Source organism: Anolis sagrei, chromosome 4 (assembly GCF_037176765.1).
Source record: "Anolis sagrei isolate rAnoSag1 chromosome 4, rAnoSag1.mat, whole genome shotgun sequence".
Classification (NCBI taxonomy): Eukaryota; Metazoa; Chordata; class Lepidosauria; order Squamata; family Dactyloidae; genus Anolis; species Anolis sagrei.
In genome coordinates, this window is record NC_090024.1 from 77,445,204 (window position 1) to 77,589,382 (window position 144,179).

General features: G+C 40.0%; 3 protein-coding genes across 5 annotated transcripts; 1 reads left to right on the plus strand and 2 right to left on the minus strand.

The window, feature by feature from the left end:
• Positions 1-1,204: 1,204 nt before the first annotated feature.
• On the minus strand, positions 1,205-19,318 carry MRS2 (magnesium transporter MRS2). Of its 2 annotated transcripts, XM_060774906.2 has the most exons (11): positions 19,070-19,314; positions 17,817-17,890; positions 15,994-16,030; positions 15,580-15,692; positions 13,693-13,866; positions 12,738-12,868; positions 9,274-9,390; positions 7,202-7,354; positions 4,091-4,208; positions 2,973-3,086; positions 1,205-1,841 (listed from the first exon to the last, which is right to left on the minus strand). In XM_060774906.2, exons 1-11 carry the CDS (start codon positions 19,257-19,259, stop codon positions 1,731-1,733), a joined length of 1,332 nt encoding a protein of 443 aa, XP_060630889.2. In that variant the 5' UTR covers positions 19,260-19,314; the 3' UTR covers positions 1,205-1,730. The 2 variants fall into 2 exon arrangements, with proteins under 2 accessions (XP_060630889.2, XP_067323597.1); XM_067467496.1 differs by lacking the exons at positions 1,205-1,841; positions 2,973-3,086; positions 4,091-4,208 and adding an exon at positions 4,217-5,595 and having other exon boundaries at positions 19,070-19,318.
• A 62-nt stretch (positions 19,319-19,380) lies between these two features.
• DCDC2 (doublecortin domain containing 2) lies at positions 19,381-97,246 on the plus strand. Of its 2 annotated transcripts, none has more exons than XM_067467495.1 (11): positions 19,381-19,622; positions 44,550-44,903; positions 46,387-46,438; positions 59,641-59,717; positions 59,806-59,937; positions 64,232-64,378; positions 65,981-66,035; positions 67,743-67,881; positions 81,009-81,109; positions 94,471-94,773; positions 96,733-97,246. In XM_067467495.1, exons 2-11 carry the CDS (start codon positions 44,611-44,613, stop codon positions 96,835-96,837), a joined length of 1,404 nt encoding a protein of 467 aa, XP_067323596.1. In that variant the 5' UTR covers positions 19,381-19,622; positions 44,550-44,610; the 3' UTR covers positions 96,838-97,246. The 2 variants fall into 2 exon arrangements, with proteins under 2 accessions (XP_067323596.1, XP_060630885.2); XM_060774902.2 differs by lacking the exon at positions 19,381-19,622 and adding an exon at positions 37,358-37,473.
• Positions 97,247-110,052: 12,806 nt separating this feature from the next.
• On the minus strand, positions 110,053-128,813 carry NRSN1 (neurensin 1). The gene is made up of 3 exons (XM_060774900.2): positions 128,618-128,813; positions 115,328-115,528; positions 110,053-112,955 (listed from the first exon to the last, which is right to left on the minus strand). The coding sequence occupies exons 2-3, from the start codon at positions 115,517-115,519 to the stop codon at positions 112,557-112,559; spliced, it is 591 nt and encodes a 196-aa protein (XP_060630883.2). The 5' UTR covers positions 115,520-115,528; positions 128,618-128,813; the 3' UTR covers positions 110,053-112,556.
• Between the last annotated feature and the right edge of the window lie 15,366 nt (positions 128,814-144,179).

The window sequence follows — 144,179 nt, forward strand, 5'->3', positions numbered from 1 at the left end:
CACCAACATTTTACAGACAATCTCCTTGCTGTTTAGGTTAAAGATTAACAAATGTACTATCTTCATTTAAAATCACCAGCCAATGATTTATTGTTTCTTACCTTGCTCACTGTGCAAGGCAATGCAACACAAGCAATACAATCAGATACTTCTTTTGAAACAACATTTCACAATAATTTTGAACTACTAACATTGTGCTAGCAGTTATCAGTAGGATGTACGACAGCCATTTAACATTTAATCTCTCTCAATCCCTGACTGTGTTTATCTTTTAGTGGAAGTTAGATTTTGGCTTTGTCACACCAGGCCCCCCTGGTGGCACAGTGGGTTAAACCACTGAGCTGCTGAATTTGTTGACTGAAAGGTTGGCAGTTCGAATTTGGGGAGCAGGGTGAGCTTCCACTGTTAGGCTCAGCTTCTGCCAACCCAGCAGTTTGAAAACATGCAAATGTGACTAGATCAATAGGTACCACTTTTGGAGAAGGTAATGGTGCTCCATACAGTCATGCTGGCCATATGACCTTAGAGGTGTCTACGGACAACACCAGCTCTTCAGCTTAGAAATGGAGATGAGCACCAACCCCCAGAGTTGGACACAACTAGACTTAATGTCAGGGGAAACCTTTACCTTTACTTTACCACATGACATTTTGAACAAGGGAGCGTGATCAAAATAGATAGCATCCCTTCAAGCCCTCTACTACACCTGATGGTTGCAATTTTAATATTTTTAAAGTAACTCATGTAACCATAATAATTGGATCAAAGCAGGGAACTGCCCCAGTGCTTATAATGTTCATATGCTATGGAAACAAAAGAGACGTTTTCCTTGTAAGGTCCAATGGTTCAATATGTATGAACAGCACTGAATTTATTTACCTTCAAACTCATATCATTTGAGATACAGCAGAGCTCTGCAGATATTTTGAAGAAATACCGAGAGCACCCGCTAACATGGACAATGGGAGCTCAAATCCAAAAACATACTGAGGGCTTTTATTGTATCTAATCCTAAAATTAAAGCAAGAGTATTGAAACAATGCAATAAGCAAAGCTTGAGTTGGGAAACTAAAGACTCCAACTTATCCTACTATAGCCATGTCCAGAATTCCTGGCCAAGTTTGCATGAATAGCAAAACAGAAAAGGGAGAGCAGGTAAGATGGCCTCACCAGCTACCCTCAGTATATTACAAATAATAGATACATAAGTTTGGCCAACAAAGAAATGTGGAGGCTGCTGAAAGGAAGTCATTTCTGGATACATTTTGGAAAAAGACTTCAAATGATGTCCAGAAGACTCAGAATGGTTTACTCATGGTAGCCTTAGATGACTTGGCTGTTTCTTTCACATGAACAGATTTTTGATACCGGATTAAAAGTTTTCTGAAACATGTTAACTGACTCTATCCACATTCCTTTGATGTTATTTCTGCCTAGTAAGAAATCTACTTTATTAACTGAGATATACCTGTAATTTCCTTGCATACACTAAACCATGGTGTCCAGAAGTATCAGATGAACCACAATCTGAATTTTGTGTTCATTAGATTATAGGTGCTGAAGATATTCAACTTTGGTGCAAAAAAATCCGCTGGGCTTGTCTTGCCGAAGCTGGAAATTTTGATGGCTGTAGGCACACATCTTTGGCATATGCTAAAGTCACATAATAACAAATGCTACCTTTTAGTAGAAGATACACAGTGTGAAGTCAAATTGTAAAGGTGGGCTGATCAATGGTTTGTCACTGGGTTTCTACTTGATCCAAGTGATTCTGTTTTAAAGTCACTTTTAAAGTCCACTTTTCCATTTGCTGGTTGGATTCTTTTCATAAAAGCTGGAATCTATGGAACAACAAAAACATCATAAAGTGAGGTGGGAAAAAAGTGAAGTGATCAACATGAAGGAACTCTGAAACACAAGCAAAAATGTGTGGTTGAACATCTTTGACCTAGAGGGCCACAGTACATATCACTAAGAGTTACTTTACTATCAATGGTTTAAATTCACTAAGGCAGTTATGAATGTATAATCTAGAATTACATAGTCATGAATGGCTCTGTATAGGGACTGTTAAATTTCCTAATGCCGCTTATTTGGCAATTTGACATTCTGACTCTTCCTCATGCAAATGATCTTGAGTGTAAAGCTGAATTGTGACAGGGCTACACCATCTCTGTTGCAACACTCATGGAATGGGATGAAAACATCAGCCAGCTGCTTCCCAACTGACTGCGGAATAGATCTTCACCGATCAGAGATTGCTGCCTGGTAAGCAGGGATGAAAGAACAGGCCAGAGGTCACTGCTTAGCCATGAAACTATACTGGTTATGGGGTTTTTAATGTCAAGAGTGACTTGAGAAACTGCAAGTTGCTTCTGGTGTGAGAGAATTGGCCGTCTGCAAGGATGTTGCCCAGAGGACGCCCAGATGTTTTACCATCCTGTGGGAGACTTCTCTCATGTCCCTGCATGAGAAGCTGGAATGAACAGGAAGGAACTCATCCCGCTCCCGAGATTTGAACCACTGACCTTTCAGTTAGCAGTCCTGCTGGCACAAGGGTTTAACCCATTGCACTACCAGGGTTCCTGCTATGTTGTTTACGTAGTGAAAAGAAATCCGGTTGGTATATTTTAAACTTAGTACAACTGGTTGATTAGTTGCCTATGTTTATCTTTAGAAGGGTCAGCTGTATATTACTTTTTACACATATATCTCAGGTTCTTTTACTCACTATAAGAAATACTGGTTGACTTAGACCAGGATTTCAATATAAAAAATCAAACTAATGTAGAGCAGGGTCAAGTCAAACCAAAGTACAGACAGTATGCTTATTGTTTCTTTATTCTGAAACTACACAGATCTGGTATATGCTCTCAAGATCAATATTATAAAAACCACAATGTAATGTTTTTGTAGTAATACAATCAAGCAAGTAGGGGATTAAGGGTAGATTTTAGTGAGATTGTGCTTACTGGAGGAGGTACTGAAGGTCCAAGCTGTCGCCCGAGGAAGGAAAGAAGGCGTCGCCAAATCAGGCCACTGCCCAGGAACATGATTCCAGTCACCAGCCAAAATACTCCACGATTCTAGCAAGTTAAGCAACACAATGAATTATTCAATGCCTTTTCTTCTGAGATATCTTCTACTCCTCAAACACAGCTCTGATTTTTTTTACCTCTTTTTAAATAGGAATATTATTCATGACGAACTTTGAGAAGAGGCTTTGAAACACTACATTTACTAGTCAAGGTATCATAAAGAACTGAGATAGCACACAGTTAATATCCCTTCGTGTTCTTATTTATCTGATCTCTCCCTTTTCTCCTTCTGGGTTTCCATTCTCTCTAACCTTCCAAGTTATTTGTTCTGGATCAATCCCACCCCCCTCCTCATACTCTTTGCTGGAGTTCTCATTCTAACTTAAGACATCACTTCTGAAAAATGAAAAAAAAATGGTCCAGTGGAATAAGCAACAAGGAAAATCTTCAGAAAAACTCATCTATTGCTGTAGTCAATCTGTTCCCTAAAATCTAGGCATATTTTCAGGTCAAACACTTTGAACCTATGGTGGACTTGATGAAGTCTACTCATCTGTCAAGTAAGGCTCTGATATAAGGATTGTACAGAACTACATTGCACACTCATGAGAGGTTCAGCAGGTAAAGATGATATAATCGGTTTCTTAGACTCAAGAATTTTTTTTAAAAAATCCTGTAGAAAGGCTATAGTCAAGGCATTTTGAAAATTGGTATGTTTGAACTATATGTTTGAACTGGATTTCAATCTTTTCCTATTTTATATAGGTGTATTTATTTATTTACCCTATTTATACCCTGCCTTCCTCAACCCCGAAGGGGACTCAAGGAGGCTTACATATAGGCAATTATTCAATGCCCTTAAAGCAAAACACAATTCCAATGAGCATTAAAATTAAAATTATAGTTAAAATTAATAGTTGTAGTTGAGAAGTCATTTCCCTAAAACATATGGGATATGTTGACAATTGATATGACTCGTATTTGATCAGAGCCTAGAAATATCTTTGCTCTCAAATTTGTCTGGAAACCTCTCTTTCAGTGTCGAGCCTCACCTCTTCAAAGGAAGATTCCAAGTTCATGCCAAAAGCTACTCCTATCAATCCAAAGAGTGACAGCGAGAAAGTCCCCATGGTCAGCTGCAGGTTCAGTCTCATCATCACATTCCGGTGGCTAAAGGAAAGAAATAATGTCAAAGTAAAAGGACACTGGCTGGTTTATACTCACTTCACAGATTTGGGCATTTCTGAAGTGCTTACTGTTTTCTTTAGATTAAGGTATGATTAGGAACACAGACTGATCCTAAAAGACTGGCTTTTAGCTCTGCTGCTACCCATTTAAAGGTTTAGTCCCTCCAGAGCCAAACAAACAAACAAAACACCAAAACTAAACAAAACAAACATCCTAAGTTTGAAGACTACTGATGTAAAATGGTTATTCTATATGGAGTCTTTTATGTTTGATTACAGAGATACCATTTGTTAAATTTTCTTGTTACATTACATTCCCACACTTCAAATAAGATATAATTGTATATTATCTGAATTCTGTTTGGACCTAGGTAGCTATGAATAGTTTTTAAAACAGTTGGCAATGTACAATATTACAAAAGCTAATACATTAGAAGCCCGATGAAGAAACAGAAATGAAACAGTTTAAATGGACTATTTGCTCAAGATAACATTTGGAATAGAAAGTTACTGAATGTTCAAAACAAGCTTCCCACTCCACCTCCCCGCCAGAGATGTATTCTCAGTCAGTAGGACACACTAAAAAAGCACACTGAAACTATCATTTCTAATGATAACTGTCTCTGGTAACATGCTCACTGGATCCAGTACAATGATACCTTGACTTATGAGTTGAATTTGTTCCATGACTGAGCTCTTAACTCAAAATGCTCTTATTTCAAAGCAAATTTCTAATTGAAGTGCACTGAAATACTATTAATCTATTCCAGCTCCTTGAAACCCCCTCCCCCCATTTTTGTTACATATTTTTATTTTTAAATAAGAAAATGTACCATAATGTATGGCAAAATAAAAAAGAAAGATAAATTTTAAATGGTAGAAGCACAAAGCTGTGGCAAGGAAGCACAAAGTGGAGAGGCAGAAGCATCTTCATACTGTATTCATTCCAGCCTCCCTCTCTTGCTCTCTCCCTCTCTTTATGAAGCCAAACATACCAGGAATAAAAACCAAACCAAATTAACTAACCCAGTTACTCAAAGCAGAAAAGAGCAAAGCAGACAGCAATCTTCCAAAGAGGACAAGAGCATTAGGCACGGAGGCTGCTCCCTTGAAGCCCTAAAGCCCTGTACTCTGGCGCAAATGCTCCCTTTGGCACTAACTCTTAACTCAAAACACCATTCATATGTCAAAGTGAAACCAGGGTTGATTGACAGCTCTTAACTCAAATGCTCTTAAGTTGGGATGCTCTTAAGTAAACGTTCCACTGTATATGCAGAGAGAGAGCACGGGAAGTTTCCTGTTGAAGAGGGCTCAAAAAGTAGTCCTCCAGACATTGGGTACCAGTGGCTCCCATTCCTAGCCTGCAGAGTCTAGACAGAGGGAGTGAAAAAAAAGTTACCCATTTTCTGATGTTTGATTCCATGTACAGGTTGAGTTATTTGAAATGTTTGAGACCGCAAGGTATTTTGTGGAGATGAGACCCAAGTCTAAACATGAAATTCATTCGTGTTTCAAATGCACTACATACAACTTCTGAGCATGAAACAAAGTTTGTGTACACTGAACGATAAGAAAACACCCATGTGTACAATTTCGGATTCTGAAATAATTTGGATTTTAGAATTCTCAGTAAGGGATGCTAATCCTATAGCCAGGAACCAAATGCTCATTTTATGAAAGTGTCTTCCAAAAGTGACATATTGTCTGATTCATGAGATTTCCACAAGGCTTTATTCATCACTATAAGTAACTGAGTTATTATAACAGAAGCTGGTGTTAGCTTGAAAGGAAGCTTATGCTCCAAAAAGCCATAAATAAATACATAAATAAAATTATAACTACATAGAAAAAAAGCATTGACATAGATAATTAAAACCAATATGCTTGCCTCACACTATACAATAATTTCTGTTTGGACAATAAGAGAATGCAAAATGGGACTTGGAGAAACTGCCATTTTTGGGATCAAACAGGATTTTCCCCCCTGTTTTACTTGAAAAATCTATGAACAGATGCTTCCATTCTTCAAAAGTCTCCCATGTTTTTGCTATCCCTGATTCCTTTGGTAAGTACAGACAAAGTAACAGTAAAATTTATGGATTTACAGATGGATTTGCTTTCCAGAAGCAGTTTTAAAATATTTACATGGTAAGTGAATTTACTGTTACCTTGCAGCGATACTTACAAAAGGAGCAAAGGACCAGGAAAGGCGGTGAAGTGTGTAAGGCAGGAGTATTAAGGCACTTTTGGCATTCAGCTCTTCATTTAAGGCTGTTTCTAGGCTTCCTGATAGAGCACTCCCTCTGACATAACATCCCTCTAGAGGAGAAAAGGAGGCTTAACACTATGTTGTATGCATAATTGCCTGGCACTTAGCTGCAGTTTAAGTCACAAAAAACCTAATAATAAACAGAAGCAGAAGAATAGCATCTTCAATTGGGGGCAAACAACTATATGATATCCCCCATCCAACTGTGTTGCACTACAGTTTCCATAATCCCCAACCACTGATCATGCTGGATGGGGTTGTTGATCTTGTAGCCCAGCCGTTCTCAACCTGTGGGTCCCCAGGTGTTTTGGCCTACAACTTCCAAAAATCTCAACCACTTTACCAGCTGTTAGGTTCTCTGGGAGTTGAAGGCCAAAACATCTGGGGACCCACAGGTTGAGAACCACTATAAGCATTTGGAAACACCAGATGTTGATCTTTAAATCCCTAAACTAGGTAAATTTATATATCACTGTGGCCAGTGAACCTCAATGAAATTTGTGAGGTTACTCTAGTCTGAAATGCATTCTTTTGTTGACTTTAGCCTTCACTGGCTGCACAGTATGCAAACCAATTTATTAACACATCCCATGCATATTAAAGACGTGAAATTCAGTTCAGACCTTCATAATCAAACATACCAAGGCAGTGCAATCCAGAACAATAATATTAAATTTTCACATACAGCATGCTAATGCATAGCTCACCTGTCCAAATTGATGAAAATGATGCTTTCAGAATCATCGATCAATAAACGAAGTTCACGAGTTTCGTTAATAAGATCGTCTGCTTGCCGGTAGTAATTCTCCAGCAGTAGTTCCATCTCCTCTGCATGGTCAATTCCAGAGACACTCTCCTCGCTGTGGGTAATAAGCATAATTTTAATTATGTTGCCAGAAAACCATAAATCCATAATGCATATCAATTTCATTTATTCATTCAAAAATGTATACACCAGTCTACAGTCTAGGATCTCAGAGTGGCAGACAGGTTAAATTGATCAAAATGTTTAAAGCTATTTAAAAATTAAAACAATAAAAATGTTAGTAAAGTAAACACATATTCAACAATTTAAAAGTTTAAACAGATTTTCAAAGTTGAAAAACTTGCATTTTGAAATACAGTAAGAGCCCTACCTACCAAGATGTGACAAAATATGTCATCTCTAGGAATTTTCTAGGTTCTCAAGATGGGTCAACGGTATGTTTCCCCTTGAAGTTACTAGAGTCATCCTAGAATCTAGCAAATTCCTAGAGAGGATACAGCTATGAATTTTTTAGTTCCTTCAGGATGAGTCTAGAGTGATTTCTGGTGGAAGTCATTGATTACAAACAGATTTGCTATTATTCATAATTTTTGACCTTCATGGTAAGTTCAGGAATGTTCCTCATGCATATGTAAGTCAATCAGACACTATAGGATTTAATTTTAAAACACTGCTCCAGGAAATTTAATTTTAAAATATTGCAATTTTCACTTGGTGGAATGAAGCCAGGGTGAGTGCCAAACAGGTCTCCAAGGGAAGAGTATTCCACAGTAAGGATACTATGGCTGAGAAAGTCACCTCTCCCATACCTCCAAAGTGTACTCTCGAGTCCCAACTGGTGGGCCCCTCCTTCTGCTCTCAGTTATCATGTAAGCAGCTATCACAGTGGTTCTCAACCTGTGGATTCCCAGGTGTTTTGGCTTACAACTCCCAAAATGCCCAGTCAGTTTACCAGCTGTTAAGATTTCTGGGAGTGGAAGGCCAAAACATCTGGGGACCCACAGGTTGAAAGCCCCTGACCTATTAGAAGAAGTGCCCACTCAAATATCAAAGACTCGAATTTATTGTCAAAGGCTTTCATGGCTGGAATCACTGGGTTGTTGTAGGTTTTTTTGGACTATATGGCCATGGTCTAGAGGCATTCTCTCCTGATGTTTCGCCTGCATCTATGGTAAACATCCTCACTACCTCTGAGAGAGAATGCCTCTAGACCATGGCCATATAGTCCGAAAAAACCTACAACAACCCAAGGACTCCAATTATTTAGAATTTTGAATGCCAGCACAAACACAATGAATACAGACCGGAGGCAAGTGAGCACACACACACACACACACACACACATTACAGTCACTAAACTGCTTTTTGCACAAGCTAGAAAAGTATCTCATGGCAGAATTGTCTTGGAATTAGGCCATTCTGAAACACACTTTGTAATTATTCAAGTAGTAGGGGCTCTTCAATGTCTACACTTCGTAAAAACTACAAGTCTCTTCAAAAAACTCAGTTTCATTCATGCAACATCTCATGAAATAGTTAACGGAAATAGTTGCCACACCACAGGAGAGCAGTGTCGCATCAGCCATTTACAAAACAGCACTCAAATGTTTCAAAGTCGAGATCAGTCTGTGCCATGTAACAAGAATATTTTGCGCATTATTCAAAGATGTAGCCAAGTTTGTCTGTATGAGCATACAAAGGAACCTGTTGCATTGTTAAGATTAACTGGGAGAAAGTGGTTTTTAGTATAAGTTTTCATAGACTGAACTGATGCATCTGATAAAACAGATTGAGTCTACAAAAGCTTATGCTACAAACTTCTTTCTCCCAAGTTAATATAAAAAATGCTAAAATCCCTTAATATTCTGCATAGTCTGTCCTCTACAAAAAACAAGACTTAAGTTGCTTACAAAAGTGTAAACAATGCCATTTTCACCTCCTTCCCTAATAATTATGTGAGATTTGAGCAATCAGCTACACGTTCTTTGAACTTCCCTGGGAGTACATACTTACAAAACTTGAGGGTCTGTCCATTTAGTGAGACACAACTCTTCTAATACTTCTTCTTCATCTAGGATTTCCAATACCGTCTCTTTGAAAACTTTGAGATCGGTTTCTAATTCTGACAAACTAATAAAAGAAAAATGTGACACAAAGAATTAGAACCTTCAACACAAAACACACCAATATATGTATCTCCAATGCTTGGGAAGATGCGTGAAAAATCCATAATGTGCACCAACAAAATAAAGGAATTGCTACCTGAACAAAACTGACATTGCTGGATGTAAAATTTAAAGACTATATGTAGTTTGGGGAATGGTTATCTGAAAACTCCCCTCCCTACCCCACCCCCAAACAGAAATCTACCTGATGATTTAAATGTTCATGAGAAGTTTGGCTAAATGACCCTACATTAGATGGTAAGGCCAGTAAGACCAGAGACACAGACAAAACAGTGGACGTGGCTCTTAATGAGACATGCCGCATTATCACAGGATGTCTTCGCCCCATACCAATGGAGAAATTATATTGTTTAGCTGGTATTGCTAACATCTGACATCCTGCAGCCAATAATGAAAGGACCAAGGCAGTGACATCTCCGGCCCATCCCATTTGGATATCAGCCAGCACACCAATTCCTAAAATCAAGAAATAGCTTTCTAAGATCTATAGAGATACTTGCAAGAACACCTCAGCAAGCAAGAGTCTGAAAGTGGCAGGCAAAAACCTGGAACCTCAATTAGTGGATGATATCAGATGAGAAACTCCCCTGGGCACACAGAAAACTGGGCGATTTGGAAGGCACTGAACAGACTGTGCTCTGGCACCATGAGATGCAGAACCAACCTTAAGAAATGGGGCTACAAAGTGGAGTCCATGACATGCGAGTGTGGAGAAGAGCAAACCACAGACCTGTTGCAATGCAACCTGAGCTCTGCCACATGCACAATGGAGGACCTTCTTATAGCGACACCAGAAGCACTCCAGGTGACCAGCTACTGGTCAAAGGACATTTAGTATAATGCTAAGTTTTTAACTTTGTGTTTTTAAATACTTTACAACTGTATCCTTAATTCACTTCTGATGTGATAAATAAAATAACCATAATAAAATCCGCATTACACACAGAAGATTAAGATATCTAAGGATAATATTAAAATAAAATTTACAAATAACATCAAAAATATTGCTAAATGAGAAGAATGAAACTGGTGCACTTCTATCAATTTATTAATGTCAGCAGCATGAATATGTTTAAAATACTAATTGCACTTGCACTATTATTAAATGCTTGTCACAGAGTCCAGAAACAATCTAAATTAGATTTCATACAAGTAACCTATTTATGGCATCACACTTATTTATTTATCGTGTCAGGAGCAAACCAAAACAGTTGTATTGCATTAAAAACAAACAAACAAACAAACAAACCAAAAAGTTTGCAGACCAGTAGGTGGCCACTTGGAGTGCCTCTGGTGTTGCTGCAAGAAGGTCCTCTATTGTGCATGTAGCAGGGCTCAGGTTGCATTGCAGTAGATGTGAACAAGTCATAACATGCATGTATTTTCTGCCTATGCATGCTGGACCTCTCAACAAAGAGGCTTGTGAATAAATTAAATAATACACCAGTCATATCCAAATGGTATTTCTCCTATTAAAAGGAGGTGGAGCAGAATAAGTAAATATTCACTTTTACAACTAGATACATCAATTTTTTAGGTAATACAGGTTGTGCACACCTTATCTGGAATTCCAATATACTCTAAAATTGAGACAGTGGCACCTTGACCTCCTGAAGGTTCAACTTACATAAACTTTGTTCCATGAAGAAAATGATTATTGTGTAGAAAATTATCTCCAGGCTATGTGTATAAGATGTAGATGAAACAAATAAACTTTGTGTTTAGCCTCCAGTCCCAACTCAAGATCATCTCATTTTGTACACATAAGCAAATAAAGTTATTCCAAAATTTGAAAAAAATCTCAAAAACTTCTCAAGCATTTTAGATACAGGATACACAACTTGTACTAACTAGGTAAAGGCATTCATGAAGAAATGAGAAGGATAACTGAAGCAAAACAAAGAGGGTAGTTTTCCAAGCAAAGGAAGCAGACTTAATCATAGAATCATAGAATCAAAGAGTTGGAAGAGACCTCATGGGCCATCCAGTCCAACCCCCTGCCAAGAAGCAGGAATATTGCATTCAAATCACCCCTGACAAATGGCCATCCAGCCTCTGCTTAAAAGCTTCCAATGAAGGAGCCTCCACCACACTCCGGGGCAGAGAGTTCCACTGCTGAATGGCTCTCACAGTCAGGAAGTTCTTCCTCATGTTCAGATGGAATCTCCTCTCTTGTAGTTTGAAGCCATTGCTCCGCGTCCTAGTCTCCAAGGAAGCAGAAAACAAGCTTGCTCCCTCCTCCCTGTGGCTTCCTTTCACATATTTATACATGGCTATCATATCTCCTCTCAACCTTCTCTTCTTCAGGCTAAACATGCCCAGTTCCCTAAGCCGCTCCTCATAGGGCTTGTTCTCCAGACCCTTGATCATTTTAGTCGCCCTCCTCTGGACACATTCCAGCTTGTCAATATCTCTCTTGAATTGTGGTGCCCAGAATTGGACACAATATTCCAGATGTGGTCTAACCAAAGCAGAATAGAGGGGTAGCATTACTTCCTTAGATCTAGACACTATGCTCCTATTGATGCAGGCCAAAATCCCATTGCTTTTTTTGCCGCCACATCACATTGTTGGCTCATGTTTAACTTGTTGTCCACGAGGACTCCAAGATCTTTTTCACACATACTGCTCTCAAGCCAGGCATTGTCCCCCATTCTGTATCTTTGCATTTCATTTTTTCTGCCAAAGTGGAGTATCTTGTATTTGTCACTGTTGAACTTCATTTTGTTAGTTTTGGTCCATCTCTCTAATCTATCAAGATCGTTTTGAATTCTGCTCCTGTCCTCTGGACTATTGGCTATCCCTCCCAATTTGGTGTCGTCTGCAAACTTGATGATCATGCCTTCTTGCCCTTCATCTAAGTCATTAATAAAGATGTTGAACAGGACCGGGCCCAGGACGGAACCCTGAGGCACTCCGCTCGTCACTTCTTTCCAAGATGAAGAGGAAGCATTAGTGAGCACTCTCTGTGTTCGTCCACTTAACCAATTACAGATCCACCTCACCGTAGTTTTGCCTAGCCCACATTGGACTAGTTTCCTTGCCAGAAGGTCATGGGGGACCTTGTCGAAGGCCTTACTGAAATCCAGGTACGCTACATCCACGGCATTCCCCGCATCTACCCAGCTTGTAGCAAGTCCATTTAGGACTTGGACTAGAATACATCTCAGCACAGTACTGCATGGAACATGTCACAGCGTGAAGTTTGGCCATTATATAGCTCAAGAATCGGGTTTTCTTAGAAATTTATAATTCATTAACTCTTAAAAGGGGCTGTAAAGGCTTTCTTACCTTTTACCATTTTGCAAAAGGACATGGACTTTGCCCCTATCCAAAGACAAAAGTTTTGGGTCCACGAGAGCATCCAGTGTCTCAAGAATCTGAGGCTGCAGGTAGTGAAGTCTCCCATGTAGGTGGCTGATCTAGATAACAACATGATCCTTCATAAGAATTAAAACAATCTGCTTAGAATTCCTGGGATGTTGAAAAAAGCAGGAAACAGACACATACTCCCAGAATTCCTGATGTAGACAAGATCTCCCTGGCACAAACAGCTATCCAGTTATGCACAGATCTTACATACATATCAGCGGAATTAAAGGAAATGTGAAGGAAATCTGTTTAAACCTGTTTGGAATTAGCTTTAGGGATGATTTGGTATCAGAAGGGATGAGGTTAAATGGTAAATGTGTCCTCCATGTATTCAACAAATTAAGGGTTCAGAACATTGTCAAAGACAGTGATTCTCAACCTGTGGGTCCCCAGATGTTTTGGCCTACAACTCCCAGAAATCCCAGCCAGTTTACCAGCTGTTAGAATTTCTGGGAGTTGAAGGCCAAAATATCTGGGGACCCACAGGTTGAGAACCAGTGGTCAAAAAAGTGAAACCCTTTGTGCAATTTTTATTCATTTTAATTAAAATTCATTTTTATTTTTAATTAGATTGTATTTCAAATTGGTTGTATTTTAATTTGCCTTTATTGTAATACATGATGAAAATACAGATTCTGTATTAAATGATTGTCAGACATATGCAAGCAGCTACTATAACTGCAAGACACAGTGGAGCAAATCAATCACTTTCTGCATATATATTTCTTTCTTTCTTAAATCATACTTTTCCTGCTTCTTCTATTATTGTTTCTTCTATTGTAGCTACTGTCAGGAAATGTGTGTTTTAATATGCCTATAACTTATATCCTGCCACAACAAACTGTTATTCTCATTACAGTGAAAGTATGCTCACCCAATACTGTAGTATCGCCTCTATTGCTCTGAATTCAAAAGGTAAAGAATATGTAACTAGTTGACCTTCGCCAGCTAACTGGGGCGCCAGTTCTTGGAACAACCATTTTTCCAGATTTGTATTGCGATAGTCCAGAATGAGAAGATATTCAGGGGTTACCACTGCCTTCAAAAACTGCATGAGAAAAGAGAATTAAATTAGACAATGATTTGTAATAGAAGCACATTCTGCTACTTTGGATCTTTTCAGTTATGCTATCAACTCAGTGGAATCCTGTCTACCAGAAAAACTATATTTGATCTCATTTTGTTATGGCTTTTGAGGCAGGATTTACCAGTCAAGGAGAGGCAGGTAAGAGAAATAATAATAATAATAATAATAATAATAATAATAACAACAGTAATAATAATAGGGTCAGACAAGCTAGTGTTAGGAACTTTTTATCTTCTCTATAAGTGATGCAGTTCTCTTAATAAAGATTACTTTTTTAACTTTAGCTACTGGTGTACTTTTCTCCTTGAGTAGCACCTCACAATTCCTCCGCTATGCATGCTTTGTGCTAACTATTTATTTATTTAAATACACACATAAACACAAACATACATAGTTTTAGTTGCTTGTTCCTATTTCTTGTAATTTCAACTCTGTTACTTTGTTTGGTGATAAATCAATATGCTACTGATCTCCACAAATAAAATTCTTACAGTTTATAGTAATAGAAGTACATCACTTATGCAGAAACTCGCCACATAAGTGACTCTCCATACAGGGAGAGAACCACTTCCATGCTGCATCAGCTGCAATGACTGCCGGACTGCTTCCGAGCTAAATACAAAATGCTATTCATTACCTATAAATCTCTAAACGGTTTGGGTCCAGGCTATTTGTCGAACCGCATCTCCCTATATAGACCATCTTGTGCACTGCAGTTAGTGAAGGGGCCCCTGCTCTCTGTCCCATCCTCATCACAAGCGTGGTTGGTGGGAATGAGAGAGGGGCCCTTCTCCGTGATCACTCTTAATCTCTGGAACTCCCTTTCTAAAAAAATAAAAACTGCCCTACCCTCCTCTTTTTCAAAAAAACTCTTGAAAACACACTGCTGTATTTTGGCATATGGGGAGGAAGAGGACTAGGACACTTTAGATCAATGCCATTAGAATACTGGCTGACTTACTTGTAACCCGTGGCCATTGTGGTACATTTAAAGAACAGCTATAACAGTCAATGCTCACTTATTTTAATTGTTATTACTATGATAGATGTTTTAATGTTGATTATGCTTCTAATGTATTATGTTGTGATTATCATGTCCTGTTTTTTTATTTTGATGTTTAATTATTTTATGCAATTAGCTCAGTGTTGTCATTATTTGTATTTGCTGTATTGCTTTAATGTATTTGCACTTGCCTGGGAATTGAATGTTTGCTTTTTTGTGTGTAAACTGTCCTGACTCCCCTCGGGGAGATAGGGCAGTCTATAAATAAAGTATTATTATTATTATTATTATTATTATTATTATTATTATATAGTGACCCATTTGCTTTCTGTTGGTTCAATGTACACAAATTTTGTTTTATACACAAACTATTAAAATACTGTGCCTAAAATCTTCACGCTATGTGTAGAAAGTGTATATGAAACAAAAATGAATTTTATGTTTAAGTAGGTACTGCATCTCCATTATGCACATATTTGCAAATACAGACAATATACATTTTGGAAAAACCCCAAATCCAAGGCACTTCTGGTCCCAGGCCTTTCAGATAAGAGAGACTCCTATTACTTAATACAAACCATTTTCCTACACACATATAACATTCCGCAGGAATAGCAAAACACACCATCACACATAACCAGTAGATAAAGGACACAGAGATTCCAATTTACCTCCATTCTCATGATGATCCTGTTGTTCCTGGGTGATATGCTCACTTGATGTTGAAATCGTAGATCCCGTGCTTGGAGGTTTAGTTCCTGATATAGTTCTGTTTTCTTTCTTTCTGTCCAAAAGTAGTTTAAAATATGATGTAAAGAACATACACTACAATTAACTAACAGACAAACCCTCAAAACCATAAAGGAGGCACCTCGCTTTTGTAGAGGTTGGGGGCACAGGGCCCTTGCAAAAATGTAAAAAAAACCAACTGTGATTCATGATTACACAAATCGGTTTCAGCAACGAAATTGTAAGCAAATAAACTGTAAGGAATGACGCTATTGCATCAATACAAAAGTTCTGCTGTGCATATAAGAGCTCCGCTTTTTAAGTGTTTAGAAGAAAAGGTTTAGAATTCTACTTACCATAAGCGCTTACATTGCCATCTTTATCAAACTTCATCTACAAAGAAGAAAAGAATAATCACCATTAGATTTTAAAAATAAAACAATGATGTGTTGCAGGAAGCAACCTTCTCAAGCCTCCGCTATATGACGTTTGTCTGTTTTGTAATGTGTCATTTTATATCCTGAAGTATATGTTTTATTTGACGTTTGCAGTTTCCTTATCTCTATATACCTAAAGCAGTGGGAGGGGCTGCAGGTCACGTGACTGACTCAGTGACAGTTTAGAATGTTCAGGTTTAAACAGGATGACAGTTAGGGAATGTCGGTTGAGGAATGACTGTTAGAGAAGTATATTGTGCCTTGAATGAGCTTCAGTATAGAAGTCTGTCAGAGTGCAGAAGCTCATGTTTGGAAGTTGGAAACTGTAGAGGCCTATGATTTGTTTGAAAGTAAACTCATATTAAAGGGAGCTGAATAAAGCAACAAAGTTTATGAAGAAACTGTTAGAGATTATAAGTTCAAGATACAAACTCTCTGAAACAGTGAAGTTTTTTTTAACCCTTGACAAGAAATGTGCCTGTATTTTTAAATATCAGTAGATAAAACAAAACAAAATATCTACATACTCAGCGATCATCAATTGCCAAATAAACTCTGCTACCCTGATTAGATTGTGATCTTAACAGTTCATGATCTATACCCCGATAGTCAGTGATCCTAACAGGTGATGATCCATTATCCCCAATATGGTGTACTATAACAAAATGTGATCATGTAATAATTACATCATTTAATTTTCTGCGCTTTTTCTGGAGGTACTTTTACTACTATAGACATTGTCTTATAGGTGGAATGCTTCTGCAAGTCACTGGAGAACATATATTTAGTTTAGATAATGCTTTAGCTATAGAATCTCAGGATATATAGTATGCTATTATATTGATTCCATAAGTAATAGAATTATTGCACACATCTCATGGCTTGAGAATATACAACATAATTAAAATAAACAAATACAACAAAAGACCATTAAAATTCATATATTAAAATAAATAGAAGAAAGATTATTTGAATTTTATTAATTTCAATACTAAATTTGACATTTGCCTTCCTTTTATGAAACCACATTGGTTCTTGTTAATATATTTGTGTATCCAATTATTCATTCTATTTGCTATAAGTCCTGACAATATTTTGGCGTCCTGATTAATTCATGAAACTGTTGTATAAGACCCAGGTTCTGTTTAATCCCTATTACGGTTTTGGGATTGGTATCATTAGTATCATATAATGCAATATTAAATGGATAAAAATTCCAGGATTCTGGATTTTTTTCCATTTAATATTGCATTATATAGCTCTACCAATATCAGGATTCGTTTTTTCCCAAATATCTTATAGTATTCTGGACCAAATCCGTCCCACTCTGGGGCTTTTCCATTCTTCAATTTCAATATGACTGTCTCTATTTCTTCCTCTCTTAGTGAAGCTTCTAACAATTTCCTATCCTCCTTTGTTAATTTTATATTCCAATTTCCTTCCACATATTCTTTTATTTTGTCAACTGAGTGTCCTCCTGCTTGGTATAGCTCTAAATAGAATTGCTAAAATATTTTTAACTTTTTAAAAAACATAGAAGAAAGATTAAAAAACCAATACTAATAATTTTTTAATTCATTGCTTAAAATTGACCGTGTAGGCCTACCAAATCAGATATATTTTCTCCCCCCCCCCCTGCATTTTTTCTCTCTCCCTTCAGTCACTAACCAACTTTCCACTAAATCCTTCTTGCCCAGGTTTTTGGTTATTTTTCCTGTGTCCACACAGCAGCGGGCACTTACCACTGAAAAGACGGGGGCCACACTGGCAAGAGTGGCTTGAGATGCCTCTGTAGTCAAGCATCGAGAAAAATCTCCTTGGAAAAAAGAAGAGGGAGGGGGAGAGTATTATTAAATGCCATTCACTGGTATGAATATAAGCATGCAAAATGTTGTTCAGCATCAAAAGTGCAACTATGGTCACCTCTACATTATAGAATTAATATTAATGCAGCTTGACTTTTAACTGCCATGGGTCAATGCACTGGAATTCTAGGAGTTGTAGTTCTGCCAAGACTTTAACTTCTTGGCCAAAAGAGCGCTGGCGCCTAACCAAACAGCAGCTCTCATGATTCCACAGCACTGAGCAGTTAAAGTAATGTCAAACTCATAAATTCTACAACGAAGATGCATCCCTGGTAGAATGAAGTGGGTTTGACACCACTTTAATGCATGGGCCCAAACCAAATACACAAATTTCACACTACATAAACCATATATAACAAATCAATAAATTACAACTGAATACCATTAAAATCTCTACCCGCTGACAGTAGGGTTCCCTGAAACAAATTCTTGGGTTGCTGTGAGTTTTCCGAGCTGTATGGCCATACTGCAGAAGCATTCTTTCCTGACATTTTGCCCACATCTATGGCAGGCATCCTCAGAGGTTGTGAGGTCTGTTGGAAACTAGGCAAGTGAGATTTATACATCTGTGGGATGTCCAGGGTGGGAGAAAGAACTCTTGTCTGTTGGAGGCAAGTGTGAATGTTGAAACTAGTCACCTTGGTTACCACTGAATAGCTTCGCAGCTTCAAAGCCTGCCTGCTTCCTGCCTGGGGGAATTCTTTGTTTGGAAGTGTGGATTGATTCTTGTCTGGAATTCCTGCTTTTTGAGTGTTACTCTTTATTTACTGAATGGCCCTGCAGCTTCAAAGCCTGCCTGGTTTCCAACAGACCTCACAACCTCTGAGGATGCTTGCCATAGATGTGGGCGAACGGTTTGGAGAGAGTGCTTCTGGGGCATGGTCCTACAGCCCGGAAAACTCACAGCAACCCAGTGATTCCGGCCACGAAAGCCTTTGTTCGTAACTTGGGGCCTGCCTGTAGGGGATACTGGGAGTTGTAGTTTAGGGAGGCACCAGCACTTGTAAAACTACAACTCTCGTAATCCTATAGCCTGGAGCCATGGCAGTTCAAATGCGAGCCCAATTTGCAGCCATCCTGCAGTGTAGATGCACCCACGGGTCCCCTTGTGCCTGATCCGCCTGCCTTACGTGCGCGCAGCCCGGCTTGGGCTCTCCTCCTGGCCCAAGAGACCCCCGTGCAGAAGCCCTTCGAGGAGCGCCTCTCCTGGAGCTGAAGGCGCCGCAAAAGGGGAGGAGGGCGACGGCAGCAAAAGGAGGAGAGAAGCGCCCAAGCGCTGGGCCGGAGCCGAGCCTGCAGCTGCAGCCAGGTTCCCTCCATGGCTCTCCGGCGCCTGCGAGGCTCAGCTGCCGGGGGAGAGCCACGTGAAGAGGGCCGGGGGAGGAGCCTCTCGCGCCCACAGCCGGAGTTGGGCGGAGCGAAGCGGAACGCAAACGACGTAGCCAATCATAGAATCAGGCACTTGGAAGACTCCTCGTGGGCCACTCAGTCCAACAACACCCTGCCTAGAAGCAGGACAATCGCCTTCGAAGTACACCTGACAGATGTCCGGTGATAGTATGATAGCTGGGTCCGGAAACTCCGAACCTTACGCTATTTCCGCTTCGCTCCTTCGGGAGCGCTGTTTGCGCAACGCAGAACGGAACACGTGACCGAGACATGGGGGCGGAGGGAGAGGCTGAGGTAATATAAGCCAGGCAGAACACAGATATTATAGCAGGAACGTAAGAGTTCTTTAATGGTTAAACCCTAACCCGAACCCTTATCCTAAACCAGGGGTCCTCAAACTTTTCAAACAGAGGGCCAGGTCACAGTCTCTCAAACTGTTGGAGGGCCAGATTAGAATTTGAAAAAAACCTGAATGAATTCCTATGCACACTGCACATACCTTATTTGTAGTGCAAAAAAACCCACTTTAAAAACAATACAATAATTAAAATGAAAAACAATTTTAACAAATACAAACTTATTAGTATTTCAATGGGAAGTGTGGGCCTTCATTTGGCTGATGAGATAGGATTGTTGTTGTTGTTGTTGTGTGCTTTCAAGTCATTTCAGACTTAGGTTGACCCTGAGTGAGGACCAGGTAAATGACCTTGGAGGGCCGTATCTAGCCCCCGGGCCTTAGTTTGAGGACCCCTGTCCTAAACCTTACCCTAACCCTAACCCTTACCCTACCTTACCCTAAACCTAATCGCTAAGCCTAACCCCTAACCCTAATCTAACCTTACCCTAAACCTTTTCCTAGGCCTAAACTCTAACCCTAAACCTTACCCTAAACTTTTCCCTAACAGTAGCAAAATTACAGTTATGAAGTAGCAATGAAAATAATGTTTTGGTTGGGGGGGGGGGGTCATCACAACATGAGGAGCTGTATTAAGGGGTTGCAACATTAGGAAAGTTAAGAACCACTACTCTACTTTGATGAAGTAGGATGCAGAACAATGGTTTCAAACTACAGGAGATTCCACCTGAACACGAGGAAGAACTTCCTAACTCTGAGATCTTTATTTATTTATTGTCTCAGGAGTGAACTGAGGGCCCAGTTGTAATGTATTAAAAAACACAAAGTTTAAAAACTTGGCAATTATATTAAATGCCCTTTGACTTAGAGTGCCTCTAGTATTGCTATAAGGAAGTTAATTATGCATGTGGCAGGGCTCAGACTGCATTGTAGTAAGTGGTCAAACAACAAATCTTAGAATTCGACCACAATGAATCCTGTAGGACCATAAGTCCCACTGGGCAAGGCAGCACATTCTCAACCTCGGAGGAAGACTTAAGGGACATCTGCAATGTAGTATTAGTGCAATTTTGATATTATTTTAACTGCCATTGATCAGTGCCATGGAATTATGGGAATTATAATTTGTGATGCACCAGAGAAGGCTAAAGGTCTTGTAAAACTGTAACTCACATCGTTTCACAGGATTGAGCCATGGCAGTTAAAATGGGGTAAAACTGATTCATTCTTTAGTATAGATGCACCCAAAGGATTTGAACTCTGCCTTCCAGAGGCCAACATTCAAAAGTGATTCAAAAGTATGTTCAGCATAGGGGCCATCTACACTGTAGAATTAATGTGGTTTGACCCCACTTTAACAACCATGGCTCAATTTGATGGAATCCCGAGTTTGTCATTTTACAAGGCCTTTAGTGTTCTCACCAAACTCCAAGAGTACCCCCCTGGGCAGCTTAACCAGGAAATCTCAAATGGATGGCCCCCCACGAGGGTTTTCCTCCAGGGGCAAACCAAGAATGGGCAACTTGGAAGTCCCTGAACAGACTCAGAATTGGAGTGAGCAGATCAAAAGAAACCCCCACCTTGTGTGACTGGAGCAGAACAGACAATTCCACATCTGTATGCTTGTCTACTATGCCCTGCCTCATGTACAGTGGAAGAATTGTTGGAGGCTACAGATTATGTGGTTGCTGCTGTCCGTTTTTGGTCAAAAGACATTTAGCCACTTGCCCTCCTTCTATTTTTATGAGTTTTATACTAATTTATGCAATGCTTTTGATACAAAATAAAAATAAAACCAAACTACAGATCCCAGGATTCCAGAGCATTAACCCTCCATCGTTAAAGAGATGCCAAATTGCATTAATTCCATAGTGTAGTTGCACCCTTAGTGTTTGATTTGCAGGCATGCAGCAGGTGGCAGTGTATGAAAAAAGGAAGCATGATGGAATATTAGGAAGCCAAGGATACAATTGCAAGCAAAAGGAAACAATTTCAGGTCATGTAGAAAATACTAACAAGAAGGCACTTATTCTGGCTTCTTCTAGGCTTTGATATGCATATACTCTGGTGCATATTATGCTTGAATTTGAAAAAATATCCATGCTATCTCTTTTGTCATAAAAAAAAGGGGGGGGGGTGTAGCTGTAAAGGTAAAGGTTTTCCATTACTCATAAGTCCAGTCGTATCCGACTCTGGGGGTTGGTGCTCATCACCATTTCTAAGCCAAAGAGCTGGCATTGTCCGTAGACACCTCCAAGGTCATGTGGCTGGCAGAGTGCTAACTATTGATCTCACATTTGCATGTTTTCCAACTGCTAGGTTGGCGGAAGCTGGGGCTAACCGCTGGAGCTCACCCTGCTCCCCGGATTCAAACTACGAACCTTTCGGTCAGCAAGTTCAGCAGCTCATGACCGGGGGCTCTCAAGGCAATGTATAGCAGATGGTTATTTCCATCCCTTGTCTGACTCCTTTGCTAAACCTTTACTTTTTCTAGAATGATTAAATAGGAGCTATCATGAGCTGAACTAGCTATTGATCTGCACGTCTTTGGGTTTGTCTTGTAGCAAAGACAGCTTTTCATAATGCCATCTCACACTGTCTTCTCCAAAATACCTAGCAACCTCATCTTAAAAATAAAACAATCTGTTGCTAACTCACAGTTACCAAAATGGTGTGGCTAAATGCTAACTGTGTTTGGTAGTAGCCCCCAACGGCACAGTGCATTAAACCCTTGTGCCAGCAGGACTGGTGACCGAAAGGTCGGTGATTTGAATCCAGGGAGCGGGCTGAGCTTCCATCTGCCAGCTCCAGCTTCTCATGCTGGGACATGAGAGAAACCTCCCACAGGATGGTAAAACATCCGGGCATCTTCTGGGCAACGTCCTTGCAGACGGCCAATTCTCTCACACCAGAAGCGACTTGCCGTTTCTCAAGTCGTTGCTGACATCGAAAAAAACCCTGTGTTTGTTAACAAAAAAAGGAAACCAATCCATCTTTACAGTGTTAATATTAATTACATTGGAATTTAGTGTTGGAATCCTCTCAAATAATTGCGGTGCCATAAATATTTCATTTTTCCCAATTACCACTAGTGAGTTGAAGTGCCAAACAGTAAATCATTTTGATGTGAAAGGCTGGAATCACAGGGTTGCTGTGAGTTTTCTGGGCTGTATGGCCATGTTCCTGAAGCTTTATTTCCTGACATTTTGTCCACATCTGTAGCAGGCATCCTCATGGTTTCTTGTCTGGAATTCCCCTGTTTTTGAGACATGAAACAATCAGCTCTAGCTAACACCTTCCATCAAAGGATTCCTATAGGCAGGAAGCAGCCAGGCTTTGAAGCTGCAAGTTTATTCAATGCTAATCAAGATTGCCAGTTGCAACATTCACACTTGCCTCCAACAGACAAGAGTTCTTTCTCCCACCTTGGATATTTCACATATATATATATAAACTCCACCTACTGAGTTTCCAATAGACCTCACAACCCCTGAGGATGCCTGCCATAGATGTGGATGAAACGTCAGGAGAGAATGCTTCTGGAACATGACCACACAGCCTTGAAAACTCACAACAACCCAGTAAATAATTGAAACACTAAATGGAAAAAAGTCAAATTACAGGCTTCCCACTAACGTAGAAGCTTATTTTTACAAATTATTTTTAGATTTATCCAGTCTTCCTGTTCTTCCTTTTCCTCTGGCTAGTTGGAATGTTTTTAGCAGCATCAGCATTGGTCGGATGGTGAGGGAGGGCTGTGGAAACCCAGGTTTTGATGCCAGGTTGTAACAGCATACCTTTAATTTAAAAAAGACAATAAAGATGGAAGTTGTGAGAGAATGGGATTGTTTTTTCTGATCTTATAATAACCATATGTGTCCACCTATAACTGGAAAGGCAAAAAGCAGCTGCCTCCAGGACCCCTCACTTGGCATGCACAAATATGCTAGGAGGAAACAAAGGAAAAGGGAAAGCAGACAAATCTACTTGACCACCTACCAAAAGGGAAGTCAAAACAAAGTTGGAGGCTTATGAAAGGGGGAAAGTAGTCCCTGAATGCATTTTGGAAGCTTTCAGATGTTTTCTAATTTCTTCACTGATGCAAGGCTTACCTGATCTGGCTGCCTCATTTTGCATGTGCATATTGTCAGTCTGAGATCGCATGATGAAACACATTGAACTTTTTCTGCTCTAGTTTGCGGTGTAGAGAGGAACCTATCCCTATTCCTTCCTTGTTATTTCTGCCTCTGATACCAATTTTTCTTTTAGAAAAGTAATACTATTTACTTTGTTAACGGAGGCATACTTGCACTCTAAAACTATTGTGAGTAATGTCCCAAGTGCAATTATCTTGTTTGTGCTTCGAAGCCGTGATGATTCTGCACTGACTGGACATTCTGTTTTACAGAAAGCATTTCGGTTTTTCTTGTTGGAACCTTTTAATTAACACCTTCTATCAGTGATGTTTATTTAATTGCATTACTATGGGTAATTTCAGCGGTGACACAAATTGAGGGTAATATATTGAGTTAATTACAGTGGCATTTAATTATTAGGACAAAGTTTACTTCAAAGCTGAATTGGTCCTATTTATATGTGTCTTCCATGGGACATAAAAACAATTTCCCGGAAGGTCTAACATTACTTTGTCAATTGTCCCGGTGAGGCAGTGTTTTAAACCACGTGCCAAACCCAAGACCCACCACATCATTTTATGTGGCCCTCCAGCTGCTGGACTACAACTCCTGTATTCCTCACCACTAGAGCCAATGGGAATTTTAATATACTTAGAATCATAGAATCATAGAATCAAAGAGTTGGAAGAGACCTCATGGGCCATCCAGTCCAACCCCCTGCCAAGAAGCAGGACTATTGCATTCAAATCACCCCTGACAAATGGCCATCCAGCCTCTGCTTAAAAGCTTCCAAAGAAGGAGCCTCCACCACACTCTGGGGCAGAGAGTTCCACTGCTGAACGGCTCTCACAGTCAGGAAGTTCTTCCTAATGTTCAGATGGAATCTCCTCTCTTGTAGTTTGAAGCCATTGTTCCGCGTCCTAGTCTCCAAGGAAGCAGAAAACAAGCTTGCTCCCTCCTCCCTGTGGCTTCCTCTCACATATTTATACATGGCTATCATATCTCCTTTCAGCCTTCTCTTCTTCAGGCTAAACATGCCCAGTTCCCTAATCCGCTCCTCATAGGGCTTGTTCTCCAGACCCTTGATCATTTTAGTCGCCCTCCTCTGGACACATTCCAGCTTGTCAATATCTCTCTTGAATTGTGGTGCCCAGAACTGGACACAATATTCCAGGTGTGGTCTAACCAAAGCAGAATAGAGGGGTAGCATTACTTCCTTAGATCTAGACACTATGCTCCTATTGATGCAGGCCAAAATCCCATTGGCTTTTTTTGCCGCCACATCACATTGTTGGCTCATGTTTAACTTGTTGTCCACGAGGACTCCAAGATCTTTTTCACATGTACTGCTCTCGAGCCAGGCGTCACCCATTCTGTATCGTTGCATTTCATTTTTTCTGCCAAAGTGGAGTATCTTGCATTTGTCACTGTTGAACTTCATTTTGAACTTCATACTTAAATCTAGAAGGCTGCCGTTTGTTCTGTTTAGTCAGGAGAGTGGGGTTGGAATTTATATACAAGGCGTGTGGATATGTCTGACTTTAAAATGTCCTTTAACCTTTCCCCAGCCCCAGAGCCACAAGTGCTGGTGGGTTGTGATTTCCATTGTCCACAATCTACATGACAGATAATATAAAGTGAGGGGAGTTATCATTCAATAACATGTGGGGACCCTAACTGGGTAAAAACTGAAGAGAATTGACTTTTTTCATGTCAGGAGTGACTTGAGAAAATGCAAGTCGCTTCTGGCGTGAGAGAATTGGCCATCTGCAAGGACATTGCCCAGGGGATGCCTGGATGTTTTGATGTTTTACCATCTTTGTGGGAGGCTTCTCTCAAGTCCCTACATGGGAAGGTGGAGCTGACAGAGGGAGCTCAACTGCATTCTCCCCAGATACGAACTTCTGACCTGTCGGTCTTCAGTCCTACTGGGACAAGGGTTAACCCATTACACCACGGTGGCTCCTTACAGAGCACTGACTGCTATGTAAAATACATAATTAGTTAGCCCTCTGTATCCACAGATTCTCTGTCCATGGATTCAATAGCCCACAAGGGAGATGTGGCCCTCGATGATAATGAGTTTGACAACCTCCGTCAAGTGTTTTTGCTTACTCTTGCAGGACACTGAGAATCTGTTGCAGAAGGCACGGCATACAGAAAAGTTAGTACAAGTGTGTCACACAATCACATGCAAAGTATGCTAACCAGTGCCAATACATTCTTGGCAGGGATATTGATCCGGACAGATCTAGATGAATATAAACAAAATCCAGTCTCAAACTGATCTATTTGTCAGGCTAAAGTAAGCTTTCTTTCCCTACCACCCTGTCAATTCTAGAAGTAGGAATTACTGGCCTTAGACCAGGGGTCCTCAAACGTTTTAATCAGAGGGCTAATCCATAGACCTTAAGACTGTTGGGGAGTCGGACAATAGTTAAAAAAATGAATTCCTGTTCACACTGCACATACTTTATTTGTAGTGCAGAAAAACATTAAAAATAATACAATATTTAAAATGAAGAACAATTTTAAACAAAATAAACTTACCAGCATTTCAGTGTGTGGGCCTGCATTTGGCTAATGAGATAGTCAAGTTAATTAGAGTTGTTGTTGTTGTTGTTGTTGTTGTTGTTGTTGTTGTTGTTGTTGTGTGCCTTCAAGTCATATCAGACTGAGAGTGATCTTAAGTCTAAAGTTTAAGGTAAATGGGTAAATGACCTTAGAGGGCCCATGGGCCTTAGTTTGGGGACCCCTGCATTAGATATTTCAAAACTGCATGGTTGGGTTTCCTTCAACTTTCATAGCAGGCAACAATTTAGTTGGTTGCTGAAATATTTTGTAATGTTGTTTTTCCACTGTCTGGTCCTCCAGAGGGCTGTGTTCTCGAAAATGCTGTGACCCTAGAGATTTTTCATAATACTTTTGTTTCCTCTCTTCAGTGCTGGTATTTAGCGGAATCTTCTTTAGCCAAGTTTTATGTGCTCCTTTCCCCAGAATTTTCATGAAATAACATCTACAAGAAGTACAGCCTAAATGCCCACTGTAATAAAATAGCTAATTATAATATAAGTTTTGAATATGTTTATTAATGTTAGTATAGGGTAAGTGCAGGCCAGCCTTAACTACAGCTGCTTGGTTTATGCGTTGCCATAGTAATGAAGCCTGCAGTAGAAATGCATCAATTTCAACAGAGCTAGGGAGAGAAAAGGGATGGAGCTAGCTGCCAACAGAAGAGTGGACATTTTAAAATGTTAGCCAGTCTTTAGCCAGGTGAGCTAAAGGAATGTTGGTTTTAGCTGTGTTAGAGCTGGACCAAAGGAGTTTAGGTTTTCAGTCTTGATATTTGGAGTGTTAATTCTGAATTAGAATCTCGCTTGTAAGCTAGAGGAAAGGAATTCCCAGTATTACATTGTTTCTTCAGTGGCAGAGCTGAAGTAAATAAAAGTGTGCCTAAGTGTCAGTCCGTGGGACTGAGGAGGAAATTGTTTTTTGAGTAATAAATTCACAGTTAGCCTATTACTAAGGTGAAGAAACCACAAGATTAAAGTTACCCAGTCAGGAGACTGAGAAAGAATTATATTTTAGAGTGAAGGAAATTACTGAACCAGGCTGGCAAAAAGATAAGCCATTCTGGAAGTTATATAGAAACTGTTTCAAGTGTTCATGAGATTAACAGTTAACTGCAACTATATAGAAGTACTGTGAAGAAAATACTGTGTAACCAGTACGCTTTGTGTGCTTGAGAATACTTAAATAAATATTTCTTTGTTCAATTTCTTACAACAAAGACTTGTGTCAAGTTACTGAAGTGAAGATTTACTTCAAGGAAGACGGCTGAAGATAATTTGGAACAGGATTCAGTTTATGGTATTAGGTTACACATATTAAAGTGTCACATACAAAGCATTTTAAAAGTCAAACCTCTCTCTTACAAATCTCTCTCATATTTAAATATTAAAGTACTCAGCTACACACTACCACTATCCTCTTCTCCTCATCGCCACATCTTTATTTCCTGTATTGACGTTCCACCCACTTGTAAGGCCAGAACCTGGGGGCAAAGTCCCAGTCCAATAAACTGCTGCTAGTGGGTTAGTGGAAAGCCAGTGTGGTGTAGTGATTTGAGTGTTGGAGTATGACTCTGGAGATCTGGGTTCAAATCCCTGCTTGGCCATGAAACCCATAGAATTACCTTGGGCAAGTCACAAGATAAGCAAAGAAGACTTCTCTGAAACAGAGAAACAGCTCTCAGATTCCAGAAATGAACACTAGTCTTAAAACCAGTGGTTCCCAAACTGTGGTCCACAAGAACTAAAATATGGCCCACATCCTTACCAGTACTACACCCTTGCAACAAGAGTGATTGGTCTTGCAAAACCCTCTTATAGTGCTGAGGCTAATTAAATATGGTGTTCTGTGGGTGAGCAGACGGCAACTACTGGATGGCATATGTTCTGTATCAGAAACTAGAGCTGATGTGGTTTATCCAATGCAATTTTCGGAATTAGCACCCCAAATAACCAAACCAAATCTAAAGCTGACCAAAAACAAATTCGGAACCCTTTTGGTACTAATGTTGGAGAGTGGTTCCTGGTCAAAAAAAGGTTGGGAACCACTGATTTATATTATCATTAAGTTTGATTGGAGTGGAGTCCAAGCACTGGGCTCAGTATCAGACATTAGAAATTGTTGACCATGGGTTTCTCCTTCCCCCTTTTCAATTTGGCAACCTTATTACTGTACTTTCCCAGGTGGGCAACATCAGGACATGAAGGAATTTGGGGCAATTCTCCCTTGAAAGTATTCACACAGTTTTTCAGTGCCAAACAATGTAATATACACATTATTCACTATCTCTTCAAGGTAGGATGCCCCATTAGTATGATAGCTCAAATTACTAACATTGGTCTAACCAATTTAGTTTACTAATAACAAAGCACATAAAATTAAGGAATGCTGGCATCAAGCATTTGCCATTTGTACACTGTTATTTAGAAAAATAGTATGTCCTAAAGTATACTGCCTTTTCATATTTATTAATTTCCCATTTATTAGAATACTGCCTTTTCCCATTTATAAATTGGGGTAAAATTGGAACAAAACCCCACACAACTAGTGTTAACCAGTAACAGTAATACATCAAATGCAGCTGCCTTACAAATTACTTTTTTTGTAATGGTTAACCACCCGCTTTGTAGCTCACAGCAGGGGGGCATTTTTTTTCTTCCTTCCTGAATGCTGAGATAAAAAGAAGAAAAATTCCTATGTGCTTTTATCATCCTGTGTGTTGAAATCAGAGTTGTTTTTAAAAAGACAGACAAGCAACAGAGGCATTGAGGCTTAGTAATGTCCTCTGGGCAGTGCAAGCCAGTAAAGAAAGAGTATTAGTTTTGAGATATTTAAACGTTCTGCTAGATCACCCCATATTTTGCTTCAAGTGTGAATTTTACTGGGAGGTCAAAGTTTTAAGATTGTTATGAAAAGTACTTTTATAGTGCAGACCTTTAAACAGGAAACATTTTTAAGGTAGTTCATTCACTATCTTTGAACTATCATGTGCTTGAACTACGATGGCAATTCATGACAATGTCACCTTTAATTTTTTTTGCAGTATATTGTAACTTTTATAAATTATTCATCAAAACAACTAAATATTATAATGTGTGGATTGATGACGTTCAAAGGAATATTTATGGGAGAAGCTGCAAATAGACTCAGTTCAACTATTTTGGAACATATTTTATTTTTCCCTCTAGCAAGGGTGGGTAGCATATGGTCCTCTTCATCTTTTTTCCAACTACATTTTACAGTGTTATTCATTTAAATCGATATAGTGTAATTTTGTTCCCAGTATGGGATTCAGTATGGGTGTTGGAGGAAAATTCTGAGAGTGCCTTGGACTGGAAGAAGATTCAACCAGTCCATACTGCAGGAAATAATGTCCGGCTGCTCATTGGAGGGAAGGATATTAGAGGCAAAGATGAAGTATTTCGCCACATAATGAGAAGACACGAAAGCTTGGAGAAGATAATAATGCTGGGGAAAATGGAAGGAAAAAGGAAGAGGAGCCAACCAAGGATAAGATGGATGGTATCTTTGAATTGACTGGTTTGACCTTGAAGGAGCTGGAGGTGGCCACGGCCAACAGGGAGCTTTAGCGTGGGCTGGTCCATGAAGTCACGAGGAGTAGGAAGCGACTGAATGAATAAACAACAACATACATACCAAAGCAGCTTATGATATAAGGCAGAGCTTTTCAAGCTGTGTCAAAACATGTTCATGTGTCAGTTGTAGTGTGTATGTGTGTCACACAAATATAATAGAAAATCAGCCTAATCTTGGAAATGGATATATTTTATAAAATATATAAATGAAAGGCATTCCTGAGATATATTCTGGCCTCATATATTTCATTATTCCAATTTATGTATGTGTCAGTATGTCTTATAAGGGATTGATTTAACCTTCAGTTTGCCAGTAAAACTGAATTACTGTGTCACGAAATGATGCATGTCTAAAAAATGTGTCTCCAACAAGAAATGTTTGGAAAGTTCTGGTATAAGGTCAAAACAAAACACCACTGAAGCAGTATATGATTCAATTTTTAATTAAATAGACAATACTATTAAATACCACTGGTCTCAGTGGTTTAAATCGCTAAGCTGCAGGACTTGTTGACCGAAAGGTTGTCATTTCGAATCCACAGGATGGGGTGAGCTTCTGCCAACCTAGCAGTTTGAAAACATGTGAATAGATCAATAAGTACTACTTCTGCCAGAAGGTAACAGCGTTCCATACAGTCATGTTGGCCACATGACCTAGGAGGCATCTATGGACAACACTGGCTCTTTGGCTTAGAAATGGAGATGAGCCTGAGTCCCCAGAGTCGGACTCGATTAGACTTAATGTCAAAGGCAACCTTTGCCTTTACCTAAAATTAAAAGGAATGCAAACATTAGTTTATACATTTACAGTATATCTGAGTACCTGGAATTCCTTACCATAAAGCTATATTGGCTGGAAACTTATAGTTTAATAATGTCTGGAGGATTGTGACCTACAGCAGTTATATCTGACCTTTTCTCGTATAAAATTTAACTCTCAAATTAAGCTTTATTACTACTTCTCACACAAATAACATTCCATTTTGTCTCAAATGCATCCTGTTCATTGCATCACAAAGGTACGTTCCAAAAGTGTTTTTTAACATTTTCATTTCAACCTTTCCCCACATCTAGGAAGGTATGACATACTGGAGCAGGAAAAGCAAACAAAAAGCAATGACGTGTTGACATACTAGGAAAATTCCAAAATTGCTGACCAATCAATACTGGGGACCAACCAAAATGTTCAAAAGTTGTGAGCAAAAGGGTGGTGGGCATTCTGGATGAGTGCTAATGTAATAATAATAATAATAATAATAATAATAATAATAATATGCTTGATTTATATTCTGCTCTATCTTCCCGAGGTGACTCAGAGCAGATTACAGTATACACATATAGGCAAACATTCAATGTATTTTATACAGTGAACAATGGCATATAATACACAAAGTCAAAGGTCTCCCTTTCCATCTTTGGTGTCTTGAGACAATGCTCAACTCTGACCATGGGGAATTGTTCTTGTTCCAATTCTCCATGCCTAGGAGCCTGTTGTCTGTAGACCCTACTGGTTGTGATTACCAGCATGGCTGCATGGGCACTTTTTTACCATCTTGTCAAGGCAGTACCTACTGATCTACTTACATTACATGTTTTTGAACTGCTAGGTTGGCAGAAGCTAGGGCTAACAGCGGGAGCCCACCCTGACCCACGACTTTGAAATGCCAAACTTCTGATCAGCAGTTTTTCTGCAGCTAGCGATTTAACCTATAGTGCTACCGCATTAGTCACAGTCCCAAATATGCATTAGTCACAGTCCCAAAGTGGAATGTAAGATGTAGGCTTAACTGGACTTGTGAGCCCCTTGATGGCATGTGTGTCTCAGGTTAGACACACACAACATAACCTTCAACATTTCACAGATGAAAACTAGGATTATATTTGTCCAAGCAACATCAGAGTGGGCTTACAATAGCAAGAGTTATTAATGGAGAAGACAAGATGGGAGAGGTCGTGGCAGTTTGCTTCTGCATTTAATTGATTTTAACCAATGGAGTTTTATGATATTATGTTGTTGTTATTGTTTTGGTGTTATTGTTTATGCATTTGTTGTATTTTGTGAGTTTGCACCTTTGAGTGCTTTGTGAGCTGCACAAAGAGATGGTGGCAGGGTACAAATACATTATTATTATTATTATTATTATTATTATTATTATTATTGTTAGAAACACAACAAGATGGGTCCACAGAAGATCACTGCTGGCTGTTGTATTGGATCACACATCTGACACTTCCCAAGTTTCTAGGACTGTGTGATGTATCAGCAAATAACGCATTCAGATCCCAGTAAGGTCACCTTCTGTAGCTGGCAATTTTGTCAGTGCCGATTGTGTTTAAGTGTAGGCAAGGTCTTTAGGCACTGCACCTAGTGTTGCGATCACCACTGGGACCACCTTTACTGGCTTGTGCCAGAGTCTTTGCAGTTCGATTTTTAAATCCTCATATTATGTCAGCTTTTCCAGTTGTTACTCTTCAATCCTGCTGTTGCCTGGGATTTCAACATCACAGGCGACATCATCATCATCATCATTTATCCACTTCCAAAAAGTACGCCCTCTTTAGGCATTTTATAGGTCCTCTAGAGCAGATATATATATATATATATATGCCAGATGTCTTTTATTCCAATAGTGTTTGTTATTTTGCATGGTTTCATGTATCTACCCAAAATCTGGTATCCTAGTTCCTGAAAGTATGGTGTCTATACTGTGTACAGAGATCCTTCAAGTCACCGGTCAATTTATTTTAATCCAATGGATTTAACTGAGTTTTCTTGCACAAGGTTTGGCATTGCCTTTTTCTGTAGCTCCCAGTGGTGCAGTGGGTTAAACCACTGAGATGCTAAACTTGTTGACCGAAAGGTCGCAGGTCCGAATCCAGAAAGCGGTGTGAGCTTCCGCTGTCAGCCCCAGCTTCTGCCAACCTAGCAGTTTGAAAACATGCAAATGTGAGTAGATCAATAGGTACCACTCTGGTGGAAAGGTAATGGCACTCCATGCAGTCATGTTGGCCACATGACCTTGGAGGTGTCTACGGACAGTGCTAGCTCTTCAGCTTAGGAATGGATATGAGCACCAACCACAGGGGACATTAAGTCCCTTTACCTTTAACCTTTTCTGAAATACAGCTTATAGCACCAGGTCATCCAGGAGAAATATGCACAACAAGACTGCTTCAGTGTGCTCTCAGAATTGAGTATTTAAATGCACCTTATATTCTCAATTGAGTGTTTTCAATAAAGGTAATGGTAATATATGACATTTTATAGCTATGATTTTTCCTGTTGTAGAAAAATATTGTGACGATAAAATATTAACAAAGCTTTTTTGTGTCAGAAATTCATTGTCTCTTCCTTGGCTCTTTGGGCCCTGGATTAATACACTGGCTGAACCACCCTTTTACAGGCCCTGCTGAGGACTCTCCCATAGAAGAACTAACCAGAGATGATCCTGCTTAGCTTCCTAGATCAGAGGGGAGCGAGTGCTTTCAGGGTAGCAGACAAGCTGTACTTAATAATAAAATCATAATTGTGATGATAATAGTAGTAATAATCAAGGGCCGGTTCTTCTATGGGTGACAGTTAGGAACAGTTAGGAAGCCATTGGAATCCAAGAGCAGTCAGGTTATGGCAACTGCCATCTCTTCTGTCTTTTTTCAGCAGGCACCAGCAGACTAACCAGGTATCCACTAGGCACTAGGGCCCCTAACCTTGTCTTTCAAACTCCAAACTATGTCTCTTCTTTTCGTCTTTCTTTTACGTGTGACACCATACCCCTTCTCCCCTGATTTTTGCTCTTTCCTGTCCATTTCTCATCTTTCTCTGTTAAGCCCAGCCATACTTCCTGTAACACCAAGGAAATATATCACAAAGTGGTGTAGCAGCTTAAGTGTTGGACTATAATTCTTCAAGACTCATTCAGCCACTGAAACTCACTGTTTAACTGTAGTAGAACTATGCCTCCCACATAACTACTGGCAAGTCACATTCTCTCAGCCTCAGAGGAAGGCAGTGGCAAACCCTCTCTGAACAATTCTTCTCAAGTAAACCTTATGATAGGTTCCTCTTAATGTCCCTATAAAGTCAGAAATGTCTTGAAGGCACACAATGAAAAAAAGCTTATTTCTATATACAGCAAAGAGGAATCTTGGGGGAATTGAGAACTCACACTTCCAGAGCACTTTTATAATGTCAAAATGTAGATGACTTGCTTTAGTGTAATCAATATTTGGGCACAATGTAGGTTTGCTTCTGTAGGATCTCTGTTCATAACATTTTAGTAGATATTTTCCGGCATTGCTATTCTTCACACTCTTTCACAGTTTGGAGCACATTTTGGTGCTCCTAAGTCAGGGGATGCTGTGGTTTTTAGCTTTGTTTTTATGGATTTTACCAGTGAATTTTTAATGCCATTGAAATATTTAATTCTTTTTAAATGTTTGCATATTACCAGATTTTAAATAGTATTGAAATGCTTTTCATGTAAGACGCCTTGAGTCTCCTCTGTGGAGAGAAAAAGTGGGGTTTAATAAACATAATAATAATAATAATAATAATATCACTATGTAACAAAATTTGAAACAAAATCTGTCCCTCATTTGAAAATATTATTTCCTGTTTAATTGTGTGGTACTTACTTTGAAAGTAGTTGCTGTACTCCAGAAACTTTGTTTTTTTGTGGCTGCAATTTTTTCACTTTCCAATATGCCATTTTTTAAACTTTCATATGCTATTTTTAACCTTTTGTGCAGACAGCAAAAAAACCCCAAAGTTTTTGCAGTTTAATAAACTTTCCCCATGTTTTTTTTATGATAGAACAAATTAAGAAATGACATTTGTAAGCCAAGAAAAAAAATCATGTTACATAGCAGCTAGACTGCTGACAGGAGCAGGATATAGGGAAAGAATTATCAGCTCCTGAAGCAGTTACATTGGCTTCCTGTTTGATTCTGGGCATAATTCAAGATGCTAGCCTATAAAGCCCTAAAAAGGTTTGGGCCTAGCCTACTTGAGGGACCACATCTTCTCCTATCAGTCTGGACAAGCCCTGAGATCATCAGGAGAGGCCCTTCTCTCGGTTCCACCACCGTCACAAATACGGTTAGAGGGAATGAGAGAGGGGGCCTTTTCGGTGGTGGCCCTGTGGCTCTGAAACTCCCTTCCCAAAGAAGTGCATTCAGCCCCTTTACTATTCGCATTTCACTCCCACGTTAAGACCTTTTTATGGAAGCAGGCCTTCCCCAACAGCTCACAATAAACAACCTATTTTTATTTTTTCCTATTATGATTTTTATTGATAAGTATCATAAAAGACATTAAACAAGAACAACATTGGACACACAGGTAAGTAAATTATCCTATACATTCCTATAATACTACCCCCCCCCCCCAATACAGCGAAAGTGGGAGAACATCAAATAGAGAAAGTATAAAGCTTAGAAAGAGAAAAAGAACAACAACAACAAAAAAGCTCCCCAACAACAACAACAATAACATCAACAATAATAATAAAGAAAGGGAAAATTACTCACAGCGAGGGCATAGAGATGCCAAATGGACAAAACATAAAATGAAATCAGCCTGAAGCCTATAAATATATCTGGACATACTACAGTTGGGACAATATCAAGCATTGCTGTTGTTGTTGTTGTTGTTGTTTTTGTTCATTCGTTCAGTCGTCTCCGACTCTTCGTGACCTCGTGGACCAGCCCACACCAGAGCTCCCTGTCGGCTGTCACCACCCCCAGCTCCTTCAAGGTCAGTCCAGTCACTTCAAGCATGGACATGTGAAAAATGTGGTCAGCAAAGAATATGTCCAAAGAGTCAGAATGGTTTTGAAGAGCAAATTAAATGGTGGAAATACAATCAAGGTTATCAACACCATCCCCATCATTAGATATACTGCTGGAATTGTGAACTGGACACAAACAGAGCTGGGTGATCTGGACAGAAAAAACAAGAAAACTGATGACAATCCACTACTCATTACACACCTACGTAGTGATGTCGACAGACTTTACCTGCCCAGAAAATCAGGAGGCAGAGGGCTTCTGCAAGTGAAACAAATGGTAGAAGAAGAGAAACACGCACTGGCAGATTATGTGAAAGGCAGTCAAGAACCAACATTGAGGGAAGTCAATAGTAGTAAACTGATTAAAGTGCAAAAGACAAAGAGTGAATACCGTAAAAATGCAATCCAGAGCAGAAGAGAAAACTGGCAAAAGAAGGCTCTCCATGGACAGTTCCTGGGAAAAATTAAGAGCCAAATTGACAAAGAAAAAACATGGCTGTGGCTCACAAATGGAACTCTGAAAAAGGAGACAGAGTGCCTGATTCTGGCAGCCCAAGAACAAGCCATTAATACCAATGCCATCAAAGCCAGGATTGAAAAGTCGATGACAGATCCCAAATGTAGACTCTGCATTTGGGATCTGACAGACAGACTACAAGCAGAAGCATAACACCGTTGCTCAGATTATTAATTGGAACTTGTGCCACAAATACCATCTGTCTGTGACAAAGAACTGGTGGGATCACGAACCTGAAAAAGTTACAGAAAATGAACACGCCAAACTACTCTGGGACTTCTGCATTCAGACAGACAGAGTTTTGGAGCACAATATTCCTGACCTCACGATTGTGTTAAAAACAAAGTATGGATCATTGAGGTTACAATCCCAGACGACAGCAGGATTGAAGAGAAACAACTGGAAAAGCTGACACGATATGAGGATTTAAAGTTTGAACTGCATAGACTCTGGCACAAGCCAGTAAAGGTGGTCCCAGTGGTGATCGGCACACTGGGTGCAGTGCCCAAAGACCTTGGCCTGTACTTAAATACAATTGGCGCTGACAAAATTGCCAGCTGCAGAAGGCCACCTTACTGGGATCTGCACGCATTATTCACCGATACATCACACAGTCCTAGACACTTGAGAAGTGTCCGACATGTGATCCAATACAACAGCCAGCAGTGATCTTATTTGCTGTGGACTCATCTTGTGTTTCAAACAATAATAATATAATAACTCTTGTGAACAAGTCACACTCTCTCAGCCTCAGAGTCAGGCAAAGAATTCAACACAATTTAAAATCTACAAATCTACAAGTCTACAAACAGTAAAACTTCCTCTTAACATATATTGCCTTAGGATATAAACCTTAGGATTGCCACAAATTGGAAATGAATGGAAGAGACCCAGCAACTGCTCTGTGCACCATGGAGGGGCTTTTGGAGGGATGGGGAGAGGTGGCTTGCTTTTCCCTGGCTTTTCCCTCTGTGGGTTGCCTTAGAAACAGCTGGGAGGTGTGGAGGGGAAGCAATTGCTTTCTCCCTCCTCCTCCTCCTCCTCCTCCCTTTGGGAACAGGAGCAGCCAGCCAGCAGCCAAGGGACAGAGCAGAGGAGAGCAGAGCATGAAGCTGGGACGCGGCGGCCACACACCCCCTTCAGAGGCAGGTGCAGGACTGGTGGGACTTTGCTGCACTCAGGTGCTGTTACCTGTTGGCCCCTTCTCTGTTTCACCCCTCTTCTCTGTTAAAACCCCCTTTCATGGCTTGCCCTCGGTGCCCTTTACTTTTTCTTACCTGTGTCTTTCAGGTCACTTTCTTTTTCTCTCCCTCTGAGGCGCCTCTTTTAGTGCTGCTGCTTGGGGAGATGTAAAAGGAAAGCGACACCAACTAGCGGGCATGTGAATGCAGGAGGGACCCAAAGGTAGCTCTAGGTCTCACCTAAGGAAGGAGGCACCAGTGTTGACTCGTGATGATCAAATACAGAGAGAAGAGAGAGAAAAGGGAAATGTGGGAACCTTATGATTCTTTCAAAGAGTGCATCTACACTGGTATGGGCAAACTTTGGCCCTCCAGGTGTTTTGGACTTCAACTCCCACACTTGTGGGAGTTGAAGTCCAAAATACCTGGAGGGCCAAAGTTTGCCCATGCCTGATCTACACTGCAGAACTAATGCAGTCTTACTCCCTTAGCTCAATACTATAGGATCCTGAGTTCTAATTCCCAGGATTCCATAGCAGCTAGCCATGGCAGTTAAAGTGTGATTAAATCTCATTAATTCTACAGTGTAGACCCAATCTCAAAAAGAGGTCTCAGCCCCCTTCTACATTGCACTATATCCCAGGATCTCATCCCAGATTGTCTGTTTACCCAACATTATCTAGCAGAGGAAACTAATATAATCCAGTTTTAAGCAGATAATCTGGGATTGGATGCTGGGATCTAGGGCAGTATAGAAGAGTGAAGTTTCTTAAGACAAGGTAGAACAGGTACAGTGGGTTCTCAGTATCTACTGGGTTTTGTTCCAGGATCCCTATATCCATGAGTGCCCAAATCCCCAAATATATGATATACAGAATACTAAAATCATGATGTGTTTGGGAGACTTTAAAAATAAATCAGTGATGGACTGGATGAGAGTTAATAAGTTGAAGGTAAATTCAGACAAGACAGAGGTACTCCTGGTCAGTCAGAAGATAGATCAGGGGGTGGAATTACAACCTGTGCTGGATGGGGGTCACACTCCCCATGAAGACACAGGTTCGCAGTTTGTGGGTGACCCTGGACTCATCCCTGACCCTGGAACCCTAGGGGTTGGTGCTGGCCAGGAGCACCTTCGCACAACTAAAACTTGTGCGCCAGCTGCGCCCAAATCTCAAGATGCCAGACCTGGCCATGGTAGTCCACACCTTGGTTATTTCCTATCTGGACTATTGCAATGCTCTCTGCGCAGGACTGCCATTGAAGATAGTTTGGAAGCTGCAACTGATTCAAAGATTGGCATCCAGAACAAGTGAGGGGGCCTTCTCCATGGCCAATCCCCACCTCTGGAACTTTCTTCCAAAATAAATAAAAATGGTCCCTTCTCTCCTCTCCTTTAAAAATTCTTTAAAGACCCATTTGTGTAATCTAGTTTATGGAGAGGAAGAGGATTAGCATACCTTACACACATCTTTGCCTTGACATTGGATACTTACCTCAGCCTGCTAATGTGACATATTATATTATGCTTTTTGGTTTGACTATTTGTGTTTATTATGTTTATTTAGTTTAACCCTCGGTATTGGTTGTTTCTAAGTTATAGTGAGTATTTTATTTCATGTTTTGCCTTGATTGTTGTTTGTCTCTTTTTGGGCATTGGATGTTTGTCATTTTTTTGTAAGCTGCCCTGAGCCCCTTTTGGGGAGAGAGGCAGGTTATAAAAAAAGATTATTATTATTATTATTATTATTACTTACTTACTTACTTAGGCGATCCCTCGTTGGACGAGTAAGATGGTCTTCCATCATGGGTTTCCTTGTGGGTCCGCATGTGGCTGTGGAGCCCTATTCTTGCTCTGCATCTTCTTCCGCAGTGAGGGCATTGGTTTCCAGGTGGAAGGCGGTCCCGGTCGGGGTTGGCTTGACGCGCCTTCCTCCTGGCACGTTTCTCTCTTTCACCCTCCACTCGTGCCTCCTTGAATTCTGCAGCACTGCTGGTCACAGCTGACCTCCAGCTGGAGCGCTCAAGGGCCAGGGCCTCCCAGTTCTCAGTGTCTATGCCAGAGTTTTTAAGGTTGGCTTTGAGCCCATCCACCAACATTCCGTTTTCCGTTCTTGAGTTCGGAGTAGAGCAACTGCTTTGGGAGACGGTGGTCAGGCATCCGGACAACGTGGCCTGTCCAGCGGAGTTGATGTTGGAGGACCATTGCTTCAATGCTGGTGGTCTTTGCTTCCTCCAGCACGCTGACGTTTGTCCGCTTGTCTTCCCAGGAGATTTGCAGGATTTTCCGGAGGCAGCGCTGATGGAATCGTTCCAGGAGCTGCATGTGATGTCTGTAGACAGTCCACGTCTCACAGGCATATAGCAGGGTTGGGAGGACAATAGCTTTATAGACAAGCACCTTGGTCTCCCTACGGATGTCCCGGTCCTCAAACACTCTCTGCTTCATTCTGGAAAATGCTGCACTGGCAGAGCTCAGGCGGTGTTGTATTTCGGCGTCGATGTTGACTTTGGTGGAGAGGTGGCTGCCAAGGTAGCGGAAATGGTCGACATTTTCTAATGTTACGCCATTAAGCTGTATCTCTGGCATTGGAGAGGGGGCGGCTGGTGACTGCTGGAACAGCACTTTGGTTTTCTCGATGTTCAGTGACAGGCCAAGCTTTGTGTATGCTTCTGCAAAGGTGTTGAGAGTGGCTTGTAGATCTTCTTCTGTATGCGCACAGACGACATTGTCATCAGCATACTGGAGTTCTATAACAGATGTTGTTGTGACCTTGGTTTTGGCTTTCAGTCTGCTGAGGTTAAATAGCTTGCCGTCTGTCCGATAGATGATTTCCACTCCGGTGGGAAGCTTCCCATCAACAAGGTGTAGTATCATGTCTCTTTTTGGGCATTGGATGTTTGTCATTTTTTTGTAAGCTGCCCTGAGCCCCTTTTGGGGAGAGAGGCAGGTTATAAAAAAAGATTATTATTATTATTATTATTATTATTATTATTATTATTATATGTTGTAGACCAAGGGTCCTCAAACTTTTTAAACAGAGGGCCAGGTCACAGTCCCTCAAACTGTTGGAGGGCCGGATTATAATTTGAAAAAAACATGAACGAATTCCTATGCACACTGCACATACCTTATTTGTAGTGTAAAAAAACCACTTAAACAATACAAGAACAATTAAAAAATATATAAACTTATTTGTATTTCAGTGGGAAGCGTGGGCCTGCTTTTGGCTGATGTGATAGGATTGTTGTTGTTGTTGTTGTTGTTGTTGTGTGCTTTCAAGTTGTTTCAGACTTAGGTTGACCCTGAGTGAGGGCTAGGTAAATGACCTTGGAGGGCCGTATCTGGCCCTGACCCCTGACCTAGAGGCTCAATTAGTAAAGCAAATGAGAGAAGTGACAGTAGGAAAAACAGTGATTTACAAACAGATTATACAACATACAGAGACAGTAACAATCACAGTAGACGGGGGGGGGGGGGGGGTTTGAAAATTTTGGGTGGGTTTTGAAAATTTCAGGGGGGGGTTTTGAAAATTTGGGGGGGGGAGTTTGAAAATTTGGGGGGGGGGGGTTTGAAACCTGCCTCCTAGCTCACACTGAAGCAAAGAGCACAGCAGGGGGCAGAGCAGCCTTCAATAGCCTGCAGCTCCGTCCCTGTGAACCACCTCCACCAAGTCTGGCCTCCTTAATGAGAGCATTCAACACCCGCCCCCCCCCCCCACTTGGTTGCTTTGCTACATCGGCTATTGCTGCAAGTAATGACAGTGTGAATAAATTGTCAATATTTGCTTGAGATAGTGCTTGCAGTTCTGGAGGGACTCTTAATTTTTTGCGTCTCATAGACTTCGCATGGGGTTAAAATTCATGAGTAAACCAGTTTTTTTTTTAACCTGAACATTTTCCGGGGGGGGTGTGTTAACCCCTAACCCCCCCCCCCCCCGGCAACAGGCCTGACAGTAGACAATACATTCCCTCCATCCCCGCATCTGTGAACCCACCACCTTGAACTTCGATCCATGCTCACTCTGATACCTGTACCCTGTAATACCTACCCATATAAGTTCCTTAAATACTTCCCCTTGCAGCATTCTCAAAAGTCAACTTTTGCCTTCTTTCCAAAATATGTGAAGGCCAGCTACTATGTCCATTAGACACCTTGACCATTGTATATAATCTATTACTTTTTCTCTCCAGTATCTCTTTCTCCTTTCCATCATTTCTCTAGAACCATTATTAGTGTGGCAAAGCTGTATTGGCATAATTATCTTCCTGATTTATAACCTCTCTAAATAGATCTAGAAGGCACATTACTGGGCTTTTCTTGACTTTGTTGATGAGCATGTTATTTGTTTCCATAACTATACCTTTCCTAAATTTTGAGATTATCAGGCTTGACAACCAGACATGGAAAAAATATCCCCCAGTGGCCCTCCAAGGTCATTTACCCGGCCCTTAGTTTGAGGACCCCTATTGTAGATAGTTGGGTTGGGTCTGTGGATGCTGAATCCATGGTCATAGAGGGACAACAATGCAAGTCCCAAACAACCTGAAGCTAATGTTTCTCCAGGAGAAATTGCAAAGTGGGACATGAAGGTTACACAGATGGATAGGTATTGAAAAAATGGTTTATGGGACATAGCTGTGTGTGTAGAGGGTTAATGAAACCCAGACCTTTCAATTTAAGACTTCGCATAACATTCTAAAATGGATAAGAAGGACATCTTTGAAGAGGACCTTTGCCTGCCCTCCTTCCCTCCCATTAAAAAATGTATGGGTTCAACTGATTCCTGTACTGGAAATCACCAGTATCCAGCTCCTGGGTGATATGAAGTAGTACTGTAATGAGAATGTTTCTGAAAACGTGCAAAGAGCTTTCATTTTACCAATGAATAACCACAAGCAGGATGCATGCGTGTGTGGCAGATGGGGCTTGTGGTCAGAAAGTGTGGTCTTGTGTCAGGATTGAGCCTTTGGGACCTTTTGCTGTGTAAATTAATAACTGGAGAATCTGCTTCCTAAGGTAATGGGAGAGTGTGTCTGAGTCCTGGAGAATGCGTAGTTAGGTGGATTCAATGAAAGTGTAGTTTTGGTAGTGTGGTTGTAGCTAGATCATCACTCCCAGGAGAAAAAGATAAGCATGAGAGATTACATCCAAAGGTGATAGAATCATGATAACAATAGCACTATATCTCTGCTGGCCTCTCACTACATAATGGCAATATTTCTATACCACTTTAACTGCCTTGACTCCATCCTGTGGAATCTTGGGATTTGTAGTTTAGTGAGGTTTTTTGACTTTACAGCTAGATATTTATTTCAAGATGTTTCTGACATGGTCACTCTATGGTAACCCTCTTACAGGGGTTTCATGGCAAGATTTGCTCAGAGAGGCAAATCTCAGAGGGGCAAAGCCTGCTCTAAGGCTAAGAGCATGTGTTCCAATGGGTCGTCCATTGAAATGGGTCACCCAAGGACATCCAATGAGCTTCCATAGCTGTGCAAGAATTTGAACCCTAGTCTCCAAAACCATAGTCTAACGCTCAAACCACTACACCACACTGGCTTTTTCTAGTTTATAGTGTGAAAAACATCATGCATCTTTGTATGTATCTAGATCAAACTTGGAAAAAAGGAGCCATAGTGGTGCAATGGGTTAAACTCTTGTGCCAGCTGAACTGCTGTCCTGAAGGTTGGGTTGCTGACCTGAAAGTTGCCGATTTAAATCTGTGAGACAGAGTGAACTCCCATCTGTCAGCTATAGCTTGTGGGGACATGAGAGAAGCCTCCCAGCAGAATGGTAACACATCCAGGCATTCCCTGGGCATCGTCTCTGTAAACAGCCAATTATCTCACACCAGAAGCGACTTGCAGTATGTTCTCATTTTAAAAACTTGGAAAAATTTCCTTTTCTAGCTTTGTAAACGGAAGGACCATCTTTTCCCTTCTAAAAAAGATACCAAGTGAGGTTGCACCTCTTCTAATACTTGCAGATTTGCCCCCTCCCTTTCTGTATGATATTCTTTATCTGCATCTAAACAAGCGCAATTCACCCATTACATGAGGATTGTACATTTTAATTTTGTTGTATCTCTGAGATAAAGGGGATCAAAAAATCTGTTAGGGAAACAGCAGGAAAACTTGTGATTATTCATTTCTCTGTCCTATGCTGTTATTTTCTCTCCACACTGAGTGAAATGTTGCTTGCTGAAAGTTATGATAAACAGTTATTGTTTGCCTGTCAATATTTGATAATGCTCCTCCTCTATCCTGTTACCTCTGCGGCCCCTTCAACACTCCCATATAACCCAAATCATCAAATCAAATAACCCACCTTACCTGCTTTGAACTAGATTATATGAGTATACACTGCCATATAATCCAGTTCAAAGCAGAAAATCTGGATTTTATATGGCAATGTAGAAGGTTAATTTGGGATATTGTGATCTTGCTGACCAGGGGCCCTTCCACATAGCCATATAACCAAGAATATCAAGGCAGATAATCCACAATATCTGCTTTGAACTGCGTTGTCTGAGTCCATACTGCCAAATAACTCAGTTCAAAGCAGTTAATGTGGGATTTTATCCAGCTGTGTGGACAGGGGAAAGGAGAAATAGAAGATAAAGATCAAAGAAAAGGGACAAGTGTAAAGATACTTGAGTAGAAAACATTTTGACAATTCTAGATACTACAAAATTGGGTTTTCGTGAGTCCAGTGATTTCAATGAAAAGACTCTAAAGACTGGGAAATAGAGTGAGCTCTTTGCTAGGCTTGGTTTTTCTTTCATGCATCGATAGTTCATGTGAGTATGTAGAAAAAAGAAACTCAAGTTGACTTTCCCATTCTCAAGAGAGTGGCGTGAACTAGTTGCCTAGCAGAAGTTGCTCTTTAACTGTATTGGAACTGAACCCTTAGGGACACACCAAGAAAGCACTTCTCTGGTTCTTTAGGGAGAGAGATTGCATTGATGGCAGTTCTTGTGTGTCCACCTTGCTGGTTGTGAATTAGAAATTTGAACAAGTCTGTAGGAGAGAGATTCAGAGAAAACATAACCTCGTGCTTTTTGGTCCAGCAGGTGTGCAGTCCAAATAATCTACTGGAAGCAGGAACCTGAAGAGGGGATTTGACTTTCAGCAATGAGTAGTCCCAATGCCAAGCCAACATGCCTGTCGCAGCCAGTGGTGAAGAGTGTGATGGTGTATCGCAATGGGGACCCCTTTTTCACTGGGCGCCGTGTCGTCATCCACGAGAAGAAAATGTCTAGTTTTGACGTTTTCCTAAAAGAAGTGACTGGTGGAGTGAATGCTTCTTTTGGGGCCGTGCGGAATATTTACACACCCCGCTGTGGACACCGTATCCGGCAACTAGATGAAATTCAGAGTGGAGAGCATTATGTTGCTGGTGGTCGGGAGGCCTTCAAAAAACTCAAGTGAGTAGCAGTGCTTGGAAGAGACCTCTAAAATAGCCTAGAAACGATGTGATCATTTAAATGATCGTAACCAAGCATTTGTAACCCAGTGACACACTATTACTTTTCATTAGGAGAGACAAAGGAAAATGAAGATTATTATTAATAGGTTAGGAATAGAGAGTTTCAAAGTTTAAAAAGTTCCTCAATTCTCCTCCAACTGTTCCTTACCATCCAGTTCTGCATATTTTGTTATCCAAATTATTTCTCCCAGCTCTGTGAGAAAAGCAAAGTACAAATAACAACAACAACAACAACTGCAAAGACTCTGGCACAAGCCAGTAAAGGTGGTCCCAGTGGTGATCAGCACGCTGGGTGCAGTGCCTAAACACCTTGGCCAGCACTAAAAAACAGTTGGTGCTGAGAAAATCACCATCTGTCAGCTGCAAAAGGCCACCCTATTCAGAACTTCACACATTATTTGCCGAAACATCACACAGTCCTAGACACTTGGGAAGTGTCTTACATGTGATCAAATGCAAAAGCCAGCATAGTGATCTAGTTTGCTGTCTACTAATCTTGTTGTGTGTGAAATACTAATAATAACAACAACCATCTTCATAATCATACTTATTATTTCTGTCATTTTTCCATTAACTCTTTTCTCAGGAAAGAAAAATAACAATTGATTGAAAACATCTTCTGTTCAAAAATCATTGGTGGCAATGATTTGAACATGTGAGGCTTTTGGAGAGTCTGAATATTTATTTATTTATTTATTTGCATTATTTCTACCCCACTCATATCAGCCTGAAGGCGACTTAGCAATCAGCATTGACAGGGATTTTTGTAATGCTGAAATTCTATACAGTATTGCCATACAGGGTGGTCAAATGCAAAGAAATAGGAGATAATTTTTGTATCCTTAAGGGTTCTAATAGGAAGGACATTTCAACAGGAATTGGTTGTCACATATCTCACTCGTAAAATTCCCTCTTCTATTGTTAAAAGTGCTGGAAATAAAAACTGTTTTTTTTGCATCAGGTCACCATAGTGTAAACTTACCGAGGAGCAAGTTAACTCAAACCATTTAATTCAATAGAATTTACTTCTGAGGGAACCTATTTAGAACTGAACTTTTGACCAGATCTATGTAGGGATGTACTCATAGATTTTTAAAAAATAATATCTTTTACAAAGTATGGAGAAAAAAAAAACATGGAATAGGAAGAAATGTAACTGCTTGTTTATTCAGAAGACTTGATGCTCAACTATTTGTACATCGATAGCAAATCCATTATTTCCATGCAGATCCTTGGAACCAAAGTCCCACTTCTCCCATGCAAGTGTAGTAGTAGGATTGTGTATAATCAGTGTATAATGAACCTTAAGGATGGGGGTCCTCAAATAGCTGAGTTGACTGTTACGATGATGGCAATGGTAGGCAAAACATTTTGTTAACAAGCCTCAGTTGAATATAACCCATACTGTTCTTGGTTTTCAGCTACTTGGACATTGGCGAGCCAAAGAAAAGGGCCACAGAAATTAATAATGAGGTAATGTAGTAGTTTACCCAATGAAAATGGTTTCACAATTGTGTATCACAATTGTGAGTTTTGTCCCTTCTCTTTTTAAGAATCAATGAATGCAAACCATAACACAGACTTTAATTATTTTACATCTACAGGAAAGTGCAACTGTGAATGTGTTTTCTTCCAGAATCATTTTCTTAGTTCAAAGATTGTGATCTGGTGAATGTATTTAGCTAGTTATTTCTGCAATTTCTCGACATGATCATGCAATACTGGGACTTTCATTGGCAAAGTAAAGCTTTAGGATTTATGTATAGTATGCTGTAAACCAAGTCATGCATTTACCTCTATACAGAATATGTATTTACATTTACTTTATGCTCTGTTTTGAATATCTCAAATGGCTTGTTTCCAAATTCTGAACATTTCTATCCTTGCTTAGCATCAACAGTACAGGGCATTTGGTAAACTACTTGTGTTTGTGTGTGTGTCAGAAGCGACTTGAGAAACTGCAAATCGCTTCTGGTGTGAGAGAATTGACTGTCTACAAGGACATTGCCCAGGGGACACTAGGATGTTTTGATGTTTTTACCCTCCTTGTGGGATGCTTCTCCCATGTCCCCACATGATCTTCAGGCCTTTCGGCACAATGGTTTAACCCCCTATACCACCAGGAGCTCCTACCACTTGTGCTTATGAGATTGGAGGCATACAGTAAAATTTGGAAAACGTATAATTGAAACTTCATGCATTTTCCATTGTTTTATTTGTTATCCATTCTCTCCAAACTTGTTGAGATGTAAATCAGTCTTTTCCAAACTAGTGTCCAATTTTTTTTAAAGATTACAACTCCTATCATTCCCTACCACTGGATATGTTAACTGGACCTGTTTGATCATAAGAAAAAAAATCCTAAGTCTATATTATAGTAATATGTTTATTAGATCAATTCAAATGTCACAAAAGTCTTGTGCCTCGAATATATATTTCCCCAAGTAATAATCTTGGCTCTAAAATCCCTGAAGGATCAGTGTTGTTTCCCAGAGTGATAAACCACATGGCAATGGGCAGCTCTTATGCAGGACACGAGGGCAACAGTCTTTCCATCTTTTATAATTCCCAACAACTAGTACTGAAAACTATGTTGTCTCTGATCATGAAAGCAGCATGGAGCTATATTACCTAATAGTCACTGACACCCTCTTTCCTCTGTGAGTTGGTGTAACGTCTTCTTGTCAGCTATCCTGGTTGGTGGCCATCCATTCTGTGGAACCGGAATCTTAAATGTTGCATAATCTTAATAATAGCACAAAATGCATATGCCTCACATTGCAAAGACTGTTGCAAAAGCAAGGACCCCTCTCTGTTGAATTTTAGCCAAGTGATTCCCAAGAAGTGATGGAAGAAAGATAAAGGCTTAGGCTGTCACACTATTGACTGAAGAATCAATGGCTGGGTAGTTCAATTAAAAGTTCTTTATTAAGAAATCAAATCAAATCAAAGTGCTTTGGTAAAATTATGTATTCAAATAAAGATAGATAATTTTCTGAACATCTTGCACATAACATAGTGATATTTATAAGGCAAGAAACTGATACCAGCACATTTTGAGTTGTAGTAGGGCAGTCATGTCAAGTTGACATAAGTTGATTTGGCCTACTAGAAAAAGAAGACTCAGATTTGCATAAAATTGGTGTATGGTTATGCTTATATAGAGAGACCTACAGCATGACCCTGTTATCCATACACTCAAGATCCACAGTTCACATATCGATTCTCTAAAAATATTCTTCCACAAAGTAGGGCTGGGCAACCATGGAAAAATTTGTTTCTAAACTCGATTCGTTTTTAGGGGGTTTTTGCGTTTTGATTTTTAAAAGAATTCCGAAATTTTTCTTTAAAAAAGTTCGAAATTTATGAAATTTCGGAAATTACGAAACAATAACGAAACAATTACAAATCGATTCGTTAATGGCGGACGCGACCGCGCAATACGCTAAAAAAACCTCCAAATGGGACAGGGGGAACTTCTGAAGCTTCCCTCTCCCTCTGTTGTTGACTGTTGGTGTGATAATTATATATTTTTTTCACTGATAAAACAAACAACAACTATAAAACTTGCACCAGACATGTGGAAATAATAACGAAATGATTTCGAAACGATTTCGAAACAATTACGAAACAATTACGAAACGAATTGAAAAATTCATTTCGATTTTTAGTTGCTCCTGAATGGTTCAATATCGCTTCGTTATAAAAAAAAATAACGAATTAATAAAGAATTACGAAATTAACGAACGAAACCGCCCAGCCCTACCACAAAGGTCTTTGTGAGCCTCTTTAGGTCCTCCAAAGTTATTCTATGGCATGATTTTGGGCCATGTATAGTCAAAGTATAGACTTTGCTATAATCTGTGGTTTCAGGTATCCATGCCATGGATATCGGAGTCCTATTGTATTTAGAAATAATGATGTGATTTCTAAACAATTAATTTCCAAAGAGGTTCAGACGTTCAGGTTTTCCTAACTATTTAAGGTTCTGGAATAAGAACCATCTTTACCTTGTAAGATAAACCAGTAATTGAGAAATAAGAGTTGTTATAAATCATGATGCGTGTTGCTTAATGAAGTTTTTGCATTCCAGAGAAAGTATCATTGCTTATGTTTTCTCAGGCAGGAGAGTTGCAGAATAAAAGCCAAAAAAAAAAAAGGATTCACCCTTAAAAATAAGAAAGAAAGCTTTACTTCTTAGGATGGTTGAGTGACGCAGCTCGTAAAATGCTAGATTAATGCCTCAAAGTTCTGCAATAGCAAGCAGCTCAGTAAATTGTTTGGGAGGTAGTATCTTGGTAACCTAATTAGCACAACAAGTTCTACAAACACTGTTATTGTTTCAAAATGAATACCTTGAGGATTCACTGGAGGGTTGGCCAGAAAGTCTCAAAAAACAAAAGATGGAACACTCTAATTTTCACATACACTTCTAATTGTAACAAGATCCTTCAGAATGATAAACGTTCTCTTATCCATTGACCACTCTAAAAAAAAAAAAAAAGCAAAGCAGGGGAGAAGGGATTGGGAGGGGGAGCCCAGTATTTGCATGTTGTTGTGGTGGTGTGCCTTCAAGTTGTCTCTGACTTATGGTGACCCCAAAGCTATCTCATGGTTTCTGGTTTTGACAGTATGTGATCCACCCAAGTTCACCTGTTTCCATGGCCAAATGGTAAACTGAACCCTGGTTTTCAGTTATAGTCTTTCTCATAGTCCTGGATCTGGGAAGTGGAGTACCATGCCCATGGAACATTAGGGTTGGTATTTGAGGCTTCATGGTAACTCTTAGTGCCATGAAGATGCCTCCTCATGCCAATGGGTCAAGATGCCAGGCCAATGGGGTCTTACATTTTCCAACATCTGTCAACTATTCAAATCATCTGTAATCTGTCAATTACATGTGTAATAGCTATCATGTCAGTGTGGTGTGTTATTTTCTTTTCTGAGCATCTTCACCTTGTTTATGCAACAAAATGTACAAACTGGGGGCAATGCCAAATTTACATTGTACAATGGAACCTCTGAACTTAAGAGCATTTTGAGTTAAGAGCTGTCACTCAACCTGGTTTCACTTTGACATAAGAGCGGCATTTTGAGTTAAGAGCTAATGCCAGAGGGAGCACTAGCTCAAGAGTACAGGGCTTTAGGGCTTCAAGGGAGCAGGCTCTGTGCCTTGTGCTCTGTTCTGCTTTGGGAGATTGCTGTCTGCTTTGAGGAACTTTGGGTTCGTTGATTTTATGTGGTTTTTACTCCTAGTGTGTTTGGTTTCATGAATAGAGGGGGAGAGAGAGAGAGAGCAAGAGAGGGAGGAGGTTGGAATGAGTACAGTATGAAGAAAATGTTGCTTCTGCCTCTTCAATTCATGCTTTGTGCTTCCTTGCCACAACTTGTGTTTCTACCATTGTGCTGCAACTTTATACTTCTGCCATTTTATAGAATCATAGAAGCATGGAATCATAGATTTGGAAGAGACCTTGTGGGCCATCCAGTCCAACCCCTTGCCAAGAAGCAGGAAAATTGCATTCAAAGCATCCCTGACAGATGGCCATCCAGCCTCTGCTTAAAAGCCATCAAAGAAGTTGATTTTAAGTTGGTCTTCCTTTTTTATTGTTCCATGCAAATGTGCAGGTTTTGCCTTGCTGTTACACTGGCCAACACACATTTTGTTGCGTCAAATGTGCTTCCTTGCTACAACTTTGTGCTTCTATCATTTTAAAGTTGATCTTTCTTTTTTATCATTCCATGTGAATGCACATTAATGTATTTTTTTATTTATAAAGTATATTTTCTTATTTTAAAACCTGTAACAAAATTGGGGGTGGGGGTAGGAGAATGTTTCAGGGGGCTGGAAGGGATTAATAGTGTTTCAGTGCACTTCAGTGGGAACATTCACTTTGAGATAAGAGCATTTTGAGTTAAGAGCTCAAACAGTGAATGAATTAAATTCCTAATTCAATGTATCACTGCACTGTCCATTCCTTCATTTATTTTTTAAAATAGTGCCTTAATGAATTAACTGAGAATGTCATAAATTACATTCCTAGCTTCCCAGCATTAATGGCAAAATATTACTTTTCCCCATGCCAATTATCAGTATCAATAAATATTAAAGTCTAATGTTTTAAACAATCAGGGGAATGGATAATAATGGGCCACAGAGCATATATAGAGAGACTGTAAAATATTGCATAGAGCAGAAGATGAGGAAGCAGTGTTTTCATTCAGCCTCTGTCTATAGTAAATACTCATTTCAGATTGTAAAGTATTCTAATGTCAATTTATAAAAGTAAATGTATGATAAAATTTGTGATCAATGAGGTTAATTCACAGACTAATGTGGGATATTCGGAGCCAATCAAAAAGTCTGGTTGTCTGCACACAAGGCAAATAACCTTCTACATGCAATTATTTCTCTTGAAAACTTTCTAATTTTATGTCAAGAGCAACAATTTCATCAATAAGATTAAGCTGTTTACTTTGTTTTGAATGTTTGCTTTCCTCTCTAAAAGAGTTATGGATTTAGTCTCTGGCTTTTGACTAATGAGGCTTGAATGTTTGTTTCATTTGCCTGATAGCCTTTGAACCTTACAGCAAGAACAGTGCATTTGGACCTTTTGGCTCTCTTGACCCCAGTCTGCCTTGAGGGAATACAAATAGTTATGCTCGATTTACCAGGGAGGACTGGATATAATCAGCCATTGTATTCAGCTGCCTAGACCATGCTTCATTAAACAAGTTGATCAACTTAATATTCTGTGCTGAAATCCTCAAAATGTGTTTTGAAGGGAGGTGGGGGGTGGGGGGTGGAATCATATTTGGGGTTCTATGTCTACACAAGGCTTATTTGTTATTAATGCTGAAACAAAAAGAGAACAGATTGGACAGATTTGCTGCTCATCTTAGTATACATCAATGTTTGGTTTTTCTGAAAATATTGAATTTTGAAATGTGATGCATCATAGCTAAAGTTAATTGTTTTGCTCTTCTGCCCAGTTTCCAAATGCACAACCGGTCAAACTTGCTTCAGTTTTAAAAACACATTAATATTCACATGCCAAGGCTATTATCTCTTAAAATCGTATGCCATAATTGTTAATCTCTAAGGGCTGCCTTGTATGTTCCAGCACTTTTGGAACTTTAGCTTTATGTTTTCTGGAACATTAGTTATGTCAAAGTCACAAGGATTATATTATTCTGCCTTGCTAGAGATAACCTCTTGAGCTAAGAAAGCAAGTCAGACCTGCTTGTGTTTGTGGAGTGGGAGAGGATTTGAGAACACAACATTGGCTTTTGGCTAACTAATAATAGGTAAAGGTAAAGGTTTCCCCCTGACATTAAGTCCAGTCATGTCCGACTCTGGGGGGCGGTGCTCATCTCCATTTCTAAGCTGAAGAGTCGTCATTGTCCTTAGACGCTTCCAAGGTCATGTGGCCGGCATGACTGTGTGGAGTGCTGTCACCTTCCCGCCAGAGCGGTACCTATTGATCTATTCATATTTGCATGTTTTTGAACTGCTAGGTTGGCAGAAGCTGGGGCTAACAGTGGAAGCTCACCCCGCTCCCCAGATTTGAACCGGCGACCTTTCAATCAGCAAGTTCAGCAGCTCAGTGGTTTAACCCACTGTGCCACAGGGGTTATATAATGCTAATAATGGTATAGTACAATATAGTAATATTTAATATTGATATTATACTATGCTAATAATATAATATATTGTATGTATATATATCTTGTAAGCCACTCTGAGTCCCCTTTAGGGTGAGAAGGGCAGCATTTAAGTATCGTAAATAAATAAATAAATATGTTGAAAACAGACAGATGATAACTAGTGAACCATTTAATGTATTTTGGATATCTTTGAGGTGCTTTTGTATATTCTATTGTAAAATATGCTTTCTTTTTACACCAACAGTTAGCATTGGAAGATGTAAGTACCTGTGTCGGATATTTATGTGCTGTGTATCACTATATTTTCTAATTTTTGAATAAGTTATTATAATGTTAGAATGAATGACTTACAAAATGTTCTTATGCTCAGAAGCCCTGACCCAGTTATACACATTTGCAAACAGTGAAACGTGCATGCACACAACAGAAGAGGTTTTATATGTACAGCCTCAGTAAAGAGGTTAAATAAAGTACCGTTTTGAAGTGCTTCCAGGCCTGATATTTTACTTCCTTTTTTCTTTCTTTGGACTAGCTGCAATGAATAGGACTTGTTAGAACTTGGGTTCTGCGCTTTTCTTAGGGCTGAATTGCTTAAAGTAGGCTTTTAGTTTAATTCTGAACTTGGTTTGTGTTTATTTGTAATACTTCACTTAATAACACTTTGAACTGTCTAGAGAGCTGGGATATAAATCCAATAAACTTGGCAGAATTTTTAGAAATACTTGTTTAGATGTCCAGGTTTATTCAAGGGGCACCTACACTGACCAGTTTCAAACTGGCATTGAATTTTTTTTTTTACTCTGTATGATTCCATAGGAAATCCTGGAACTGGTTTGAGACCTGGATGGTGATTCCATAAACCACAGAGCACTTGCATTAGGGCTTTCTTTTACGTGCTTTGGTGGGAGTGTGTTGTCTAGTCGCTCCAGTTTGAAGCTAGCTTAGAACTGCAGTAAATGGTCAGTGTGGATGGGGACTGAGATTGTGATCCTGAGAATTCAAACAAGGAGGAAGAACATTGTGGCAGGTGATTAAAAAAAAGGCATTTGTGATATTATTGTCAGTGATTTCCATTGTCCTTTTCCTCAAATGCTTTCAACATAGGGATGTTTGATACTGGCACCTCAATCTGTAATTAAAGACTCTGAGGAGGATGCTAAAACCCATAATCCTTTGGGTCAAATTCTGAGACCTAGAAACTTTGCTTCACCTCCTTAAAATATGTCAAGAAGAAGTTTTTTTTTTAAAAAAAAAAAAATTAAAATATTGTTGCTCCTAAGAGTCTGAGAATAGATCCATAATTTAATAGTCTTAATAGGGAACTAGAAAACAGGGAAGGAGGAAGGGATAAATCCTAAACTGCACCATTCTTATAACACTTGTTTAGAAGGCTAAAATTTGAAACAAGGATATGGTATATAGTTTCCTTAACATTTGTGAACTAATATTTACATTTTCCCAGAGGCAGCAGATGGATCAATTAATGAGGATACAGTGAATCTACTCTGTTTTATGCCTGCTCTGTTGACCACTGTTTTGGTTTGTATGGGAAGTACTGGAATCTATTCCTAAAGTACATTTGGCATTAGGATATTTATCACTACCATATTGGTGGATCCACCTATTGCCCCTGCATCTTCCTGTTGTGTAATATATCTCTTCCACAGTTTAATGCTACGCTGGAGGAAATTACATAAAAAAGTTATTGTACTGATGCATAATCCAAGTCAGTTGCTCTGGGATTGAAGGGGAAATGTGGCAGCATCCTAAAATGATGTTCAGCTCTATGATCTGTGCTGGAAATAAACTAAGGGGCCAGCAAATGTTGTCACCTTTACTTTCATTTGGGAAGAAAGTTGGATGAGTCAGTCAATGAGTTTAACAAATCTAGTTACAGTCTTGAGATAGAATTCAGAGTTAACATGTATTGGACTGTGCTGTTTAATCAGCGAATTCTTTGCATTTAGCCACAGTGGCGCAATGGATTAAACGCTTGTGTCGGCTGAACTGCTGACCTGAAGGTCGATGGTTTGAATCTACGAGACAGGGTGAGCTCCCATCTGTCAGCTCCAGCTTCCCATGCGGGGACATGAGAGAAGCCTCCCACAGGATGATAAAACATTTGGGTGTCTCCTGTGCAACTTCCCTGCAGACAGCAAATTCTTTCACACCAGAAGCGACTTGCAGTTTCTCAAGTCGCTTCTGACACAAAAAAGTGAATTCTTTACTGAGAGACCCCTATTAATCAGTACCTTGTAGCCAAAGAACTGAATTTATGGCTCTGCAAGTGAAGGACAAATTTGTATAATCTAGTTTTGCATTTTGCTTTGTGGCTCTTTGCATCCAGATTTTGGAGAGCTTGCTTCTTCAAATTCCAGTCCCAGAACCCCTAGCTAGCATGGGGAATGCAAGGAGGTATAAACTCTGCATAGTTCATAAGCACTCTTAAAGTTGATAAAGAATGGAGAGAAATATGTGCAGATCAAAAAAAATGGTCACTACATTTCTTTTTTAAAAAACAACAAAACATAGTGACCAAATGTTTATGGGCCTATACAATAAAATTGATCACCTAATTGCCTGGCATGGAAATCTATTTTGTGTCTCCAAATCTGGGCATGGCATAGGCATCTAGTTGTGATAAACTGGGCCATTCATTAATGTTATTTGAAGCATGCTGATTTACCCCTATGAAGGAGCTGACAAGTAAAACAGAAGAATAAAGGCTCTGATGATGTGAGACCCTTTGCATATTACACTTGTTTTCCCAAGATTCCACTTTGGTTAATATTTCACTTTGTGGCTCCAGTGGGTATCATATTCCAGACACTGTCGAGTTGTGTGATTCGGTATGGAGAATGTATGAATAGCTGGACTGTGCACATGTATCAAAGGACTCCTAGTTTGGTGCTAGTTCCTTCTTGTAGAGGTGAAGAGGATATGCCATCTTCAAAGACTGAACTTTTTAAAAAAATCCTTTAAATTTTTTTTTTTTTAAAAAATCATTTTCCTTATACTAATAAGCATTGCAACCTCAGTTGGGTTCTTATACAAAACTGCCTCTTCCTCCCTCAGTGGAAGGGCAAGGAGAGATTGAGAGAGGGAATGGAAACTGATTTAAGAGCTTGGGTTTAGATAGCGTTTGCAGGTTGACCATCCCTTGTACGGAATTTCGAAATGCAAAATACTTGAAAATCTAAAATTTCCCACATAGTGGCTGAGATAGTAACACTCTGGTGGTTTAATTGACACAAATTTTGTTTCCTCCAGTCTCTGTATATGTGTATGTGAAACTTAAATGAATGAAGAGAAGGCTGAGAGGAGACATGATAGCCATGTATAAGTATGTGAGAGAAAGTCATAGGGAGGAGGGAGCAAGCTTGCTTTCTGCTTCCTTGGAGACTAGGATGCGGAACAATGGCTTCAAACTGCAAGAAAGGAGATTCAATCTGAACATTAGGAAGAACTTCCTGACTGTGAGAGCTCTCCAGCAGTGGAACTCTCTGCCCCGGAGTGATATATGTATTGTGGATTGTGTTTTTATGTTTTTAAACTGTATACTATTGTTTGTTATAAGTTGTTGTAAACCGCGTTGAGTCGCCGGCTAGGCTGAGAAACGGCGGTATACAAGTATAGCAAATAAATAAATAAATAGTGGAGACTCCTTCTTTTGAGGCTCTTAAACAGAGGCTGGATGGCCATCTGTTGGGGGTGCTTTGAATGTAAACTTCCTGCTTCTTTGTAGGGTGTTGGACTGGATGGTCCACGAGATCTTTTCCAACACTATGATTCTATGATTCATGTTTAGATAAGTCCAGTCTCCAAGATATCTCATTATGCTCTTATATGCAAATATAGGTATTGCAAATTCCCCCTTCAAAAAAATCCAAACTCCAAAACACTTCTGATCATAAGCATTTCAAAGTGTACATGGCAGCATGCAAGTGAGCAAACTTCCGTAGCACAAGTAGAGCCTGATATGAAAAGGAGAGATGGTGATAGGGTCTGCTTGCCCCATCACCAGGGCACATTTCCCCCCTGCTTCCCTTCCTCTTCAGTCTGGATTAGGACTAAAATTGGCTCTTCTCTTGTTGAGAATTGCACAGGACCCTCTCATCTCCTGGCCTAATTCAAGCAAACACTGAAGGGATGGTATGCGAGTTAAAGCATCAACAATGACTATTGACTGGATATACTTAACATTGTTTCTTCTAGCCTAGTAAAACTAACGGGTTCAAATAAACCTTCACACCTCCTACTTATATTTCTTCCTCTTTTCTTCTCTGCAGTTCCTGGCTTCATTATGGCATGAATCTTACTCTCAACTATTACTCTCAGACTATCGCCTGTTTACAACTCATTTTTACCTGTCACAGAACTCTTTTTAGACTATGTATTGTCGAAGGCTTTCATGGCTGGAGTCACTGAATTGTTCTTTATTTACTATTATGATTTAGAGTTTTTTTAAATACTGGTAGCCAGATTTTGTTCATTTTTATGTTTCTTTTCCGTTCTATTGAAATGAAAAATCTCTAAAATCATAACAGAAAATAAAGAACAACACAAAAACAGGGGAATTCCAGATAAGAAACAATGAGGGACAGCTAATCACCTCTCAACAAAGGATTCCCCCAGGCAGTAAGAAGACACACCATGAAACTGTTAGGCCATTAGATGCTAATCAAGGCCAGTTGAAACATTCATACCTACCTCCAACAGACAAGAGTTCTTACTCCCACCCTGGACATTCCATAGATATATAAACTTCACTTGCCTAGTTTCCAACAGACCTCACAACCTCTGAGGATGCCTGCCATAGATGCAGGCGAAACGTCAGGAGAGAATGCTTCTGGCACATGGCCATACAGCCTGAAAAACTTACAACCTCTTTTTAGACTGATTTTTTTAAAAAGGCAAATCATTGTATTTAACAAAAGGCAGAACATTTGTCTTACATCCTCCTAAACCACATCAGATAGAATCCCATTGGATAGATTTGCAAGTACACTGGAGATTTACCTCCCTACTTGCTTCATGGTCTTTCAATCTTCTGGTTCAGAATCTGAAGCTGTGTCAGGGAGGTTGAATTACGTTTAAGATCTCCTGTTTTCAGAGGGGCGATTGTATAATACCGCTCATACATGTTTTATCTAAAAGAATGAACAGACATCCTTATTTCAGCTCCAAGGGCAATTCATGGCCAACATTGTTTCTCAATGTCATGTCTCCTTGTTTTGTTTTGCTGAGTCAGAGCTCAAGGATGTGATTGTGCTTTGCTGGTAATGAGGCTACACGAGAGACTCTCGCAGGGGATCCTGGGGCACCTCTATTGTTCACTGATATATATAGACAGCTGAGACATGGGACTTCCCTACTCTAAGAGTCGCAGAGGGATGGATGAACATGGTGGCACAATTCACCCAAGGCACAAAATAACCCCACTGTTTTTCTTTTCTCTTATATGGTTTGGCATACAATTTGAGATGCCACAGCATATTAGGGGAATGAACCTTTTGTTGTATAAGAGGAAAATCTCTATCAGATTTTTGACAAACATTGATGCTAGTTTTTTAGGGTAGAGGGCAATCATTATTTAAAGTCATAATACAGTAAGTAGAAGAAGATGTGATCTGAAACTCGGAGCCTTAGATTCAATTGCTCAGTCAGTCCATCCCTGGCACTGCAAAAGGAAGAGCCAGTTTCTTCCTTCATTAACTGTGGCTTAATGTCGCATCAAAATAACAAACAAATTATGATTAGTTTAAAATGGCATTTGCTGAAAAAGAAAGAAGACAGGATTGAGCTGTTTGCTGTGAACCAGTCAACAGCCATTGTTCAAGCTAACAGCCTTCAAGGTTGTTAACAGGCAGGCATAATGAGACATTTTTCTTTGTGTGTGTACCTAGAAACATACATATTTGCATTGTGACAGCTCATGGCCAATCAACTTTTAAGATCTGGTCTCATTTCAGTATATTGTTCTGCCTGAATGTCTTGTGCATGTGCATCGTTTTGCTGTGATTACTATGACTCAAAACTTCTTGGGTTAATTCATTGTATTTTTGTGTTGCCCAAGGCTTTCATGGCCAGAATGACTGGGTTGCTGTGAGCTTTTCGGGCTGTATGGCCATGTTCCAGAAGCATTTTCTCCTGATGTTTCACCCACATCCTCAGAGGCATCCTCAGAGGTTGTGAAGTTATGCCTGCCATAGATGTAGGTGAAACGTTAGAATGCTTCTGGAATATGGCCACACAGCCCAGAAAACTCACAGCAACCCAATTGTATTTCTGTTATATCTGAAGTGGAAAAATATAGCTCCTGGATTCACAAGAAAGTAGATTGATGTTGGCCTCAGATCCTGATTTGTTTCAAATCTGGTAATAAATTTCCTACACTGAGAAACTATGGTAAATAACCCATGGTGATGTATATCAAGTCCAAAAGACAGAAAAGATTGCACAAAAATGGAGCATGTAGAGTCATGCATATCTTTGTTTTATTAGACAAGATACATCATGTCAAAATCAGGCCTAAGTCTCGTTTGCAAAGTATTTTGACAGTTTTGCATCTGAAGAGCTTAAAAAATAAATATAGCACTTGGCTGCAATATCAAATGAGAGATAGATTTCTTTCCAAGCCACTAGGCATGAACTATGAGAAACAGCTAAGAAAACAGCAGATCTGACCAGTGCTCCTATGACCCTGTTATAGTAACCAGCATCTTAGCAAAGGCACTAATTAACTTCTGAAGCTCAGTTCTGCCATCCTTAGAAATATACAGACAGTGCAGAAGAGGAACAATAAAGGACTTGATGAGAAAGGGAAAACAGAAGTTCAACAAAAGCAGAAATAAAAGTCAATTATTGTTGGGGAAATGTATAGAGTATGCTTGGTTGATGGTGGCATGAACTGTCTTAAGGCATATTAGAAATGCAGACATTGGGGAAGATAACAGAACATTAAATATTGGTGCTTAATAAATTATTTGATCTTTGGGGTCCTTTAGGTGAAGCCAGTCACCCACAGTCGAATAAATGTGTCTGCACGGTTTCGAAAGCCTCTTCAGGAACCATGCACTGTTTTGTGAGTACCACCTTCTGTTCAGATAGATTGATTGGCATTCTCATGCAAAATATCAGATTATTTGTAACTTTCCATCTTTTTTTGTTAGTCTGATTGCTAATGGTGACCTCATAAGTCCAGCAGTACGCCTCTTCATCCCAAGGAAAGCACTAAATCAATGGGATCGTGTCCTTGAAATGGTTACTGAAAAAGTCACCCTCAGGAGCGGAGCTGTACACAGGTAAGACAAAGCTGTCTATGTAGCTGGGGGGGGGGGGGACTTGAGGGGCTTCAGCCCCCCCCCCCCCCAATTCTCAGGGTGGTCCACGAGAAGGCCTTACTGGTATTTAAACTGTTATGTTTATTCATATCATGACGTGATCACCATGCTCAATATATCCCATATGCATGGGGGTATTGGGATAACGATACAAAAGGTTTGCTAGTGTAGATCCTCTCTCACTCAGACTCAGCCCCCCCCCCCCCCAATCAAAATCCTGGCTACGGGCCTGTGTGTGGTGTAGATAAAGAACCACATTTTCAGTTCATTGACATCCAGTAGAAATTAAATAGAGTCAGTATCTATTAGACATGTATGCAAACTTTGTTTCTACCGTTTCTACCATTTCTTTTGTGTCTTCCATTTCTTTGGACGCACAAAATGGGAAGCCCATCTCCACATTAAAATCTGCTCAACATAAAACCCTGCTTTTGTGTTCACCCAAACTTGCATCCTTTCCTTGGAAAGTGTGTGTGTGTGTGTGATTGGGCATGCAGGCAGGCACCCAACGAAAGCAGGGACACAAAACGGGACAAGGTTTACCCCGAATGCACATGTCTGGTATCTATGATGTATATGGGATTGAAAAACCCTCCAAGCACAGGTGTAATTTGGATCATCTGAGAAAGTACACACACAGTCTATGTAAACAATATATTCTCTCAGCCTTTTAGATGTTACCTTTGCTTATTTCACTATTTGGTTGAAGCTGCTGATATGTGCATGTCCCTTCATTATATGTTCAGACTTGAACTTCACAAGTGGCATTATTTATCTGTTTGGTATGTGTTTCTCTATATACAAAAAGTAAAATATTTACTTTTTTAGCTATTAAAATATTTTCTGAATATTAAAAATAGTTTTGAACACCAAGCAGCAGCTACTGCTATTGAAAATGCATATGTGAGGGGTTTTCGTATGTGTCAGGAATGATGTGAGAAACTGCAAGTCGCTTCTGATGTGAGAGAATTGGCCGTATGCAAGGACATAGCCCAGGGAATTCTTGGATGTTTGATGTTTTACCATCCTTGTGGGAGGCTTCTCTCATGTCCCCACATGGGGAGCTGGAGTTGACAGAGGGAGCTCAACCCATTTTCCCTGGATTTGAACTGCTGACCTATTGGTCAACAGTCCTGCCAGCACAAGGGTTTAACCCATTGCACCACCAGGGGTGCCTATATGTGAGATTTGACATAGTATTGTGAAAGTCTTCAAGCTTTTGTGATGTTGCTGGTCTTTGAGTGGAATTCCAGGTGGAATGCCTTCAAATAAGGGAAAGTCTGTGTTATGAAGATGAGTTTCACAGGTTTAAAGCTTCACACAAGCCAAAAAAATCTGCCTTTGTTAGGAAAACATCTAACATTTTATATGAGTACATACTGTTTTTTTTTATCTAGAAGGAGAGACATTTAAACAATAAATTGCTTGGTGTTTAATTTTTTTAAGCGATTTCCTATTTTAATTCAGTTTTTCCCCTAGTTTTTGAAAGGCTGAAAGAACACACTAAATAGCTTAGTGAAATTCATCATTGTTTAATAATTCACCGATTAGCTACTGTGGTTTATGGTAACTGGGCTACAATTAGCCAAGGTTCCAGTAAAGACTGCTGATTCTGATAAAGATAAAACTCTTGATTAAGTCAATGAATGCAGCATTATGAGTTTAACACAGCCCAGACTATTCAGTCAGTTGCACATGTCAGTAACAACACAGATTTGTGCATTCCATTTCTGGTACGTGAAAGCAATCAGCAGTTATTAAAGAATAACTCAAAGTGGAGCAGAAAATATGTGGCTGGTCAGCATCATCCACAGTGCCCGAAAATTTATTATGATGGAAGTGAGGAGTCTAGTTTATTGGATAGACAGAAGAAAATGAAGAGTGAGCAGAATTTCGAAAAGTTATTTTGGATAATATTTCCCAGAATCTCGAGCAGTCACTGTAGCACCTCAGCAAGTGTTCACCTTGCTCACAGCACTCAGCAGGAAACCAGACACGGTAATAAAGTTTATTGATAAAACACATAAAATAAATGGCCAAATTCACCTTAAGCAAATAATCGGGTGAAAATCCAAGTGTAAATCAAGAAAGCAAGTCGCAAAGGCAATAGATAAATCCAAAAACAAAAACAAAACATGAACATTAATCTAGAAAGCAAGGAATAAAACAAGAACATGAATCTATAAAGCCAGAAGCAAAACTTTACCAGGAATCTCAGGTTTTAAGCTAAAGCATGAACCAGGAACCAGACAGGAGTTTCTCACTCCAGTAACGACATTGTTTGATCTGAAAACCTAACAGCTCTCTCCCTGATTTAAGGGCTGCAGAACATGAACACATTCCTTTGACCTTGAGAGGCCCACTTCTGCCTCTCTTTCCCATGGCTTTTCTTGCACCTGAATTTCTGCCCCCTCAGAAGCAGCCTGGTATCTAAGCCAGCAGTTTCTTGGATGACCACAAGTTATCCTCTCCTCCCTGCCTGTTGGCTTCCAAATCAGTTTCACTCTCACACTTTGACTCAGCCACAGCATCTTGCTCCAAAAACCCCTCCGTTCTTTCAACTGGAGAGCCATCTTGTTCTAAGGAAAATCAGGCCTTGCACTCCCAAACCCCTCATCTTCATCAGCTAGCTGAACCCCAACAGTCATGCAGGCTTAGAGATTCTAGAAGGCATTGTCCCAAAATTCTTCCAGTCTATGAGCTGAATTCAACTTCAGAAATGTTCTTGGGGGTTCAATTCTGGTGTTTTCCCCCCCTTTAAATCCAAAATTGAAACATTTATTTTACTGTTTTATATAACAGATGCAATTTTTCTGTGCATCCTCAGATTTTGGTATTCATAGGAAGGTGGGCGGGTCCTGAAACCAAACTTCAGCAAATACTAAAGAGTTGCGGTGATGTAATGGGTTAAACCCTTGTGCCGGCTGAACTACCAACCTGAAGGTTGGTGGTTCGAATCCATGAGATGGGGTGAGCTCTTGTCTGTCAGCCCCAGCTTCCAATGCACGGACATGAGAGAAGCCTCCCATAGGATGGTAGCACATCCAGGTGTTCCCTGGGCAATGTCTCTGCTGACGGCCAATTCTTTCACACCAGAAGTGACTTTCAGTTTCTCAAGTTGCTTCTTACACAATTGAAAAAAAAGCAAATACTAGGGACCTACTGCATTCAGACATGATTTTGCCAATTTCTGCCTCTGGGATATAGCCACTAATGTTCTGTGGCAGTGTGCCATCCAAGTCCTAACCAGAGCTCATCCTGCTTAGCTTTCAAGGTCACATGGGATCTAGTGCCTTAAGGTTTTTAGGCCTAGCAGGAAAATTTGGACCAGAGTAATTCTTTGAGGATTCTGAATCCTTGAATTACACAGATTTCCAATCAGAATTTTGAGTAGAAGAAATGAACTAATCTTATATCCCATCTAGTGGCTCCTGTTTAGTGGTGCAGGTGTGGAAAAGAAGTTCTTAAGATATTGGTGGGTTGGAAATGATACTCTGTGGCATAAAAGATGCTAGTGAATATCCTTGTTTCTCTTATTCTCAGTCACGTGATAGCAAAATATTGATATTTATTTATGTATAAAGCTTAGTTTGAGCAAATAACTCAAAATAGGGCTTGTTTTTCTTTTTAAATCTTTCAATCGTCTGTTGAGGGGAGTGAGCAAAGAGGAGCAAACATGAGATGTAGGCAAAACATCAGGAGAGAATGCTTCTGGAACACGGCCATACAGCCCGGAAAACTCATGGCAACCCACATGATATAATATTTGCAATTTTATGTCTCCTTAATGTAATATAGGTAATGTTTAGGCAACAGTGTGACTAAGCTTATTGATGGCATTCGCTTCAAAATATCATAGTAAATCCACAATCTTGTCATGGCTTGGATAAAACACTTTAAGAAACACGGATATATTTCACACAAACACTTTCTTGAAAAACTCAGTTTACAGATAATACATGAATGCATTAGGCTAGTTCTCTGTTCCACTTCAGGCCAAATTTTCAGAATATTTCTCCTGTAGATATGTAAGTGAATAAATGGAAGCAATCCCAGATTGGTGGGGGTTCTGCTATTGGGGTCTGACGATAATTTCTTCCTGTCTGCTTAATATTGGTTTCTCTGAATGGAAAATATATACCCAGTTAATTCATTCTCTCTTGGGGTAATATGCAGAGCAACAAGGGTATTGTATAAGAACTGTTAAAGAACAGCATTGGTTAAAAATTCATGAATCTGTTGTATATCATTACAGGCTTTACACCTTAGATGGAAAACTTGTTGAGAGTGGGTTGGATTTAGAAAATGGACAATTTTATGTTGCTGTTGGTAGAGATAAATTTAAGAAGTTGCCTTATAGTGAATTACTATTCAGCAAGTCCACAATGAGGAGACCTTATGGGTAAGTTCATTTTTTTGCACATACGATTGCATTTATGAACATGATTCCTAATAAAACAGTGCCATAAAATCACATTGTTTCTGTTACAAGGGATACAGTAGGATTATGAAGGATTTGATAACACAGTGCACAAGTCAATTGTTTATCTGTGTGAAAAACAGTGCAAAAGTCAGTTCTCTGTATTTTCCACAGACTGGTATTACTTGTTGCCTTTTTAAAAAAAATACCTATTTACAGTATTAGTTAAATTATCTTGCCTTTTCTGAGCTCAAGTTAATGTACATGACTGTCCTCATCTTGTCACCACAGCCTTGTTATGTAGGCCTAATTGATAATTATGGTGACAGTTATCCTCCTCCTTCTCCTCCTCCTCTGAAATTGGGAATCAATGCAGCTCACATTTTGAAAAAAACAATGTAATTTAAAACATACAGAAGTAAACACTAAAATAGAATTAAAATAGCATTAAAACAGTCCACATCTCAGTAAAAAAATAAAGATATTGATGGCACTGCAACTTGAAATTCTGGATGACCCCTCCCCCCACCATTTTAAAATACAGGTTGAATATCCCTTATCCAAAAATCCGAAATGATTCAAAATTGTCCACATGGATGACATTCTAATGTTTTAATGTACACAAACTTTGTTTTATGACAAATATTTAAAATTACCATGTGTAAATAGCATGGAGCCCTCGGTGAACACAATTTGTCAGTGGGCTAAAGCACTGAGCTGCTGAACTTGTTGACCGAAAGGTCACAGGTTCGAATCCAGAGAGTGGCGTGAGCTCCCTCTGCCAGCCCCAGCTTCTGCCAACCTAGCAGTTCGAAAACATGCAAATGTGAGTAGATCAATAGGTACCGCACCAGCGGGAAGGTAACGGCACTCCATGAAGTCATGCTAGCCACATGACTTTGGAGGTGTCTATGAACAACACCGGCTCTTCGGTTTAGAAATGGAGATGAGCACCAACCCACAGAGTCAGACATGACTGGAATTAATGTCCATGCTATTTACCTTTACTAAATAGCATGGAGGGGAAAAAACAGAGCTGTGAGAGACTCCCTAAGCCAATATCCAGGGATTGAAAAGGAGTCCCCCAGGACTATCTTCTGGGTTTTCCCCTCCAGGAAGAAATGAAGCCACAGTAAACCAGTATTTCCAATTCCCATGTCAGAGACGTGGCCCAGAAATATACCATGGTCAATTGTATCAAAAACCACTGAGAAGTTCAGACTAAAGGGACATGGTCTCACTGATGTTTTTGTGGGGTAGAACCTGGATCTCACAAATGACAGTCCAACACTCTAGCCTGCTTGCTATCTCCTCAATACAGATTTTAATGAACGTAATGATGAAATTTGTTGAATTTTTAGTAGATTTTTAGCATGGGTATGTCATCATCAATTATATCTTGTTGTCCCCCAAGATAGGTTTGTGGTCCATTGCAAAATGTACCACGTAATCCCTTGCATCCATGCATCCTGGGAAGATATGAAGTTTGCCAGCAATATATGGGACAGTTGTAATATAGCAAATTATTATCCTGATAATGTCCAGAGTTTTTAGAACTTAATGGATGATTATTTGTTTTTGTAGTGCAAAAACATCCTCATTACCTCCGGCTGGTGGATCTGGAAAATCTAAAGGGAGTGTAAGTGTCACAGTGCATGATAGCTATCAAGCTTTGTTCCAACAGATGGGATCTACTTTGAGGACCTTATCACATTGGGATACTGTTTCTGAGACTCTTTGAACACAATTCTGGACAGGTCCTATTACATGTCGTTTGTCCCATTCCATCCATTGAAATTCATCTGCAACACATTGTAGAAACTGAGTAATTGCACATGGGATTCTAAACATATTTTTTATTATTTAATACTAGCTTGGGAACCTGGCGCTGCCTGGCTTATTTGAGAAAGGCATTGTTTGTCTGTGCTCCAAGTTTAGTCTAGATCCAATGTTGCCTGGGTAGTTTGAGACTTCCAGGCTATGTCACTGGGCAATATTTTCTTTAAGTGACATAGGGAAGCATTCGAACAGATTGGGAGGAGTCAGCCTTTCATGGTGTGATGAGTCAAAGCACAGTTCAAAATGTAAGAATCTAGTGTGATGGGGTCAGTATGCCATTGGAATACAGTATGCATCCATTCCTTAAAAATATGGGATGCATACGAATATAAATGGAGTATATGTATCCAATACCTCAACAACAAACCATACTCTATGGCTTTCAGGTACTCTGAAAAATGGCTGTGTTTTTAGCTTTCCTTTCCTTTCCCCACTCTTTAGTAGAGTACACAAATCCTCTTCTTCAGACAAGAGGCATGGAAACACACTAACTTGCTCTTCTTGTACTTTTATTAGATACAAAATCATGCTTAAATGATTTCAGTACCATCAGATTTATTGCCTTCCCACCCTAAAAGCCAAAGAATAATTATGCTAATTTTATAATTTAGGAATGTTGTTGTTAGAATAATAGAATCATAGAGTTGGAAGAGACTTTGTGGACCATCCAGCCCAACTTCCTGCCAAGATGCAGGAAAATTGCATTCAAATCACCCCTGACAGATGGCCCTCCAGCTTCTGTGTAAAAGCCTCCAAAGAAGGAGCCTCCACCACACTCCAGGGCAGAGAGTTCCACTGCTGAACAGCTCTCACAGTCAGGAAGTTCTTCCTCATGTTCAGGTGGAATCTCCTTTCCTATCGTTTGAAGCCATCATTCTGTGTTTTAGTTTCCAGGGCAGCAGAAAACAAGCATTCTCCCTCCTCTTTCCCTCACATATTTATCACATATTTATACATGGCCCTCATCATGTCTCCTCTCAGTCTTTCCTTCTGCAGGCAAAACAAGCCAAGCTCTTTAAGCTGTTCCTCATAGGGCTTTTTCTCCAGACCCTTGATCATTTTAGTCGCCCTCCTCTGTTGTATGACTTCAAGTCATTTCTGACTTTTTGCAATTATCACAGGGTTTCTTGACAGGGCTCTTAGAAGATCTTTAGCTGTCTCTGTCAAAGAGTTTCAGTGTCTCACCAAACTTCAAATCCCATGATTCCATATTTTTGAATCATCACAGTTATAATGATGCCAAGCTGTAATCATTCTACAGTGTAGATGCACCAAATAGACTTGCCTAAGGACACCCAGTGGTTTCTCAAGTCAAAATGGGATTTGACTTCAGAATGTCTTAGTCCAGAGCTCAAAACACTATACCATGCTGGGTGTTGCAATTCAGGAACAACAAAAAAAATCACATATAAATGTATCAATTTAATAGGTATAACTGTATGCTGTTTTTAGACATTGTCACACAATAATTAAAGTTTCTTTTTCTTTGGTGGAATGATCACATCAGTCAAAATCTGCTGACACAGGAGAAGCAGTCTCCTCTCCTCAACCTCCAAAAGGAAAGGAAAAACATGCACAAAATCAAGAGTTTAGGAAACATGCAAAATCAAAAACAATGATCAAATCTTATGCAGTCGCAGACAATGGTAAGTACTCAAAGTTCATCCTGATATTTTGAGAAACTCAACAAAAAAGGAAGACAATTGATTCAGGCCTTATGGTCTTTTTCAAATGTATTTATTCCTTGACTGCCACATTTTCCCCTACTTGTACATTTTAAACCAGTGGTGTCAAACTGATTATCATTGGGGGCCACATCAGCTGTATGTTTGCCTCCAAAGGGCTGATGAAACTTATATAGTCACCAGTGCTTTTTAGTTTTTACCTAATTTGGGTCCCCAGATGTTATTGAACAGAAATTCTCATTACTTTTTATTATCTGCCATGCAGATGGAGATACTGGGAATTGCAACATGGTGGCTGCATTCAGGTCACGAACCTTGAGTTAGACACATGCGTTTTAAACAATCTTCCAGGCCATTCCCATACAGAATGCATTGCAGTAGTCAAGAGGTAATGAAGTTATGTGGCTAGATCTGACTTCTATAGGAAGAGATGCGGTTGGCCTGGTATGATCATTTTTATCTATTAACCACTTGGTCTTCTGGGATCAATAGAGCCATAGCTTCTGCCAACCTAGCCTTTCAAAAACATGCAAATGTGAGTAGATCAATAGATACCACTTCGGTGGGAAGGTAAAGGCACTCGATGCAGGCACATGAACTTGGAGGGGTCTACGGACAACGCCGCCTCTTCAGCCTAGAAATGGAGATGAGCACCAAAGCCCCTTGACATTAAGTCTAGTTGTGTCCCAGAATCGGACACAACTAGACTTAATGTCAAGGGGACATCTTTACCTTTACTTTAGACCCAAAATGGTAAAAGCCAAAGGCAAATATATATGGCAGAGGAACTAAATGTTTATTACTGTAATTGCCAGCAACAGTTAGAGTGTAGTTAATTGATACCTGAAAAAGTAATGACTTAGTATATGACTGTGGAGAAATGTTAACCTAACAATCCTGCATTCTTTTAACATCTTTCTTGAAGCAGAAGTAAGTAGACTGATCTAAATAAATTGTATGAATGTAATATTTGTTCCTTGTTTAGCTAAAAGAGAATTCTGTGATTATAGTTTCATATTTACCAATCTCTGGTACCTGCTTATGAGATGTTTTCTAAGAAAGCTGAACTTCCAACTTGGATTTGATGCAATTTGATAGATAGAAAAAGCCCTTAAGGTTGTAGAATTAATACAGTTTGAGATTACTTTGACTGCTTATCAGTGGCATGGAATCATGGGATTTGTAGTTTGGTAGAGAAGGCTAAGGATTTTGTAAAATTACAACTTCCACAATTCCATGGTACCAGGCTATGGCAATTAAAGTGGTGTTGAACTGCATTAATTCTACACTGTAGATGCACTCCTTGTGCCATTCCACAGTTCAGCAGTCATCTCTCACTACCTTCTAGTAACCATCTTTTTAGAAGACCAAAGCCCCTGAAAAACAGTATGTACATAGCAGATATTCAGCTATTTGTCATATAACTGTGAAAATGAAGGCAATACTATTTATTTTTATGAATACTTATACATTCTTTAGATTAAAAAATATTTCGTTGTGGGATACACAATCATACAATATCCATTGTTCTAAAACACAGTATCCTGAAAGATTTGTAAGAATGTTTTCAGTTTGGATTTAAAAACCTCATTTTGTTGGGATATGTTGAAATGCAGAGGGAAAAGTTCTACTAAATGTCCTTCTCTGAATGACTGGAGCAGACCTCAGCAACAGGTGAACCAACTTGCAGACCTCTCCAGATGACCTCAAGCATCCTGTGGGTCTATAAGGGAAAAGTTGGTCTCTCAGGCAATCATATCCTAGAATGAGGATAACATGATAACAAAACCAGGTCCTCAATGCCTGGTGCACTGTGTTCCAGGTATTTTTGTTCAATGTGTTGTCAAAGGCTTTCATGGCCGGAATCACTGGCTTACGGTGAGTTTTCTGGGCTGTATGGCCATGTTCCAGAAGCATTCTCTCCTGAAGTTTCACCCACGTCTATGGCAGGCATCCTCAGGGGTTGTGAGGTCTGTTGGAAACTAAGATAGCGAGATTTATATATCTGTGGAACAATGTCCAGGATGGGAGAAAGAACTCTCGTCTGTTTGAGGCAAGTGTGAATGTTGCAATTGGCTGCCTTGATTAGCATTTAATGGCCTTGCAGCTTCAAAGCCTGGCTGGTTGCTGCTTGGGGGATCCTTTGTTGGGAGTGTTGGCTGGCCCCAATTGATTTTTGTCTAGAACTCCCCTGCGTTTTTAGTGTCCTGATTTTGGAGTTTTTTAAATACTGTAACTAGCTTTTGTTCAGACTATCAGTGTTTGATGTAACAGTGTCAAATTTCTAGGGCCCGTGTGCCTTCAAGTCACCTGTTGACCTACTGAGACCTCATTAATTTTACAGGGTTTTCAGTACTCAGAAATGGTTTGTCATCACCTCCTTCTGAATAAAGCCTTGGGTACCTGGTATTCCTTGGAGGTCCCTTATCCAAGTACTCACCAGGGCTGGCCTGCTTTGCTTCTGAGATCAGATGGGATCTGAAGCCTTTGGCATGTTTAGTCCTCAATTTCCTGGATCTAGTTGTACCTCTATTGTATGGACATGTTCTTCCAAATTTCTAATTGCTGATCAGATTTCGAATCCTTTCTTTTGGGAGTTGGTAAGTCTTCTTAGGGGGAATTCCTTCTTATCAAATGGTAGAATCTCCCCCTGTATTTTTAGGATGCTGATAGTTTTATCCAGAGCAGGTTCATCCCTGTATCCAGTATTCAGTTTTTTTGGATATTATGTGTAGATGTTGTTTTTGTAAAGAAAAAGATTTATTTGAAATAGATTTAATTGGAGATTTAACCAGCAGGTGATGAAATGATCGTTTTTATTATTTTTTTCTCCCAAGGGGGGAAGAAATGTAACACATTCTACAAGGCTTGGGGAAAGTCAAATACTTTTCACAAATTCTTTGAAATGAGGGTTTTTACTACCTGCAGGGTAATAGCTTGATTTTTCCATGAATCAATCTGGTTTACCATAGAAACGGAGATATTTCAATCTATTTTATGTGCTCTTCATGCTGTGAAGAAGTTAATACATTTCCTTCTGAAAAGTGGATTATAAGACATTCATATTCAGAGATGTTTTGGCAGTAATTGCTGAGAGATGACTTCCTCAGTTGAAATGGGATCGCAACTTTGTTCAAAGGATGGATGATCAATCTATCGCGAAGGATGTTTGGCAATAGGTTGCTAGTTCAGGTCTGTCCTAGCTCCTGGGAGGTTAGAGCCGAAATCTGATAACTAAAGGCGACCCCTTTTTGACGTCATGGTTGTAGGCTTGGTGATGTCACAAGGAACATGTTATGAGGGTGATGTTTCAAAGAGTAGTATCTGATGATGTCATTAAACAGTACACATTTGAAATCAATCACAATTGCACAGGGTTGTCTCTGAGATAAAAAAGTCTGATATATGAGTCAGCTGTTAGGTTAAGGGTTCATAGAAGTCAAAAAGATGCAAAAATCGTTGAAAATAGCAACATTCTACAAGCTTTTTATACTAGTTATTTGTTTGTTTATAATTCAGATTGCTTACCGTATTGTGTATATGTGTATTGGTATGCAGTTCTCCTTAACTCTATGTTGTGGGAGGGGCTGCAGACCATGTGATCAGATCTGGGACTGTTCAAGACTCAGACTCCATTTTAGAAACAGTACAATTTAGAAGAAAGTAGAAACAGTATGCTTTTAGAAGACTGTAGAAACAGAATGCTTTAGAGAACTGACTCCATGATACTCTATTCCACTCTCAGACCAGAGAGATGCTTTAGACTATGGACTGTTGAACTGATATGCAAAGTACCTGTATGCTGAATACATGAAGTTTGTGAGTAAATCAACTATGTTACTTTAAAGAAGTCTACTTATTTTGTCTCTTGAGAGCATGATTTAAACCAAGATGTTTTAAGGGAGAGTTGATTTTTTGGGCAACTGAAATAACACTTTTGAAACTCTGCTCTCTCCCTCCCCCTCCCTCCCTCCCTCCCTCCACACACACACACAAACACACACACACACACACACACACATGTTTTTGTGCATTGGCATATCTTTGTCTCTAACAGATCAAAGAGATATCTAGGTATATCAGTTTAAGAAACTTAGTTGCCTTGCATGAATCCTGATGGATATTTACCACTAGGGAGAAGGTTGACTCAAGTGAGTTTTTAATTCTTCTCAGGGAGATTTCTGATTTTCCCAAATTGCAATGAATGCAATTTTCAAAAAGGTTATGGAGATTTCAATTTTCCCAAAAGTTTATGGCATCAATTTTCCCAAAAGGCTATGATCTAAAAAAAAAATGACACAATTTCTGATGGTGTTGGCTGATTTGAATTCCTCCAAGGGAGTAATGAGGCACACTTGGCTTCACTGAACCATAAATGGTTGAGATTTCATCCCATATGCTATAAGCACTGAGATTCAGCATAATCTAGTTTCAGCATTATGTAGAATGTTTGACTCTGAAGACCAGTTTTGTAAGCCATGAAAACTCACTAGATGATCTTGAATAAGTAATATTATCTTAGCCTCAGAGGAAATCAAAGACAGCCCATTACAGAAAAACCCTTGCCAAGAAAACACAATGATAGGATTGCTGTAGGATTGCCATAATGGTGTGAATGGCTAGAAGGCACACAGTGGTAGAATAGATGCTTTTCATGCATTAGGTGCCACCTGCAGTCCCTGGTGTCTGGGATAAGTTTAAGAAAAGACCCTGGAGAGCCACTGCCTCAGCGCAGACAATATGAAACTATTGGCTTGCTTCATTATAAGGCAGTCTCCAGTGTTCTTTTAGTTGATGATGACATAGTTTACAGGTCACTCAAATAGGAAAAGCGAGGACTGGTTTATTATGAATATATATATATATATATATATATATATATATATATATATGATGAATAATGTCCTGTCAATCAAATGCCTCCTTAAATTCAAATTAACAAAATATTGCTTTCTGTTAGTATTAATATCTGTGCTGTAATTCAGTGACTGGGTTTGTAGATAAAGTAAACATAACCGCCCACAGGAGTGAACCAGTTTTGATTAAACTTCAGTGGATTTTTTTATCACATCTATAATTGTTTGTCCTAGAGCACCCACTTAGCATTTTTGTTTGAAATTGCTAACATGTCAAAGCAAGGCTGGTAAAGTTAGTGGTAAATGTATGCTGGAGGAATATGTGATCCAAAACAGTGGAAAGGTACTTGGAGAACTGAGAGAAGATATCTTGAATTTTATTTTCAAAATGAAATCTATGCATTAAAACATAAATAATCTTAAAACTTCAACAAATCCCTGTTGCCTCTGCTTAGACAACCTGAGAGAAGGGTGGGATATCAGTCAATCAAATGCATAAAGGAATACTTGCTTAGCAGCTTCAATGTGCATTTGTTTCTCTGCAAGATAATGTGAAATGGCATGCAAGATGCTTTTTTCATGTCAGGAGTGAATTGAGAAACTACAAGTCACTTCTGGCTGATTGTCCTTTTTATAAAGTACAGCTAAAGCATCTTCTGCAGAGTCCATTGTAAATATTGCACAACAGATTCATGTGGATGTTTAAAACAGTCCATTAGGTGACATTCAGAAAACATTTACTGTTGCCAATTTTTCAGTACCCCAACATTGAGCTAAGGGGACCCCATTTGGGGTCAGGGCCCACAGTTTAAGCAGCAGTGTTTTGGAATATCCAAAGCCAAGAGTTTTGCATCTGAAGAGGTTTTCAGCCTGTGTTCTTACCTGATGGAGGTAATCTAATAGTCTCATCACACTAGAGCATGGATCCATTTTAAATCTGGTTTCTGCCTCCTGATGAATTTTGGGGTTTGTAGTGTAGTGAGGCCAAGGACCTGCCTGGCTGAGCAGTTTGTTTATTTATTTACTCTATTTGTATCCTGCCTTCCTCTACCCTGAAGGGGACTCAAGGTGGTTTTACATATGGCAACTATTTAATGCCTTTGGTCAACAAACAGTTAGAATACACTTAAGTTAAAAAATTAAAATGAAAGCCCCCTCCCTAAACTACTAGCCGTAGAATTCTGCAGGAGGCTGAAACTGGATATAAAGTGTATCCATGCTCTAGTGCGATGAGGACCTACATTTAAAGTCCACTGAATTTATTTATTTATTTATAACATTTCTACCCCGCCCTTCTCAACCCCCGAGGGGAGACTCAGAGCGGCTGATGTTGCACTTATTTCTAAGGAGCCATTTACATATAGCAAATACAGACAGTGGTAGTGATTAGCAATACTGAAGTCCACACAGCCAACTGCAAAGCTGTGAGCCATCTAGATGGTCTATATATGACACTGTGGGGCCACAACAGGTTTGATGCCACTGGACTGTCACCATTCCCTCCATCGATCAAACCATGACAGTGACCACTGGGCATGAAAGTGGTGGTGGTGGTTACTCATTTCCTGTAATGATGCGAGCTGCAGTGATGAAATCATGCATCATGAAGGAAAGCAGGAATTTTTCCCTCATTCCACTCCTTGCTTCTTCTATTGATTTGTTGTTCAGACTGGTCTCACTATAAGTGTCAACAGCCATCACCACTAGTTTTGTGCCTAGTGGTTGTTGCTATGGCTAAAAGGTAAGTCCAACTCCTGGAGTGGCTGTGTGAACCCAACTTTTTAAACTAGCTCAAAATGTGGGCGAGCTCTGATACTTCTGAGAACATTCTGCAGCTTTTTTTTTTAACATGGGAGATCACATTTAACTGAATGGATCCTATGGGCATGGAGCCCATTCACCCCTGAGCTGACTCATTTGGCCCATGTAGATGGACCCTGAATAAGCTTTCTAGGATTTCACTATAGCTGTTTAAAACTTGGTGTGCCAGCATGGTGTCGTGGTTTGAGTGCTGGACTATGACCTCTTCTACACTGCCGTATAATCCAAATTATCAAATCAAGTAATCCACAATATCTGCTTTGAACTGGATTATATGAGTCTACACTGCCATATAATTTAGTTCAAGGCAGATAATCTGGATTTAATATGATAGTGTAGAAGGGATGTATGACTTTGGAGAACAGGATTGAAATCCCCATTCATGCATGGCCTTGGGCAAGTCACCCTTTTACAGCACAAAGGGAGGCAATGGCAAACCCCATGCAAACAACTCTTGCCAAGAAAACCCAGTGATAAGTTTACTTTAGGCTCACCATAATTTGGGACTGAATCAAAGGCACACCACAGCAACAGCAAGTTCATTATTTGGTCTCAGTCCAGTATTCTCTGTGCTAATGCTGTGTTTGTAGTGGAGGGAATATATCACCTCCCAACAAAGGATTCCCCCAGGCAGGAAGCAGCCAAGCTTTGAACCTGCAAGGATATTCAATGCTAATTAAGGTGATCAATTGCAACATTCACACTTGCCTCAAACAGACAAGAATTCTTTCTCCCACCCTGGACACAGATATATAAACCCCACTTGCCTAGTTTCCAACAGACCTCACAGCCTCTGAGGATGCTTGCCATAGATGTGGGTGAAACGACAGGAGAGAATGTTTCTGGAACATGGCCATAGAAAACTCACAGCGATCCAGGAATTGATCTAGTTATCTGCTTACTTAGCTCTAGGTTTTATTTTTATTATCACACTAAATTCATGGAAAAAGAATATTATCTTGCCTTACAATAGATGTTTTTCAGGCAAATGTATCCAAGGCTGTTTGAACACTAAAGTGTTCCATACCTATTAGAGATTTAAAATTATCTTGAGGCATTTAAAAATGAAATCCCACAACAGTAAACTGGTTTCTTTTTCCTTGTCGTCTTTTTTTGGTTTAGTGAAGATAAAGTAAACAATCTCCTATCCTCTCCACCCTTTTTAGATATTTATTGGATTTCACGAACAATACATTCCTGATGCTGTTATTTCCCCCATTCTAACTTTATGAGGCAGCATCTGGGATATTACAATGAACATTTTTTGTAGTTAGATTAAGTCCCACTCTTACATACAGAGCTTACAGCTCTGTTAATGCCCCTGATTTCCATAAAATATTCAGGGCAGACTGTTATTACCGTGATTATTTTCTCCCTAATGCCGAACTTCAATCAGCTTCAAATTTGAAATGCATTCCATGGTTATGCATAATGCTGTCATTTGTGCTGCAATATTTTTTAATTTCAGTGCTGCCTAGGAAAAGAGCTTATGCAAGAAACGTTAATTTTCTGTGTTTAATTATTTAAAGTGTATCGATTTCTTATTAGTTTGGATTTATGACTTATTTGCTATTTAATACAGTCATGTAATTTTCTTGTTTACTGAAGTGTACTGACGTTTCTGTCAGGCTGGATAGATATACAGAGTTTAAGACAACTGAGAAATGCCTTCAGTAATTTCAAGACACAGGAAGCTACCAACTTTTTAGAAATTAGCCAGGAACATCAATTTTCTCTTGTCAGATTCCTGTGTTTCTTCTATAGAAGGATGTGCTATGCAGAAGTGCCAGACAATCTTGTACAATTCATTCAGTTACTTCTTCTACCATTATCTCTAGATAATAGGTTCTACATTTTCCCTCTCCTCTTTTTGTGCATGATCTCCTGGTTTTCCTCCCTGCCTTGTCTGAATTTGGTGACGATTTCAGCATTCAAGTCCTTAAACTCAGTGGTTTCACTTAGAACCAACACTGCTCTTTTTTGCCCTGCACCCTCTATTGTTTACTCTCCACCAGTCTGTCATTGTGGCATCTTCTCTGATCTCCATCATGACAACTAATACATTATAGACTAGAAATTGTATTTTTAAAAATTTATCATATCAGAAGTGAACCGAGGGTACAGATGAAAATCACAAGTTTTACATGTATTTAAAAGAGCACAAAGTTTAAAAAATTGGCATTATATTAAATGTCCTTTGACCAGTAGCTAGCCATTTGGAGTGCCTCTGGTGTTGCTATAAAAAGGTTCGCTGTTGTATATGTGGCAGAACTCAGACTGCATTGTAATAGCTGGTCTGTGGTTTGCTCTTCTCCACACTTGCATGTTGTGGACTCCACTTTGTGGCCCCATTTCTTAAGGTTAGCTCTGCATCTTGTGGTGCCAGGGCACAGTCTGTTCAGTGCCTTCCAAGTCACCTGTCTTTTGTGTGCTCAAGAGGGAGTCTCTCATTCGGTATCGGCCACTAATTGAGGTTCGGAGTTTTAGCCTGCCACTTTTGGACTCTTGCTTGCTGAGGCGTTCCTGCGAGTAATTCTGTAGATCTTAGAAAACTATTTCTTGATTTAACGCATTGGCGTACTGGCTGATATCCGAACAGGGGATGGGCCGGAGATGTCACTACCTTTGTCCTTTCATTATTGGCTGCTACTTCCCGGCAGATGTCAGGTGATGCAATGCCGGCTAAACAGTATAATTTCTCCAATGGTGTAGGGCATAGACATCCTGTGATAATGCGGCATGTCTCATTAAGAGCCACATCCACTGTTTTAGTGTGGTGAGATGTGTTCCACACTGGGCATGTGTACTCAGCAGCAGAGTAGCAAGGACAAATGTCTTCAGTGTATCTGGTTGTGATCCCCAGGTTGTGCCAGTCAGCTTTTGTATGATGTTGTTTCTAGCATCCACTTTTTGCTTGATATTCAAAGAGTGCTTCTTGTAGGTCAAAGCACGGTCCAGGGTAACTCCCATGTATTTGGGTGTGCTGCAATGCTCCAGTGGGATTCTTTCCCAGGTAATCCTCAGAGCTCGAGATGCTTGTCCTGTTCTTAAGATGAAAATCACAAGTTTTACATGGATTAGGAATCTGGTGGTTTTGTCACAAGAAATTCAATGTGCAGATTTGACAAATATGAATTTAATAATTATGTGTGGGAATGAATGGAAGAATGAAAGGATGTATGAATGGAATTAATAATTTTGGAAACACCAGTATAATATTAAGTCCTGCAATGACTAACTACCTCCTTGATGGACTTGCTAATGAGAAACCCTGATAAGAACTGGGACAGTGATAACTGAAATGTTTGCAACATTCCTTATGTGAAGAAGGAAGTCAACATAAGATCAACACCAATCAAGAAGATCAACATCTGGCCAGGAAACTGAGATAGAGCCAGGATGGAAGACGTCTATCATTAATTTACAACTTTGGGACTACATCAACAGAATATTCCTATAAAAGATTCAGTCTAATAATGCTCAAAGTGTGGCAGACCGAGGAGTCTGTTCCACCCGCCATGCTCTACTCCATGGGAAGGAGAGAGATGGTGTATTTGGAGAGTGTCAGTTATGGGAAAGCATGATTCTGGATACTTTGGGGCTTCTTTCTCAAGGGAAGAGGAAGAAGTGCGGTTTTGGAGTCTTAGATTTTGTGCTGGGAGTCAGGTTCTGCTGTATGGAAAACAGAGATCTGGTCCTTGGCATTGTTCTTAGGGAAAGTAGTTTTGGTATCTCAGCGTTTTGAAGTTTTGGCATTATGGAAGTTATGGAACTATGCGTTGGCAGGCTACAGGGAAGCAGGGTCTGGCCTAACAGGTGCTTCTCCAAGGAGGGAGAAAAGAATATGGTAATATTTTGGATGCATGTGGATGAATGCATGTACATGTGGTGTGAATGTTGAGTGAAAATGTAATTCCCCTTTGTTCATTTGTTTACCATGTAATTGTGAATCCAATGTAGTTGCACAGAATCTGTATGTCTGTATGTCTAATGTCATTCTATGTCTAAATGTTTTTGTGTAATCTGATATACCCTCTCACACTGGAAATTGCAATAAAAAGAACCTATTAAAGTTATTGGAAAGTCATTCATGATAGTTTTCCCTGTAATATGCAGTAAGAGCACCTAAGGCATTATTTCTCAACCTGTGAGTCCCCAGGTATTTTGGCCTACAACTCCCAAAAATCCCAGCCAGTTTACTAGTCTGGGAGTTGAAGGCCAAAACATCTGGGACTCACAGGTTGAGAACCACTGACCTAAATCTTCAGAGAGTTTCTGTTCAACCATTTCAAAACTTCCTGCTTGGGCCGTGATGGCACGATTGTCAGCATAGATGAAATTCTCTGTCCCTTCTGGCAGTGGCTGACCATTTATGTAAATGTTAAACCTTGATGGAGTAGGCACCCTTCCTTGAGGCAGGCTGTTCTTTTGTTTTCACTGTCTGCTTTTCTTGCCCTGGAATTCAACGGCTGTCGACCAGAAGCGACTAGAAATTGTAAATTCCATTTGACAAATCCCTCTTGTACCATGAGCTTACAGAGAAGCTATTTTTTTCTCCTCAGCCATAACCTGCTATTTGATTTATGGTAGCAATAAACTTGACCTACCTTGCCCATACCATTGTGAGGATTATGTAAACGAAATGTAGAAAGACTCTGAATTCTCTCGAGAATCATAAGTATTATGATTACTAGAAGAAAAAACCTGAATATATGAGAGCTGCTTTTATATTTTGAAGGATCTCCAGGGGGAATATTTTGTGCTTGAAATAATACAAATGATAAGTAATACTAACACTTGAAAAATGTGTTTGTGTGTGTACATGTAAGGAGGCTGTTGTTGTATTGCATGGATCTCTTGGGGATATGTTATACTTGAAAGGGTAGGCTTCATTTGTATTTGAGAGCCTCACTTTATCCATTAAAATGAATGGCAACCATTAACATAAACACAAGGAGGGAAAGAAGTGTATTTAAGAATAATGCTGCAAAAGTGAAGGGATCAAAGTATCTGTTACAGACAGTGGGGTTGTATGTTGTTATTATTGCTTGCTGTTGTGTGTTTTAAAGTTGTTTTCAACCTAAGATAACTTTAAAGTAGACTTATTACAAGGTTTTTTTTTTAAGATTTGTTTTTGAGGGTTTGTCTCTGCCGTCATCTGAAAGGAAACCCAAGGTCACCCAATGGGTGTCTTGGTCAGGTAGAGATTCAAACCCTGGACTCAGATTCATAATCCAGTGCTCAAACCAGTTACCAATATTCTCAGCTTCCAGAAGATTTTCAGGATGATCTGCGGTAGAGTCCTGTGAGTGTGAAGCAGAGGCTACAAAGAAGACTATCACTGTATGGCAGGAAAAACTAAGGATCACTTCACACAGGCCTCTGGAATCGCCACACATTCTGGTGTATCTGGTGGTGCCCAACATGGGGCTTGGGGAACACATAATCTCACACACAGCATTGCCCAATTTGATGGTCACCATATCCCACGTGGGGAAGCATGAGCTGCTTGGCTTCCCCCATTGTCTGAGAGGCAACACGGGAAGCCTCCTCGTTCATGCCTTGATGGCATGCACTGGATCTTCTATAGTTTTACAACGAAGCCCTGTCGGAAGTAGTTCAGCGTCGTCTGATGGGAGCCGGAGGGTTCTGTCATAAAACTATGAAAGATCTGGCACATGCTGCTGAAATTAAGCCCATCTGATGAGGTTGTTAATCTTTAGTAGGTAGTCTAAACTTGTCTCCTTCCCATAGTGATCTCTGTTGTTATTCGTATAACATTGACTCCTTTGCTTTTGTAACTGTTTCCTGGGTTTTGTGTTTTTTAGTTGCACTAAAGCAGGGTTTCTTAAATTCTGATCTGCCAGATCTTTTGGATTTCAACTCCCAGAATTCCTGATCATTGGCCAAGGTATTGACTCATCTGGGAGTTGGTCCAAAACTTGCAGGGCGCTAGAATTTGGGAATTACTGTACTAGTCATTCAGGAAGCTGGGAGAACAGAGGGCTATTGAAAGCATTAGCTTGCAGTGAAAACTTCGGGGGCAATCTGGATGTGTGTGAAACTCCTGCCCTCATCATACCCAGAAGCTTGATGTGCTTAGTGTGAAGATGTCTGAAATGTTTTGCACTGTTTGGTTGATTGTGCCTTCTAACTGGAAACTCGGGATTCTCTTTTAAAATACTTTCACTGCTTGCAGCAGGCCATTAAAAAGGGGGCTAGACAGGTGTCTTGGGAAATGGAGTTCCAGTGTCTGGTCATCACCACAAAGAAGGCCCTCTCCCTTGTCCTTACCTTCCGATGAATGAGAAATCAAGTGTTCAGAACCCCATCCTTGGATTGTCTTTGGATGCAGTTCATTCCTTTCCCCATGTGGTGTCACAATTGGACTCTGCTTCTTTTTGCTTTCAGGAGATGGTGTTTACAAGGCTGGCAAAAAACGATCTGAAATGCGGGGAGCTGTGGAAGTCCAGGAAGATGAAGATACTCAGACTGAGGTCCCAGTTGACCAGGTAAATTAGAAGCTGGAAATAAATGGCTAACGTTGAAATCCGCTCCCCATCCTTCTATTAACCTTCATGATTTCCTTAGCATGCATCATCTACAGGTTGGGATGCGAGGGCTGCAAAATGACCAGAGGGGAAAAAAGAAATATCAAAACATTAGCTTCACTGATTCAGCACCTGATTAGTCACATCATGTTGTCACAGGTGGGAAGAAATGGAGGATGCAGAGAAATGATATCTGTGCAATGTGGGATCATTCTAGAGAGACATTTTTCTTCATGATGTGACGTTAGAAAAGGACAACACCATTATTTGTCTTGTGTAGTTGATTTGTTTATTTCATTTTGTATACATTGAAGTAGCCTACTTTTGCTTTTCGAATAATTAGTTCATGAGATTTCAAGATATCTGTTCCGTATACAGGCAGTCTCCAAGTTACAAACATCCAACTTACAAATAACTCCTATTTAAGAATGCGGATGAGGCAACAGGAAGTCAGAGAACTCTATCCCTAGCAAGGGAAATTCACTCCTAAAAGAGTTATTGTGGGGAAAAGGTGTCTCAACTGAAGCTTTAGCACCACACTAAGCCACATTGATCAAAATCCAATTATCACAGGGACTGAAAGTGAGGCAAAATCTTCTGAACAGGGTGGAGGTGGGGGATGGGGAACAGGCAACAAAACAAACACCACAGGGATGTTAACCCTTCCCTATGCTATCCAAAGCTGATATATATTACACTTAGAAAATGTACCTGTTCCAACTTACATACAAATTCAACTTAAGAGTAAATCTACAGAACCTATCTTGTTCATAACTTGGGGACTGCCTGTACTTGGTAGGTCTCTTTGACCCTTCTTGTGACTGTTATTGGAAGCTGTGTGGTTTTAGCACTTTGTGATGAACAAGCAGTAGAGACAGTGCTGTGTTAGAGAGAAGAGGCAATCGTTTTGCCACCTTTTGCATTGAAACTGAGGTCTATGTAGCATAGCTTGAGCTTTTAAATTAAGGATACGGCACTCTCACGTCCCTTTTAAGGTCAAAATTGCTCATAATGGGGAAGAAAAAAAAAGCTGATTAGCAATGTTCATTTCTAAGTCTGCAAAATTACACCTTTTGTAGAAAGTCAAATGTCAGGCTGCAGCTGTTTCCGCTGCCGGCATTGAAATCAAGACATGTGCCTAGATTTGAATGCACGTGCTTCCTTTACGTATTTGAGCTAAGCACAGCTACTACCACTAACATTCTGTGGACATAAATATGTCTGTGCGTAATGGTATAGTTTGAAGAGATTTAAGACCAATCTGGGGATTCATACATCAAGGGAAAGACCTTCCCTTAATGTGTCAACCTAGCATAATGTGGATGGGAAAGGACGGGAGCTGGGCTATGCACATTTCAGGCTTCTAGTGTCCAATCTGGGGGCAAGAAACCTGTAAGTGTAATGCTTATAGGAAGAGATGATGTGAAGTAATTGAAGTTATATAGTTAGTCCTCCACATTTACCAGGATTAGGGGCAATGGCCCCCAATGAAATTTAAAAAAAAATAAGAAATTGCTATTTTTGTTTAACTGGGATAACAGCTCTCTAGGAATTTCTAGGTCTTCCAGTATGACTCTATAGTTGACTTCATCTGGAAAACAACCATAGAATCGCAGTAGTAAACCTAGAAATTACTAGTAAGCGTGATCCCTGGGGAAGGCAATGGCAAACCACTCCAGTATCCTTGCCAAGAAAACTAAATGGACCAGTACAACCAGAGATATGTCGGTATGCCATTGGAAGATGGGACTCCCAGGTCGGAAGATGGCCAAAATGCTACTGGGGAGGAGCAGAGGATAAGTTCAACTAGCCCCAGATGTGATGACGCAGCTAGCTCAAAGCCGAAAGGAAGGCTAGCGGCCGACGGTACTGGAGGTGAACGACGAATCCGATGCTCTAAAGATCAACACACCATAGGAACCTGGAATGTAAGATCTATGAGCCAGGGCAAATTGGATGTTGTTATTGGTGAGATGTCAAGACTAAAGATAGACATTCTGGGGGTCAGCGAACTGAAATGGACTGGAATGGGCCACTTCACATCAGATGACCACCAGATCTACTACTGCGGACAAGAGGAACATCGAAGAAATGGAGTAGCCTTCATAATTAATAAGAAATTCGCTAAAGCGGTGCTTGGATACAACCCAAAAAATGACAGAATGATCTCAATTCGAGTGCAAGGAAAGCCTTTCAACATTACAGTGATCCAAATATACGCCCCAACCACAGCTGCTGAAGAAGCAGAAGTAGATCAGTTCTATGAGGATCTGCAGGACCTACTGGATAATACACCAAAAAGAGACATTATTTTCATTACAGGAGACTGGAATGCCAAGGTGGGAAGTCAAATGACAACTGGGATCACAGGCAAGCATGGTCTGGGAGAACAAAATGAAGCGGGACGTAGGCTGATAGAATTTTGCCAGGAAAACTCGCTGTGTATAACAAACACTCTCTTCCAACAACCTAAAAGACGGCTTTACACATGGACTTCACCAGATGGTCAGCACCGAAATCAAATTGACTACATCCTCTGCAGCCAAAGGTGGCGGACATCCATCCAGTCTGTGAAAACAAGACCTGGGGCTGACTGTAGCTCAGATCACGAACTTCTTATTGCTCAATTTAGAATAAAACTAAAGAGATCAGGGAAAATACACAGACCAGTTAGATATGATCTCACTAACATTCCTAGCGAATATACAGTGGAAGTGAAGAACAGATTTGAAGGACTAGATTTAGTAAACAGAGTCCCAGAAGAACTATGGACAGAAGTCCGCGACATTGTTCAGGAGGCGGCAACAAAGTACGTTCCAAAGAAAAAGAAAACCAAGAAGGCAAAATGGTTGTCTGCTGAGACACTGGAAGTAGCCCAAGAAAGGAGGAAAGCAAAAGGAAACAGTGATAATAAGGGGAGATATGCCCAGTTAAATGCACAATTCCAGAGGATAGCCAGAAGAGATAAGGAACTATTTTTAAATAAGCAATGCATGGAAGTGGAAGAAGACAACAGAATAGGAAGGACAAGAGACCTCTTCCAGAAAATTAGAAACATTGGAGGTAAATTTCAGGCAAAAATTGGTATGATAAGAAACAAAGATGGCAAGGACCTAACAGAAGCTGAAGAGATAAAGAGAAGGTGGCGAGACTATACAGAAGATCTGTATAAGAAGGATAATAATATTGAGGATAGTTATGACGGTGTGGTGAATGAATTAGAACCAGACATCCTGAGGAGTGAGGTTGAATGGGCCTTAAGAAGCATTGCTAACAACAAGGCAGCAGGAGACGACGGGATCCCAGCTGAACTGTTTAAAATCTTAAAAGATGATGCTGTCAAGGTGATGCATGCCATTTGCCAGCAAATATGGAAAACACAAGAATGGCCATCAGACTGGAAAAAATCAACTTATATCCCCATACCAAAAAAGGGAAATGTGAAAGACTGCTCCAACTTCCGTACAGTGGCCCTTATTTCTCATGCCAGTAAGGTAATGCTCAAGATCCTGCAAGGAAGACTCCAGCAATACATGGAGCGAGAGTTGCCAGATGTCCAAGCTGGGTTTAGAAAAGGCAGAGGAACGAGAGACCAGATTGCCAATATCCGCTGGATAATGGAGAAAGGCAGGGAGTTTCAGAAAAACATCTACTTCTGCTTCATTGACTATTCTAAAGCCTTTGACTGTGTGGATCATAATAAATTGTGGCAAGTTCTTAGTGGGATGGGCATCCCAAGCCACCTTGTCTCTCTCCTGAGGAATCTGTACAAGGACCAAGTAGCAACAGTCAGAACTGACCACGGAACAACAGACTGGTTCAAGATTGGGAAAGGCGTACGGCAAGGCTGCATCCTCTCACCCAACCTTTTTAACTTGTATGCAGAACACATCATGCGATGTGCGGGGCTGGATGAATGCAAGGCTGGGGTGAAAATTGCTGGAAGAAACATTAACAACCTCAGATATGCAGATGACACCACCCTGATGGCCGAAAGCGAGGAGGATCTGAGGAGCCTTCTAATCAAGGTGAAAGAAGAAAGCGCAAAAGCCGGGTTGCAGCTAAACGTCAAAAAACCCAAGATTATGGCAACAAGAATGATTGACAACTGGAAAATAGAGGGAGAAACCGTGGAGGCTGTGACAGACTTTGTATTTCTAGGGGCAAAGATTACTGCAGATGCAGACTGTAGCCAGGAAATCAGAAGACGCTTACTTCTTGGGAGGAGAGCAATGTCCAGTCTCGATAAAATAGTGAAGAGTAGAGACATCAGACTGGCAACAAAGATCCGCCTAGTCAAAGCCATGGTATTCCCTGTAGTAACCTACGGATGTGAGAGCTGGACCTTAGGGAAGGCTGAGCGAAGGAAGATCGATGCTTTTGAGCTGTGGTGTTGGAGGAAAGTGCTGAGAGTGCCTTGGACTGCGAGAAGATCCAACCAGTCCATCCTCCAGGAAATAAAGCCCGACTGCTCACTGGAGGGAAAGATACTAGAGACAAAGTTGAAGTACTTTGGCCACATCATGAGGAGACAGGAAAGCCTAGAGAAGACAATTATGCTGGGGAAAGTGGAAGGCAAAAGGAAGAGGGGCCGACCAAGGGCAAGATGGATGGATGGCATCCTTGAAGTGACTGGACTGACCTTGAGGGAGCTGGGGGTGGTAACCGCCGACAGGGAGCTCTGGCGTGGACTGGTCCATGAGGTCACGAAGAGTCGGAGACGACTGAACGAATGAACAACAACTAGTAAGGTGTTCTCTCTTTATGTCTCTAGCTCTTCCAGCATGACTGAAGGAAGTTGACCATAGAGTCATACTGGGAGAGCTAGAGTTTTTTTAGAGAGAACATTAATCTGCAAGAGTCAAAACTGCACATATGGAAGGACGATGGTATATTCCATTATTTCCTGCATCTCTTTCTTTGTTTGCCAGATTTATCTGTGGCACAGGTGTGGATGATTGTTTATTGTCTGATCTTGGCCCTCTCCAGCTTCCCAATCTTTGGTCTTATTTTAATAAGTAGCTTAACAATTATTTTGCCTTATTGTTAATTGGTTAATTTGAGTTTATTGCATGTAGATCTGTGAGCATTAGGTACTGAAACTAATTTTCTCCTTAGTCCAATTTATCCAATTCTCTTTTGCTGTTATGTTAGATGTCTGATTTGCTTTCCCAATGTGATTAATATTTTACAATATAATTCTTCTTGTTTTTCCATCTGTTTCTCTCTATGTGCTTTTTTGCATTCATCAACAAGTGTATGTGTTTTATTCACAAGGCACATTATTAATATATTGCCTTTTTATTGCTGGGGAAGATGAGTTGGAGCCTTGTCACAGTAGACGTTCTGCAGCTAACTGATAGGACACTGAGTGGGCAGAACATAGGACTTGAAAGGCCTTTGGTCTCATCCAACATGGGTCATCTTATATTATCATCATTATTTATTTCCAGTCTCATTTGTAGTGATTGGACAAACAAGCACTTAATTGAATTTCCATCCAATATACCAATATACCAATATATCATTTACAGTTTATGGCTGGCAATATTCTTAGTTTGTCACAACTACAATAGACCTATTCAGTCAACTGTTGAATTGGGAGTCAACACATAGGTAAAACTCATTGATTGAATGTGTTTTGCCATTACCATTGTGTTGCTATTACCTCTAATAAGTACCTGAATTTTATCGATCATCAGACATACAAAACTGGTCGGTGCCTAGCAACTCCCCCCACCCAGAAAATTATTGATGGCAACAGTCTCTACTTGTCTTTCTTTAGCTTTCTCCTTTCCAGCAATGTTTCACTTTTCATCAGGCTGCCAATTTTCTTATTCTTATGTGCCAACTTGTGTTATAGTAGTGTATTAATGTTTCTCATGTGGCAATTTTTAAAATTTACTCACTTTCTATTTACAACCAGCTAGTTTGGTTCCCTTTATTAATTAACTGTTCCATCTGCTAATATATTCCGATAAAATAATTCAGGGTTTTAATTTTTAATTTTACATTTCTACTTATTCAATGAGTTACCAGTGGTTGTCATATATTTTAATTTATCTATTTCGATTTTAATTTATTTACTAGCTTGAGTACCCGCTGTTGCCCAGGTTATTTGAAAAAGTCATTTTTTTAATTGTACAAAATGCATAAGATTGTGAGTGAACTACAGCTCACATGCCAGGTTAACCTTGAAAAACTCCATCACGACTTAAAGTTTGTTATGTTGGGCAAGTTTGCTCTAGATGCATCATCGGTAGGGTTCAGTGTGCTCTCTGGCTGTAGGGTAAACTACAATTCCCACTATGGTGAATCAGTCCCCTCAAACCCCTCCAGTAGGTTGAGTTAGTCATGGGGGTTCTGTGTGCCAAGTGTGGTCCAGGTCCATCATCGGTGGTGATCACAGTTTCTCATGTTGTGGGTGAGAAGATGAGGTGGTTGTCAGTGTTTCCTTATAACAAGACAACTAGCCTGAAGAAAACATAATGGATAACTATTGTTCGACATCCAACATACCACTTTTGGCAAGACATGGGAGCATGTTCAATGTTGGAATGGAGTTACACTCCCTTTGAAGGCACGGTTCCAAAGTTCTGATATATATCTGAATTCAGCTTTGAAATTGGAGGCTCCAGTTTCTGCAGAAGCTAGGTGTGCTCTTGAACATTGAACTGCACTCATTTTTTTTTGAGATGGGAGATCTGATGATAGTTATACAGTTAGACTGGGTTGTGGCACAGCTGGTTGGGAGTCAGCTGCATCAAAATTACTACTGATTGAAAGGTCATGAGTGTTGCATCCCAGTTCAAGAAACAAGACCATAAGATTAAATCCACCACTCTGGACTGTAGGAAAAGGAATCCTTGTTTATTGATGAAAAATTGGTTACAAAAGAAAGGTAAATGCAGAGTAAAAAGCCACAGAAAAACACAGTAGTCAATAGGATCTCTGAACTTGAGCAAAACTTCAAAAGCCACAAAACAATAACCAGGAGTCTGTTAGCCTTTTACTAACCATCAACTTGGAAACTACAAGCCTCTGGGATTACTGGCCATGGAACACAGGAATTCTGCCAAGACCAGCCACAGTCCCGAACGTTGCTTGACCTAAAGAAGCACCCGGCAGGGATGCTCTTAAACCAAAGAAGCTATTCTTAGAAACGCCCCTTGACCTTTCTGTTTGGGACTCTTTCTGCTGTAGATGCTGTGACCTTCGTACAGACTGGGAAACAAATCTATCTCTCACTATCTGTTCTCTTCGGACCTCATTATCAAGTCCAGGTGGGGAGATATCACGGCTAACTTCCAAAACATTCTCTTCTAACTGTTGGGTTTCGTTTTCATTCCCACTGACCTCTGCATCAACAACACATTCCACACTGTCAGAGTCAGGGAGAGCTTGCTCAGTTTGAAAAACTATCAGAGAATCCTGTTCACACAGATCAGGATCAGACTGAACCCCAACAATGAGTTCGAAGCCAGCCTGGGTTGGAGTAAGCTCCTGACCATTTCTCTAGCTTGCTGTTGACCTTTGCACCCTTAAAGACAGTTGCATCTGTCAAGTAGGAAATTTAGGTACTGATTATGCAGGGAGGCTAATTTAACCAATATACTACGCCATAAAAATCTTCAGCAGCGTGCAAAAGAATGAGGAAGTACTCCATCAGTGTCACAAGTGGACAGTGAAGTGACAGCTCCCCCGGTGGCCAGAATTCAAGCATACCCTCATGAAGCTGGAAAGTTAAATAGCTAGCCTCTATGTGTCTGTCTATGTATGTTTTGTATCTATGGCATTGAACGTTTGCCATGGATATGTGCATTGTGATCCAGCCTGAGTCCCCTGCGGGGTGAGAAGGGCGGAATATAAATACTGTAAATAAATAAATAAACAAACACATGCTTTAGTTACATTGGGTTTGTTCTAACACATTTCACATGGGATTACCTTAGAAGAGTGTTAGAAAATAATGGCGTGTCCAAAGAGCTGCAGTTAGAATGTTAACTAGCATAAGTTGACACTCCCTTGCTAGAAAAACTCCACTGGCTGCCACTGTGTTTTGGGGCACAATTCAGTGAGGAGTTTATAAAGCCCTATATGGCTCTGGTCCAAGCTATCTTGCCAATCTGGCTGTTTCCTGATATGTGCTTTCCCAGGCCCTCAGTTCCTTAAGAGAGATCCTTCTCTCAATCCCATCATCAATGGAGATATGAGACTGTCCTTTTTTGCCCCTGGACTCTGGATGTCTCTTCCTAGTGAAGACAGATTGACTCCTTGGTTGCTGTCCTCCCATTGACATGCAAAATTCTTTTTGTACTGTCAGATTGTTACATTTTTTTAAAAAAACCATCTGTTTTTAATGGATTTTTATCTTTTAAATTGCATTGTATCATTGATCAGCTGGGTATCTTCCTTACCTAGTTCTATCTGCTTTGATCTAAACTTAAAAAAATAGACAATTCTAAGAAATCCCTATCTGTTTAAATGTCTTCAGTTTTGGTATAATAGTATAATTCCTATGAATGATCCCTTCCTCTGGAGTCATATGTGAGTGCAAAACATACATGTTTAATAATACCTATTAATTGCTTCCTTACAAATGATGCTTAACAGATCTATGAATCAGAATTCTAATTGAATTAGAAAAGAAATTGAATTTGAATTAATCATTACCAGGCCTTGTAAAAATGAACTTATTGGTCTAGTTATAAGGTCTTTACCAGAGGATTACTAGGAATTTTTTCATAGCAGTTTAATGACAGAAAAGAAATGATAATTTGACTTATTTTCTAGACCATTTGTAATGGTCTAGAAAAGATGTAAAAAAAGATGCTGCCTCAGGAGGTATGGGCAGGTAAAGAGCTGATCCACTGTAGATGCCTCTGTAGATGCCTGCATGGCATTGCCTGTTCACTGTGGTTCTGTAGGTGACAAAATTGTGATGTCTTGCTGTAATCTGCTTCTTGCTGTAATCTGCTTCTAAAAATGTTTAAAGTACATTAAAATTTCTGAAATTGTATTTGAGTATTCATTATTCCTGTCTTTGCTGACCTCCAGATATTAACAACTTTAAAAATGAAATATTTAGTACTTAGAATTGAAACAAAAATACAGAAGAAGGGGAGAAAGATAAAATGTACATTTTCCAATATGACAAATATACCATATGTACTTGAATATAAGCCGATACAAATATAAGCCAAGGCACCTAATTTTACCTCACACACACACACACACACACACAACAAAAAAACTGGGAAAACATATTGACTCGAGTATAAGCCAAGGGTGGAAAATGTAGCAGCTACTGATAAATTTCAAAATAAAAATAGATGCCAATAAAATAACATTAATTCCCTCCCAATATTGAAGTCTATGATAAATGATAAAAAATGATAAAAAGTGGCATAGGGAGATAGGGAAATTCATATGGCAGGGGGAAAAAACACAGGATAAGCTTCAGAAATCTAACAGATGACAGAAAAAGAGGGGGGCTTGCTTTACCTAATTTCCAATTATACTATGAGGTGGCTGCCCTGGACTGGATAAGGGAATGGACAACTTTGGAGAAGAAAAAACTACTAACCCTGGAAGGGTTTGATCTAGTCCAGGGTTGGCACAGGTATCTCTGGAGCGGAAAGGCAGAAAAGGAGAGAAACTTTAAGAAACACTCTAGAAGAACTGGGCTCATCCAAGTGTGGAATAGATATAAGGAAAGATTATATACAAAGACACTGCTATGAACATGTAACAATAACGGTAATAATAGTGTAAAATAATGAATTCAATTAGAATGAAATAATAAATGTAATAATAACAGTAATAAATAGAGTAAAAGAATAAATGTAATAATAACAATAATAAAGAGAGTAAAATAATACTAAATAGAGTAAAATAATAGATGTAAAATGATAATAATAGAGTAAAACAATGTAAATGTAATAATAATAATAATAATAATAATAATAATAATAATAATTCAAGCAAAATAATAAAATGCAATAAAATAACAATAACAGAGTAATATAATAAATAACTTTGACTTGAGTATAAACCGAGGGGGGCTTTTTCAGCATAAAAAAGTTTATAAACTCAGCTTATACTTGAGTATATACGGTATATATATTTAAACAAAAAGCCAATAATGCTGAATTCAGTCTCAAACTAATTATTTCTTTGTTTCCTTTTAAAATAGGTATGTTTAGATTTCATAAATAACTTGGGGCGGGGGAGGATGTGCTCTATTATTATTTAGAAAACTTAAATGGTTTAGAAACAAAATGTTATGTTTTTAGTTTTGGAAAACAACTGGAATATTTGTGAAGCATTATTCATTACTGGAAAATAGCAGCTAAATTTAAGTGGTGCTATTGATTCAAAGCTACTGTAAGTATGCCTTGAAATTATATTCATGCTGTGATGTTTGTTCCTATCAGAGTTTTGCTCTTCATCGCCTCTCCCGTTTTGCAATATGACCTGTAATATTCACAGTCAGTGCTTCATCCCTCTAGAAAAAGAGAAAATATTAATAAGCCAGCAAACCCTCCAGGCATCTATTCAAAAAATGCTTCTTTTTCTGAATTTTCACCTTGAGTTACTTTCAGATTGTGTTGTTTTACCTATACTCCGTTGTAAGTTGCACTGCCTGAGCAGGTTTTAGCATTTTGAATATAAGGGCTGTGTGAGAAGGCAATCATCATCCAATCCAGAAAAACATCACCACCAAGAAAAACAAAATAAGTTAGATGTGTAGTCAAGCTGTATGGATGGCCAACTCAGTACTGAAAACAAAATGGAATCATACGAGAGTAGTAAATGGGAAAAATTTTGAATATAAATATAAGGAGTCATTTAAAATATGTCAAAATCAAATTAATTTTGTCGTTTTTCATGGTAGGTATCTATGCCATTACCACAAGCTGGCTCTGAATCTCCTTTTAAATTTGCCATGTGTCATTATTGGGTCAGAATTAGTTTTTGAGAATTTAAGAAAAGACCTAATAAACTGGATCAAAGCTCCCCCTAATCCAGGGGTGTCAAACTCATTTTCACTGAGGAAAAACTTATGGTTCCCTTCAAAGGGCCATTTGTAATTGTTAGACTGTATAAATGTAACTGTTGTCCTAGCATTGAAATCTTCATGAGCTACATAAAATGACATGGCGGGGTGAATTTGGCCCAGAGACCTTGCATTTGAAATGTGTGTTCATGGTATTGTCTTGTTGTTGTTCTAGTACATCAGGAAACCCATTTTTCAGCCTAGGAATTGTTAATTGTGAATGTTCCTTCCATCCTTGCATTGGACAATTTATAGATCTCTTTGAGTATGCCTAGTGCTTTGAGATAAAGCCTCCAGCTTATATAGTTCTTTGAGTTCTCATGACTCTTATACATTGCACACCAAAGGCTGCATGGTTTAGTCAGACTAGCTGACAAGTATGTATTCTCTGAGAAAAGTGTAGGAGGGTTCATGCAAGTACGCCAAAGGAAATCTCAGTGTTGACTTGTTGTAGGTTTTTTGGGCTATATGGCCATGTTCTAGAAGCATTCTCTCCTGATGCTTCACCTGCATCTATGGCAAGCATCCTCAGAGGTTTTGAAGTCTCAGACCTCACAACCTCTGAGGATGCTTGCCATAGGTGCAGGCAAAACATCAAGAGAGAATGCTTCTAGAACATGGCCATATAGCCTGAAAAACCTACAACAACCCAGTGATTTCAGCCATGAAAGCTTTTGACAATACAATATCAGTGTTGTTGAGAATCAGTTAATTGCTTAATGTTAAAATCAAGCTACTCTTCCTCAAATTCAAATGAACTAGATTTTTAAAAAATGATTGTTGGGCTCAGGCATAGAGAGGCCATAGGTTGGAGGAGTCTCTAAAGCTGCCTCCATGGAGTTGGGAAGTGGCAGAGAGGCAGACAGAGGGCAAGAACAACTCTTTCCTTCTCCTTCTGACCATGCCTTCTTCCTTCCCCCTTCCCCTCTTTGTTTCATCCAGTTTTCAAGGCACATTTGATTTCTGGGTATATAGCTATGAATGGATCTGTTGAGAGACTTGAACCTCAGTCCTAATCTCTATTTAGAATGTCAGTTTCAATGGAACCACTCAAATGCATTGAGGACTGTGTTGCCGGCAACATAAACTGCCTGAAGTCATTGGGCCACAAGTATTACTGGTTTTAATGGAATTTTAATATGTGTACCTATTGTAGGGCCCCGGGTGGCACAGCGGGTTAAACCATTGAGCTACTGAACTTGCTGACTGGAATGTTGGAGGTTCAGATCCAGGGAGCGGGGTGAGCTCCTGTTGTTAGGCCCAGCTTCTGTCAACCTAGCAGTTTGAAAACATGCAATTGTGAGTAGATCAATAGGTACCGTTCTGGCAGAAAGGTAACGGTGCTCCATGCAGTCATTCTGGCCACATGACCTTGGAAGTCTCAAACTAGTTATTTCTAGGCTCTTCAGCTTAGAAATGGAGATGAGCACCACCCCCCAGAGTCGGACACAACTAAACTTAATGCCAGAGGAAATCTTTACCTTTACCTTTTACCTGTCTGTAGGGTTTTAGCTTTAACAACTACTTCTTTGTTCTTGCGGTCATCTTTAGAGGTGCTACTGAGCAAACTGGTGGCTAAGAAGTTAGTTATGTCATAACCCCCTGAAGATACCTCCTCCCCATGATGAGTTCTTTAGAAAATGTTATTTATTTATTTATGTGACTCGTATACCGCTACTCCCAGTTTGGCTCGGAGCGGTTTACAGAAACAAATTAAAACAATACAATTAGCTTTAAAAATAACCATAACAATAGCCAATAGGCAGCGAGAACAGGCATAGCCTGGGTTGTTCATGAACACAATGTGTAGTTCACCTTGCTTTGTAGCTGTTTTCTATGTAAATTCTTCTTCACACAATTTGAGAAATTAGTGGTGCCAGATAATTAACATATAGTTTGCAACTTGCAGAACACAGCATGTAGATTTTTCCTAAATCTGCCAAAAGGTATCAAAAGTAGAGTTTGGTCTATTTTTCACTGTGTTTATGTCTTTGTGAAGCAAAGGAGCAATTTTATTTATCTATATTAAACCTATAATGTATATGCAAACACAGTTCTCAACCATTTATCTCATAATTGCGATCTGTTTCATAACCAAGAAGAATTTGCTGTGATACATATAACCTTAGCACATGAGTGTATAACATGCCACAGAATGCATATGTACTTTTCCATCTTTAATTTAGTTCATCATAATCCTTCTGTCTGGGATATTTTACTCTCAAATGCTGATTGTGATATTGTGTATTTTTGTTTTCCTCAGCAACCAGCAGAAATTGTGGAGGAGGAAGAAAATATAGCCCTGGACCGTCATGCTCAGCAATATTCAGCCATCAATGGAGAAGCTAATCCAGGTGAAGCAACTGAAGAAGCCATGAAAGGCATCGAAGAAGACAAACAGAATAGCCATTATAAAGATGCACAGCAATGGCGGGAGCTTGACAATGGAGTAGAAGATGAGCCCATTCCTCATAGATATCCTGAAACAAATGAAGAAAACGGTGAGGAAATGGGTCACAGTTATCATGAAGAAGAAGCTAAAGAAGGTGTTGATGATCAAATACAGGTAACGTGCCTTTCCTCTCTTGTTGTGCTTCCATTTGTCTGCTTTAGTTGTAGTTGCTGCTTTCAGACAACATAATCCATTGCTGCAGCATTGGATTTTTTTTGCTACTTTTCATTGTTGATGACATTGATGGTACTGCCATAAGGGAATGCAGTGTCATGAGAATGTTTCAGTCCTTTGGTCTGCCATGCAAGAAGCACCCCTGAATGCTAACTACGTTCCCAGAGTATAGTTGAAGAACTCAGTATAGCTTCTTTACAATACGAGAGTTCATATATCCTAAGAGGCTGAGTTCATGATTGTTCTGACTATGAACCCTGTCAATCAAGCACCCACAAAATCACAAACATTGTATGCTGCACCATTCAAAAACCTGATTACAGCTAATGCACATCTGGTGTAGTTTGACAGCTGTCATCATGGAATTTATTGCCCAGTATATCTCTGCCAGTGTACAAGACAGAGCATAGCCATTCTGAAGGGAGGTGAACCAAAAAAAGGGTTTGGTGGGCCTTTTTTCCAGGACTGGTATCATCACTTATTTATAGAAATGCTCTTGGCAGCAAGTGGGTGGGATGAGATCAGTCCTTGGGGCTGAACATTGCCCAGTCTGCTACAAAAAGAGCTAAAGCACTCAATACAGAAACTTTCTCTTGGGTAAAAAAGGTTAATGCAAGGATGGGAGTAATTGGGTTTTTTTGTCATCGTGTTGATATTTTTTTTTCATTTTTACTTTATTTTTTATTAATTATTTGACACAATCTCATATATAATCAGAAAATATACATTCAAAAATAATGAAATGTGTCTAGATCTGTATGCAGATGGCAACTTGTACAAAATAAGTATAACATACTTTACCATTCACTCGAGTTTAAGACATTTTCAAAGAAAAATCCATGCAAACTATTCCTAACTAGAACTGTTTCCATCTAGATAACAGCAACAGTGCCATCAATAGTGTTGATAATTTTATATACAAACTGTCCCTCTTTTATTTCTGCACTTTAATGGGTGTCTCCATTTGTTTGTGGAAACTAACTAGGACTGCTGTTGTCTTCACTCTTTGTCCTGTATGATGTTTCCACAGATAGTAGAAAGCTGTTGTTAATTGCCCAAGTGGAAGGTGATATAATTGTTTTTTTTTTTTTACTAGTGTTTATATTTAGTTGATCACAGTTCACAGTTCATCTGTCAGATGTGGGGGCTTATTTCTGCTTGCTTTGTGTCTGGAATTGCAAAAGCAGAAGCATTGCCAAGTATCTCCTATGGCTAGTGAGCAGAATCTGACTGGACAGGGCTCAGGTTGATCAGATCTACAATAGTCTGTCATATGTACATCCTGGAGCTCCTGATGGTACAGTGGGTTAAAGAGCGACAGGTTGGAGGTTTGAATTGAGGGACAGCACGGATGAGCTCCCTCTATCAGCTCCAGCTCCTCATGTGGGGACATGAGAGAAGCCTCCCACAAGGATTTTTTTTCCTGTCAGAAGCGACTTCAGGAACTGCAAGTCGCTTCCAGTATGAAAGAATTGGCTGTCTGCAAGGACGTTGCCCAGGGGACGCCCGGATGTTTTGATGTTTTACCATCCTTATGGGAGACTTCTCTCATGTCACTGAATGGGGACCTGGAGCTGACAGAGGGAGCTCATCCACACTCTCCCTGGATTCGAACTTACAATCTGTCAGTCTTCAGTTCTGTCGGCACAAGGGTTTAACCCACTGCGCCACCGGGGGCTCCTCCCACAAGGATGGTAAAACATCAACATCAAAACATCAAAACATCTGGGCGTTTCCTGGGCAACATCCTTGCAGATAGCCAATTCTCTCACACCAGAAGCGACTTGCAGTTTCTCAAGTTGCTCCTGACACGACAAATATATACATAGCATACATAGCCACCTAAGAAAGATTCCTATCATATAACAAATCATAACATCTTTCTTTGTCTATTTCTAGGCTGATTCCAATTATGAACAAACCTCTGCTCCAAGAGTCACGATCACCAGTCCACAGGAAAGTGAAAAAAACGAACAAAGCAATGAGTACGCAGCAGTAGCGTAGACGTATTTCAAAGGACATAGCGGAACAAAAATGAAGGATTTTATATTTTGAATGCAGAGCATCTTTGCTTGGTTAATTTATAATGCAACAATATGATGGAGTTCCACCCATTGATCCCTGATGTGATAATGTGATAACCAGTAAATAGATAATTAAACAAAAGAAGAAGAAATAATTAGAGTCTTGAGGGTTGGCTTTCCTCCTATGTGAATGTTAAAGGGAAGCCAGGGTGTTACTTTTAATACATGTTATCATTACAGGATGCTTTTTGTTGAACTAGCCCCTATATGTTCACAAAAGAGTCCGTTAGACTAAAAGTACTTAGTTTAGAAGAGTTAAATAATATTTTTGCAACTTTGAAATAAAAAAAACCTTGTAATATTTTTAAAGCTGAATAAATCTGTATGTGTATGAGCATTGCAGTGGTGTATTTCCGTAATCTAACCTGGACTAGCATCCAGATTCCCACTTTGTGATGTGGAGGGTGGGTCTAGGAAATCTCAACAATGGAGAATCAAGACTTAATTCAGAGCCCTGGAGACCACTGATATGCACATAGTACTCTTGCATACATGGGCCATTACACTTGTTTCAAAGAATGTCTATATGGATCTGCTGTCTCTGTTGAAAGGAGGAGAGGAACCCTTGGAGGTGGATGAAAAGATGATCTGATTAGCACTCCCATATTAGGATCTCATTGCTGGATTGAAGTACTAGAATGTGCCCACAAGAGGAAGGATTACAGATGCTTTCCCCAACCCAATGCCCACCTGATGTTTAGGACAGCAGCTCACACCAACCCCATGCAGATTTGCAGATGACAAAGAATTATGGGAATTGGATGTCAGACTGCACTTCACTATTAGTATACATTAACCATTCCATCCTATATGCCTCTTTGTGCAAATAACTTCTATTGCCTTTGATTAATCTTTCATGTACTTACAATCAATCAAAATAGTTTATTGTATTGGCCCAAGGCCATGACAGAAAGCACCACATGCACACAATTGTACCCTCAAAGCAACAGGCACCAAAACTGCTAAATAGAAACCATAATAATGCTCTCACAAAGAACAAAAACAATGCAAGTTAACCATAATTAAAGTACATTTTGGGAGGGGGTTCAGTTAACCCTTGGAGTCTCCTTGGCAATGCACTTATGATCTAACTAAAATTGTCCATAGTACTATTTTGCTGTGGTTCCCATAGAGGTTTTGTTTTTTTAATCGTGTCAGGAGCGACTTGAGAAACTGCAAGTCGCTTATGGTGTGAGAGAATTGGCCGTCTGCAAGGACGTTGCCCAGGGGACGCCTGGATGATTTGATGTTTTTTATCATCCTTGTGGGAGGCTTCTCTCATGTCCCCGCATGAGGAGCTGGAGCTGATAAAGGGAGCTCATCCGCCTCTCCCCGGATTCGAACCTGCGACCTGTCGGTCTTTAGTCCTGCCGGCACAAGGATTTAACCCACTGCGCCACCGGGGACTCCTCCCCATATGTTGATGCTGATTATATTTATTTGTACCCCATCTTTCTCTGTGGACTGAACCTAATACTGTGTCTGTTGAGATAGTCATAGGAGGCAAATTGAAAAATCAAGGCAAAAAAATCTACCAGTGGATTTTTATCTTTGAAGCCAAAAAACTTTGTTTTCTATTCTTATCAACTTAAAATTTCAGCCTATGAGAAACAGGAATAGTGACATATGTATCGGATGTAAGTAAATTGGCAAACTGACTGGTGTGAAGTTTGAGATAACAAACTCTAGAAAAATACTTGGCCTATGGTTGTTATGGGAAGAAGCACTCTTCCTGCCTTTCTAGTTTGCTATATCCCTAATTTTAACTAGGCTTTGAAAAAAGGATAGGCTTTGTTTTGTATCTTCCTTTTGATTTGTGGCTGTTGTAAGATCATCAGACATTTTGAACATGTTTTTGGAGTCACAGTCCTAATTTAAATGTAGTTCTGCACTTTGGCCCGAAAATATCCCAGTGTACGAAACATATGCTAGTGTATTCTGTGTTTGGGTCTTTAAATATATTACTAAACTGGGAAATGATTATTCTATGACATTGCCGCTAGAATGCAACTTTTATAGTTTCTAGGCAACTGACAAGGACCTGATAATTTTCCAAGGACATTTTGTTATATCACAGTATTGGCAAGACAAACATATCACCTGTAACACTATTAATTGCTTCATCAATGGTATAATGAGTCTGATCTTGCCAGCATATTTCTCTGAACTAAAGAGTGATTCCTTTTATCTTACTGTCATTAAATATTGTTGTGTGGCCTTTGGACATGTAGTGCCTTTACCACTTTGCAGTAAAAAAGCATATTTTTTTCTCCGAGCTCATGTTCATCACACAATTATTACGTTGTCAGGTTATGATGGCAAGTATGAAATCTTATAATGTCTTTAAACTCATAACATATTACCTACTTATCTTTCGAAAACAAACAAAGTAACCGCAAAAGAAATACAATCACACAACCCAAAATGTTTTGATCTAAGTCTTTTTGAGTGGTGGGAGCAAGAGTTTTCTAGGAATAAACAACAAAAATGACAAAAATAAAATGACGGCGGGTATACATGCATGTCCCAACATGAAAAGGGCCAAAGCCTCACTCAGCTTTCAAATCTGAATCCAAAAAGTGGAAGGAAGTTGCCAAAATGGGGCCTAATTCTTTTAGCCTCTGATTTTCTTCAAAAACATATCCCAGAGTTTACCACGCAAAATGGCAACTATGCTTCAAAGAAGTACGTTTTTCAAATCTGGGTTCTTCTTTCCCCCTTTCTTCTCCTTCATGGGCTTACTATAAGTCAACAGGTGACTTGAAGGTTCCTATATACACAAGTCTGCATACTGATCTGAGATCTCCTGTGGTCATATTATGGCTGCCCTCTACATACACATAGCCCCCCCCCTCCCCGTGGCACAGCAGGTTAAATCGCTGATCTGCTGAACTTGCAGACCAAAAGGTTGGTGGTTCGAATCCGGGGAGCGAGGTGAGCTTCCGCTGTTAGGCCCAGCATCTGCCAACCTAGTAGTTCAAAAAATGCAAATGTGAGTAGATCAATAGGTATCACTTCTGCGGGAAGGTAACAGCACTCCATGCAGTCATGCTGGCCACATGACCTTGGAGGTGTCTACTGACAACACTGCCTCTTTGGCTTAGAAATGGAGATGAACACCACCACCCCAGAGTTGGACACGACTAGACTTAATGGCAGGGGAAATCTTTACCTTTACCTACGTATACATATGATATTTGAGGAAGAATTCTTTTCTGTGTCTCTGTGGATTCTCTCATTTTGCTCTCTTCATAGACCCCTGCTTGGCATATTCATAATCATTAATCAAATTTTAGCAGCACTAATTATGCTTTCTAAGCAGATGATCTTACTGTTGTTTTCCAGAAGTCTTACAGATTTAAAATCAAACAAATAAACAAACAAGGAAACAAACAACACACATGACGGGGGAAGAAGAGTGGAAATTGCAATAGTGCAGAAGACACTCTCTGAGGCTCCCTCCAAAGCCACAAGGGAGAATCTTCTGTCACATAGCAGAAGACGTGTGTTCCCCAGCCTTGCAATGTGTGACTCACTGTGCTTATGCTATCAGAATGCTTAGAAGGAAAAAGAAAAAGGAAAGCAGCAGAACTGGGGTCATGGCAGCCCACAGAGAACAACCAGATGGCTGGCATGCAAGGGCTGTGCAAATCAGAAGGGAAGCAGCAGACACAAACATCCTGAGAGCATGTGTTCATCAACGTGAACAAGAGAAAAGGCAATGATTGCCCATCATGCTATGCCAAATTTGATCTCAGCACAAATTGCATGCGTTATTACTCTTCTGTTCAATGAGTTCGGGAGGTTTATAGTTCAGAAGCAAAAGGAAAAAGGTTCTGAATCTGCCTAAGAAATTGATATTTGATAGTTAGCAGACGTAGCAGAGGACAGAAAGAGCTAAGAGCCTCCCCTTCCCCGTTCAGCAGAGGTGACACTTACGTAACTACTTCAGGGAAAAAGAGGGAAGGGAGAGGATGGTTACTGGAAAAAGCTTGCATTATGGCACACATATAAAAGGCGGACTGCTTCTGGTATGTCTCAGGACACAATTCTCCCCTTGTAAGCTCAGACCCAAGATTATTTCTTACACTGGATGCAGTTACACTGTGTATTTAATGCAGTTTGATGCCAGCTACCATTAGTCCCACTCCAGAAACTTCAGTGGTCTCAGGATGCATCTATACAGTAGAATTAATGCAGTTAAGTACCCCTTTAACTGCCATGGCCAATTCTATAGAATAATGGGAGTTGTAGTTTTGCAAGATATTTAGTGTTTGACAAAATGTGCTAGTACCTCATCAAATTCCAGTTTCCAGGATTCTATAGCATGGGATCAGTGATTACTTGTAAACTGGCTCCTAGGGACACTTTAGGATAGTATGTTAAGAAGACAACAAAACATTTTTCCTCTGGAACAGTAAGATGGAAATGATTCCTTAGGGCTAAAACTATTCCCTATGAAAAAAACAGCTTCAGCTCAATTTTATTTGTTTCATATTTAAGAATGGTTGAAACACAACAGATAACAATATGACTTATAGTGTGTACCCTTGAACAGTATGCTATCCAACAAGTTGAAAGACAGGCACTCATGATAGTCACCATAACCTACTTCCAAGGAAGACACAAAAACATCAACCATCCAATCCATAAAACCAGACCTACCAGAATACTTTTATGTTGGACTTATATAATTAAGGAGTCTTAATTGGCCATTTATGATAAAGCCATCCCAAAATATTTTGGATTCCAACAAGGAAGATCAAAGCAATATTCTGAATCCTTTCCCCCGCAAATTCTTCCTTCTTCCCTATGCAGGCAACCCCCGAGTTACAAACATCTGACTTACAAATGACCTATAGTTAAGAATGGGGGTGAGACAACAAGAAGTGAGAGGATTCTACCCCTCGGAAGGGAAATTGATTCCTGAAAGAGTTATTGTATCATGGGGAAAAGGGGTCTCCATTGAAGATTTATCAACAATCCTTTTTCCACAACAAGCCACATTTTCCAAAATCCAATTCTCACAGGGACAGAAAGTGAGGTGAAATCTTCTGAACAGGGACGCAGACAGCAAAACAAACACCACCACCACAGACAGCAAAACAAATCCTTCCCTATGCTATCCAAAACCATATATATATTTGGCTGGAGTTACACTTTTAAATGTACCTGTTCTGACTTACATCCACATTAAGTGTAAGACAAACCTGTAGAACCTATCTTGTTCATAACTTGAGGTCTGCCTGTAGTTTAGCTGCAGTGACCAAATGCCAGCCTTTCCTCAAAAATGAGCCGTGCCTTCCAAAGGTAGTCAGGACTACTTTTATGTACAGTTGCTATATCAGAGCTTGGAAAAGTTGCTTGCTTGAACTACAACTCCCAAAACCTCCAGACAGCACAACCAGTGGGGAAAGTGGTCCAAAAATTAACTATTTCAAGTGTGGTACCGAGTGTTCAACTTATATCCCCATACCAGAAATCAACTTATATCCCCATACCAAAAAAAGGGAAATGCAAAAGACTGCTCAAACTTCCGTACAGTGGCCCTTATTTCTCATGCCAGTAAGGTAATGCTCAAGATCCTGCAAGGAAGACTCCAGCAATACATGGAGCGAGAGTTGCCAGATGTTCAAGCTGGGTTTAGAAAAGGCAGAGGAACGAGAGACCAGATTGCCAATATCCGCTGGATAATAGAGAAAGGCAGGGAGTTTCAGAAAAACATCTACTTCTGCTTCATTGACTATTCTAAAGCCTTTGACTGTGTGGATCATAATAAATTGTGGCAAGTTCTTGGTGGGATGGGGATCCCAAGCCACCTTGTCTCTCTCCTGAGGAATCTGTACAAGGACCAAGTAGCAACAGTAAGAACTGACCACAGAACAACAGACTGGTTCAAGATTGGGAAAGGCGTACGGCAAGGCTGCATACTTTCACCCAACCTTTTTAACCTGTATGCAGAACACATCATGCGATGTGCGGGGCTGGATGAATGTAAAGCTGGGGTGAAAATTGCTGGAAGAAACATTAACAACCTCAGATATGCAGATGACACCACTTTGATGGCCGAAAGCGAGGAGGAGCTGAAGAGCCTTCTAATCATGGTGAAAGAAGAAAGCGCAAAAGCTGGGTTGCAGCTAAACATAAAAAAACCCAAGATTATGGCAACAAGAATGATTGACAACTGGAAAATAGAGGGAGAAAATGTGGAGGCCGTGACAGACTTTGTATTTCTAGGTGCAAAGATTACTGCAGATGCAGACTGTAGCCAGGAAATCAGAAGACGCTTACTTCTTGGGAGGAGAGCAATGTCCAGTCTCGATAAAATAGTAAAGAGTAGAGACATCAGACTGGCAACAAAGATCCACCTAGTCAAAGCCATGACTAGGCGGATCTGTAGTAACCTACGGATGTGAGAGCTGGGCCATAGAGAAGGCTGAGCGAAGGAAGATAGATGCTTTTGAACTGTGGTGTTGGAGGAAAGTTCTGAGAATGCCTTGGACTGCGAGAAGATCCAACCAGTCCATCCTCCAGGAAATAAAGCCCGACTGCTCATTGGAGGGAAGGATACTAGAGACAAAGTTGAAGTACTTTGGCCACATCATGAGGAGACAGCAAAGCCTAGAGAAGACAATTATGCTGGGGAAAGTGGAAGGCAAAAGGAAGAGGGACCGACCAAGGGCAAGATGGATGGATGGCATCCTTGAAGTGACTGGACTGACCTTGAAGGAGCTGGAGGTGGTGACGGCCGACAGGGAGCTCTGGCGTGGACTGGTCCATGAGGTCACGAAGAGTCGGAGACGACTGAACGAATGAACAGCAACACCGAGTGTTCAAAGGTGCCTTTAATATTTGCATTATTTATGTGTCAATGGCATTGAAGTAGTTTTTCAATCCTTCTTTTCTACTCACAGAAACAGAATTCTTCAAAGCAGAAAAATACAAAAGTACAAAAGCAAAAGCTAATCATTTAAATATTTGAACAAGCTAAAATGGCAGTGAGCCCAGGCACATTGAAGTAGCTGTCGATAAATGCTTTGTTTGTTAAGCAAGAATCTGACATTTGCTTAAACTACAATGTCTTCTTTCCTTGCCAATGGAGCACATGTGAAAGAAAAGGAAGCACAGCATGCAGGCCCGTAGCCAGGATTTCGTTTGGGGGGGGGGGGCTAAAAAAATCAGGGGGGGTTTCGGGGGGGGGCTGAGTTTCGGGGAGGGCTGAGTCTGAGTGAAAGAGGGTCTAGCCTAGCAAACCTTTTGTATCATTACCCCAATACCCCCATGCATATGGGATATATTGAGAATGGTGATCAAATCATGATATTAATAAACATAACAGTTTAAATAATGCACCAGTAAGGCCTTTTCGCGAACCACCATGAGAATTTCGGGGGGGGGGGGCTGAAGCCCCCCGAGCCCCCCCTCTGGCTACATGCCTGACAGCATGGAAATGTCCTTTTTTGGACTATAAGTCCCAGAAGATAAAAATGTAATGTTTCTATAGGGGAAGAGAAAGATGTCTCTTGGGACAGCTTGATTCATATATAGGGTGAAATCGAGCAAGACTTCCTCTAGTTGACAGAAACTATATTTGTAAAGACAAAGGCCAATCCAAGCTGGGAGTAGCAGCTAACTGTAAAGGACCAATAGCCCCACATGGCAGAAGAGTAAGTAGCTTCCAAAGCATGTAGGGATTTGATAGCATACCTTGAAATGTAAATAAGATCTGACAGTGAGCACAAATAATATAAAAGTCCTTGTAGTTTGCTTCAGACAAAATTCTAACAGAAGAGTGGGAATCATATACCCCTCAGCCTGTCCTTTGGGCAAAAATCCCAGTTATTTGTCATCATTGTGGCTTTGACTTGTAGTGACCCTATGAATGAGAGACCTCTAAAGGCCCTAATTGTAAACAACTCTGCTTAAGACTTGCAAATTCAGGATTGCAGCTTCCTTTATTAAGTCAATATATTCATAACGTGATCTTCGTGTTTTCCTACTGCTGTCCACTTTTCTCAATATTATCATCATTTTGAGTTGTTTTTGTTTATTTGTTCAGCCACTTCCAACTTTTTGTGACCTCATGGACCAGCCCACGCCAGAGCTCCCTATCAGCCGCCACCACCCCTAGCTCCTTCAAAGTCAATCCAGCCACTTCAAGGATACCATCCATCCATCTTGCCCTTGGTTGCCCCCTCTTGTTTTTTCCTTCCATTTTCCCCAGCATCATTGTCTTCTCTAAGCTTTCCTGTCTTCTCATGATGTGGCCAAAGTACTTCATCTTGGCCTCTAATATCCTTCCCTCCAGTGAGCAGCTGGGCTTTATTTTCTGGAGTATGGACTAGTTTGATCCAAGGCACTCTCAGAATTTTCCTTTAGCACTACAGTTCAAAAGCATCTATCTTCCTTCATACAGCCTTCCTTATGGTCCTCCCCTCACATCCACAGGTTACTACAGAGAATACCATTGCTTTAACTATGCAGATCTTGGTTGCCAGTGTGATGTCTCTACTCTTCACTATTTTATTGAGATTGGTCATTGCTCTTCTCCCAAGAAGTAAATTTCTTCTGATTTCCTGGCTGCAATCTGCATCTGCAGTAATCTTTGTGCTTAGAAATACAAAGTCTGTTACTGCCTCCATGTTTTCTCCCTCTATTTGCCAGTTGTCAATAAGTCTGCTTGCTATAATCTTGTTTTTTTTTAATGTTTAACTGCAACCCAGCTTTTGCATTTTCTTCTTTCCCCTTTTTCAAGGGGTCATGTCATCACATATGTGTGAAGTCCAATGGCTCGGTTTGGACTAGAGGTTGCAATTGTACACAGTGTTTGTTTTTAATTTATGGTGGTCCTACAAATGAGAGATGAGATACTTACAACTCACCTTTTGTCAAAAGTTATGCTCAGGCCTTGCAAACTTAGAAACCTTGCTTCCTTAATTGCACCTCTCTACCTGTAATGCCGGGTCTTTGGCTTAGAAATGGAGATGAGCACCACACCCCAGAGTTGGACACGACTGGACTTAATGTCAAGGGAAAACCTTTACCTTTACCTGTAATGCAGTTCTCCCCTTTTCATAACCTTATTATTTTCTTTTCTGATGAGTCATCTCATCTCATGATATGTCCAGAGTACAATAGCTTCAGTTTGGTTATTTTAGCTTTGAGGGGAGAGTTTGGGCATGGTTTGTTCTAGGAATCTGTAAAACTGTCCTCTAGTACACCATCTCTTCCTTTTCACCCTTCTTCACCTGATATGACTATATGATATACATAGAAATCATAAATACTGTGGCATGGATGATTCTCATTTTGGTATATATTGATGATCTTTCAATTTTAGTTTTGAAAACTGCCACATTTTAAAAGTTAAAAAAAGCTTTTGTGGGGGCTATTGCATATTCTTTCAAGGTGCTCACCCCCAAATAGCAAAGCCCAGAAACAGCTGGTTATATTGTTGATTGTGATCGGCTGTCACTTGATTGTGATCAGCTCTAGAGAGTACCATGCAAGGGCTTCCGTTTATCTCTACCTTGCCCACCAAATGTGAGAATGTTCTCCCATCCCATCACTGTGGCATCAAATATGGGCATATTTTAGTTGCTCCTGTGATTCCTGTTTGAGACATTATTCATCTACTCTCCCCAATGGACAGCCACTACCCTTGAATGACTTCCGCCACCACTGTAATCGAACTCAAGCTTCCAATATTCCTTAGGTTGTTCTCTCAGAGATATAACAAAAAACTAAACAAAAATGGAATGTAACATCAAAGATTTGAATACACCTAATTTCTAGCTGATACTAACCCCAGTTCACATATATCACACTTTCTCACTCATATCCTACCTAACTCTGACCCTGGCTCCAATTAATCTCCATCTTTGGGCCCTTCAACGCAGTCATATAACCCAGAATATCAAAGCAAAAATCCCACAATATCAGCTTTGAACTGGGATATCTGTCCATACTGCCATATATTCCAGTTCAAAACAGATGTTTATTCAGCTGTGTGGAAGGGGCCTCTGACACTAAGGGCTCTTCCACACAGCCCTATATTCCAGAATATCAAGGCAGAAAATCCCACATTATCTGAGTGTGGACTCAGATAACCCAGTTCACAACAGATACGGTGGGATTTTCTGTCTTGATATTCTGGGATATAGAGCTGTGTGGAAGGGCCCAAATTCTTCTGCTATTAACCTTGACTGACTATTCATCTAGACTTTTTAATACCCCTTCAAAAACTCCTGATATTCTATACTCCCACCACCTTCAGTTAGATTTTTTTACACGAACTATACATGACCGTCATGTACTGTACCCAATAAATGCAACAACACTTCACTGCAAAAGTCCATAACATCAGAACTCACTGGTCTTATAGCTGTAGCCTTCTGTAGTATTTGAAATCTTCAGATGTATTTCATGGGCAACCTCCTATTATAATAATCCTTCTGAGATGCAACTAATGCAGGCTGGACCTTGGCCAGGTCTGATTGTACTAGGCAATGGCTGCAAATGGTGCACCAGTCTTACTGAGCCAAACCTCTGACCAATAACTGTTTTCGAATTGTTCTGAGGGCATTTCATCCTTGCCAAGGTTGCGCTGGAATAACAGTGGATCCTGCACTTTTCAAAACAAACATGCTAGATATCTTGGCTGTTTCCCCCAGAAATGCCTGTGAATTAGATTTACAATCTGAATTGAAGAATAATGTTATCAAAAAGAGATGGGAAAGATGGAAGGGGTCTAGGGGATATCAGAGCCATCATTTTAAATATCCTTCAGCATGCTCAAAATGTCAGATGTCTGCTCCCTCCTCACCATCTTTAATTAAACTTCACATTGGAAAGGTCGCAATGCCCTGCCTGGCTGCTGCCCACATGGCTAGCCTGCCAGCAGTGAAAGAAAAACTACAGTAAACAAGTTTCCATTTACATGAAAAGGACAAAACAAAAGCCTTGTCATTATGATTTGACATTGTGACTCTAAACAATGGAATGATAAAAGAATGATAATAGCTTATAGGATGCCTGCTCTGAGCATTTCAAATTGAATTATTTCAATAATTCTTCTAAGACTGGTCAGCAGAATCAACCTCAGGATGCAAAAGGGAAAGTGAAGAAGGCAGAAACAGTAACCTCAGAATCAAACTTATCACACTATGCCAATATACCATCATAGTAATGCATTAGTTCTGCTTTCGACTCAGTCGTATTTCACGATATTATTGCTCTCCAAGCATTGTGGCATTGCAGAATTGTTGTAAATGTGGTTTTCTTCGTACTGGAAATAATTGTCTCCTCACAACAAATCAATACCTGGTTCAAATGGGGATATCTCATATCTCATAACAATTTCTTCCATGAACAATCCATTAGTAAGCATGGTGTGGGTGTGGTCAGTTATCCCTTCCTCAAGGATTCTCAAAGAAATCTCTGGCAGGATGCCCCAAACTGGTGGGGAAGATGATTTTTCCAATATATTTAAGCAATTCTAAACCTCCTCTTCTGATTTCTGGGTTTCTGTTTGCTTTCTTGCTTGCTGTTAGAGGGCCAATTTAGCCTTCCATTCTTGGCAGTTCCTTGCTAGTCTTCTAGGGCAGTCTTACGAAGCTATAGTTTAGGGAGGCTCAGGACCTGCCTGGCTAAGCAGTTTAAGAGCTCTTCCCTAAACTACAAGCCCCAGAATTCAGCAGGAGGCAGCAATCAGGTTTAAAGTGGATCTATGCTCTAGTGTGATCAGGTCCTTCGTTGCGCTATGCATGATAAGATAGTTTTTTGGACTATGTAGAGTGAATTGATGGTGGTGGGAACAACATTCTTTTTGTGAAACTTTTGCAGATGTGTAATGATGTACCTAAAATAGTGTGGCTTTATGCACTACACCAGGCATGGGCAAACTTTGTCCCTCTAGGTGTTTTGAACTCCATCTTCCACAATTCCTAATGGTCTACTGGCTGTTAGGAATTGTGGGAGTTGAAGTCCAAAACACCTGTGCAATGACATGATATCTATATTGTATCCACCATTTCTCGTATGCAGTACCAAGATGATATTCAGTATAGGGATTGTGCTATACTAGTAAATGAGAAACTCTGTCAGTGAATACATTTACTAGTAGTCTATCCCCTTATCTATGGGGATACATTCAAAACACCCCCCTTGCTCCATAGATACCTAAAACAGAAGATAGTGCTGCACCCTATTTTGGTGGTCATGGTTGACTATTTACAGTTCACCCAATAACTTCAAGTAGTGAACTGCGATCCAAAATATAGGATCCTGTACAAAGTTAAAGGAGGCTTGGCAACAATGCTTCCCATGACAGCAGTGTGTGTGCCACTTAATTTCCACTCATTTGCTTCTGCTTTGCCCCCAACTTTCCTTTTATCACTTCTTTAGGTGCTTGTACATATGTTTGACATGGGAAGTTAATTTCTGGCTCAAGCAAACCATAGAGTCACACTGAAAGATTAGACCGAGGAGAAAACAGTTAAAATACACAGAGAATCAGAACAGTGTAATCTTCTTCTCAAACTCCCCTTGGACTCCACTACTGAACACTCTCAGCTGCTTCACTCTGTTATCCAGATTTGTCCTACAGTCTTAGTATGCAAACGAAAACAGACAGCTGCTGGGTGGCTTAGGCGTTTTCCAAACAGTTCACAGTTAAAGCCTTTAAGACTGCATTAACTACACATGAATAGTGTTCAATAAGAGCGAGGAATTTCAGGTCAACAATCTTCAGTTAAAAATTGAAAGTTTAAAATAAGCTAGAAGTAATTAGATATCAGCATCAGAACTTGACCTTGAGCTCAACCGAAGCTTCTCCTTCCACTGCCCTGAAAGATTAGAGAGATGCACACAAACATTTCCAGGAGCAGAGATTATGGGCAAGTGAAACTGTGAAACAAGAACCCATGAATAAGGGGGTCTTATGTATTTACAACTTGCGATGATGTATGGTCTTGGTCTATATGTGTATAATCATAAACAGCAACTAACATGAGACCTTCCACTTCCTGCTACCTGTCCTACAATGTTCTTGGCCAGTATTTCCTAAAGCTGTTACCATTCAGTAATCTAGTTCATTGTGAGCACTCAGTAGCATTATTTCAGAGAGACAACCACACCAGATCTTAATAATTTTATTGAATCCACTAAAAAAAAGAGAGACAGACATTGGGCGCACGTTGTCAAAGAGTACAAAGTTCACATTTCATTTTTTTTTACAATTTTGTTTTAGAGTCATAGGCTAAAGGTTTAAGGTTAATTGTGTCTTTTTGAGACAAAGACAACTTATACTTTTATTGAAAGAACAAATTTGTAGATAAGCATTTACATAGCTATACTCTGGTTAAGGATAAGCTTTCTCTATTATCTAGAAAAATAGAAGTGTAACATCTGATAATTTCTTTTAAGGTCAGGCAGCTGGGTTTAAGGAAGAATATTTTATGTTTAAAAATAGATATGGTCTAACAGTGACTTTTCCTGTAATAGACCTATTACAGTCAATGGGGCAAGAATTAGGAGAGAGATGCCTTGTAGGAATATGCAGGGCCAGCTCTATCATCAGGCAGACCGAGGAAACTACCTCAGGTAGCAGATGCTGGTGGCAATGCCCTAGACTTCCTCTGTCTTGGAGGGCAGAATAGTATGTACCTTATGTTCAGTCTTATGCTCTTCAACTGACCCGATTCAGCAAGGAACATCCATTTAATCTTCTGCCATCCCACTTTCTTAAATAGGTTTTAAATGTCCAAGCTTCTCTCTCTCGTTCCCACTTTCCCCATCATCTTTGGCTTACTTAAATTGCTGTAAACTGAGCTCAAAGTGCAAAAGTAGTTTGCACTCAACACAACAGGAGGGAGATAATGTTTGCTGCCTTGTGGATTGGCCACACTATTTGACCACATTCTGATATAAATGATTCCCAATCCAGAAATTTGTGGTAGATGATGAGGGTTTCACCTCTTCAATGAAGGAGGAGATCTGTATGTGCATTTCTTTCTGTGTACATTTGCTCCCATAATGGCTTTGTACTGAACAGCTGCTTATCTGAGCCTAGGAGTGCTATGTACACTTCAATCAGGTCTGTATACACATCACAGTACACACGTGGCACAGGACAGGGTCCTTATCTTTACTAATGCAAACATGCCCCTTTGTGACAAAACAAAATCCATTGCATTTTTCCTAATAAGAATTTGTGATTGGAACTGCAGCAGAGTTGATCCGGTTTTAATTTCCTTCCCAAAAAAAATCACCACCATAATAAAGTGGCACTTTTAAAATAGCACTGCCCACTATTTTAAAAAAACAAAACAACAACCTCAGAAGTAAAATGGAAAATAAGGTTGTGTGGGCCAAGGGATTAAGCGTAGAGCTCACAACAGGTCATTTTTCATTACATCCTAATACAGAGAAGACCATTTAGTGGTTATTATGGGAATAATCTGCTCAGGGTGCGATAGGAATGTATGGAATTTTGTTACTTAAAATCCAAAGGAAGTTTTGTATGTGTTCCCTCGCTTTCCTTCTTTTTGTGATGACAAGAACAGCTGGAGAAAACTCATAACATGACTAAATTGATGATCTATCATTTATATTTAACTAAACCAGACAGCAACAAGAAAGCACTGGTTGTAATCGAATAACGTTTTATGAAGGAAAATCTTGTTCAGCTTGTGGCCTATTTTATTTTCCACCACACTTGCTTTTGTTGATGAACTGGCTTTTTTAGTTCACAATGGAGCCTTCCTTACTGGCAGGACCAACAGGTGAAGTGGAAGTTTCAAAGATGTAAATTGCTACTTGCATCCCTTTGTAGAGTTTGGCTACCAATACAATTATGGATTGGTATCAGAGCATGAATCATATTGTGTACAGTAAAATCATATAAATATGTCACTGATCTGGAAATAATAAAGTGCCCTGGTTTACATATAATTCTAATCCAGAGCTCCATCAATACTCCAACTTTCATTTATAAGCTGCATGCTGGTAACCAATGATTCTCACTGCAAATATGACTGGAAAAACAAGCCACATGGCTTCAATTTGTGGTTCATTTATAACGGCATATGAATCAAAGATCCTGGTTTGCCTCTCTCCTAATAAGCCAAATGTGTAAGCAAAGAACTAGGTATGGTTTATGACTCTGCTTTTTCAGGGGAAGATATACGTTTTGCATCATACCTCCCAGAGAAGTACTGTTTGTATATTTCTTTACCAATCAAAGGACAAGCCAAACAGGAGTGATCAAGCAGCATACAAAACCAATCTGACTCATTCACAATAATTGGAAATAGAATTCTGATTACTGTAACTAGTGAATTTGGTTAATGTTTGACACTAAAGCGGGGTGTGGGGAGATTTGCACTGTGTTTTGCAAAGTCTTGTGGTTCAAAAAAGATCAATGGACTTTTAAACATACACACGCACACACACACACCTGATACTGGAATGCTCTATGCAAACCACTAATGTCTGAACCTTCACCTTCTTGTCTTTTCTATGCTCTCATCAGATTTCATCTCCAATCGGCTTCTTTCTCTACTGATACTGCACTGCAAACACAGACTTGTTTGCTAGTTAAAGCCAAACGTGACAAAATTCACAAGATGGCAGAAAACATCAGGTTTCCGATAACGGCTGGACATTTTGTATTTTGGACAGTGTAACAGGTATTTTGGATTCTCCTGGTGCTGGGGCTTTTGTGACTGGGTGTGCATGGGCTTTTATGTCAGCTATTCTCTCTTTAAATTTTTGCTGCAGATACTTTTCTTCTTTGGAGTAGCTTTTTGCGAATGCGGACATGAGCAAGCAGGCTGCCGTCATGGTTCCTCCAATGCAAAATAATACCGCTCCTGCCAACTTGCATACCTCGAGGGCTCTGTTAAACTGAACAGCACGTGTATCCACCACCACAAAATCTTCTACTCCAAGGGCTTCGATTTTAGGGGACACTAGGAAACCAGCTACAAGAACTATGACCCCGGTGAACATAAACACTGTTCCTGAGATGAGTCCGACCTAGAAAACAAAAACAGTTTAGAAAAATCAGCAAAGCTGAATGTGATGGCTTTTGTGTTTGAGCTGCTAAATATATCTGACATGTCATGGACATCTGTCATTGCTCCTGTGGAACATGCCATGCTTGAGGTCCCCTGAGGCTTCTGTCATGTAGAATTTGAGGAGACAGATGATATCTGCAACATTAACCAAATCAATAAGCAGTGGAGGAACACAGTGGCAAGGAAGAGTCTGCAGAAATGTGTGCAGATATCGAAAGTGTGCATAGACGCTTTTTGATCTACCAAATTCCCATTAATTCAATGGGCTTAATCCAGTTGGAACTAGCAGTGGGGCTAGGTCGTATATCTTCATGTTTCAAGGAGAAGAAGGCATAATAAGAAAAAAGAATAAAATTCTTTTTCTGCTCTTTAATATGTTCAAGATGAAATTGTAACAAATCCAGCAGCCATAAAATATACTTTTTCAGACCTACAACTTATGACATTTCCCAGCTAGCATGGTCCATTGTAGTATAAAAACCAGGAATTTTTCCAAGCTCTGAACAACTCAGTGTAATTTAAGACCACTGATTGCCATTTTGGTTTTGTGCGTGTACCACAAAAACAGCATATAAAACAGCCGTGGTTAACCTTTGCTTGTCAAATGTTTTGGGCTTAAAATTTCAGGCACAATAGCTAGCATCACAAATGATAAGAAATGTAGTCTGAATCACCTGGAGGGACAAAGGTATTTCATCTTTGTGTTGTCGAAGGCTTCCATAGCCAGAATCACTGGATTTCTGTGAATTTTCTGGGCTCTATGGCCATGTTCCAGTAGCATTCTCTCCTGACATTTCACCCACATCTATGGCAGGCATCCATAGAATGTTTCTAGAATGTGGCCATACTGGAACATGGCCATACAGCCCGGAAAACTCACAGCAGCCCACTATTTCATCTCTTTTTGGATACAAAGGCATACAAAGAATCTGGTCTTACCAGCATATTAATGGGAGGCTGTGGAGTCAACTCTAGCTTGACTATCTCTGTCAGTATTCCATAATAGTCAAAGTGCATTAGGCATGGTCGGTCTCCCAGGCCACTGATTGGCTGTGATACATTTTTCAATAGATGGTGAAAGGCTTTTAGGGGGTCTGATAGGGATGTCAAGGGGTTGGAAACACTACAGGCCAAAGAATCCTTATCCCTGTACTACAGGCATACTCAATGCAAGTGGACTTGTCTGCTGTTTTTGTAACTAAAATATTACCAAGGAAGTCAAACTAAGTTGCTTGTTGTGTGCAAACTTCCAAATAAATCAAGCTAGAATTCAGTCCATAGCCATATCACATGATAATCTGATAAATTATGCAATACTCTTTAACAGTAGCCTATTATTGTTTATCAATTGCCTTTTGGCTTGGAGCCTTCTAGATGTGCTGGACTACAGCTCCTATCAACTCTAGTTATGAGGCGAAATGGCCATGATAACTTCGATTGATAGGATTTGCTGTCTTGACAGCTCTGGAGTCCCCCAGGTTAGGGAAGGTTGATGCACATGAATAGAGAGGAAATCTAAATCTTCACTTTTTAGTTTTTAAAATATGGTTCTCCTTTTAGGTTATTTTCCAGTCAAGATGAGGTAAGATGTAGAAGGGCCCTTTGGGTTAATTCATTCTGAAAAATCTGAATTATAATTAGATAATTATTTGATAATTTATAATTACATTTGCTTGGAAAAATTGGTCTTTTTCTTTGTAACTTTCTAACTTTCAAAGTACTGTTGCTTGAAGGTGTTTGGACTATAATTCCCAATATTAAAAGGTGCTCAGGCTTGGTGGGGGAAAATTTTGGAAGTTATAGTGGTTGCTGACCAAAAGGTTGACAGTTCAAATCCGGGGAACGGGGTGAGCTCCCATTGTTCACCTCAGCTACTGCCAACCTAGCATTTTGAAAACATGCAAATATGAGTAGATCAATAGGTACCACTTCTGCAGGAAAGTAACTGTTTTCCATGTAGTCATGCTGGCCACATGATTTTGGAGTGTCTATAGACGACACCGGTTCTTCGGCTTGGAAATGGAGAGGACATTACCCCCCAGAATTGGACACAACTAGACTTAATGTCAGGGGAAACCTTTACCTATACCTTTATAGTAAAAATAAATAAAAAAGAAAGCAATTGTCTGCAGAATACTCTCTTTCAGTTACAGAAAATGCTGTGCAGATCTGCAAAGCTTCTGAACATCACTGAAGGAGTTCACTCAGTATCCAAAACTTCCCCCTCCGCTGCTTATTTAAGGTTATCAATGCAAAGAGGAGATTCAAGCAACTGGAACGCCCAAACTGATATGTAGTTGATAATGCAGGACAATGACAAAGTAGCTGTACCTTCCAGAATGCCGAGCTCCACCTGTTAGGTGACCTCTGAATCTGAAAATCATCCTCATACTCCCAGATGGATGCTGTGCAGTCCTCATAAAACTGATGCAGGTAAGACCGAACACCATAGCGCTGGTAGCCACTTTCTGGGGTCCCCTGTGGCCCCTGCTTGGATGCAGAGATATCCGCATAAGCACTCATCTTTCTCCCCTGCAATGAGAGAGGTGATAATAGTACCATTTTCATAGACTCTAGTATCATTTTCAAAAGCAGAGGTAATTTGTCAGAGATTTGCCTTTATGGATGTGTTGCCTGCAGAGCCACAGCCCCAAACATTAACCTTTCCAAGTGACGGGACATGGCTTGTCTTGGACTTGTCTAAGATAGTCTTATATAGTCATAGTTTTCTACATTTATCAAGACCTGGCTGTGTGGGGGATTCTGGGAATTGTAGCCGAAAAGGGAGTTTTGCCAAGGTCTGATTATTACAAATTCTGTCAATCAATCAGTTAATGAGTTTACATATATTACATCGGGTAGCATTTAGAAGCACTGCAATGCTAGTTAAATTTTATTATGCCTCAGAGCTATTGTAAATGGTTGTTTCTGCTACATGACTTGACTGCTTCCCCTCTTAAGTATTTTGGCAAGAGTATATGAATAGGAATGCATGAGTAAGGGTGGCATCAGCAAAAAATGAATGTACCTTGCAATCTAAGAATAGACTCTTATTTCTGTTTATAGACCTCATTGATTTATTCTAATGCAAAGCAAGGTTTCTGCTCTATAATTTCTATTTCTAAATTTATTTTTTGTAATAGTGAGTTTAGTTTTTAAGTCACTTTCCCATTAAGCAGCTAAAACAACTGTCAAAAAAACCCCAGCCCTGCCTATCTTACTGCATCAACTTTCCACTTTAAATTATAGAGAAATCTGTAGGACATGACATTAACAAATGCTATTTTCATCACTATGACAACAGCCACCAAATCTTTCAGATTACATTCACCCAAGGTTTGGGGTTAAGATGCATTATTTGTTTCTTCTACCTGCTGTGAGTAGTATTTTTCCTATTGGCTTAGGAATGTCAATGCTTTGTGAAAATATGTTTCTCTGCTGCTTGATCCTCTTATGTTTTCCCCTTTTCACATACAATGCAGAAAGACCAACAGTCTGGATTCAGAACCAGCCCCTCACAGTGTATAACACTTTACAGAAACTGCTTTATAGAGGCACTATTAAAATATAACAGAGTGCATGTTTAGCTATTCTTCCATTTTCAGGTGACTGGTGACAGCTTATGAGGCATCACCAGAATGGTTTAAAGCTTTAAAGAGTTATGTTTTCCAAACTACTATTGAAGCATGTAAAAATCACTTGGTGAGAGTGTTAACTAAAAAATGCAAAGCACAAAGCTGATTGGTTGGGCCACGCCTGAGAAGCTAGCTGAGCCTGGGAGCTTTGGTAACAGTTACATATTTAGATTTTCTGTGCAGGAAGCTTGCCAAGACAGTATATTTTTGCCTCCTAGCTGCTGGAGGAGGATCCTCCACATGGACACCAAAGACCAAAGACCATTTTGAATCTCTTTCAAAGGAGTGTGAGTCAATGCAACTATTCACATGACTGTATATATGTTGCTCTACATAACAAAGAGCAAATACCTTATTCTTTGCTGATAATCTGTGTGGCCTATATTTTCTCTAGCAAGACAGTGTGTGGATTGGTAAAGATGTGAACGATGCATGATTTTCATTCCTCCACAATTACAACTCCCATGATCCAGCAGTCAGCATTGCACTGGACATACTGGTTAGGATGTAGTTTGTGTTATTTATTTATAATACCAGGAGCAAATTGAGGGTACAGTTATAATGTATTTTTAAAAAATCAAACAAAGTTAAAAACTTGCCATTATCCTAAATGTCCTTTGACCTCAGGTGTTGCTATAAGAAGATCCTCTATTGCGCAGGGCTCAGACTGCATTGAAATAGGTGGTCTGTGGTTTCCTCTTCTCCACACTCACATGTTGTGGACTCCACTTTGTGGCCCAATTTCTTAAGGTTAGCTCTGCATCTTGTGGTGCCTTCCAAGTCACCCAGGCTTCTGTATGCTTAGGAGGGCGTCTCATTTAGTATCAGCCACTGATTGAGGTTCCAGGTTTTAACCTGCTACTTTTGGGCTCTTGCTTGCTTAAGCATTTCTGTAAGCATCTCTGTAGATCTTAGGAAGCTGTTTTTTGATTTAAGGCATTGGCCAAATTCTCTACTATGCGCTAAGAGCTTCACAGGTCTATACTTTCCACTCTGCCCCAGAAATTGTTACATGCCAAGAAGGGTTCCTACTGGCCCACTTATTGGTGGTAATGATGAAGCAGCTGATCTCAGCTTGGAGGAGAAGGAAGAAATGAGAGTACACATACCTACATTTTCCTTCCTCTGAGAGCTCAAACAATTGCTTCATCATCTGAATTCCTTCCTCCTTCCTCCCTTCCCCACCTGAAAGGGTCAAAAGTGGAATCTGCCATTGAGTTTGCCCCCCCCCCCCCCCGAGTCTTGGCAGCTTCCTGGCACAAGGAATGTTTTAGATGGAGCACAAAGTGTTAGGAAATTGCTTTCTGAACCATGTTAAAAAATCATGCACATGCAAGACATGCAAGACACATTTGCCTATGTGTATGCCCCAAACATAAGGCTATCCATGGTCCCCAAAATCTTTCCCTCCAGCTTCTGCTATGGGTGTTTTATTACAGTGGAAGCCTTTTGGTCTCTTTTCTTCACTGTCAACAGCTAAAGCAGCTGTTGGTGGAAAATTATGAAATCAGTGAATTGAAAGGGGGTAGAATATAGATAGCTGAAGAGGAGAGCTTGGACAAATTATGCAAACACACAAATACACAATGCTCAGAATCCACAAGCTAGCTGGGAGCTCGAGTCCAAAAAATAACTTTTCCAGCTTCTACTAAGGAAGCCAAGTAGCTTGCACCACTTTCTGCCTTTTGGCAGAAATGCCTTATTTCCCATGCTGCTTGATCAGTTTCAACTTAGGCTGTGTTTACCTTGCATTTATTTTTATTCTGTTTTACCCTGTGTGAATTGTTTCATTGCTATTTACTTCTGAACTCCTTGATTTCTTGATGAAAGCTGCCCTGAGACCTCTGTCATTTTCAAAGCCTCTTAACAACTGTAGCACTTATCTGTGTGATGCTTTGGGGAGAGTCTCAAAGGAGTGTATGTGTAGGATTTTTGTAGGATTTTTTTATCATGTCAGAAGCAAATTGAGAATATACTGCAAGTCACTTCTGGTGTGATAGAATCAGCATCTACAGAGACATCACCCAGGGGATGCCCAGATGTGTTACCATCTGTGGGAGGCTTCTCTCATGTCCCCGTGTGGGAAGCTGGGGCTGACACACGGGAGCTCACCCTGTTTCACGGATTCGAACTGCCGACCTTCAGGTCAGCAGTTCAGCTGGCAGAAAGGTTTAACCGCGGCTCCCTTTTTGGGATTGGAAAATATCTCTGGAATGATCTCCGCATGGACAACAGTATAATCTTCCTTTCAATGCCAGGGATAACACGTGCCTTCTCCCTTTTCTACTGTGTAGAACTGTATTGTGAATCAAAACTAAAACCTGCAGCAGTAAATTTAAAAATGGAAGCACAGTCAATTCAATTCATAATTACAATTCATCATTGCAATTATTACAAGCTGATAGGAGATAAAAAACAGAGCTGCTCTGCTGGACTGACTCTGAATGGTACTGCAACTATGTGCCAACTGCAAATCTTCCACTTGAGAGAAAAGGTATTATCTTTACCATCTGAAGGCCAGCTGGAACATGCTTGCAAGACAAAGCTATTTCCACTGAGGGAACAAGGAATTAATTCCAAATGCCACATTGTCTTTCTTCCAATGTAATATCTAGCTTGTTTCCCTTCCTTTCTTCTTGGGATTTGTAAGACTTGCTAGATTGTAGATTGTTTAATTCAATTTCCCCTCTGCCCAAAGAGGTGATGAAGCCAATGCTGTTGGAGATAACAGCATCAGTCATCTGTTTGGCACTGCATGCATTTCTAATTGAATGCTTGAAGAGATCACCAGTGAGGCAGAAGGGAGTTCAGGAACCATTACCATCAGTAAACAGCACCATACATTCTTCCTTATAAGGGATGAGGGGCATTTCTTGGAGGCATCAGTTATACATTGATGACATCTTCAGTTGTGTTATATGGGGCAATTCTGTCCATTCTGCAACAGAAGTCAACTGGGTTGAAAGTGGTCAGTGGCCCAAGTAGCAGAAGGCAGGTTTCAAAAGCCAAACAATGTCTGCCAAAAAGGATGTGAGTGTCTGGCTTTTGCTCATGATCTGTGTCTATTTTTTTCTTTTTCCTGAACAAGGCAGATTGTAGGAACAGCAGTATGCAAGCAGAAGATATACAGTCTGTTGGATGAAATATGTTGGGATTGATGCATGCCAACACTTTTGTGTAGTGCTCAGGCTAACCAGAACATGAAAGCAACAGCTCATTTTTGTATCCAGGTTGCTCTTATGGCATTGGTGGATATACAGTGATTTTATATTCAGCTTTAAAATTCCAGGACTATAATCCAATATGTTCACAAGTGAGAAACACTCTGTGAAAATATTCAAGGCCTAGATCAATCTAAAAGTATCACGACTTTGTAAACTGTTTAGATGAGGAAAAGATTCACACACAGAGACTGGGATGAATCAGAAGCACCACTAATGCAAGCCCAAGAAATGCTGAACCAAGACCAAGAACCTGAACCAGACTCATAGACTATCTTTTAGAAATCTCTTGAGCCAAAAACTAAAAGGTCACCCGAAGAAGATTCTCCAGAAAAACTAGTCCCCTTTACACTAGAGCTCCAATGTCTCCAGGGATTGGCTGAGAAGAAAGTGAAAATTGGGCTCAAGGCCAAATGGCCACCTCTTCAAGATTCTGTTCCCTTCAAATGGAGGAAGTGCCTGAAAGGGAGTTCAATCTAAGAAGAAAAAAGTGGTCTCTGCTGAAATCTGGGTTTTGGCCTGTTTATGCTCTGGTAGAACAACAGGAAAGGGGTAAGGAAACCACATCCATTAGATGTGTGCCAGATAGCTCCTCAACCTCACATCAGTATGCATAACATAAACATTCACAGAAACCTGGAATCCTGCACAATGTCAAGGGCTTCCTGGGATATTTTCACATTAGCAATTAGGAAACACCTTGCCACTCAGAATGGAGAACAGGAGGAGCTCAAGCCCTTCTCTTGAGGGTTAGGCTTGGGAGTCTGAGCCATCTGAATATCAGGGAAATTGAACCACCAAGACGCCCTCAGGTGCTCTTAGGTAGAAGCAAGGTGTTTCAAAAAGATGAACCCAATTTGAAACCATTATAATTCTGCAACCATGAACTGTTTTCTTACAGCTTCAAAGGGTGAGACTTAACATTTCAAATGATGACTGCTAAATCTCTCTCCGAGCACACAAACAGCTCCTAGCCTCAGCTATTTGCAAAATGATGAACCCACAATATAAGGCCTAATGAGAAATTCTCCATTTGTGGAGTTATTTTTTTAGATTTGTATCTTCCTCAGAATGGTTAGTAAGACTTGATAACTTGTTAAACTGCTTGTGAAATATATTACTTTGAAATTGGGTCCATCATTTTGAAACACCTTTATATTAAATGACCACTATTTTGTTGTTGCTTTCATGGTATTCAGTTGGGTGATTTTGATAATGGTGATGATGGCTTTAATTCAGCATGCTGTGTTCTCATTATTTTGTAAAAAAAACCTATCTGCAAAATTAGTAATGACTTGACTGTCAATGTTGAGCTGACCCTATCTTAAAAACAGTTCCAGAAGGAACTGGATGTGAAGTCTTAGCTCTGCCTTTTCCTCTCCCCTGCTTTAGTTTCCCCTGTTCATAGGTTTTCCGAATACTGTAGATACCTTCCTTTGTATCAGTTTTGGGTGGAGCTTAAAATCCCCCCAGAGGCCAGTGTTAGTTGGTCTATTCCATATGCCTGTATAGAGCTGTCTTGCTGGATTCCTCCTCTTTCTACAGCAGAGCTACTGTGACTTAGGCTTGGGATTGTCTAGTAACCCTAGGCCTAGCAATCCAAAAACAGGCATCCTTAGCACCCGCATTCAGCAGTATTTTTTTTACCAGCAGTCCAAAGGGCAACAGAAGCTTATGACCAGCTTATGCTTCACAAGAAAGATTAAGACAGTTTATAACCATCACTTTGCACCAGAGGCAGGAAACTTTCAAAGACTCCAGAGAGAGAACAGCAGCCAGCAAAGGCTTCTTTTGTAATGTATTGTTTTAAGTTACCTTATGATAGTCCCAGGTGGAGTTAACCCTTTATTCATATTTATTATAAATATTTAATAAATATTTAATAAATATTTATTCATATTTATTCATGATAATAAATATTTATTCATATTTATTCATGATAGTCCCAGGTGGAGTTAACCCTTTATTCATATTGTTTGCAGTAAACATATTTTGGTTATCTTTTCACCTTGCCTAAAGTGCCTCTGTCTACTAAGAGTCTTAATCTTAACAGAAGGTATACAGATAGACCCCAAGTAAAGCCAGACACTATAGTTTTCCCATAGGCTTGGATGTGCCATCACACTGGAAGACACTGTATACTAGTCCATCTTTTCACCTCCTCAATATGTTTTCTGTCTTATGGAAAAGACGCTGTGGTGATGATGAGGAGGAAGCTTAGGAGTGGAGGATGCTGCTATTTAGAGTCTTAGTAAAAACTACTGAATGAGACAGGATAAGGGTGAGATAAAAAGGTAGTTGTCATAATTGCATTCTGCCTATCTGCCTAACTAGTGGTTCCCAACCTTTGGTGCTCCAGCTCTTTTGGACTTCAACTCCCACAATTCCTAACAGCTTGTAAACTGACTGGGATTTCGGGGAGTTGAAGTCCAAAACACCAGGAGGACCAAAGGTTGGGAGCCACTAAGCTAACCTCAGATGTTTATCAAACCCCATACCCTTCTGCTTGAAGTCAGGGTAACACATAATGGTTTTAAGAAAGCCAAGTGCCACCATCTGAGGAAATGAAGCATCATGCTACCAGGATAAGGGTGTTTATAAAACCATCAGGGGCACTCCAGTTATGCAACAACGTTTAATGTCAGGTGAAGACTTGCCTATATACTCAGACCTTTTCAAATACCATATGTAGTTTTGGTCTCTCGGATTTACAATCTGTGGTTATGATTTGGTGGTTGCTATGTGAGAGCTAAATTATTTATTTACATTTCTGATTTGATGACTCAATATTCCATTTTGGGTTTGTGTATCAATTATAAGACATGCAGAAAAGTTTATGGTAGGAGATAGCACACAAATACAAACAAACAAAGAGCATGGAACCAATGCTTTGAAAAAGCCACATTTTATAAATTGTAACAAAAGTTCACAAATAGGACACGTCACTCTTTGTCATTGAGTCTATTTAAGGTTGTTACCTTAAAACCCTTTCACCCTACTATCAGTAGCAACTATTTTTACAAAATAAGTAACACACAAATATTATTACTTGCTTGTATCTTGTTTATTAAAGAATGCAGTACAGATTTTGAAGCTCTTTTCAATTGAAATATCAGATTGGACTTCAATGTTAAGGGTTTTTTTGCATGGAAAATTATTACTATTCCTGAACTTTTCACAGTAGTTCAACTAGATTTGTATAATGAGTATAGTCATGAAGAAACAAAGAAAATGTACAGTCAGATCTCTGAAACATGCAGCTGCATAGTAGGTAATCCCATAGCAACTTCTGTTGCCATGGGAAAGGTTGCTTTGCATGGTTTTTGAGCATTATTATACTCCAATGGCACCTCGCAGCTGTGATCAGATTTGTGAATAGATGTATTAAATGTTCAGAATGGTGCTACAGAGAAGACTGAATGAAACTTTAATTCATTTAATGGTATTTTCATCAGCAATTGAGTCAATGAACATTAAACTAAACATAAGAAAAATAGAAGAGGTCCTGGTCTCAATCAGTTTAGGGACACATCAAACACTAAATAATTTTCATAGGTCGGCTTTCTAATATCATGCATAATGGTTTTTTTCCGATCTAGGATTTTGGAGACATGAGTATGTGTCTAGTGTGGTTATATTGCCAAACAAGGGGTGCATCTAGATTGCAAAATTAATGCAGTGTCACAGAACTTTAACTGATATGGCACAATGCCATGGAATCATGGCAGTTGTAGTTTTACAAGGTCTTGAGTCTTATTTCTCTGCCAAAGAATGTTGGTGCCCCACCAAACAACTACTCCCAAGATTCCATAGCATTAAGCCAAAGTTGAAATGGTGTCAAACTGCATTAATTCTACAGTGTAGATGCACTCTAGAATTATAGCAACCTGTATTCTAATTACTACTCAGCTATGAACTTCATTGAGTGATTTTGGACTACCAATCCTTACTTCTAGTAGTATTACTCTGAAGATGAGAGAAGAGAATCATACACACATTCACCTGAGCTCCTTGGAGAAATACGTGATCTAAATGAAGCTAACTAACCAGAATACACACTCAACTGATACACTTCAGTAGCTTGCAGCCTTTTATTCTAATTAGAACAATGAAGATGCAAAGCATCTTTTGTTTGTCACCTCAGCATAACAAAACAAAGCTGTTAAGTAAAGTTTAATGAATTTTGGATAAGATGTTCAGGAGCTGTTTTCTAAACAGATGGTTATATTTTACAATCCCAGCCACTGGGAGAGGCTGGGATAGGCAAATGATCACTGCTGTACCAGTCCAATGTTTAAAAGTTTATGGCTTTTGAACTTAACACCAGCCTTGTTCATGAATACGCTTTGTAGTACCAATGTCTGCAGCTTTTCTAAATAAGTCTCATATGCATGTTTTCTGATTATGATTGAAGACTATTCTGAGAAAAGGATTATACCAAAAGTACTAAAATAATGTTTAGATTTACTTCTTGAGAGAGCCATTAATTCTTATTGTATTCTAGTTTTACATAATATGGATACTATAATAACTTATTCCTTATACTATAATAACTTATTATAGTTAGTTTGAAACTCATAATGATAAACCACATGGCTACTGTGGGCATAACAACAATAGTACCACAGTCCAGGGGTTCAGATTCAAAGACGTAGTGATATTAATCTGAAATATAAATATACATTCCCTCCATGCATCCGAGAAAGCAGACTTATACCTACACTATAGAATTAATGCAGGTTGGCACCACTTTAACAGCCATGGCTCAATACTATGGAATCATGGGAGCTATAGTTTGGTGAGGCATCATCACTCTTTGGCAAGGAAGGCTAAAATCTTTGTAGAACTACAAATCCCATAATTCCATAGCATTGAGCCAAAGCAGTTAGAGTGGTGTCAAACTGCATTAATTCTATAGTGGAGGTGCACGCTTCGTCTATAAAACCTTATGCTACCAATTCTGTTCTCTCAGTTAATTTCTTAACTGACCCCTTTGCATACCACAATCCCCCCTCCTTATCAAAATGCCATTGTTGCCATGTCCACTACTGATTTATAATAATAGAATCATAGAGTTGGAAGAGACCCCAACGGCCATCTAGTCTAACCCCCTGCGCTGCAGGAATACACAATAAAAGCACCCCAACAGATGGCCATCCAGCCTCTGCTTAAAGCCCTCCACAGAACGAGGCGCCACCACCTTGCAAGGCAGCATCTTCCATTGCCAAACAGCTCTTCTTGTTTTGAATAAACTCATCTGAAGTAAGGGGTCCTATATGCAAAAACACAATATGGGTTGCATAAATGAAGAGAGATATATTGCTTAGAGTTTTTTTTAAAAACAAACAACAATAAGTTGTTTTTTTCACCATGGAAACAGCATGGGCAGGATTTCCAAAAATGCATTTCTCCTGTCCAGAGGAGACAAATATCCTGATTGGTGTTCGTGGGCTTGAGCATTCCTCTGCATTTTAGTGTAACAGCAAGAAAAAGAGCTTATCTTCCAAAGTAAAACAAGCCCAATGTCATAATGTGAATAGTACTCAAAGCCTATCCTGAAGCACTCTCTCACATTTTGAAGGAACCTTTGCTCATTTCTAACCTGATTACTAATTTGGAATAACTTTTTGCTTTACTGCAGCTCCAAAAATTACAAAACAAGTATGGAAAAGAACTAATATTTTCAAGCTCCGCTAATTGCCATTGGCATCATCACATTCTGAATAGTGTTTGCTATCACCATGGAAGTACCAGTGGGGTGTAGCCACATTTTTCTGGCATTATATGTTTTCCTGCTGAGAAAATATGATTTTTTGTAGCAGAAGTACATTTAGACTCCCTTGCAGCTCTTAAGGATGGATATCTCTGTATCTGTGAGACCACGGTGGTGCAGCGAATTAAACCACTAAGCTACAGAACTTCTGACTGGAAGGTCGGCAGTTCAAATGTGTGGGACGGGGTGAGCTCCCATTGTTAGCCTCAGCTTCTGCCAACCTAGCATTTCGAAAACATGCAAATGTGAGTACATCAATAGATACTGTTTCATCGGGAAGGTAACAGTGCTCCATGCAGTCATGCCAGCCACATGACCTCGGAGGCATCTATGGACAACACCAGCCCTTCAGCTTAGAAAAGGAGATGAGCACCATCCTCCAGAGTCAAACTCGACTAGACTTAATGTCAAGAGGAAACCTTTATCTTATCTTATCTATCTATCTCCAGATACTGGTCCAAACAAGGCCTTAATTGTTCATTGACATTGATGCATATCATGTATCTGTACATTCAGGTGAATAACAATAACAGAGCTTAAAAGCTCACATGCTCAGCTGTCAAGTGGAAGAATCTAAGCCCATAACACAAATGCAATGCCATCCAATTGTATAACATGCACAGTTCTGTTAGGTAACGCATCTCTCTAACAAGCCAACATGAGTTGATGGTGGGGAAATATGTTCCTCTCCAACTCTGTTATGCTCTGTTAGAAAAGTGTGTCTAGAATTTAATTGCTGAATATTTCCTGGAAGGAATAATCAAACAATGGCCATTAAATTATAAGCAGAAGCCTTTCTAATTTTCTTCAAATGATATCCAGGCTACTGCTTTGAAAAACAAGCCTTGAGTACATTTTAAACAATTGAATACAGCCGGCCCTGCTTATCTATGGATCCCACTATCCACAGATTAATAATTTTAAAAATAGTCCTCCAAAGTGGTTCCCATCCTGTGGGCTGTGGACCACTAGTGGTCTGCAAGAACTATTGAGTTATAGTTGAAGGAGCAAAATTATCTGCTGAACTGTTTATTCAAGTGCAGTGGTTCCCAATTTGTGGTCCATGGACCACCAGTGGTCTGCAAGAACTAAAATATGGTCCGTGGCCTCACCATTACTATACCACTGCAACAAGAGCAACTGGTCTCACGAAACCTTATTATAAACCAAGGCTTATTAAATATAGTTTTCTGTGGATGAGCAGATGGCAACTACTGGATGGCATATGTTCTGTTTCAGAAACTAGAGCCAATGTGGTCTATCCAATGCAATTTTCTGAATCAGCACCCCAAATAACCAAACCAATTCTAAAGTTGACCAAAACCTGATTAATACCCTTTTGGAATTAATGTTGGAGAGTGGTCCCTGGTCAAAGTGGTCCCTGGTTAAAAAAAAAAAAGTTGAGAACCACTGCTTCAAAGTAAACCTTGATTTTGTCCACTTTATATAAGGAATATTATTATATTATGCCACTACATATAATGGTACTACAGATCCATGGATTTTGATAGCAACAGAGTTGTTGGAACAACCCCAATAGATACCAAGGACCCGCAATATACTTTTTCCAAAAAGTGCCACGGTCTAAATTTCTTTTTCTGCTGAAGGAGAGTCTGCAAATACTGTGGACTATCCTGAAAAGACAAATAAACAGACCCAGGAGCAAATAAAGGCAGAGTCCTCACTAGAAGCCAGCACTGCCATATAGAGGCCATCATACTTGGGACTTATCATGAGACAAAATGGTGCATTATAAATGACTATAATGATTGGGATGTGGGAGGAAGTAGAAAAAGAGGACTCCTTTACAAGTGGATTGATTCCATCAAGAATCAATTGAGTTTGCAAGACCAGAGCAAGCAACTGATGCCGGGACTCTCAGATGTCTGTTATTGGGAGAGTTACTATACACTGAAGCCTACTGAAAGATAGTTAACTACAATAACTTGTCTGGTGGGAAACCATGGCGTGGGTGGGAATGAGGTTTAGAAGACAAGGGGTGTGATAACCCATGATCAGGGGCGGCTCACCCATTACGCAAAATAAGCATTTGCAGTATAGTTGATTTTGCCCAGGGGTGCTCTTGAGGCGCTCTTGGGGGGAAATAGACCTTGACATAGGCAAGTTGTAGTTACTGGAATGTATAGTTTACCTACAATCAAAGAGCATTCTGAACTCCACCAATGATGGAATTGAGCCAAATATGGTACACAGAACTCCCACGACGAACAGAAAATATATATCAGTGATTGGCTGGAGGGGGGGGGGTGTGCCAAAATACTGTTTGCTTACCATTGAAAATTACCTAGGGCCGCCTCTGCCCATGATCTACATGACCCTGGAGAAGGAAGGAAGGAAATAGGGAATGGGATGCCTTGTGCTGTGCTCTCCTTGCAGGAGGTCGCTCTCCAAGGTGCTGAACGCCAGAGCAGCGAGCCAACGGGGCCAGCGTCCAAAGACTCGCTCTCTCTGCCCCATAAACTCATTTCTCTTCCTCTGTTGGTGTTCGGAAGAGAAAGGTTTCAAGAGCAGGCCAATCTTTTCCACAGTTTTCCCTTCTGAAAAGAACTACCCGCTTTCTCCCCGCCCAACGTGGCTACCTATTCCACGCCTTGACCACCAGCAGCCTTCATCCAACTAGTGTGCCCTTTGGGAGGGCTAGAAGGACAGCCTGAAAGTTGGGAGAAGGAAAGGGAAATGCAAGGAGAGGGAAAGAAGGAGGCGTCCCATTAGGAGCTAGATCTGTTTCCAGTGTAAGTAGCTCCCCATTCACAGGAGACCTCTCTCCTTCTCCCTCTTTTGGGAGAGATGGTGAGTTGCTACACACAGTTTGCACGAGCTCCAAACAGTTTTCCAATGCTGACATTACTCCTCAAGGCCCTCTACTCCCTCAGGTGTGAACGTCTTCCTATCTCCTCCTCTCCCCCCTTTTTTTGCCCCGAAGCAAAGCCAGTTCGGGAGGGCTGCAACTGAGGAAGGGTTGCTTGATTACCTGATCCCAATCCTCCGCCGCCTCTTCCTCTTTTTCCTCCTCCTCCTCCTTCTCCTCCTCCTCCTCCTTCCAGGCCGGGTGAGCAAATGCAGCCGGGTTAGCTGCAGATCTCTCGCTCGGTGCCCATCTCCACTCTGAGCGGCTCCAGCCTCAGACGCCACGTATTATTTACCAAAGCCCTCTCCTCCCCTCCCTCCCTCCCTCCTCGAGCCTGGCGCGCGACCCGTGCCTGCGCACTGAGAGCCACGGAGCCGCTGGGCTCTGCAAAGGAAGAGTCGGGGGAGGAGCCTTCAAGGCTTCACTGCCCATCTGCTCTCCTTGCCCAGGCCTGGCTTGAGGGACGGGGAGGAAGACAGCCCTGGGAAGCCCCCCACCACTCTGTCCTTAGTTTTTGGCCTGTCATTTTCAGCCAAAGCATAGATAGGGAAGGATTGGCAGCACCAGTCCTTGCACACAGCAACAAAGGGCACACCATCCTCTGCAAGGTGCCCAACAGAGTAAGAGTTTGGCACCTGCTGGCGTTTGGCTACCAGACCGCTGTGGATGTCAAAATCTCTGGATGCTCTAGTCACATTTTGCTATGTGCCCATAGGATCTGTTGGAGCTTGGTAAGGACACCTGCCTTCCAAAATGGTGGATGTTCTTTGCTCAACAACAACAACATATTGTCCAAGGCTTTCATGGCTGGAATCATTGGGTTGTTTTAGGTTTTTCGGGCTGTATGGTCATGTTCTAGAAGCATTCTCTCCTGGAATTTCACCTACATCTATGGCAGGCATCCTTGGAGGTTGAGCGATCAGATGGTGGGGGTTTGGCATCTGTTGGCATTTGGCTACCAGACTCTGTGGATATCAAAATCTCTGGATGCTCTAGTCACGTTTTGCTATGGGCCCATAGGATCTGTTGGAGCTTGGTAAAAGACAGTCCCCTGCCCCCAAAATCATGGATGCTCATTGCTCAACAACAACAAGAACAACACATTGTTGAAGGCTTTCATGGCTGGAATTCCTGGGTTGTTGTAGGTTTTTCGTGCTGTATGGACATGTTCTAGAAGCATTCCCTCCTGAAGTTTCGCCTGCATCTATGGCAGCAGGCTCATAGCCAGGATTTTGATTCGGGGGTGCTGAGTTTGATTCAAAGGGGGGGGGGGCTGAGGATCTACCCTAGCATACCTTTTGTATCATTATCCCAATACCCCCATGCATATGGGGTATATTGAGCATGGTGATCAGATCATGATATGAATAAACAGTTTAAATAATGTACCAATAAGGCCTTCTCGTGGACCACCCTGAGAATTTGGGGGGGGGGGGTGAAGCCCCTTACGCCCCCCCCCCAGCTACATGCCTGTATCCTTAAAGGTTGAGAGAACTGATAGAAGCTAGGCAAGTGGGCTTTATATATCTGTGGAATGTCTAGGGTGGGAGAAAGAACTCCCTTTCAATTGGATTATATGAATCCGCACTGCCAGATGATCTAGGATAAACAGAAAACCTGGGATCAGATCCTGGGATAGAACATGGCATACAGTCCAAAAAAACTACAACAACACAACTTTATTTTTGTATCCTGGCACCATCTCATCAAAGGGACTCAGGGTGGCTAACATGGGGACCAAGCCCAATCAAACATAGATTAAAACATAAAAGCATCACACAATAAAGTTTATAAAAACAACATTGTAAACAGCATAAAATAACATCATCAACAACTAATAGCCTGACATGGTAGTCAAATACTAACTCGGGTGGGCAGGGGCTTGTGCAATAAAGTTGTAAGGACAAGGCAATTGGAAAAAGTGGAGGAACCAGATGATAAATTAGGGCTAAAGGGCCATATCAGTTAGAACACTATATCTATAGGACAGGCGATAGTGGCAAAGTGCAGGAGCCAACTATTGAGTTATGGCTGAGGGAGCAACATTATCTGATGAACTGTTTAGTCAAATCTCATTATATAGTGCAGTGTTTCCCAACTTGTGGTCCATGGACCGCCAGTGGTCTGCAAGAACTAAAATATGGTTCACAGCCTCATCATTACTACACTGTTGCAATGAGAGCTACTTGTCTCACAAAACCCTCTTATGAGGCTTATTAAATATTGTTTTCTGTGGTGAATAGATGGTGACTACTGGATGGCATGTGTTTTGTATTAGAAACTAGAGCTGATGTGGTCTATCCAATGCAAGTTTCTGAATCAGCACCCCAAATAACCAAATTGAATCTAAAGTTGAGCAAAAACTGATTTGTAACTCTTTTGGTACTAATATTGGAGAGTGGACCCTGGTCTAAGTGGTCCCTGGTAAAAAAAAAAAAGATTGGGAACCACTAATATAGTGGGACCCTGAAATCCACTATGGTTTGGTTGTTGGACACATCCCAACCCCACGATGCCAAAATCCATGGATGCTACAATGGGCCCCTGGTATTCAATGAAATTTGATATAGAACACACACACGGCATACCAAAATTTTTGGATGCTCAAGTCCTATTACACAATTTTTGTTCCTGGGTTATAAATGTAATTTCCTAAGTTCATCATAAAAACATGGATTTTAAAAAATTAAACTACCAAATCTTTGTTTTTGTGGGTCATCCTACAGCACATTTTGATTAAAGGTTTTCAGTGAATATGTCACAGAGTCTCAACCAATTCAACATAGTTTGTGGCAGCCACGAAAACGAAGTATAACTACTTTCAAAGTAAGTACCACATAATTAAACAGGAAATAATACTTTCAAACCAGGAACAGTTTTTTCTCTCTCCAGATTTTGTTATATAGTGTTGTACTGTAGAGTTTGGTCCCGGAAACCATTCCCTCTGTGGATACCAAATTCCATGGCTGCTCTAGTCTCATTATATTATGAACCTTTGGTATCTGCTGAAGTTAGTTCCATGAAAACTGTCCCCCTCCTACCATCACCAACAACAATATTTATTGGCATACACTAACAAAATCACAACACAGATATGTATAAAAAAAGGAAGTCACGGATAAAAAAAGAAAAAAATGATGAAAAATTACCAGTCTCAAGAATAGCACTTGCAATAGTCTCACAAAAGGATGCAGTAGAATTGTTCAGGAGGTACAGACTTTTATAATACTTTTGCCATTGAGAACACTGCAAAAATGGACCCCCCTCATACCAAAAGCAATGGATGGTGAAGTCCCATTATATGGTGGGCCTCTGGTATCCACTGTGGTCAGTTCCACAAATCCCAATACCAAAATCTGTGGATGCTCAAGTCTCATTATATTATGTGCCAACATATGTGGATGCCTAAATGCCATTATAAGCGGCTGCAGTGGCAGAGTGGGTTGAACCGCTAAACTGCAGAACTTGCAGACCAGAAGGTCATTGGTTCAAATCGGCAGGATGGGATGAGCTCCCATTGTTAGTCCCAACTTCTGCCAACCTAGCTGTTCAAAGATATGCAAATGTGTGTAGGAAGGTAACGGTGGGAAGGTAACATGGAGCACCATTACCTTTGGTGGGAAGGTAATGATGCTCCATGCAGTCATGCCAGCCACATGACCTCGGAGGCATCTACGGACAACAGCAGCTGCTCAGCCTAGAAATGGGGATGAGCACAACTAGACTTAAAGTCAATGGGAAACTTTTACCTTTACTTTTAAGTGCCATTATATAGTAGGCCCTTGGAATCTGCTGGGGTTAGTTTACCTGGATCACCCCTGCCCCATCCCCTCAAATGGTAATAAATTCCATTGGACTCTCAAGCAACCAGCCAAAAATTATAATGAAGAAATAATATATTAAAGAAAAAATAGCTGTTTTTATAAATCAGTAAAACTGAGTTAAATTAGGCTTATTTACTTTCAATTACTATATTTCAATATTAATATCACATCAACACAGAGTTTATAGCATGGTATAGTATAAGCTACAGCACAAGGTTTTTTAAAAAAAATATATTAATTCAAGCAACCAGAAACTACATTTATGCAGCATCAACCAATGTGTGCCAGTTAAGTGAAAATCTACTTTATTCTGCTAGTTTTTCAACTGTTTCCAGGTATTAGAGTAATAGAGTAAAGCCAACACATCTATATTCATTGCAGATCATTTTGGAAAGATGCTTAAAAACATCTGGCTCTGGGCTCTCATGCTCTTCCTTGGAAGGTGGTTTTTTTAAAAAAACCTAAGCACTATTTCTTCACTGTCAATCTACGTGCATAATATATTAGCTCTCTTTTAGCAGAGGAATTGTGAAGATTAATGGACTGCTTAAAGGTGTATATGATTCCACAAAAAATCTTATTCTACATTGTTCACTCAACAGACTAAATAACCTAAATCCAGCTCAGAGAGCAGGTAGCCCTCCAGGTGTTGTTGGGCTGCAACTCCTATTTATTATTTCTTTACTTAGAGCATTTGTATCCAGTCCTTCTCAACCCCTGAAGGGGTCTCAGGATGGCTTACAATTGGCAGTCATTAGATGCTAACAAAGAAACAGTTAAAGCACAGCATTGACATAAACAGGTAAACAGCAATAAAAGAGCATTTAAAAAGCAATAAAAATACATTAAAAATATTGGCCCTAAAATATTAACACAACCAAGCCTGAGTCCGCAAATCCAAATCATAGCCCAAAGTTCCAGTCCAAGGTCTCTTAATTGACAATTATCACGAGTCATTATTACAGTTGTTGCTCAGCCAGCTGCCCAAATGCTTGGTCCCAAAGCCAAGACTTGAGTTTCTTCCTGAAAGAGAGGATAGAAGGAGTCACCCTGATTTCACTTGGGAGTGCATTCCACAGACGGGGGCCACCACCAAGAAGGCCCTGTGTCTCATCCATGCTAATTGTGCTTGTGAGGGTGGTGGGATCAAGAGAAGGGCCTCCCCTGATGATTGTAAACTCTGAGGTGGGTCATAGAGAGAGTAGCCTTAGCTAATGAGGAGGAATACTAGGAGCTGCAATATAACATCTGCAGTGTTAGATAATTCCTATCCTCATCTTAGATGCAAAATGTTTAAATATGATTCAATGGGACTATGAGCTGGTACTGTCATGATTAATTGCTTTTGAAAAATACCACTCTTTAGATTGTGTGTTTGTGACATCTACAATGAATACATTGAACTATACCACTTCTTCATTACTCAGCGAGATAAGTGGGGTGAGAGAGAATTACTACACAAAGAACCCCCTTCTGGAGAATAAAGGTGGGCAGCAGATATTGAAGAGTTTTATCTCTTTAATGGCTGTGTTTGAAGAGGCAATTTCAGCAGGATTGGATGGGAGCCCCCAGTGGTGCAATGGGTTAAACTCTTGTACTGATAAGACAGTTGATTAAAAGGTCGGTGGTTCGAAGTAGGGTGATCTCTCATCTGTGAGCTCCAGCTTCCCATGTGGAGACATAAGAGAAGTCTCCCACAGGATGGTAAAGCATCTAGGTGTCCCCTGGGCAGTGTCCTTGCAGACAGCCAATCCTCTCACACCAGAAGCGACTTGCAGTTTCTCAAATCGCTCCTTACATGGAAAAAAAATCAGGAATGGACAGCATGAAAAACAATATTGGCTATGTGTTCTGTTTCCTGGCCATATAAAGCCACTACATCTTCTACGCAACCATTTCACCTTGCAATCCTAATTGGGTGTGAAGTGATTTTTATGGGGACCAAAGCAAGGGAAAAAATTGCTACTTTTTGATGAAACAAGGTCCATTGATGAACTTATGGTTCCTGATGTATTAAAGAGTTTTGCAAATTCCAGATCATACAGTGGAGAATGTCTGTTTGCAGTTGATCTTCCATTTTTATGGAAGTTGGTGTGTTTAATTAATATGTTCTCTCTAGGAACTTCTAATTCCTCCAATGTGACTCTTTAGTCAACACCTCCAGAGCATCCAGTAAAGGAGATTTCACCTGAACATTAGGAAGAACTTCCTGACTGTGAGAGCTGTTCAGCAGTGGAACTCTCTGCCCTGGAGTGTGGTGGAGGCTCCTTCTTCGGAAGCTTTAAAATAGAGGCTGGATGGCCGTCTGTTGGGGGTACTTTGAACGTGATTTTCCTGCTTCTTGGCAGGGGGTTGGACTGGATGGCCCACAAGGTCTCTTCCAACTCTATGATTCTATTGTTTTCTTGGGTAACAAAATAGCAGATTTTAGTCATGCTGGAAAATCTAGAGATCCTAAGAAGAACATTTGTCTGAGAATCCCTCACTCCTCCAGTGTGGTTCTATGGTCTCTAGATCCTCCAATGTTCTCTCAAGTAAAACACACTGGAGAATCTAGAGACCATAGAATCACACTGGAGGAGCTAGGGATTCTCAGAAAAATGTTCTTCTTAGGATCTCTAGATCCTCCAGCATGACTAAAATCTGCTAAAATCATATTTTGTTACCCAAGAAAATACTGGAGGCTCTAGAGATGTTGACTATAGAGTCACGATGGAGGAATTAGAAGTTCCTAGAGAGAACATATTAATCAAACCCACCAAAGTTAAATCAGGCCTGATTATAGTAGAAAACAAGTCCCTTGGAGCTTAGCAGGAGTTCCAAGTGAATGCTTTTAGAAGTAATTATCATAGTGTGGTCCTATGCATGTGTGCTAAAAAAAGGGTTAAAGGCTCTTAACAGAGATGAATGAGAATTTAGAATAAGGCCACTCAACTCAGTGGGACTTCTTAAAAGAAATACATGGCATTACAGTGTTGATGACATTAATTTAAGAATCCCAGTTGGGAAGCTCTTTTACTGGGTCAGGTAACGTCAGCGCCAAAAATGGTCTTATTAACTGCCCCCTTTGAGGAAACTCAAGCAGAGACCTAGGCTTTCTTTTTTAAGTGAAGCCTTATTATTCTAAAAATAGTTTGTTTTAGAATAGTAGCATTTCCACGTCACCAGCTGATGCTATCTTGATGCTAAGTGAGGCAACTAAGTGAAAGAAACTCAGAGTTTCTTTTTGTTTCCTCATTTTGTTTTACTCATGAGGAGCTAAAACCATTTTTGGATAATATACAGAAGTTACTGGCATTGATAGGAAGCAGTATAGGAATGTGAATATACAAATATCAAGGGATATATGATGGACATGACATGGCAAATTAAACTGGATTACATCATATGAGATTCTTCCACTCACCACAATTCTGCTCAGCTGGCAATGATGACTATGGTTAATGGGACTTATATTCCAAGCCAACTGGAAGTTGAGAAAAATTGACCTATTGAATTATTTCCCCTAAATCTGGAGCACCAGATAATATAATTTGTAGAGCTAAAATGCGCTTCTCCATATTTTGTTGGATTGTAAGTCCCATGATTCATCCAATGTCCTTGGTTGTGCTATGGAAGCTGAACACTAACATCATCTTGAAATTAAATATTTCCTATTCTTGAGCCTGATATAGGACACAGATATCTTTCAATGTGTTGATGGTGACTCAGGTATAGCTATTTGAATTTCTGGCATTTCCAAGATAGTGTTGCCTTGCTTGACATCATCCATATTTGCATAGCCTCCAGCTGCCCTGTTTTAACAGGGAGAAATCCAGTTAACCCTCTGATGTCCTACCTTTCAGCTGATTTTAAAAGTCTAAGTTTCTCTCTCTCTCTTCCATTTCCAACTTTTGCTTTCTTCAGTTATTGTAAACTGGTTTCAAAATGCAAAACAGTTTGCTCTCAGAGCCTTTCCACACAGCCATATAACCCAGAATATCAAGGCAAAAAATCCCACAGTATCTGCTTTGAACTGAGTTATCTGAGTCTACACCACCATAGTTTCCAGTTCAAAGCAGAAAATGGAGTTTATTCAGCTGTGTAGAAGGGGCCTAAATTAGATCATAAAGGGGAAGAGGAACTGCTGCAATGTTTTACTTCTTGCTGGTAACTTTAGTCATCTAGAGTTCCTCCTGATATTGCTTTGTCATATGTCCCCATTTTTATCTTGAAGGGTATATATTCACAAACCATCTTTCCACCATGACTTTAGATGTCTGGAATTATCTTTTCTTCATTTGAAGAATGGGGCTCTTTAGATGCTGTTGAACTACAAGACCCATCATGCTTAATCAATAATCACAGCTGGGGTTGTTTAAAAATAAAAGCACATTTATTTGGATATTGATATACTCTGTCTGCATTGAAAGAATCAAGCTTATAGAAGCTTAGAAATAACAAGTAGAAGCAGAAATTTACCTGAGAAACAACAAATAAACAGCATGTATTTGTTTGAAATAGGGCATTGCACAAGGGAAGCCAGTTTAGTAGAAAAGTCAATTAAATCCTACTGCTTGAAGAACCTTTATTTATAACTAGCTTGGGGACCTGGTGTTGCCTGGGATATTTAAAGAAGTGATTTTTTTATTTTACAAAATGCATAAGGTTGTGGGTAAACCACAACTCACATCATGCCAGATTAACCTCATGAAACTCCCTCAGTATTTAGTTTGTCATGTTGATAAAATTTGCTGTAGATGCATCATTGGTGGGATCAGTGTGCACTCTGGCTGTAGGGTGAAGTACAACTCCCACTATGCTGAGAGTCAGTCCCCTCAAAGCCCTACAGTAGGTTCAGTTGATCATGAGTGTTCTGTGTGCCAAATTTGGTCCCCGTCTATTGTTGGTGGTGGTCACAGTGTCTCTGGTGTACTACAAGTCCCAGAAATGAAGATCAGTTCCTCTCAAACCCCTCTAGTATGTTCAGTTGTTCATGGGGATTCTGTGTGTCAAGTTTGATTCAGATTCATCATTGGTGGGGGTCAGTTTCTCTGGTTTTAGGTGAACTACAACTTCTATAAATCCACCCAAAGACCACCAGTATCTTTTGTTGGTCATGAGGGTTCTGTGTGCCAAGTTAGTTACAGATCCATCATTGGTGGGGTCCAGAGTGCCCTTTGATTGGAGCTGAATTATAAATCCCAGTACCTACAACTCCTTTAAATCAAGATGAATTCCTTCCAAACCTCTCCAGTATTTGCATTGGTAATAGGGTTTCTGTGTGCCAAATGTAGTCCAGGTCTATTGTAGGTGGAGGTCACAGTGCTGTCTTGATGCAGGGTGAACTACAACTTCTATCATGTTGAGTCAGTCCCCCAAATCCTTCCAGTTTGTTCAGTTGCTGATGAATTCCTCTCTGTTTGCTGTGCACCATAGGAAAGGGTAAGAAAGGGTAAGGAAAGGGAGAGAGAAAGAAACCCTGGGATGCCTGTGGTGGAGGAAACACATATAATCTAGGATGAAATTGTCCCAGAATGAAAGCCTTCACTTGGTTGGTTGGCAGTATTGTGTTTGTGGAGGGCATTGGCAGGACTCTTGGACATGTTCATAGTGTTTACTATAGCCTGAAATGTAATTGGAAGGAGGGCCATTGGTGTCTCCTGAGCAGGGGAGCTATAACTGTTTGTGGAGGCAGGGGCTTGTCTGTGGACACCCCAGCCATACACACACATACACACTTTCACTTTTATTAAGTGTATAGATTGGTATAAAATAAAGTTGGAACTCAGCATGATTCTGAGTGACAGCAAACTTATGGCTGGACAATTTATATCTTGAGCAATTTTAACCAAACTAATTTAAACCACCAGACCACGAGGCACTGGTTCTCAACCTGGGGTCCCCAGATGTTTTTGGCCTACAACTCCCAGAAATCCTAACAGCTGGTAAACTAGCTGGGATTTCTGGGAGTTGTAGGCCAAAAACATCTGGGGACCCCAGGTTGAGAACCACTGTGTGGCTAGCACATTAGTATAAAAGGGCCACTTTCTGTTTCCCTAGCTGCCTTTTTGTAATCTATACCTTATTATTTTAAAAAGTATTTCCCACGTTGCATAGCTTGGCCCATGTATTTTAGTTACTCAGCTATGTCAGTCAAATTCAATAGGCAAGGCTCTTTTAATAACATTACACAATATCCTTAGTGGCTACAAATGAATAAAGATTGTCTCACCATAAGAAGTTTCTTGGATCTTAAGGATCTTGTTTTGTGGCAATCAATGGTGCATCCCCATTGTAGAATTAATGCAACTTGCCACCACTTTAACTGCTATGATTCTTTGCTATGGAATTCTCAGAGTTGCAGTTTCAGAAGGTCTTGAGCTTTCTCTACCAAATTATAAATCCCTGGACTGCATAAGATTGAGCCATGGCAGTTAAAGTAGTATTGAACTGCATTAATTCTACACCATAGATGCATCCCCAAAGTAAGACCATGATAACCTGAACTTGTAAAAACTGCTTCATTTCATTAGTTTCTTATCTTGGACATTTTATCCCCAGGAAAAGGTGTTAAATGTGAATAAGGAACTTAGTCTAATTGATTTATGTTTTACAATTTCTCTTTAATTGCCTCATGTTTTTTAAATGACGAATTGCCCAGAAGAAGCAGGTTCCATAGAGAATGCAATTAAATCCTGTGGCTTGAGGGTAGTTGGGGAGGGGAAAATTCAGAGTCTTTGGCTTGGTTAATGAGCATTTATTGTGCTTTTATGGATGTTCTTGGGAACAAAATTAGTTTGAACAAAATCATATAAATAAAATGGCATAAAAATAAAAACAATAGTACAGATAAAGCACATTCAGCCCCCTGAGTTAGGGGCATAGGATACCTGCAAAAGTAGAAAAACTAGGAATAATAAAGCATTTTAACCTATGAAAACATATCACTAAGGGCCCTTCCACATAGCCATATAACGTAGAATATCAAGAAAATCCCACAATATCCGCTTTGAACTGGGTTACCCGAGTCCACATTGCCCTATATTCTAGTTCAAAGAAGAAAATGTGGGATTTTATTCAGTTGTATGAATCTTATAGAATAAGGATTAGGAATTTTTAAAATGGAAATTTAGAACTATCCAATGGATAGATATTATTTTAACACAGTTAACAATTTCCCTCATGTGTGCATACACCTTTATTCAAAATTCAATTCAGTGCTCTTTAGAAAGTGCAGGAAAAATACTAGTAAATTGCATTCTATGGCATTTATTTAGAAAATGCAGACAAAATACTGGGAATTGACAGCATCAAGACAGAAGTATATTTAAACTCAAATTTTACACAATATGAATCACAAAATCTGAAAAAAGTTTTGTTTGAATTCAGAAATATAAAAAATGTATACCTAGGAACGATAACTAAGGTAGAATATAACACAAATATTTACATAAATTAGTACATCAAACAATGTGGTTCACAGTGTTCTTATTTACATAGATACAGAAGATCAGGATTTGAATCCCCATTTGGCCATGGAAATCCATTGGATAACCATGGGTAAGTTGCATTATCTCAGCCTCAAAAGAAACACACAGAAAAAACCTTCTTTGAACATATATTGCCAAGAAAACCCTAAGACAGGTTTCTTAAAGTCACCATGATGACTTTAAGAAATGGCTTGAAAGCACACAATAACAAATACTTTAGTAAAGAGGAAAACTCATATTTCTTAAATGCCGTTATAATGTCAATATGTGGTTGACTTGCATTGGCATAATAAATGTTTTGGTGTTCAAATTCAACAATGATATTTTCAGACTCAGTATTTCTTGTAGCTTTGCCCCAATAAGATCTCTGCTAATAATATTATATTGAGCCCAGAGAAACGAAGAGAGCACTCCAACCCAAATCCTTAAAATTAAACAAATATTTACTGCGTCACCATAAGACTGCTCTGGCAACCCTCCTGGTGTGCAAAAATGATATGACAGGAGCCCGGGGGGGGGGGGGGAGCAATTTTCTCCCCCTCTCCTGGCACATTATTTCTATGTGCCAAGGGGGCTGCCAAAGCAGCCTCATGATGTCCCAGTAAGGATTAAAAAATTTTTTAAAGGCTTTTTGGGGGAAGGTTTGGGAAGGTGGGTGCCCTCTTTGCTTCTCTGGGCTCATGGGGTAGTGAATTGGGCTGTGGGGACAGACTCCATGGACTGCTTCTGCAGTCCCAAGTGTCTGCCCCCACAGGACCCATACCCTTTCAGGAAGGCCCAGGTCTAATGGCGTATCTATTTAATTTGAGACAAAGCAGGGTTTTCCTGCTTTGTCCCGAATTATCCCTCTTTTACCTGCGGTGTTGTTTGGATACCTCAGATAAAAGTCTGAGGAGGAAAATCGCTCCTAGCCCACCCCCCCCCCCTCCTGGCCCATCATTTCTACGTGCCAAGAAGGCCTGCTAAAGAGACCTCATGGCATCTGATAAATTTTTCTTTTCTTTTAAGGGCCTTGTGGTGGCTGCAGCATGTGGACAACCCCCAGGAAAGCCCCATTCTTTTGAGCACCCCTGGGGATTAGGAATGTGAGTGAAAACAGGTTCCTTTAATCCATTTTTGCCTGCATTAAATTGCTGTCTGGAAGCACCCTAAGACAAACCACATATACTTTGGCAACCATGATAACCTTGTGATTCTTCTTCTTGGTATAAGAAGAAAACATAGAAAGAAGCCACTTGTGACTTGGAGGAATAATAATCACATTCCTTTTTGTTAAATAATGTTGCTACATTTTTCAGTTACTACTTGTTATAGGCATTAAATTTTGTATGAACTATAAGAATTCTATCAGTAGGATAATGAAGACATCTTATCTCTTCCCACTCTATCATGTGTGGTGTACAGTAGTAGGAAAAGTTACTCTTCTGAACTGCCCCTCTCCAAGTCTGCAGGGCTACTAGCCATATTATTTGGAGATTCTGTGAGCTGTGCTTCACAACAGCAACTTTTTCAAGATCTAATTTTTGTCTTCAATGAGGCTGGTTGGATTTCAGAGTGCAACTTAGAAGAGGTGGAGAATCAATATGAAGGGTCTATTAATAGCAACCTGTCTTGACCAGTGACATTAAAGAAACCTTTGTAGGAAAGGGTGTACAGAATGATCCAGGAAACAATATGGAATAGAAGCTCAAGCAAAATTAAATTTGTTTTGGCAAGGTAGTGCAGCTAACATACTGTAGGACTGTTTGTTCTTGCAAATAGAAACAAATAAATTGTTACAGAGAGCAGGAGGGAATATATCATATTTGGCAGTGGGCTCATTTGCACTACATACTTATAACTTTATATGCCATTTCAGTTGCCATGGTAATATTGCAATCAATAGATGTTTAGGGAAAGACAGTAGAATTCTCAGATTTAGAGTCTTGTCATGACAATTAAAGTGGAATATGCAGTTGGTCATCTGTATCCACAGATTCGATCAACTCCGCTTTGAAACAAAATCCAAAAACTAAACTTTGATTTTACCATGTGCTGAGCATTATGCCAATGTCTAAGCATACTCTGCTGCACCCTTTCACTATTTCACAGTTCCTCGGGTTCTCTCTGGCACTTCTTTGAGATGTTTTATATATGGGCACCATTTTACTGTATATAATGGGACTTGAGTTCCCACAGATTTTGGTATACGTCCCCCCGTGTGTGTGCATCCTAAAATCAATCAACAGTGGTAACTGACGGGCTGCTCTAGTGTTGCAATCCTGAAGATATAGGGATTGTACTGTGCTGGTAATGGAATGCCATACCCATGAGTCAGTGTTTTGTAGTGGTTGAGGCATTGGATTACAACACTGTAGACCAGGGTTTGGATCCCTACTCAGCCATGGATTCTTACTGGGTGACTGTGGATAAGTTACACTCTCTAGCCTCAGAGGAAGGCAAAGGCAAATCCTGTGTGTGTGTAGTGTTGGTGAAGGGGACAGTCCCCTTCATTGGGAGTCACAATCAAACAATCTTTGAATGGTCAGTGGTCCCCAAACTTTGCTTTTTCAAATGTTTTGAACTTCAGCTTCCAGAAATTCTAGCCAGTTTGCTCAGTGATCATGAATTATGGGAGCTAAAGTCCAAAAATGCACAGAACCAGAGTTTGGGAACCACTAAGTAATGATAATGCACTTCATTTACACCCACTCAATTAAGCATGCAAGCAAGCAACCCAAATCAATAAATCATCCTACTTTTTGGTGCCATACTTATTGGGCCAAGGGCCAGCTGAACTGATGTTAGGTCATTCTGGGATTGTGGCTAAATTTGTGCCAGACATTTTCCTGAGTTGGAGATTGGATCTGGCATAACTCAGCTCTGGTCTACTCCAGCTCCTTTTTGGATCTTTTGTTGGTGGATCTTAGCCAAGCAGTTCTCCTGAGAGAGATTTCTTCTGGCACATCCCTGTGGGCAAAGACTCTGGTACTTGATCTTAGCCTCTCAAGGCCAACGCTTCTTTATAACATCTATCTGGAGAATATTGGAGAGTACATACAGCCATACCATTCAATGACTCACTAACAGCAAAAGCACAATCCTATACCTGTCTCATGTTTGTGTGTGCCTTCAAATCATTTCTGATTTGCAGCAATCACAAGGTGAACCTATCATGGAATTCTCTTGGCAAGATTTGTTCAGAACAGGTTTGCCTTCTGCTGAGGTAACGTGACATATCTAAGGTCACCCAGTAGTCCCTAGAGTTTACATCACCACTACATCATGCTGTCTACTCATGAGTAAATTTTAGTTGCCTGCTTATGTTGATTGTAGAGTTATCATACTATTGGGCTTTTTTGGTGTGGGTTTATAAATTGTTGATATTTGTGTGTAGGTTTATAAAACTGTTGGATTTATTTTATTTATTAACCATTTCAAGTTCTGCTATGATGCAAAATCACAACTGCTATGCTGCTCTTGTACAATGCGAGTAATAAATGGAACTACAGAACATCTCTTAGGTGTAAGGTCATGTCTCAATAGGAATCATTTCTCCTTTTTTCGAGTCTCCTAAGCCTGACTTCCCCAATTAGGCACCTTCTGGTTATTAGTATTGAATTACAGCTCCCAATGTCCTCAGCCAAAGTGCTTTTCTTCTATAGTGAAGGTGTTATGAAATCCATTCAAAATTGCTTTATGGTAGATAGTTTTTCTTGCATCCCAGAGGCTATAATTGGGTCTCATCTCTTGCTTGCTGACTCATACCTGTCCAAAATACCCATATTTTCTAGGCCAGTGAAACTTAAAATAATTTTCTTTCCCTCCCCTCTTTTTTCAGAAAAGCTAGTGCCATTGCACACAACCAGGATTCACATTAATCTTTGGCTCCACAAACCACATTATAGCATAAGATTCAGCTTTCAAAATGAGTCTTTTTTCAGTAAATCACTCAACTAATCCACACAGCAAGCATTTTAAGCCATAATCCCCTGAAATGGTGGGTATTACATTTTATAACTGGATCCTGTGTGTGTGTGTTTTTTTACTTCTAATTGAAGCATGCCTACTTTGAGGTAAAGTTATAGTGGATTCTAGTCGTTGAATGATTTCATATATGTTTGTTTCTGATATGGAAGAGGTTACACACAGTTTAATTTGAGTCAGGGATTATACTTAATGACTGACATGATAGTAAAATACATTTTATTTATTTAATAATAAATGAAATGCAGTAAAAGTGCATAAATAAAAGCCTTTCCTTGCTATTGGCACTGATCTTCTTGCACTGGGTTGATGATACCATTCATCTAAGGCAGCAGACTCTTCTAGATATGTTTTAATCTTTGACATGCCATTTTAGAAATTACTATTAGACTACATGAGTTGGATTCAGACTACTCATGCATA

Excerpts from the sequence above, each read along its gene's own strand:
- MRS2 (XM_060774906.2), bottom strand. The coding sequence starts at position 19,259 with ATGGAGGGAACCTGGCTGCAGCTGCAGGCTCGGCTCCGGCCCAGCGCT. Across the intron at positions 12,869-13,692 it reads AGGCGATACTACAGTATTGG|ATCAGCCACCTACATGGGAG; the intron begins GTGAGCATACTT and ends GTTGTTATCTAG. Across the intron at positions 9,391-12,737 it reads CTTTTGCAAAATGGTAAAAG|TTTGTCAGAATTAGAAACCG; the intron begins GTAAGAAAGCCT and ends TTCTTTTATTAG.
- DCDC2 (XM_067467495.1), top strand. The coding sequence starts at position 44,611 with ATGAGTAGTCCCAATGCCAAGCCAACATGCCTGTCGCAGCCAGTGGTG. Across the intron at positions 46,439-59,640 it reads CCACAGAAATTAATAATGAG|GTGAAGCCAGTCACCCACAG; the intron begins GTAATGTAGTAG and ends GGGGTCCTTTAG. Across the intron at positions 59,718-59,805 it reads CAGGAACCATGCACTGTTTT|TCTGATTGCTAATGGTGACC; the intron begins GTGAGTACCACC and ends TTTTTTTGTTAG.
- NRSN1 (XM_060774900.2), bottom strand. The coding sequence starts at position 115,519 with ATGAGTGCTTATGCGGATATCTCTGCATCCAAGCAGGGGCCACAGGGG. Across the intron at positions 112,956-115,327 it reads GGAGCTCGGCATTCTGGAAG|GTCGGACTCATCTCAGGAAC; the intron begins GTACAGCTACTT and ends TTTGTTTTCTAG.